Source organism: Aulonocara stuartgranti (assembly GCF_965226115.1).
Source record: "Aulonocara stuartgranti genome assembly, chromosome: 11".
In the NCBI taxonomy this organism is placed as follows: domain Eukaryota; kingdom Metazoa; phylum Chordata; class Actinopteri; order Cichliformes; family Cichlidae; genus Aulonocara; species Aulonocara stuartgranti.
In genome coordinates, this window is record NC_138947.1 from 34,102,841 (window position 1) to 34,247,019 (window position 144,179).

Consider the following 144,179-nt stretch of genomic DNA (forward strand, 5'->3'; position numbering starts at 1 on the left):
TCAGCTCAAGACGCTGTAGATTCCCGTCGGTAACACTTTCGGTCCGCTAGTAAAACGTAGTTCTATTAATCTGCACTTGAACCGGAACCGGATGTAAGTTCCAAAAAACTGAATTTTGGAACTGAAACTGAATGGTGAGAAGTGAAACTGAAATTATTTGAGAGCTGAATTTTTAAAGGATAAAATGTAGTTTCAAAGAAAATAAATTCATTTTCAAAATTTAAAATGCAATTTGAATTTAGTGATGATCATTTTCAAACCATAAATTCAATTTCAAATTAGACTAATTCAAATTCAGTTTTCAAAAGCATTTATTCAAGTTACAATTCAGATTTAATCTGAGCAATTCAAATTCAAATTTAACTTATTCAAATTCAGTTTCTGATGGCACAGATTTCTGCCCATACTCAAGTAATAAGAGAAATTATGAAGTCTAATATGTATATACAAGGTCTGAATGATGTCAGTTAGTGTGGTGTGGGCTAGGCTCATTTCCCAGTCCATTGTGATTGCATGTGGATGACGATCGATACCTCCTCTCACAGGCATAACTAACTGACTTCATCCATAGCTGAGCATGTGCATCAATCCATAGGTGGCACATAGTTGTGGTGACTGATGTATTTGGGTAAATGAATTGGAATGAGTGTTTTCAAATGGTTGAAGAAAAAAACCCTTCAGTCAAAATGCTGCCTTCATCTTTGCATTCGTCTCTGCTTAAGATGTAAAAGGAGGATGGAGCCGCGGACGCTGGGAGCTTTTTCCTTTTAACCACCATAAAAGTAAACAGCTTTGCTCTAAATAATGTTTGCCTATGTGTTCTCAGCACCATACTGTATCTTACATTCATGGATAATCCCTTTCACTTTCTCGTTCTTAAACAAAAATATATGGTTTTATTGTCTCCTTTTTACATAGTTTGACTATACTTCAGTGTTGTAGTGTTGTCACAGCTTTACGCCTCTGAAAACTATTCATATTTATTATCTTTAAATAATTTATATTAGTAATAATGAGGCATTTGCAATAAATAAGAATTAGATTAGAAAATTTCTTCCAATCCACCCTGGAAGGCTGCTCTTCATTTAGAGAGGAGGTGAACCCTTAGCTGGGCACAGATGTCAAGCCAGCTGTAGAAATACTCCTGCTCAAGACTTTTTATTCAGGCACATGCACACTCTGGTCACCTTCCTTCATGGTTTGGTGGGTATTCATTCAATCAGACCACCTTCCCTCTTCCAAACACACACACATAGTCATTCACACTGTACACATTAGCATGTCTCACCCCAGCAATTAAACCCAGCCTACTGTAACATATAGGCAAAGCTTGGTCATTAACAACTGATTAAAATATGCTTACATGAATTAATACAAGCAGTTACATATCAATGTGAGAATCAGTATTTTAAGGATAAAGCAACACTGAGGACATAATACTATGTTCAAGTGGTCTATGTTCAAAAGAGTGCCTACACAACTGAGATAATTGAGACAACAGGTTGGGTCATTAGAAATATGGTCAAATATATGAGATTAAATTTATATCTAATGGATAAAATTGTCAACTGTCATGTAGTCCAATTTTTATGCCTATTTATAATCACTGTATTCAGTTCTGTCTGAGTAGTCTCGCAAGCAGAATCTGATCAGTGAAGGATAAAGGTATGTGAGAGTTTGGTGAATCATTAAACAATATATGAAACCCTCTTCACAGCTCACATCTTGGACTTTGATGGACAGTGTCTGGTTTTTAAACCTGCTGGAATAAGACCACATATGACATTAAGTCAGGTGCAGCATGAAAAGGAGCAGCTAGGATGGAGGTTGGTTGCAAAGCAGCTTGCAGATGCACAGCAACTGTAGACAGCCCAAAGCAGTTTAATAGCATGTTTCTATACATTTATTCAAGGTGTGACAATTGGATGTGCAAAGGGGTATTAGCTTAGCTAATGTTGGCTTTGGTGAGATCAGCTGTTCTATAGGGATTGAGACTGAGTTACACTTTGTGGTTTGCCACAAGTTAACACTATGGCATTTATCCACCTATCAGTCTGACGTCATTAGTCGTTTCTGGGTCCAAACTCCTCGTCAGGTCCCAAAGTGAAACAAACACTGCAGTATCACTGAGAGTTACAAAGTGTCTAAATTCTTTAATCTTTAATAAAATGATCAGTGTGGCTGCTCTACCAGGTGAGTTTAACATCCAGGCATCCATGAGAAAGGGAATTTGTGAAATTTAACTGATTAATAAGTTCGCAGGGAGTTAGCTTGCTAGTTTCCATTTTAAGATAATATAACATATTCTGACTGAGGGATTTCTGTAAAAATTAAAATGTACAGCTCTGCTATTATATAAACACATTAGCTCAGTGAAGCTGGAGGATGAACGCTAACTTGATAAAAATTAACATGAGGGTTTTCGATGGTTAGGGACAAATGCGATCGCCAGGATCCTGTAAATGGACCAAACTTCAGACAGGAGAACAAGTGAGATAATGCATCCACAATACGAGGTTAGTCAGTAAAATACTGCTGCATGCTCTGGACTGTAGTTACAGCGTAAGGTTTTAAAAACTGAGCTTTAAAACATGCTGCTGATGAATATTGGTAATAAAAACCGAGAGATCACTGACCAATGATCACTGACTTTTTTTTAAGGGCTTGTTCCGATTAAATACAATAAGACAAAAACTGAACAGCCTTAATAAATGCAGAGTAGTTTGGACCCGGAAGCAGGGTTCATACACATCACTTAAAGATAATAGATAAGGAAATTTCTCCCCAATTCTGCTCCATAAGTAGCATTAAATGCAGGCATAATGTCCAGGCTCAAAATGGTAGCAGGATCTGGCAAATCTGTCATATCAATCACACTGTAACTGCTGAAGAGCAGCATCTTCCTGAACTGACTGTGGTGAAAGTGAGGATGAATGGACAGCAATTTGACCAACTGCAGGAGAGATGACAGCTCACAGCGAGGCAGACAGTCGCTTAGCCACTGAGTCCTAACCTCTGTCTTTTTCTTTGGCTGTCTTTCTACCGCTCTCTTTCTGCTCATCTGTTTGTTCCTTGCATCACCAAATCATGACTGCTCTCCTTGTTCCCGTTTTATCACACATTTGATTCCTATACTTAAAAAATATCTCCTGAAGAGGCATCATTGATTCAGTCTACAACCCTTCGAGGCATCCCTCTCCCATTCCTTTCCTCTATTCATCAGTATCTTTTCCTCTTCCTTTTCATCCCTCCTTTCATTCCCACACTTCCTTCCACTCCCATTCTCCCTCATCCTTCTTTCCTTCCTTCTTTCCTTCCTTCATCTCCTTCTTAAAACCTCAAACTCGCAGAGAGGATGTAGTGAGGCGAGACCTCGGCGTCGATGGGAAAAAAAAGGGAGAGACCATCAGCTCGCAGACGGAGGGATGCAGAAAAGGTATAGGTTGGAAGGTAGTAGTATAGGCCTTCTAAGTCCTCCCTCACCCCTCCCCTCCCTCTGTGCATCCCATCAGACCCCCCCCCCCCCCCCCCCTTTTCCTGTGCCAGGGTGGTATGACCTGCTGGATTACAAAACAGCCCTCCCATGTGTCTGCCTGTTCTCTGTGCCAGCCGAGAGACAAGCGATACCAAGCTCCTGGAGCACTGATGAGGGCGACAGAGAGGAGGAGAAGAAGAGCGGGAGGAAAAAAGAAGGAGATGAGTAAAGAAGAAAGTGAGTGAGAAAGTGAATAAAGAGTTTCCAAATGGAAAGTAAGAGAGTAAGAGAAAGATGAGAAGAAAGAAGAGGAACGTAGTAGAAAAAGAGGCAGGAAGTATGAAGATATAGCACGGGAAGATAAACACTATAGAAACAAAAAAGAGTGTTCAGGAAGCAGAGGAGGGAGTTTTGAGTGATAGCGAACATACTGTAGATGAAAGCTGTCGGAGGAGTGGGACGCTGAGAAGCGTCAGCATTGTCAGAGCATGTTCAGCCCTCAGGGACAGCCAGGGGTAAGTCACACACTACTCTGCTGCACATGCATGCATTCGATATCCACCGCTCTACACGCACGCACACACACACACACACACACACTTTCACTCAGGCGTTTACACACTACAGCATCTCAGTGTATGGATATGCTCCCCTTTCGGAAAGGCCTAAAGGCTACATTTCATACCTAGTGGACACTTGACAATCTTTCAACAAAGTCTTAAATGCTGTTCCAGTCAGGTTAAACGGTTTTCCAGTCGGTAGGAACATTCTCCTGATGTGGCCAACCCTGCAGGTTAGAAGCTTTATCGCGCGTTTAGCGATAAAGCTTCTAACCTGCTTCTAACCTACTTTTCTTTGTCTTTGTTAGGATACTGTAGCATGTTATCACATAATAGGATTGATCAAGAGCGGAGTCATCAGGGGACAATGGTGTAGAGAGAGTGAGGGGAGCTTTGGCTGCATGGAATCAATTTCATATGATGTCTGACAGGCTGTCATGGAATCATTATGCAACCCCCCGACACAAAGAGATGCTTTAAAAAGCTGTGTGTGTGTGTGTTTGGATTGTAGTTGTAGTGCACTTACACATTCCTGTAGCACACAATCAACCTGTCATTTGAGCTCAGTTTCAAAATAAGCAAGACCCAAACCAGGTTACAGAAGCCATTTAGAAATTTTTCTGGATGGGAGAGTAATCATGGGTAGAGTTTTTCATGTGAGAGAGGCTTGCCAGTTCTAAGGAGTTGTTAGGCTGATAGTTAGCAGCACTGGACATCAAATTGATTCCTATGCTAGCAGGCAATGGGTCACTAAACCCAGTGGAACTGAAGGGTAGAGTGGGTTTTATTGTCTGAATGACTCCTTGGATTGAGTTGCTTTAACCCCCTGGGGTGGAGGAATTACAGGAAAGGAGGAGGAGAGGGCTGGTGCTCTCAGTGTCGCTGGGCGCTCCGCAGCAGCAGCCATATTAGCTCAGTTACAGGCCTCGGGAGGACAGCTGGGTGGCAGAGGTCGTCATGGTGAAAGGGGATGGGGGGGGAGGCGTCATGGTAAGTGGTTGTCATGGAGACTGTGCATGTGCTTATGATGAAGTTGAGTGGGTGGGGACCCTGTGGACGAGGCTCACCTGGTCTAGTGAGATCATTATGATTGTTTTCTACCTGGAGCAGTTTTCTTTTTTCATTATTCACAATGTAAGCATTCACATTGCTACTTGGTTTAGTATCTCTGAAAGTCTTAATACTTAATGTTTATTATTTATTCACCAAGAGTAAAAGAAACAGGTGTTAACATGGCAGGACTGGAGAGACAAGGCGGGGTCAGTGGTTTTTTGTCTAAGCTCTGGAAACAAGCTTGCAGCTTGTGTTGATATTGACAGAGTATCAACGCAGCTCTGACACCGTGTGCTTCATTCATTAATCCACAGATAAATTCAGCCTTGCACATGCTCAGAGCTGCACATGCAGAGATGCATTCAGAAAGCTGTTTTAAACAAAAAAAGTTTTTTTTAAAAACCCCGCAAGGTCTTTTCATCAAAATGACTGCTCTCCGGGGGTCTAAGTGTTAAACTGAGCTGAGTGTCAATTCTGGTGAAGTAAAATATCTCAAAGATGTTTAAATGATCGTGTTCGTGGGCTTGGGATCTCCTTATTTGCATTGAATGGCACAGAGAGGAGTACACAGAGCTGGGTAGCTCATTACTATGCCAAGATAGGGCAGGTACTGTACATGTGGCACCAGCCCACCCTGCCTCATCCTCCCCCACAGGTTCCGTTTATCTAAGCTGATATCACACGCGCAAAAACATATTTTTTCTCTTATCCTGTTTTCTTTTTCATACTCTATCATAGTACGATCAGTTTACACCCCCATCCCCCCATGTATCTAAAAGCTTCTTTTATGTGTTAATAATTGCCCAAAGCATTGATACTGATAGCTTATGAGTTTGTATATTTGGCCAGCTTTTATGCCATGAAGCCTCTGTGCTCTCACATGCCAGCGAGCACAAGCGAGAGATAATTTGAATATCTGAAATACACGGAGCAGTTGCTGTATGCAGCGGTGTACTGCAAAACCCCTCCACTCTTCTGTGAATCACACAAACACTTATTGGAAAACGTTTGAATATTTCTCATTAATTCCTATTGTTTCCCTGCTTTGTCGTGACAGGTGTTTGGAACCAGAGCGGAGCTCCAAGCTGGTTTAAAAACGTTGCATTTCTATTATAAAATCCAATAAAAAATTAATCCATACTAAGCATTTATATTTAAAAAAATCTGATTAGTTTTGTATGTTTTATTTGATCCGATCTGCACTAATTCATGTATATATCTATCCACTTAGCACTTTTAATTCTTATTCTTATTTTTATATTTTTATGACAGTATGTTTGCACTGAAGCACCGCAGCAATTTCCTAATGTTGTAAACCTGCTCAACATTTGGCAATAAAACCCTTTCTGATTCTGATTCTGAAATTCAGTCTGCTTGTCTCGCTGACTGTTTGGTCATCCTTGTGCTCTCTTGTCAAGAGGCTGTGAGGCGGCAGCCTCGGTGGCCAGGCCATCTCAGAGAATACAGCGGTGTCATCATACACGGGGAAACTTGTATTTCACTGAGACTGGCCACTGACCCTGCTGCTGTGTGTGTGTGTGTGTGTTTGTGTGTGTCAGTGAGATGGCCTCTGAAGGAAAAGGAGTGGGTATCCATATACTGTGCTTGAGTGAGGGACCTTGGGTGTGGCATGCACTGACTGAACGCCTTTGTGCCACTCCGATGTGTTTAATCCTCTCGAAATTTGTCTGCATCCTTTTTCTTTTCCTTTAGCTTTGTTAGTTTTATTAAAAGCATTTTCAGAGAATGACATGGAGTGGTGGAAGGGCATGTGTAATAGAACACAGTGTACTATAAAGAGTCATATCTTCCACCGGGATCGCATTGAAGCTGAGAAAATACAGACCATCAAAGAAGCTCTCACATACTCATACATTATTTTAAAGCGCTGCTTGATTATGGTTGCAATTAAAGGCTGTAATATATTTATAATGTTTTTCAGTCTATCAAAGAAGTTCCTGACATTTAACAGTAAATACAGTAAAGTTTTCTGATGTTAATAAATACTATTCATTTAAAACATTTTTACACATTACATATAAACGCCTGCAGGTGAAATGTCTGTGTGACAAACTTTAACTCTTCATGGCTCCAAAGTCAGATCTCATTGTGTTCACATTAAATCCCAGACAGTAGACAAGTGCTTCTGCACTGCTCTCTACAGGTGAAAACACATTATGATATATATAATATATATATATATATATATATGATATACTGATGAAATCTCACTGCTCACTGGATTTCACCTGCATGTGATCTTTAACAAAAAGGTAATATATGTATGTTAAGTGAAAGAGTACCTACTAGTTAGTAGAAGGACAATTACAATTATATAGATTTTTCAAATCTATCTTGGTTATAAAAAACGGACAATGGTACACATGGGTCAAGTTTCCTTGAGAACAAACTAACATTTGTATCTGTAGTAGAGCGAGCAATAATTATCATATATAAGCTGCACTAAGTGAACTTTGTGAAAATGGCAACTCCTCTACTCCACTTCATTCCCATTCACATCCTTGTCCATAGTTTTGTTTTGTTTTTGTTTCTTTACCATAAACCCAATTCCTACTAATACGTATTTGTTATTTCAAATGTATATAACAAGCTTGACCTAAAAAGAAATAGTAAGTAACGCTAAAATATACAGAAAATATGGATATGAAATGTAAGCCTTTTTAAAATAGTAAAAATGTTCATTCATTCTTAATGTTTCCATTATTTGCAGAAAATACCTGCAAGAAAAAGTAGTGAAAATTACCAACAGGTAGGTGTAAGTTCTGTACAGTTAACAGAGTAGAAGGCACATCAGACAACGCTTACTTGAGAATGCACGTGTATTCGTGCACGTTGCTGAAATCCTTTGTTCTCCAACACAGAGTCGATAACAAAGACACTTACCCACAAATCCAATTAGAGTTTTTTTTAAATGGGTGTTTCAACACATCTGTACTTGCAGACATGTTGCAAAATTGTCTAAATTTCACTTTCACTGCAGAGTTAATAATTACAAATGTGACTTCATTTGCACCCTTTTATTTTATTTAATTACACTTCATTTGAAAACTTGTTTAACAAAGCTGCTGAGGAAAGTACAAAGGCTTATCAGATAGGAAGTAAATTAATTTCATCTTATAATTAAAAAAAAGAAATCAAGCCAAAGCAAAAATACAATTTACAAACTTCAGCAGGTGTGTTCTGATTTATTTTAAATAAAAGCCATGAAAAAAAAAAACATAATGCACTTTGGTGCTGGATCAACACAGTATGGTGTGTTCATGGGAGAGCAGAGTGTCTTTTCTTGCATGTGTGTGTGCGTTTTTCTAATTAGTAAGACAGATTGTAAATGTTGCTTGGATAAAATCCTGACCCTCACAACCTGTCTTGTTTCCACAGCAGTGCTGCCTGCTACAAATGCAGCCGGTATGCAGATCAGAACAGGAAGCCAGCTCGGCTTTTTGTCACACACAACCACTTTGCTAAAAGGTAGCCGTCTGCTGTTTTTAAGATTTACGTCTATAAGATTTACACCCCATGTCTGCACATTCAAAAAATACAGACGGCTAAGTTGACGACTTGGCTGGACTCAAACGCCTCGGTCAGCAGGATATAAACCACAGTGGCTCGGCTCAGACCAGTACTATCACACCAAACTGCCATATCTTAGAACATTAATTAGCTGTCTATCTTTTTTATAAAGGCCTAGAAAATAGCTGAGCTGTGTTAGCGCTTGGATCACCATTCTTTTAGTAACCCTCATTCTCTGTGAAAACACTCCACTCTGCTTCCTGCTCCTCTCCCTTTAAAATGCCAAAGTTGGCCCAGTGGACTTTAATTCCTTAACGCTTCCTCATTAGCCCTGTGTTAAAACATCAGCAGCTTCCTATCCTTGTAACTATCCTTGTAATGGCACCATTACATCCATCAATAATGCAGTGGGGGTAAGTACAGGTAGCTTTACTGCCCCTCAGGACTAATAGAACGGACATGAGAGCAGTTTCCTCGCCCAAGTGGCCTCGCCAAACAAGGGCTTGTAAGGGTGTGTGTTTGTTTATCCTCACCCATAATGCCTTTAGTGGATAACACACAAATACGCGCTTATGTAGTCACATGTTACACAGTGTGTACGTGCGAGGAAAACACACATCCTACATTGCTGTATCACAGCAGGCTGCAAAAAGGAAATGTGCGCAATGTAGACAAAGTAACTGTGGAAATATACCACATGCTCTCACAAGCATTGTGCATCACACGCATCACATGATCACATGGTGTGTGAGTGGGAGTCTTTGTGTGCTGTAAGCATATAGAGTGGAGAAAGTGTGTGTGTGTTGGAATTCCTAGAGTAAGGGTAGGGTACAAGAAGATAGATTGTTGATGCTGCGTGTTTCTTTTTTACTAGACACTGTGAGAAAGTGTGTGTGTGTGTGTGTGTGTGTGTGTGTGTGTGTGTGTGTGTGTGTGTGTGTGTGTGTGTGTGTGTGTGGGAGAGTGCTACTCCTACATGTATCCATCCAGACAGAGCTACGCAGCCGTGTGGGAGGGGTTATGAGAACAATGATGGGTTCTCGTCTCTCCCTCCCTGCACACAGTGTGCATGAGCGCGTGGGAGCACATGCATGATGACTGTGTGTGTGCATGTGTGTGTGTGAGGGTGATGGACTCTCACATGTGGCTGTGGAACTGAAAGGTAAGCCATTTTTCTTTATCTTGGTGGACTCCTTCAGTCTACGGACTTTAAGAATGTTTTGAAATTAATTTTCATATTCTCTCTATACACCTGGAAGATATTTGACTCCTATCTATCACCCTAACATGTCTTAACTGTATGCTCATCTTTCTTTGTTCACGTTGCCTGCCTCTCCACTTTGAGCACTTAGGTACTTAGTGTGTCTAAGCGGGATTGAACATATTAAAGAGATTATTGGCTCACAGTAACTCCATCATCCACACCTACCATTTGTCATGTGTCAGTTTCATGTGTGCGTATATTAGCTGTGGGCTGCGACAAACCCTCTGAGACAGTTTACCCTCAGTCCCAATTTCTCCAAACGGTTTACGACAGGGTTCCCCGAGGATACACCTTCCATTTTTCATTGTCTTCCCACGCTTGTCTCGCTCTGTCTGACACACATACATACACACACACACACACACACAGAAGCACACAAATGCAGTGCATATGTGTGCATCGTACATGGTGGCAGTGGTGGCATTTCCATATCAAAGACTGTCTCCCATCAAAGGAGCTGTAATGGGCGGTAAACTTTCCATAATCATTTGTTGCGGGCTAATATTAGCTCCTGGCTGTGTAGTGGAATGACATCTGAGGCACAGACAGGAAGAGGAAGCATGGCGGGAGGTGGGAGAATTAGAAGGGAGTAGAGGGTGAAAGGTAGAGGGGTCGTGGAGATGAGGCGAGCGTGAATGAGATGAAGGAAAAGGACAGTGGAAAGAAAAGAAACAGAGCACAAAGGCGTCAGGAGGAAGAGGAAAGAGACAGGCAGTGTGGAGTAATTTCACACGCCTGGTTGCTCCCCGCAGACAGCACACCCCCCTCCACTCCAAAATCTCACACACATGCACACACACCCACATACTACATCTCTGCCCCCCACCCCCACTGGCTGGCGGGGTGGGGGTGGGGGGCAGGCATAGCGGCCCTTTGTTTGACATATAGCTGCACACAAAGACATTCAGACCTGAAATAGCAATGGAGAGTACACCCCTCCACACACACAGAGTCAGACACTCTCATCAGGACCACTTCTGATTGGCTCAAACTAAACAACGTGCTGATGCTGGAGGTTGCCTCTATAATCAAACAATGCTTCTGGTTGCATTTCTCTTTCCACACGTCTGCACTCTTCTTCTCTGACATTATAAAATGCACTAATAATGAAGCTGCTTCCAAGAGAAGCTGCAAGAGACCTTTGTCTCCCCTCAGACAAAAGAGGAGCTATTGACTCTACAGAGCACATCAGCTCGCTCTGAGACCATTCCTGTCCTGAGGTGATGCGAGTCGACTGTCACTGGCATCCTCGCAGAGACCCTACATGAATCATTACACTGACTGTACAGTTCTCAGCGATCAATGTTTTTTTTTTTCGTCTTCCAGTTTTGTATTCAGAACTGAAGCCAGAGTGTCTGTTGTGGGAAGGATTTTTTTTAAAGGTTTGATGCATATTGATCGTGAGTAAGAGCAGCATTTTGCCTCCATATGGTGCCTGAACGATGGAGGGGCATTCAGTGATAACCCGGCATGAAAGTGATTGTTGCACCAGCGTGCATGTCTGATGAAATCAGCCATAGGTTGTTGCATTGTCGGGGCACGGGAGCAGAAGTGCTGTAGTAAATGAAATGTTAAAGCTTTACTTACACCTGTTAGTGCTACTGTGCCGCGCACAAGGGGGCGGCTGCATACTGCATACAGACTTTATGAAAGATTAACGCCACCATGACAGAGACGCGGCAGCCATCTTTGTTTACTACCAGCTTTTCTTTTTGTGTATTACACTGAAGAAGAAACAAAGGTTCGGTCTCGAGGGTTGTGGTGGGGCTGATTTTGTGGCAGTAAAAGAACATCCTACTTTTTTTCTGTTTTGTAGTTAAGGCTTCTTTCCATATTTCAGGGGGGATCTTTTCAATGAGATGACAAGCTTTCTGCAGGAATCTGTGCTAAATGGATTTCACACCACACTCCTCGCAACAGGGGATTTATGGCGCTGGCGGGCAAGAGAGCAGTATCTGCCACCAGAATGTCAGCACTTTCCAATCCGCCATTTGAACTGCAAAACACTGTGGGAAAACACTGTACAAGATAGTTCACGGCATCAGCCCCCCTTGGAATCCTTTAAAAAAAAAAACACCAAAAAACCAAACTTGAAACATAAAACGCAGCTGGAGTTTCTCCACAATAAAACCCAGAATAAAACCCACAGAGGACACGAAGTCTGTGGGTATATACAAAGTGTAAGGCATTTCTGTTTCTAAGAAGTCTTTGTGAACGTGAGGAAGCCCAACCCTGCATTTTTTTTTCAATATGGAAGTTATTACCACAGTGCTTAATCCTGCACACTGTGTGCAGCTACTTAGAGAGAGAGAGAGTTAAAGAGAGAGAGAGAGAGAAAGTGTGTGCATGAAGGGGAGGGGAGAGAGGGGGGAGAAAGAGGTGAGGCTTTAATTCCAGCTGAGGATGGCAGGTATGTTAAAACCAGATAAAACGAGACATTAATTGAGTGACAGAGTTTGCCAGTGGGTTTTATCACAGGATACGTGAGTGTGTGTGTGTGTGTGTGTGTGTGTGTGTGTGTGTGTGTGTGTGCAGGCTTGTGAGAAAAAGAGGATTTATGCTTGTGTGGTCTTACTGAGTCTCTCTTTTTTTGGTTTGCTGGTTTTGGGCCATTCCTAGGAGCCCGGTGTGTAGGCAGGAGGTGTGAGAGCGAGGATGGGTGAACCAGGTGCCGCTTCCTTCCTCAGCGTGTGCAGCTGTCTCAAAAGCCTCTTGATCCCAACAGAAACTTGAAATCAGAGAGCTTTGATAGGCCACTCGGAGGGGAGGCTTTAAAAGATGTGAACGTCCTTGCACGTCATTTCTCTTCAGATGCTGTGGTTTGTGTCGAAACCTTCAGATTCTCACACAGTTCGAATCACCTCCAGGAAAGAGCAAAAGTGACCCTTTTCTCATACACGGACATACGTGAGTCCCGAGTTTGTTAATCAGTGCTCAAAATGTTTTTGCCTTGTGTGAGTGCGTCTCCAGCAGCCTCCGTCTGACGCTTTTAGCGGGGCTTTGAGGACACATTTGCTTTCATTTGAGGAGCAGACCGAGGTAATTTTGACCAGACCCTGGAGCCTCTGTGCTCATCTTTTCTATTCCCATCTCTTTTTTAGGCTGCCCTGATTCCATATCCTGGTTTTTTTGTAGAGGAGGTGAGGGACTATTGTAGCACAAAGTACAGCATTCACTCCGATGGTAACAGAGATACATGTGAACATAACGCACCCTTGAGTGCGCCATATGACGCCTCATTATATTTCACTGACTGATACAGTTCAGGCTTTAAAGGAATTAAAGGCTCGGTTTGCCTAAAATACAAACAACACTGTTAGCAAAGTCAGATAAAAGCAACATTATCCACATGGATGCATTAACCTAACCATGGATTTAAGAGTTGTTGATAATTATAAATGGTTTAAACAGCTTCTTGGTTCTTCTTCTTCTTTTTTTTTTTTTTTTACAAATACTAATATCAGTTTGTGTGATCAGTCAGATGATCTGCATATGCCTTTGAGCTGACAATGAGCAAAATAGGCCTCATTCATGCATTTGTAAGCCGAATTAATTAAAGCGCAATGTATGGAAGCCTAATAGGTGATTATGTATATGAATGTTATTTGCATAATATATCCAATATATCCATTTTGTTAATGCTGGTAATCGATTTTTGTGATTGCAGCCTATTTCCAAACATACACAAGAATAATAGCAAACAGTCACTTTTTAATGTGCTTACAAACAACGATAAACTACATTAATGACTTTTGTTATTTATTGTTATTGTTATAGTTCATTATTATTATTCACCCTGAATGAATAACTCTGTTGCATAGGATTTTGAATGACATAAACAGAATATGCATAAAACACAATAAAGATAAAAAAGAAATAAATCCCTGCATCAGTGGCATCCAGTACAACATGACATGATGTAAGCATGAAAAAGTGAATCGTATTTATCATTTAACATAAGAATTTATATTTTAGTAGCTCCATAATGTAAAGATTATCCACCATACAGTCTTTTCACTTCATAATGTGAAGCTTAAAATTTAAAATTCTATTTAGACGCTTCTTCCTTCCAAGCAACATTTTCAGATTAGTTTGTTGTTAAAAATGAAATATTAATACTTGATAAAATTGTAAATAGTTATGTAATTATTCTATAGCTTTTGCACAGTTATTGTCTTTTTCCACCTCCGTACAGTTCTGAGTAAATTCATTTGCCAAAAAATTGACAAACACATATTAAAGATGAGTTTTACACAGTATAAGTATATATATAGTAATTACATTTTCTACTGCCATTTTAAGGAAATCATTATTGTGAGTCATTTTGAATGCAATAATCATGCTGTGGAAATTTGATATCATGACAGTCTGCAGCTGCACCCTGTCACAGAAGCAGGTAATCACCTTTCAGATACCTGTTATGAAGAAATCGTGGAAAAATTCAAATTTTTTACACAATATTTTTTATTGTAGGGTCTACCTTGAGGCGACTGCTGTTGTGATTTTGCGCTGTATAAATAAGGTTGAATTGAATTGAATTGATGATATTTTTTACCATCTTTAATTCCATGTTGTGGTAAATATATTTTAGCCCTTTGTAATCTGCTATGACAGCACAACTTTTGTTATATTAAAAATTATAATAATAATTAATTCAAACAAAAAAAACAACCAGATGAGGTGTATTATTTTGGAACTTTTCAGTGTAATCAAAGTGATGTTTTACCGCTTTTGCAAGACTGGTTTAGAATCTAATGCATACAATAAAATCAACAGAATTGAATAAGAGTACAAAAACATATTTGCAGGGAATTTTGTGATCAAGCTGTTTAATTATTATAGACTCTTAATTAATATGAAGTTATTATATCCTGAGTGCAAAACTGAATCCATCCTTTTGGGGACTGTGTCTTGCTGACACACCCAGCACCACCAATAACTGTCTCATCTCTGAGGAAAAATATTCAGATTCCATTTAGTCTCCTCTCACACTTAAATCAATAACCATCCACTCTGTTACACCCCAACAACCTCTGCCTCCATTGGTCCAAAGACGGCAGTTGCTTTTTCTCTGAGCCAATTGATGCTGATAATCATAGGTATGGAGCTGCAGGCTGTGCGTGTGCATGATTAACGAGACTGCTATCAACACAAAACGGACCTCAGCGCCGCAGCGCTGCTTGGGACAGACATGGTCAACAGGGAGGTGCATGTATATGTACACACAGATGCAAAGCACATGCATCATATGCCTGTGTGCAGTCGCTGACCATGCTTATGTGATTTATTACAGTTAATTAATACAAAGATTCTATATGTGTGAGGAGTCCCAGTCCAGCCTGTTTAACACACACCACTGGCCCTCTATTATTATTCTTAAAGGAAAACAAATTAATTACTCTGACATTTGCTTTCCTCCCACAGGCCGGCCGTCAGCCTTTATTTGGAGAGCAGAAGCTTTTCCACACTACCTGAAATCAGCTGAGAGGTAGGAATTACTGCAAATGAGTCTGTTTACTGCCTGTTTGCTTCAGCCGTGTGAACATGAAGGTCACTTTCATTTGGCTTTGATTGCACTCAGTTGATTGCAATAAATTTATACTTCAAGTTTCTCCTTTTCAGATGTAATAGTTGCAGTGACACCTTGTAACCAAACTCTGTGTGAGAAAAGAAAAAAAACAATGCTGTTCCACCCATGTCGGAATTTAATTGCACCTAATCATGGGTCCAAATTGAATAATAATATTTTTATTATATTTTATTTTTATTAATATATATATATATATATTGTATTTTAATTGAATAAAATAAATTACATTTAACAAGTATAGCTCCATAAATCAATGAAAAGCATTTGCTTTTTTGTGGTTTCCACTGGTTACTCTGGTTGGCAGTCAGGTCAAGGTCACACTCTGCAAACAGGCAGTTTTATACAGAGGAGGCCTCTGTATAAAACTGCCTGTTTGTTCAGTCGGGCTGGTTCCACTGCTGATTAGGAGGCCACTGTGGCTGATAGTGTGAGGTGGCAGCAGGACGACTCCTCGTCCTGGAAACTTCCATGATTCAGCTGAAATGCATCAAGGCAGCTATTTTAAAGGCGACTCTAACATTCGGAATTATCCATATTTTTCCAAAGACGATGATACAAAGGCAGTTATTTTAATTAGAGTCTCTTATTTTTATGCTAAGGTCTTATAAATTGTGTTTTATATATATACAAAAAAGACATAGTGACACAGTAACAAAGGACCATTATTTCCTAACATGTCTATAAAAATGAGTGGGTGCTCATTTATTTTCATATATGGATAAACTGTTTTTCAATTACTCTGTGATAAGAAATGTAATTACTAACTAAATGGGTTTTTGGAGAATTTTTTTCATGAATGAATGAAGCAACATATTCATAAAGTTCATCACAGTCAGTAGGAGGTGGTTGGGGTGTATGATGGCCATACTAAGTGCTGACTAATTTATGTCCAGCAAAGCATCTTTAAAGAATAAAGATAAATAATAACCTTGTATTTTTATTATTTTTATTTTTTAAATAATATTTTCTCACATTAAAATAACTTTTTATCGCATGTTCTATTTGTAATGATTCACAGGCACACATATTATAATCTACTTGCTCCAGTGTTTTTGGAGCAAGTCGGTTTTGCCTTGCTCCAAAAGCATTAAACCAGACATCAACTGCCTTACTGCACGCTGACGTCTTTTACTTTTTAGAATTTTGATATATTCTGCTACTTTCACTTGTGGTGGAGTAGTTTATTACTTGTACCTGCTGGCAGACATAAATCCAGTTAAATTCTCTTCTGTCAACACACACTGATGTCTACAGTGACAAAATATGATGAATAGGCTCTGGTTCTTTACACAGTGTGAGCTACATAATGCAGTGTTGGTCAGTTCTAACATGTATACTACGAAAATGGTTTCTGCCAGCCGGCTGAGCTTCACGTCAAGCGCTCCTCTGGCGTAGCTGTGTGTCCGCTGTGACAGACCACTTTCATAAAGTCTGCCTGTCAGTCCATTCAGCAAATCATGCCCCACTGGAACTACTCTCCTTCCTCTAGCTCTGTTTTCTTTCTCTCTCACACACACAGATCCCTGGGGAGTTTGGCAGACATCCTACTCAGTTAACTAGAGGGATAAAGCAAACTGTCTGCACAGCTCTTGAGGAACGCCATAGCAACCTTTTCTCTCCTCCGAATAATCCCACACTTTCACTCTTATCCCTGAAAGTTCTTCCTTTGCTTGAAAAATCGACACTAAACACACAACAAACTTGCTCATAAAGACCAGGAGATAATGCTCTTGTGTCTGAGAATGTTTTAATTAGTTTTGAGTTCTGGGTTGGATTCAATCAGATAATCCTGCCTCTGCTCGTCTGCACCTGCTTCGTGGCTGTGAGTCACTGTATTCAATTTGCATTTGCACTCTTCGAAGCATGGAACAAATTACATAATTGCTTAAATGCTTGAATGTATTTTTTTTTCTTTTCCTTTCTCTTTTTTGTTACACAACTGGCACATCCAGCTCCTTGCACGATTAATCATTTTCATCCCTGACTTCATTTTTCTTCCATCATTTTCACATTAGGATTAATATGACAAAAGCTGTCTCCTTCACCTGGCTCAATCAGCTAAGCTATATTTCAGCCTTATTACAGATCTTATCATTTAATGTGGCCTGGAAATGACTCCAGCCACGGTGCAGCCTAAAGGTAGTTACCTCCCATTTTAAATTGCTCTGCGGGAAGGATTATAAAAGTGACACACATTCTGGGATGCTGGGCCTTAGAGTTCACACTAGAGCTAATTAGGGAAAGCAACAATTTAATCTGTGATTCGCTACCACAGGCTCTTGCAGATGACAACTCAATTTGGTGCTCTGTACACAGAGAGGAGAGAACCAGATGTGAACATTTCTCACATGTGTGTGTGACAAGAGTGCTTGTCTTCCATTCCTTTCTATCCCTCCTAACCTTCCCTCACCCTCCCTTTCTTCACCTCTGTCTCATAGCTTCCTTCCTGTCTCTTTCTGTTCCCGTCTTTCTAATTGTGGATGCCAGCTGCTTCAGAGCCTCTGCTGCTGCTGCTGTGGTGCCACGCCTGCGAAGTGTCCAGCCCAGAGTCCCTCTCTCTTTTCTCCCCCTCTCTGCAGCTTCAACACAATAGCTCCCCCATCATGAAATTATCAGTGGCTCCATGGCCTCTCCTTGCGACACCGTGACACACCACTTTGTTGCATTGTGCCTCTTACTTGCAGGCACAGATGGCGGTATAGTTGGTGTTCTCTGTCAGAGTGCTGACACACGGTTCCTAAAAAGGAAAAGAAAAACAGCAGGGAGAGGGATGAGAGTGACAGTAAACACTGGTTAGCGCTGTCCTCTTAAGGCAAAAGGTGGGAGTCCCTCAGGTAGTCCAGCTTCCTCCCACATCCCAAAGACATCCACATTAGGCTAACTGGTGATTCTAAATCAGGATGTGCAGTAAAGTTCTGTACAGCCTACAGACTTTTAAGTGGACGCTAAGACTAGAGCAGTATATAAATACAAAGTCCGGTTCCATTTCCACACCCATAAGATGCTTTAAAATTAATTTCATTAAACAGGATGCAGCAGGGTTTAGATTAAAGGTTGCTGATCCTACCAAAAAGGCACTAATATAGGTGACATGTCAAAACATTAAAGCAGCAAAGCTCAAGAAAAGATAACAACATACCAGATTTTTCCAGTTAAATAAAGCTAATACTGCCGTTTACAGTCAGCTACACCGTAAAAAAAAAATCCTAAAAAAACAGTAACAGCTCAGGCGCCAAAATAATACCATAAAATAACAGAAAATAACTTGCATGAAAATACGGTTATTTTCAGTAATGACAATACAGTTTGTTGCCCTAACTTTACATGGAATTTTGCCTTTTTCAAGTGCTTTTAAACATTAAATTAGGAACAATTTAATGTGATTAAACAATGAAATTACCTATAAACAAGGTCAATGAATGTGGCAATATGAATAATAATACTTAAATGTACAGAAATATACAGTTAACAGTTGGTTTAAATAATAATGGATTGCATTCATATAGCGCTTTATGAGACCCTCAAAGCGCTTTACAATTCCACTTTATAATTCCTCTCTGGCCATCACCAGTAGATAGCAGGTGAAGTGTCTTGCCCAAGGACACAACGACCTAGAGTGTCCAATCCAGGGCTTGAACCGGCAACCTTCTGATTACAAGGCGAACTGCCAACTCTTGAGCCGCGATCGCCCTAAATAATAATAATAAATATATATGTAAACATTTTAGAACACTATATTTATTTAAGTCCACAGTATGCTTATAATTTGCAGAATTTGGAACTGTTTGCATTTCATCTTATATAATTAATTCTGTTGAAGCATATATATTTCACATCTTATTATCCAGTATAATTCCATTTTTATTTTGTTTCCAGTGTTAAAATAGTAAAATATTCCAGGTCTTTTGCATTATCTTAATCTCTTTGTGCTATGCTGCATAGAAACAGCCCTGTTGCTGAGCTATTTTCCTAACTTAAACCAAAATAGTGTCCTCCTCCAGTGTAGCTCTGTAAATTACACTTGAACTGACAGAACAATCAGTATGATATCCACATCAGTTAAATTAATTTTTTTAGAGATGGTAAATGTACTGCGCAACTACAAAATTTAAAACTCAGATAAGATTGCAGGGGTGGGAGTTAAAAAGCTTGTCTTCATCCCACTCCTTTTCGAGCTAAACTTGTTTTTTTGTGTGTGTGTGTGTGTGTAATTGTACATTACAATAACTTTATTATTTGGTTGCTCGAATAAAGACAGTCATTCATTCATTAAAAGGCATTAATATAAATATAATGTGGTGTACAAATTTAAAAACTAAAGATTTGACATGTTTTTGTGAGCTCTCTGGCACAAAATGGAAAAAGACATATTTGTTAGTTGGTTTTGGTTCTTTTCTTGGGATTTGTAGGCACAAAGAAAAAAATCTCAGAGTTTTCAGAGTGCTGTGCACATGTACCTACATTTGAGCATGTGTGTTCCTGTAGCATCCTCTAAACCACAGAGACTTTGATAGCAGCCCATGCAGAGCAACAGACACAGACCAATGGCTTTCTCTAATGAGCAGACTGTTGTTGGTCTGCCGTGGGGACCCTGCTTCAGGGCTGGCACACATTGCAAGATTTTATGAACTAATTAAGCACTAAAAGTTGCCTTCTTTGACAAGAAAGTCCAGATTTTTATGCAAAGTCAAAGAAAACTACTGGGGGATGGGAAAAACATCGGAAATTTCATTCCTATGTTTCATTTGCATTTGCAGTTCAAGTTTAGACCAGATCTACGAGCACAGAAAGAGACAGTTTGCTGTTGATAGGTGTTAATGAATCTTCCTGAAGCTCTGCCACTGTCCTGATATGACCTGGCAATACTGCCACATTTACTTTGGAGAGAAAATGAAGGGTTAGGTAAGTATTAAAACCAAACAGCTGCTTAAATTTTAGCATGTATAGCTAATTCTGCTCCATAAAACAGCTTTCTTATGTTTAACTGACTGTTTTAAACAAAGCTGACAGGTGGATGCAAACACAAGTTACCCCTCTATGGGGATTCACCTCTTCTAATTCCAGTCACCGCATTAGGTTGTCACGTTTGTCGTGTGAGTGGCAGTTTTGATGGAATTATCAAGAGTGTGTGTTTATGCTTTGTGTAGTCTTTGTGATGCCTTAAGTGCAACATTCAGAGTTTAATTCTTTATGGTTTTAAATGGTCACTTTTTTCTAATTAGTTAAACAGAAAGTAATGAAACCTTTCTGACCTTGAAAACTGATTCTGACTCGAGGAAAAACAAATATCAAAAAGTTCAGTTCGTGTTTTTCAGAGCATTTACATTAATGCTCTTTCCAGGTGTTTCCCACATCAATGTTAAGAGCTCCTTTGTGCTGATGATCTGCAGCACTGAAACATAGTTTAAATGAACAGAAAAGACTAGATAAGGATGCTGAAAATGAACCGCCAGGAAACAGACACATCCACTGGGAGAGGCTAAAAAACAATATAAAGTTTTGCTTAATGCCTGGGGTTTTTTTTCCCCAAGAGTCCCTGCAGATACATTTGTGAATAAAAGCTGAATTACCTTCCCCAAATTCTGGAGCATGAATGTTGTAAAATTAGCTGCGATGTCACAAAATCCTGCTTGCAGATCCACGTGTCAAGCTCGGAGTTGAGGTGAGCACAGAGGAATGTTCCCTTCTTCAGCAGATGAAGATGTGGAAACAGCCCTCTGGTGTCAAACTCTACAACATCATAGTGACAAAAACATATTTTTGGTGAGTATCAAAAGGAATTTCCTCTGAGATCAGGCTCTGTCACTACATTTTGAACATGCGGTACCAGTCACTCAGCCCGGGGATTGTTCCAAATTCCTCGATCCTATTAGATGACGCATGTCAGGAAGTCACATTTTGCATTTCCTAAGCTGTAAATGCAGCTCAATCTGTAGATCAGCTACATTTTTCTGTGACTCATGAGAAGACTGCAACTTTAACTGTGCAGCTCCTTTCAAGCAGCAGTGGAGTTCACCTCCACGTTTCCCTCCTCGCTCTGGGAATCTGGAAAGACGTTAGATTGGCAGGTCGGGCTGCTGTCAGTATCTGTCTCCGTCACCTGTCCTGCTCGGCAGCCAGCTGCTCCGCCTGTGATAAGACTGGAGTTTATTCTGAGGCTGAAAATACCGGACTCAGTCTGGCTGCGTGCCGATCGCCTAGCCTCTCTGTCTTCTCACAAACCAGATTACAGATTTCTCACTGTCATTCAGTCGGCCGTGATGAGGGTGAACGAGCTTGTTTGTAAATTCCTTTTGTGTTTTTTTTTCTGGTAATTTTTTTGAATTCATAGCTGAGAAACTGTTTTGTTTCTACACTCTCATCCTGTCACTAAAGTTGAATAATGGATTTGATTCACAGTTAAATCTTAAAATAGGAAAACATCTGCTTGAGCAATGAACAGGCCTTTAATGGCGGTACGCTGGAATCAAAAGATTCTGGTTATGCTTTAAACTGACATATTTATAAAAAAGAATGCGACTTAATGAATGACTGGGTTAATGCAGAATTCCTGCTGCTCTCCTCATTTCTCACAAGTGTCAGCTACCTTCAGCTCCTCGTTCTCCTCCTCCTTCTGAAATGAATGATGTTAAATCAATGATGCCAATGTCAGCCACTGCCTGCATGACTGATCTGAATAAAATGGGCAAGGATCCATTAGGAAACAAAAAGCTTGCTTTTATCCAGCAGGCACTCTCTGTTTCTCCTCTCCATCTTCTGTCTTCCCCACACTCTGCTCTGCGTAATGCAGCGTAAGCACAGCTGTCTAAAAGCAGCATGAAGGATAGACGTCTCTTACAGGAGCTGAGGGAAGAAGGAAGGAGGTGGGGAAGGCTTGGACTCTACCTCTTCAAAGACTATCAGAAGTATCACTTGAAGCTCTTTTCTCAACTGAGTGGTACTGGGGTTAGTGAGGGTGCTTTCTGCCTTTGCAGCTAACCTGCAAACTGTTCTGATGGTTGTCAAACCACATCTTAACTAATACATACGAAGGTGTCACAACTCGTTATTAAAGATACACAGTTGTTGTCTCTGTTGTCTTGTGTTTACAGGGGAAAGAGTTAAGCCCAAACCTTTAATAACAACTTTGATGATAACATGAACCTACGCGGTATTTTTAATAACCAAAGCTTAGGACCTGTACAGCACTCGCTGTCTCAAGAGGGCACGCAGCATCCTACGGGACTGCACACACCCAGGACACCGGGTGTTTAAGCTGCTGCCGTCTGGCAGGAGGTTCAGGCTGCTGAGGTCCCGAACAAATAGACTCAAGGACAGCTTTTACAACAGGGCAATAGCCCTGATCAATGTAAATAGCTGACCTGACTGGATACCTCCCTGGACTTTTTAGGGGGAGGTAACAATGTTTAAAACGATAACAATAATATTTATATTTATAACAAGGTGCAATAATAATTAATGTGCAATAATAACAGTGTGCAATACACATACACTTATTCTTCTTTTTTATACTAAGTTAATATACTGTGTTGTGTTGTTTGTTACGTTGTGATGTGTCATATCGTGTCGTGTTGTGTTATATGTAGTGCCGACGTAGGACAGTTTTTCCAATTTCATTGTACTACTGTACTATGTATGACTGTGCAATGACAATAAAGAGTTATCTTATCTTATCTTTAATTGTCCTATTAGACAATGGGAAATCTTTCCCTAAATTTAAGTTCAGTCAGGACCACCCATCTGTCAAAGGCAGGTTGTTATTTCTATTCTGGGACCCCTGCCCCCATCCTTCCATGGAAAGCATAAGGCAGAGAGTGCAGCAGATAGACCCCAGCACACAACAGGACTGTCCTTAATTATTCTGATTAAGTCAGGTGCAGCAGAAAGGGAGGAGCTGGGTTGCAAAGTGGTATGCAAACACCTGCTGTAGCAGTGGACAGACTGAGGGAGCTTAAATAACACAGCCACTAGGAGATTTATTAGTAGGATGTCAGTCAGTAGTATTGCATTGTGGGCTGGCACTGAACTGCCAGCCTTGCAGAAGAGAGGCACCAAGAGGGTTTTGTCCTGTACTCAGTGCAGTCAGTGACCACCTCAGGCAGACAGCTGAGGCTTGATACAGAGAGAGAGGTACACTGTAAAAAAAATTGTAATATAAAAGTATTTTACTGTGTATTTTACAGTTTTGTACTGTTCTTCTAGAATATCATTAAATTCACATAAATAGACTGTGATTTTACATTTCAAAATCACGTAAAATCACTGTAAATGTAATAAAACATAATATTCTTGTTTTTTAAATGTATCAGTCTGTACATATGCATATTTAGATTGTTAAAATAGATTCACAAATGTATCATAATTTCATAAATATTTGTCCGTTATTTGAAAGATTGAACTGTTAAATTCAATGCTATGGAAAAATATATAAAATGATTTGTATAAACGTTTTTTACATCAAATAATAATAATAATTATTGCTATTTAGGGCGAGCGTGGTTCAAGAGTTGGGAGTTCGCCGGTTCGAGCCCCGGCTCGGACACTCTCGGTCGTTGTGTCCTTGGGCAAGACACTTCACCTACCACCTACTGGTGATGGCCAGAGGGGAATTATAAAGTGGAATTGTAAAGCGCTTTGAGGGTCTCATAAAGCACTATATGAATGCAATCCATTATTATTTAAACCAACTGTTAACTGTATATTTCTGTACATTTAAGTATTATTATTCATATTGCCGCATTGTTTATTAGTAATTTCATTGTTTAATCACATTAAATTGTTCCTAATTTAATGTTTAAAAGCACTTGAAAAAGGCAAAATCCCATACAGTTTGTTGCCCTAAATCCCATGTAAAGTTAGGGCAACAAACTGTTTTGTCATTACTGAAAATAACCGTATTTTCATGGGAAAGTTATTTTCTGTTATTTTCTGGTATTATTTTGGCGCATCAGCTGCCGGAATATTACGTTTTTTTAGGATTTTTTTTTTTTTACGGTGTACGTTGCAATAGGCCTAGGCTGCTGGGGCTTCCCATGATGCACTGAGTGTTTCTTCTTCATTCACTACGTGTCTATACACGTGCAGTTAATCATTAGTTATCAGTAGTCTCTGGCTCTTTTACATAACGTGTCTTTGTCCTGTCCTTCCTCCCATCACCCCCAACAGATCGTGGCAGAAGGCAACCCGTCGTGAGCCTTGTTCTGGTGGCGGTTTCTTCCTGTTTAAGGGGAGTTTTTCCTTCCCACCATTTCCAGGGGTTCTAATTGTTTCATCACTAGAGTTATAGCTCAGATATTTAAGGTCTTAACCTGTCTTTACCAGTAAATTACCTTGGCATTGTTGTCATAAACAGACATTTTTTTAAGACTCCAGTGATTAGCAAATTTTACACCAGGTGGAGGCATAGTGTGCTGCCACAAAAGCCATGATAGAAAAGCTTAATAAATAATGTGAAGAAAAAATATTAGATATATAAAACTAAAGCTGTTTAGATATCTTTACTTTGCATATTAGATATGTAAAGTAAAGAAAACTGTTAAAGAAATGTTCCCATTCTAACCATCAAGCCCCCAGCAAAACGTAATAAGACATGAAAGTCAAAATGATTAAGAAGGTCTGAACATTTAATATTCAAGAATTAAATAAAGCAATGATAAACATATGAGAAGGGAAAAAAAAACCCAAAAAAGCAACCTTCGCCCAGACAAACGCAGAGCAGGAGATGAAGCATAGCTAAATATGTTTTCACCTGCACAAGTGCCAAGGTAGGTCTCCCCTGCATAATTGGTCTTTCCTTCGTCGGGAGCATGCACTGGGCTCTCCAAATCACGGACAAACAGTATCCCACATTCTTGATTTTTAGTTCACAAACACTTCTTATAATGACTAACTACTCCTGACATTTTGGAGATGTTAGCTCTTTATACAGCAAAGTTACAGTGGGATACAAATAATATCAGGCTGATCCTGCCATGATTTGTTGCCCCTGTCTAAATCACGGACAAACAGGATCCCACAGCTGTTTATGTTTTTAAACCCATTTTGCACAGAGAGGCATTTTTTGAAAAATGTATTGATAGCAATGTTGAATATTATTTACACAGGAAAAAAACAACTACACGTAAAATAATCACATCGTGACGCCTCTGCCTTTCTAAACGGAGGGACAGTAACTGCGTGTATATGTAAGCGTGTAAAACCTGAAGATAATCAGATTAACAGTAACAGTATTTTGTCTCTATCTGCCATTCTGCAATTCATCTCATGTAAAGAATAACGTGGCGCGCAGCGTGCAAACAGACACATACCTTTGACGTTGAGTGATGAACCCTGTATTCCTCGTCCACACATAAAAGGAGTTTTAAAAAATCTCAGTTTTCAGTGATTCGAAACGCCGTTTACGTGTGGACGAAACAGCTGCGTTTTCAGAAATACCCGTGTAGGTGTGGACGTAGCGTAAAAGAGTTAGTAGTTTATTTTCTTACTACCTGTAAGTTATTGCAGATTACTTGTATTTGCTTAATTGTTTACTAAATGTTTGAGGTGTGAAATAAACCGCAATGGAGCAAAACATGGTGTGTGTGGTTGGAGGATGTGTTTGTGCGTGAGTGCGTGTGTGTTCTTGTAAAACAAAGGGGGGCCTTGCAAAAAAAGTTTGGGAACCACTGCATTAGAGCAAGTGACCTTTGAGAGGAACCAGAAAAGAGGCTGAGTGGCAGCTCTGTTTGCTGCTCTCTTAATGCATCTGTTGTTTCAATTCTTAGCAGATGTCAAAATATTAGAAGTTCCTAATATTACAACGAAGTATTGGTTTAACACTGGATCATTCACTACAGGGAAACCTCCACCACCCTCACTTTCTGCCTCTGTACACACACTAACAGCATTGGCACTGAAGTCTCTGCAACTGTACACACACTGATGTGTACGGACAAATACATATGAGCCTTTTCTGACAAAGTGCACTGCGATCCACTTTTTCACAAGCTCTGTGCAGTCGTATGTGTGACTCGGTCCAAATGAACTGGTGATGTAAAGGCTGCTGAGAGAGTTGGGTGGTAAAGCTTAAAATCATTCTGGACAGTCAGAGAAGGAAAGAGTTCTGGAGTCATGCACTTGGATGTTTTAAAGGAAAAGGAAAGATCCTGTGAGCTGTGGTAAAATATGAAAGGTTTTCAGACTTGCTGGAACATAAAACAAAACAGAAATCAATGGAAGCTTTTAAAAAAGTCATTGCCCAAAATCTTCAAACTGAAATGCTAGATCTAAACTGCTTTTCCTCCAATAGCGTTTTGTGACTGAACTGTGACTGAGCTTCCCCCTCTATTTCCACACGCACACACACACACAGCGTTCTCCGGCTCCTAATCCCTCAGGCTAGTTTTGATTGTTACTTAAATCTTTGTGTTCCTTCCCTCTGAAAAGACAAAAAAATCCCCCCACATTTTCCACTTCTTTTCCTCCTTCCTCACTCAAGTGTTTCTATCCATTATGTGCAGTGACATTCTTTGTCTGAAGGACACTGGCGTTGAGCCAAGAGGCTTCCGCTGGGCTGGCCGAGGCGTTTAATTGAAACCTTAAAAGAACTTTCTTTTGGCACAAAAGCCCTTATGTGTGCTTTGTCACAATTAGATTGACCAGAAAGGCCAGCAGACCTGATAAAAAGGGATTAGAAAAAATGCTGGGATATTATGTTCAGTGTGACATGGCCGCTTGTGGAAGAATTAGTGCAGGCCTGACCCGTCCTGGATTAGTCAGGCAAAAGGACAAACCTGTGATTAATGGAGTGGTCAGAGGCTACACTTACAACCCAGTTTCACAACACCTCCTGCACACCTCCCATGGTATTGTAAACTGTCCCTCTCGACTGCTGTCCAGCACAGCACCTCAGAACAGCAGGGTGCAAATTCATCCTGTGAGGTCGTCCGCTGTGAGGGTGCAGAGTTTGGCCTAAAGGGGGCGACACAGTCAGGTTGCCAGGAAAATCTGTTACGTCAAACAGCCCAGTGTAGTCAGCCCCAGTCAGCAGGGCCCAAACTGGTGGAGTTAGGTGCCCCCACCCCCAGACCAAAATATGATTTATGCCAACATGGGTGGCCCAGGAAAAGATCAGATTTGACCATCCTCAATAAATCACATTGTTCTATTAGAATTACAATATGGATAAATATACAATATAGATGCAGTGCCCAGGTCTACAGTTACCACACACTGATGGTGACCTAGGCTAATATAATACATTATAATACAACAGCATGTTCTATACTTTGTTATTATTTTGCCACATTATTTTATTATGACTTTTTTTTTTTACATGCATTACAGTAACAAATTATTACCTTTTAAATATATAACAATTAGAATACAAAAACAGACATTTCTGAACAGCTATAATTATCATAACAAAGTAAACTTGATATTTATTCCTAAACAGAGAAACAAATTTTCTAAACAATGAAACACATAGTATTTGTAAAATTGATATTTGTTTATTTAATGCATGTCCAACACGTAATTAAAGTAATAACCAAAACATTTTTTACAATGACGCTTTGAGCGTGAATTTAAAACTTTGGTACAGTATTTTGTAAAAGTTTATAGTACCAAGAAATGTGGAGGTTTTGATCAGGTCTTAGGTGCCGTAAAGATTTCATTTAGCTCACATCTTGTTATAAATGTTAGTCCGCTCCAGGAATAAAGGCAACCTGTCTGTTAGGACAGCCAGAGGTTTAAATGACAGTATAGGGGGAAACAATGATTTTAAGAATTCACGTTTATGTTAGCACAATAAACTGATACACTTCAGTTAATGTAGCAACAAGACAATCAGAGCACTTTTTAAACAAGAAATTCTCTCAAGTTGACAGATAAAACAAGACACACAGTTTAATTGAGTGAACACCATCATGAGGACAGATACTTCCTTCCACAGTATGAAGCCTCTGGGTCCCTGTCTGTCCCAGAAGGGTTAGATTGGGGTGAAGTGCCTACTTGGGCGAAATATTTTGGGTAACTGCCAAAGTGCCCAAGTGCCGTTTAAGATGGCAAGCATTTGGATTTTTAACAGAGCTCTGTGGGAGAGCTGACTAAAGGCATCCCATTAATAACAGAAATATAAATACTGCACATGACACATCCCAGATCTGACTAGCTGCTGCCATAAATAAGAAGAATCAAGCACACTGTTATAAAAGAGGAACAAAAGAGCCTGGCACAGCATGACAGACTCACCAAACACCCACATTTTAGTGGTCAGGAGTTCAGGTTTTTCCCTTTGATGCCCGAATGGCTGAACTTTGATTAACAGTAATATTTTTATGTTTTGGATTTTGATACCAAAGTATCAGGACACAAATTGGATGGCATTCTTCATATTTCATAGACTGACAAATTCTTTCTAACTCTATTTTGCTCCTGGCTCTTAAACGTCATGACTCTTTAGGACCTGGCCATTGCACAATTGCACAAAGCCTGTACACAATTCTGTTAACAATTCCAACATACAGACATACCAGGAAACTGATTTTCCAAACATGCCCTGTTATACTGAAGCCCTGCATGCAGATCATTTTCCTGTAAACCTACTTTACAGTGACATTACTCTGAGCTTTGGTACACAGCGGGCCGCTTCAAGGTGGATTAAGGCTTGCCGCTGTGAAACCAAAGTTATTCTCAGCTCCATCATGGCCCTAACCTCAATTCCAAAGCACTTTAAAAATAGGCAATAAATAGAGCACTGTTACATCCAAGGACCCTGCTTAGCATTTCACTTTGCAGTCACACACTTTTGGCTAAAGATGTGTTTATGTAGCTGAGTCCTGTGTGATGTTTAAGGCTGTCCTTGGGTCACAACCTGCTTATTCAACTTTAATTCTCAAACACTACATTTGCATTGAAAGCTAATCCTCCAGCATGAAATTAATGTTCCTGTTTCTGCCTCATTATCTCCAGGTTAAGTCGTGGTGTGTGCAAGCTGCCAGCATCAGATCATCGTCCTCAAAGTGTGGGGGCAAGAAGGAAAGATGTTAGGTGCCCCCCGGTGGAGACTGTTTACTGTGTGCAAAGTGCTCTCCGCTCTCCTTTCAGTGTTTGTTAGTTAATCACCATCTGCTGCTGCTGCAGTTAGTTGTATAGCAAGAGTGGAGAGGAAAGGTGAGTATTCTCAGTCAACCAGCTTCTCATGCAAATAAATGGTTTTAATGGCTCCACAGTGTGATGAACAAAAAAGCTTCAAAAATACTGGTTGACAGTTTGACTTGGTCCTGTCACTGAAGATTAGCTTCCATTAGCTACTACAGCACTGATGGGTGGGGAGGGTCAGCTGGTGTTGTGAATCAGGCCGCTGAAGTGTCACGCACGGCTTTTTCACAACACCAGGGTTCCTCCCTACTACTTCCTGCTAGGACACATCCACCACATGTCTCTGCACAATGCTGTACATTAGAATACAGCAAAACACAAAGTGTAAATGTACGAGTTACTAACAAGTTTTTAAGGAATGTCATTTCATTGTTAAACAGTAAATAACTATTAACTTGTGACTTATTACCAATAGTATCGTGTTACCTACCAGCTTTGGAACAGTTTGCTATTATCACTATCATCTACACTGTTGTGTCTGTGTATATTTTCTTGCCATGTTACACACAAAACTATTTAGACTATGGATCGTAATCTACTTTACAACTTTTGGACTTTGCAAAAGTCTTGGGCCACCCTACATTTCATTGCAATTCTAACAAGCTTGAAAGTCAACCCTTGCTTTGAGCACATTTATTCTTCAACACAGCATGAACTCTCTTAGACAAGCTTTCTTGTCATTTGTTGAAGTATTCTTCAGGAATACTTTGATAACTTTAGGCTCATTGAATGACATTACAAGCTCTGGATGCTGGCTGTCTTTTGTTCTGCACTCATTCTTTCAACATGATCCCACACTTCAGTGAACAGCAGTGTTGGGTAAGTTACTTTAAATTAGTAACTTAGTTACATTACTAGTTACTTCTATTAAAAGTAACTCAGTTACTTCAAGTAACTCGTTACTTTCAGAGTAACTAGTTACTAGGGAAAGTAACTTTGATTTTACTCAGAATTCTCTTGTTAATGTGTTGCTTCCATAAATGGATACCCATCAAGATTGCCAGTCTTCTAGCTTCCTTACTTGCCACAAGTGCACTGTGCCACCTACCAATAGAAAGGAAAAAATAATGTGCACATTTCCACGAGAGAAATCCCACGCCTGATTCTATCCTAGCCTGCTTTTTACATCCAACACAAAAACTGCAGTCGTGGTGCTTTCGATTGTACTCAGAACTTGGAAATTCTGCCTTCTGAATAGGAAGATGTAGGCAACACCAGACTGAAGATGAGCTGCATACAGGGCTGGACTGGGACAAAAAAATCGTCCCGGGCATTTTGACTAGAGTCCGGCCCACTATTATAGGAAAAATCATAAAGCCTTTGAATGAAAATAAACACTGTTGTGACAGTGATGTACACTGTTCTGATGGTATATATGTATCAATCTATCAATTGTTTGTTGTAAGACTCAGATAATTATTTTTTTAAAAGTGAGACATTTTAAATGAGAATAAGAAAGTATTTCCTTGTGCCCCCCTTTCCCTTTTAATGCCCTACATGGACCCCTGGCAACACTTTGCTAGACCCGCCCCTGCACAGTTACCAGCTGTCAGCTACATAGAAAAGGATCCTGGTGTTATTTGTCTCTCAGAAACAGTCCATAACTTCCCTTCAACTCATTCATGTTAACTAAAAGGTAAACCTGTTTCTCCATCACAGCTCTGATGATTCAGTAAGGACATCTCCTGGTTTCATCTTCATGTTTCCCTCTCACCAGATAACCAAACCGATATCATGACCAGCAGCTTTACAGCTGTGGCTCCAGCAAACATCAGCTGATACTAGAAACTAGAGCAGGGCGATATGGCCAAAAATATTTATCACGATATATATTTGAAAATTTGCGATAACGATATAACCGACGATATAATTGATGCGAGACAAAATACAACTCCACATTACTAGCGCAAAAAGACAACCTTCCATTTATTTTCACTTAAACAAGAAGCTGGTTTTTATGTACATTAAAGCTTTATAAAAATGTAACAGTGCAAATGCAAATTCCTTGCTGAAAGTTTAACCAAAAGGCATTTCCAGTAGAAATGGGCTGACATATCCTGAGCATAACCATGTATAATATCCACTGAAGTTAAAAAGAGGTGCTTTGCAACATTAAACTGCAGTGTGCAGTACGCATTTTTCGGACCATAAGGTGCACAGGATTATAAGGCACATTAAGCGAAACAAAGCAGTCAGATAAATCAAACTTGATTAAACTCATTCTTCTTGCTTCCTCCACTTCTGTACCATTGATTCATTAATGTTGAATTATCTGGCAGCTGCTCTATTCCCATGTTGCAGTATATTAATGACTAACCTCGTATTGTGGATGGATTATCTCAGTTGTTCTCCTGACTGAAGTTTGGTCCGTTTACAGCATCCTGCCATGCGATTGCATTTGTCTCTAACCATGAAGAACCTTAACGTTAACTTTTATAAGTGGAAAAGTGTTAGTGTTCGTCCTCCAGCTTCACTGTTTATGTTATGCTAATATAGCTGTGTCGCTAGCGATCACGTAGCACATCATTATATACCAGCTAGCCCAACTTCAGTAACCCTACAAACGTCACTGCTGTTTAGTTTCCTGTCTTCATTTATGTTGGAAGTGATAGCAGAGCTGTACGTTTGATTTTTTTCAGAAATCTCTCAGTCAGAACATGCAATATCATGCTTAGGTAACTAGCAAAACTAGCGAGCTAACTTCCGCTAGCTTCCTGCTAACTTCTAACTCCGTTAAATGTAATAACTTTTGTTTTCATGGATGCCTGGAAGTTAAACTTTATAGTTACACCTGGTAAAGCAGCAATGCTGATCGTTTTATTAAAGATGAAAGAATTTAGACAGTTTTTAACGCTCAGTGATGCTGCAGTGTTGTTTGACCTGAAGCATACGGAGTTTAGGACCCAGATTACTCCCAGATTTAAGAGCATCTTAGTCCGACAAATACGACAAATACGACAATAACGACGGCCGCTTGCATGTTCTGCAAAAAAATGTGCTTTGTCGTGTATCTGACGGACAAACACCAAATAAGTTCCACATCACTGAAGTTGCACCATTTTTACAAACCAATTCTGGTTCATCTGTTTCACTCAACAATCGGCCATGTGCGTATGAAAACAAAGGCACTGCGCATGCGCGTTTTACTCCCATTCTATCGCGATATTTCATTTTCCTATCGTTGCCTAACATTATACCGGTATTACCGTGAACGGTATAATATGGCCCAGCCCTACTAGAAACTAATATTAAATAAATTCTAACAACAGCTGATCAAGCTTAAAAGTGCTGCTGTTGTTTAGCGCGACATCCGCTGGTTTCCTCTTTCTGGCGCAAAGTGGACGATAAATAAACAAGAGGGAAAAGCCGATCAGCTGATCATTGATCAGTTTCATGATTGAAGTAGAAACAGGAGAGGGAGGGTGAGAGGATGAGAGAAGAAGAGGCAGCTGTGCAGCGCAAAGACAGAATAACTCCAGCTTTGTGTCTTTTTCATTGTAGCTGAAGTCCGGGACAAACTGTTCCTTTTCACCTAAATACGTAACACGTAATAATTTCTCTGAATACGGGACGATTCCGTTTTTTACGGGCGGTTGGCAACTCTAATAATTAACCTTATGAACAAAATAAAGTTCAACATCAGTAACATAGCACCACCCAGCTGTATAGAAACTCCGTCATGCTAGCTAGCACGCAGTACGAAAAAGTCAGCACAACGAAAATAAACTCCACCTAAACTTGGTTCATATCTGACCCAGATAGACTTAAGTAAAAAAAGTAAGTAAAATTTATTTATATAGCACATTTCACAGATAAAAATCACAAAGTGCTTTACAGTAAGATCAGACATACAAGTTAAAATTAATTAAATTAGTTAAAAGCCCGTTTGTATAAAAATGTCTTCAGCTGCTTTTTAAAGGAGTCAGTATAGAGTCTAGACAGCGTAAAGACAACGGCAGAGAGTTCCACAGCCTAGGTGCCAGTGCCTGAAAAGCCCGATCCCCACGTGTTTTAAATCTAGTACGTGGGACCACCAGTAGCCTCTGACCTGAAGACCTAAGTGCTCGGGATGAAGCATGAGGTTTCAACGGGTCAGAGATATACTGGGGAGCTTCACCATGCAGCGCTCTAAAAGTTACAACTAAAATTTTAAAATGAACCCTAAAATTTACAGGCAACCAATGAAGAGAAGCCAAAACTGGAGTAATGTGTGACCTCTTGTTTGTACCAGTTAAAAGTCTTGCCGCTGCATTCTGTACAGACTGGAGGCGATCCAGAGCTGATTTGTTAAGACACGTAAAAAGACCGTTACAATAATCCAAACGAGAAGAGATAAAAGCATGAATAATCATCTCAAGTTCTGCCTTTGACACCAGTAGCCTGAGTTTAGAAATGTTTCTTAGATGATAAAAACAGTTCCGGACAAGTTGTTTAGAGTGTTTCTCAAGAGACATCGAACTGTCAAATATAACACCTAAGTTTCTGAGACTCGACTGAAATGAAGGGTCTAAAAAACTGATATGCTGCCTAATTTCTGAGAGCATGTGATCAGGTGCAATAATCAAAGTTTCTGTTTTATCTGCATTTAACTGAAGGAAATTGTCATTTAACCATTGTTTGATTTCTGACAGACAATTATTTAAACAAGACAATTTATACAACTCAGAAGCTTTGAAAGAACAGTACAACTGAATGTCATCAGCATAGATATGAAGAAAGTTATTGAGAAAGAAATGTTATTGTAACATCTGATAATGTGGCCTAGAGGGAGGATATACAGCAAAAAGAGAATAGGACCTAAAACAGATCCTTGAGGTACCCCAGAAGACAGAACTGATGTTTCCGACAGCACATGATTTATACAGACAGTAAAGGATCTCTCAGATAGATATGACATAAACCATTTTAAAACAACGCCAGTAATCCCAAACAAGTCCTTCAGCCTATTTATCATGATGCTGTGATCAACAGTATCAAAAGCAGAGCTGAGATCCAACATAACCAGAACAGTGTACTCTCCAGAGTCTGCTGCCATCAGAATGTCACTAGACACTTTAAGCAAAGCGGTTTCAGTGGAGTGCAATTTGCGGAAACCAGACTGGAAAATGTCCAGAACATTGTTCTTTTCCAAAAAGTTGTTAAGTTGTTCTGCAGCTGTTTTTTCCAAAATCTTTGACACCAATGGAAGTTTTGATATTGGCCTGTAACTGCTTGGAAGAGATGGATCCAAATTTGGTTTCTTTAATATTGGTTCAACAATAGCTTGTTTAAAATAGCTGGGAACTGAGCCAGTATAAAGAGAAGTATTAATTATTTCCAGAATACAGGGGCCAATAGAATCAAACACACTAATGAAAAATGATGGAGGAAGTACATCAAGGTGGCTTGAAGTCAGTTTCATTCGACCAAGCAGAGCACTGATGTCCTGTAAGGTAACAGGAGTAAAAGAGGACCAGGTATCAGAGGTAAGCAACGTGTCAATGTGATACTGAGAGGATGATGGAGAAATATTAGACCTGACAGCAGCGACCTTATTAACAAAATAGTTTAAAAAGTCATTACAGTCAGATTTAGTATAGACTGGTACATGAGGAATATCAGGAGAGACAATGTTTTTAATTGTATCAAACAATACTCTGGGATTTTTCTTTTTTGAAGCTATTAAATTAGCAAAATATTCCATTCTGGCATTTTTTATCATGTTGTTAAGTGAGAAAATTGATTCCTTGAGATGTACCCTATGGACCTCAAGCTTGGAAGCCTTCCATAAACGTTCTAATTTGCGACAATATCTCCTAAAATTTCGAATACTTTCATTTATCCAAGGACAGAAATTTGAAGAATGGACAACATTTAGTTTCAGAGGTGCCACCGTATCTAAAATAGATTTACATTGATTGTTAAAAGACAAAATAAGTGAATCCATATCATTTTGAGCCATGCGAGGGACAAACATGGCAGAAAACCTTCTAGCAGCATCCTGGTTTATAATCCGCCTTTGGATCATCAATTTAGGAGGTGAAGGATCCACGTAAAATGACAAATTAAAGAATATACAACTATGGTCACTCACATGGACATCTTCCACACATACATCATATATATTTAAACCCAGGGAGAAAACAAGATCAAGAGTGTGGCCCTTCGTATGTGTGGGGCCAGAAACATGCTGCTTAAAGTTAAAAGACTCAGTGATAGTGATGAGCTCAGCAGCAGTGTTACAGGAAGCGTCATCAATATGAAGGTTTAAGTCTCCCAATATTACAACCTTCTCCAGTTTAATGATCGATGTCAGAAGGTCGTTAAATTCAGTTAGAAAGACCCCAGCAGGTCCAGGAGGTCGATAGATTAAAATACAATAAAAGGTTTTCAGAGAACCGACCTTCATCATCTGTGACTCAAATGAAGAGAAGAAGTCCGAAGTCACCAGTTTGCATATGAGTCTGTCCTGGTAAACAACAGCAAGTCCTCCACCACGTCCTAAAAGACGCGGAGTTCCAATGACAGAACAGCCAGACGGGCAGATTTCATTCAAGTGGACATAATCCTTATTTTGCTGCCACGTCTCAGTCAGACACATAAAACCTAGAGACTCTTTGATAAAAAGATCATTTAAAATAAATGATTTGTTCGTTATAGAGCGAACGTTAAGCAGGGCGAACCGAATTGATGACGGTTTATCTGCGGAATCTACAGCTGACTGCAGCGGTACTTGAATTAAACACCTGTGCAAACCTGTGGACCTGCCGGGCAGGGCAGCGACTCCAGAGTTGGAAAAAACCTTGATCGATGAGCAGACGTAGCTGTCACCAACAAAACGGGAAATGGGTGACGGACACAGAGTGAGCAAACTGCTTTCGAGCCATGGGGCTCGGGTCCCAGGCGGCAGCGTAACATCCCCAGCAAACGACAGGAGAGGAACTGGTCGCAGACACCGAGAGTCACCCCACAGCAAAGCAGCTAGCCTCCGGTACCTTCTCCGTTTGCAAACGACAAGTGACGGCAGTGAAAAACTACACTGTCGCCTCCAACGAGCTGTAGCAGCAGCGGCAAAGCCAAACACAGGCGCCATTGCTGTGCGGGTCTCTCCTCTTGCCTCCCTTTTCCTTCATCCACCTGCTGGCCTCCACCACTTGCTAATGTTACTGAATCTGTGGAAGCTCCGCGATAGCCACCACACGAAGTAACGAATAACGAGCCTATCTAAATCCCAGTAACGAGTAACGCGTTCATGGTTTTGGCATAATAACTAGTTACCGTGCTCGTTACCACAATACTAACGTAGTTACTGTAACGCGTTACTTAATAACGCGTTAGTCCCAACACTGGTGAACAGTAGATGGATCACCAGGTGTCAGGTGCATCTCTCAGGTTCTGTATTAGGTCTTTGTTGGATTTGTTCCAGTTATTTAAGGGCATGACTTTCAGAATCAGTTTAACTGTTTCAGCCCTGCCACTTGTGTTTTTGTGCTCTGCTTGTCCAGTTTCCTCAGATTTTTACAGGACACACCGCATCTCATGTCAAGCTTTCACCACCTCTGGAAATATTATTTTCTGTCTGTCAAATTGTATTTTATTTGGCATTTTTCATAGTTTTAAATAAAGAAACAGGGTGGGAGGTTCTAATAACAATATGTCTGCGTAAAATAGGTTCATTGCTAAGTTGTCTGTTGTGTGTAGACACAACAATGGTTTTTCACTTGTACCTTTTTAGACAAGTGTCTTAAAAACATTCAAAAAATTCAGAAATCCAAAAATTCAGAAAATGATCCAGTGCAATGTCTGAAGAAAAGCTTTGAGAGACTTTCAGAAAGCCTGGAAAACAAAGAAAGAAAGAAAAAAATTAAAAAATAAAAACCAAAAATGGAAGTCTAGCAAATTGAAAGAAAAATATCAGGAAATGAGGGGTGGCTAGAGACTTTTTGTATATATTTTTGTATCTCTTTTTTCTTCTCTAAAATGCTTGTAGGGTTGCTTCATGCAAGACTGTCAGTTTATTCTGAATGTCCTGGTGTAAGTAGTATTGCATAAGAGTGTAAAGAATAAAAGAATGATTTTGAACAAATTCATTTGTTAATTGATCTAAAGTCATTGGGAGTTTCTTTCATTTTCTTCTTTTTTCATTTACTATAATTTCAATTATACTTCAATTTCACATTTAACATTTCTTAGAATAGAGACATGCATGCTCCTCAGCATTTACTTTCATAGCAGTCTTGTATTGTCTTTTCATTTAATTTGTATTGCTACAGTACAGTCATGGCATAAAGAAAGTCAGTTTTAAGAGTTTTCATATCAAGGCACAATAAAAACTCATTTGGTCGTCTATAGACCTCAGTTAACACATTAAATGTTAAAGCTCATGACAGTGCAATTAGAAAAAACTAAACTGACTTGTTAGGAATGGTTTCCAGGATGCTTGTTCTCGCTAAAAATGAAGATCGCAATACAGCTTAGATTTGCAAAGTTACATCTGTTACATCTGCAATTAACAAGATTTCTGGAACACTAATGTTTGGACAGACAAGTGGACGTGGTTGACCATAATGCACAGTGTGGCTACAACCAACCACAACAGTTTTTTGTTTTTTTTTTGTGTGTGTGTGTGTGTGTGTTACTGTTCACTGGGATTGGGAACCACTGGACAGTATAAGGCAAGGGTGGGCAATTCCAGGCCCTGCAGGTTTTAGATCTCACCTTGGGTCAACACACCTGAATCACATGATTAGTTTGTTACCAGGCCTCTGGAGAACTTCAGGACATGTTGAGGACCTAATTTAGCCATTTAAATCAGCTGTGTTGGGTCAAGGACACATCTAAAGCCTGCAGGGACACCGGCCCTCGAGGCCTGGAGTTGCCCACCCCTGGTATAAGGGAAAGAAAGAAAGCGAGTGGCCTTCTTTAAGTTTCTTGAAAACATTTCACCTCTCTGTCTGCTTCTTCAGTTCTAAAACCTTTGATTTTAAAGCCCTCCATGGCCTAGCCCCATCTTATCTCTCTGAACTGCTACAGCCTTATATGCCCACCTGCTCTCTGATCAGCTGATCAGCTGTTCCTGAATGTACCCAGGACTGAGTGTAAACTTAGAGGAGATCATGCTTTTGCTGTAGCAGCTCCAAAACTGTGGAATGATCTGCCTGTAGAGATTAGAAAGGCTCTTCTCTGCCTGTTTTTAAATCGCTTCTGAAAACGCATCTCTTCACCTTGGCCTTGGCGCCTTGTGAGATGTTGGTTTTAGTTTATTATTATTTCAACTGTTTAAGTTGATTCCATGCTGTTTTATCTTGTTTTTTAATAAAGGGCTGTTTTAATTTTATATATTATGTGTTTTATTTTTTGCTGTTTTGTTTTATTCTATTGTTCTTAACTTATTTACTGTACAGCCCTTTGGTCCTGTGCTGGGTATTTTATAGCACTTTATAAAAGTTGGATTTGATTGGATTGGATCAGAAACCCAGTGTTGGTGAGTCCCAGGTATTTAATCCCTAGTAGGAGTTGTCCCTTAAGAGGGTCATTGACCCACTATTCACCATGTGCCTCACCACATGCACCAAGGTGTGAAAAAGGGTGTGGGTCATTATCAGCAGAGGCTTTGTGTGAAGAAATTGTGAGACCTTACCTCACCCTATCATATGACCCATTCAGATCACCTGACACAAGATGTGAATGGGGATTGAGGTGCCTGGAAAGGCACCTCAATCCTGATAGCTGGTGTTATTTGTGTCACCTGTGGTTTAATGCTCTGGTGGGCCAGATATGCTGTATATGCACTAGAGATTTAAGACACAAATCCATGTGTCTAATTAATAAAGCCAATCTATTTGACTGGATATTATTGAGTCTATTTTACAGTGAACTACTGACATTAATTTTTTTTAAATTCTAAAACTATAAAGAAAAAAATAGCATAACTGTTTCTTGTGCTAGGAGAAGAACAAACACATTTTAAATGTTACATTTAAGATATAGTCTTAGTCATTAAGCAAATCTGCCGCGATCTTAGTGAACAACGCCAACTGTCAGATGCATGAAGAATTTGCATTTATCTCAACGGGACTCATGGGGAACTTCAGACAATGCCTGGACTGTCAGTCTGCACATCGACTGCTTGGAGCAGAGCATGTGTCTTTGCAGCCACTCTCAATCTAGACCAGCTGCGGGGGAACTCCAGGCCTCAAGGGCCGGTGTCCTGCAGGTTTTAGATGTGTCCTTGATCCAACACAGTTTATTTACAGTTTTTCTCAGTTCCTTTGGTGCTTTTCTCAGATCAGAAAATTCTCAAAACCATTAGTGCAACCTCCACAACATTTATTCATTTGTACACATCATAGTTGCAATTTCTCCTTCCTCTGAACAAGAAAATTCTCAAAACCATTAGTGCAACCTCCACAACATTTATTCATTTGTACACATCATAGTTGCAATTTCTCCTTCCTCTGAACAAATTGCAAATGCTCTTGTACATGTATTAGTTGCTTTCATACAATTCTCTGCCGTTTTATAACATTATCATTTTCTTATGTCATGTCAGTCAAAATGAACTCTACTTTCGGATGCTGAATAGTCGTTCCCAATAAAACTAATAGACTTCATTTCATTGCTGGAGTCATTACATACAAAATTGTTGACTTAGTTATCAAATTCTGCCCAGAAAATTTTATACCTTTTGTTATTATTTTTCCTGGAAATGTCTCCTAAATAGAACAATTTCTCTCAGGTGAACTTCAGCTTTCACTGATGAGGAGGTGTGGAAAGTATTAGTTGTAACCAATGACAAGCCACTCATGGATCAATCATGGATCAATCCCATGAACCCTCAACTGGCAAGCATATATGAACCGAGCAAGACATAGGCTGTATCCCAATTCAGGGTCTACAGCCTTAAAGTACGCAGCCTTAACGATCCTCAAGGGCCGCATACTCAAAGACCGCTAAGGCCGGAAGTGCGAGGCTTGTGAAATGGGACGGTCTAGCCTCCGTTGCGCTGCCCAGGTTGCCCAGCAACCATGATACTAACAGCTGGAAACGTGTCATACAGCTTTGTTTGACAGAAATGAAGGAGAAAATCTTTTGTTCATTTGTTTGTTTGTTTCTACATGAGCTTTGATCATTCTCTGTAAGATTAAGCTCAGCTATTGAACGGCGTATATTTTAAAGTAAAGGCTTTAAAACCAAGTTAGTAAAAACGTCACTAATGTCACATAACTTTGCCGACATGTGGCCAAAAGTAACGTTTTAATGTTCTTCGTCATTAAACATTTGCACATAAATAAGTGACATGATATTTAGTACTTACTTAAAGTTTACTCTTCGGGCGCCCCTCATCCGCCGTTTTTTTTCGGCAAAATTATCCACACCCGCCGCCGCGCTATGCATTCTGGGATATGTTGGGCCACGAAGTCTACACCGCCACAGCCTTAAAATTCAGGGAAATGAAGGACACATTTCAGGGCCGCATTTCGAGCAGCCTTTGAATTGGGACAGCCTTCGGCGCGCTGCTGTGACGTAATCGGCCTTGAAATGCGTACTTTAAGGCTGCAGACCCTGAATTGGGATACAGCCATAGTGTGTACCATTTCTACAATTCTGTGACACAGAAATGGAAGGTCAGCATCGTGGAAGAGGGTTGAGGATGCGGGGGGGACAAAACAGGGGAAGAGGGAAAAGATGCCAAATACAGGCAGATTCCTAATTAAATTAGGGCAACACTTGTTGATCATGTTGTCAATCACGGCCTGGATGAGGCTGGTCGGAGGGTGTTGGAAGAACCACTGTGAATTTAATCATTTAAACATTTCGTAGGGAGAACAGGTATGTATAGTATTGGACAGTAATCCAACATCTCGTAATATCTCATGTTTAGTGTACATTATTGTAATTTTACTGTAATCTGCACCACAACGGATTGAAAGACAACCTCGCAGAGGTAGAAGAGGGCCCTTTTTTACCCCGCAGCAAGATGAAGCCATTTGTGCAATGGTGATTGCAAACAATGCAATAAAGTTGAAAGAAATTCAAAGCGCTGTAATTAATATACTTTGATGATGCGGGTTTCAATCTGGCCAAAGGCAGAAGGCGTGGAAGAAATCGCATTGGACAGAGAGCAACCACTGATGTCCCAAGCCGGTGCGGAGGGAATGTTACAATGTGTGCAGCCATCTCAGACAATGGCATTCTCCCATATTCCCCTTTTTGGCCCATACAATACACAACATCTCCTGACTTTTTTAGACACTCTTTACAGGGACATAGTCCCTGAGAATGAGAGGGGTGGAGGCCAACTCAACAAGTATGTTGTTGTGTGGGATAATGTCAGTTTTCACTACTCACATCTGGTCAGACAGTGGTTTGCAGCACATGACAGAATGCTGGTTCAATATCTCCCTCCCTACTCCCCATTTCTTAATCCGATAGAGGAGTTTTTCTCTGCCTGGAGGTGGAAGTTTTATGACTGGCATTCACATGTGCAAATGGCCCTGCTAGCAGCCATGGATGCAGCATGTGACAACATCACAGCAGAGTCATGGAGAGGGTGGAGCATTTTCTTGAGCATTTTCAGGTAGTGTCACCAAGTTCTGACCTTCTTTTGCATTGGAATACACTGAGAGAATACTGTACACTGTCATAATGAAAACATGACAAGCCATTTGACTATCTTGTTCATAAAGATGGTGTCACGACTTCTCATTTTGATGACACTGGCAGTTTCATTGACATGAATACTTGCTTTTGAGGAATGGATTATCGATTTTGAGCAAGTGACCTGCTTTTGCAGGTTATCCACTAGGTTTTGCAGTTTGCACCAATTGTTTTGAGAAATACACTAAGTGCTGTGCAAATGTTACTAGTGATGTGAGAAACGCACCAAAGCGACTGTAAATGGCGTAATTACCTCCTCAACATGTTTTGGAGATCTCCAGAGGCCTGGTAATGAACTAATCATTTGATTAAGGAATGACATACTATAAGAGTGAATTTTTCAGGAGTGAATAAATGACTAATGGCTAAAGAAACAGTATTTGTATATGTCTCTCGTATTATTAACATTCATAAAATAACATTTTGTATTTCTCATAAAATAAATGACGTATTCGTAATATTGCATTGTCCAGCTTTTACTACATGACACACATACAAACACACTCACAGTGCTGCCCAAGTTTATGTGAACATAAACACTGGCAAAAGAGATGGAAACAGCCAAAAAACCATGAGATAATGCAAAAATAGATAGACTTGAGGTGCAGATCAGTAAATGCGCCACAAGTTTCAAAACCTTATGAAATAAAGATAAAGGCACAGTAAAAATATCAAAACACACTTTTCTATAGCTGGAATGTTTTTGAAGAGGTCATGTGATCATACCATAAAACATCACACACTAGTCCTCTTAATCTGGGACACTTCATTGAGGTATGCGATGAATAACTTGGTTCCTTCAATATAATTGTACCTAGGAGAGAGAGAAAAACTATGGTTGGCAGAGTTAAAGGTCCTGTTTGTTTGGGTTGCAAATTTCCAAGTTTCCTTAACATAAATACAATAAATTCACATACACTATTATTTGCAGCAGTAGATGGCTACATTACACCTTCTTAGAAGTCCCCAAAGCATTGTTCCACTTTTCTGCTGCCAGCAGCTTGTAAGACTTACAAAGCCCTCTGGAAACAGACCAGTATGTCTTTATATCTGCTGCTTAAGTCTCACAGCATCCACCTTATAATCGGAGAAGTCTGCTTTTAACCATCTTTTCTGATTTCTCCAGAATTTGCCCATTTACCCTTGTTGTCTTATGCTGGATTCCAACAAATCTGCCCCTAAAATTTGTCTACTTGGGTCTGCTTAATGTTTCAGTGTTAAAATAATTTCCTGTGTCCAGGTCCTGTATGGTGTCTCTATGGTAGTTAAATTATTTTTCAGTTGTGGATGGTTCTAACAGACTGCAAAGCTTTCTCCCTCAAGCTTTTCTCTTAAATATTGTGTTGAACACTCAGAAAGACTCAGTACAAGCTAATTTCTTTAAACATTCCTGTGAAATGAATAAAACTGCAGGAGTGTACAGACAGTCTAACCTGCTCATTTTCTCATTCTGAGAGTGCAGACCATCATCAAAGCCTCCGATGGGCATCATGATGATACTTTTTCCCGTCACATCTTGGAAGGTCCTGGCAATTGGGATGGTTCCACCCTCACGGATTAGATCAGGGTCCATGTTGAAAACTAAAGGTAGAGCAAAGACAGAATATTTTCTGCTAGTAAAGTGGACATGAACATTAAGTGGGAACTATTCTGGCATGTTTGAATGACTAATTGTGAAAATTGAAAGACTAACTTGTTTTCTTTACATTGTCTCACATTTTTTTTATATTCCTATAATACTAAACAATTAAGGACAGGTGAAAACATACACTGTTTCTTTGGTAACCTTTCAAAACTCCTGCAGGATATAAATGCAACAAAGCACACTACAAAGGAATGAAGCTATAATAATAATAAAAGGATACAAAAGTTAAAAGTTAGCCAATATCTTAAGGCTGTGTCAAAACCACTGAAAATGCATTTCTTGTGTTTCTACTAAACTAAGAGCTCCAGGTTTTGTATTTTACTGGTGTAAAATACTGGTGGCCTTATAGTGCTATCCCTCAGCCCATGGTATCAATTTCTAAATCCTAAGTCACCTAGGTCCTACGTTGTTGCATTCGCAAGATTTTCGAAAACATGACCTCTGACCTTGGCCTTGAGATCAAGGTCACTGGGATTTGATCTCATCGAAGATTTTTAGTACATACACCTATATCATGTCAGTTTCTAACTCCTGTCGCCTAGTTCTCTGTCATACAACAGACGCTACAATACTTTGTGTATATACTAATGCTGTCAGTGTTAGTCTCGTTAAAATGACGTTAAGGTCATAACTGCATTAATGCGGCATATGTCCGTCGGCGACTTAACGCGGCTCGCCCCGTGCGAGGGGCTGCACAGCGCTAACGGATTAACAGGCTAACTGCGCTAACACGTTGACGCCGTGCAGCCCTTGCACGGGGCGATCCGCGTTAACTCACTAACGGAGATTTGCCGTGTTAACGCAGTTATGGCGTTAACATCATTTTAACGAGATTTACGCTGACAGCACTAGTTTATACAATAACTATAACCACCAAGAATCATTTTCAAATATGATGAAAAAGCAGATGACTGCTCCTCCCTGAGACTGGTTCTGGAAGTTTCATCCTATTAAAAAGAGTTCTTCATTCCCACTGTTCCAACCCACTTCTTTGATGTCATCAGTTTTCGTTAATACTCTAGAGTCTTTGCCTTGAGGAGACTGTTATGTAAGGGAAACTGAAGACTGCCATCCAAAACACCAATGTGATCATAATCATAACTAAGAAATCGTTGTTATTATTACTACTAATTCCACTAGGTTTAGGATGTACTCCTGTCAAAACAGAGTGGCCTTATGCCAACAAAAGTCATTTATAACTGCTGTGGGACAGGGAAAATCAGTATCAACACAATGTCCCAATTCTTTATCGTTTCATTAAAGTCTATTCAAATGACCGAAAAATGAAAAAAATTGCCTAGTAATGTTAACATATGAAAATGAAGATTATTTGGGTAAAAACTGTCAGTAATTGTCTGGCTTGTAAGAGCCAGTTTTGGTGAAATTTTATTTGCAGTTTATCAAACCCGAGACCCGACATTCTGATAGCAACATCACCGGTGATTAAAGTAAGGTGAACGGTCAATACCTCTCTTAATAGCAACCTTTCCAGCCTCGTAGAGTGGATGGTGAGTGTCAGCCAGCCAAGGTTTGGCTCCTATCACCATTGTGACTTTGAGCTTGTTGGGACTCTTTCTTTTGGCAAACACAGAGTGAAGGTAGTCTGTTACCTGAAGAAGAGCACATCAAGAAAACAGCAGAAGCAGTTTACAAAAAGTAAATGCAACAGAACAGAGCACGTACATACTTTTCATGTATTTTACCTGTTTCTTGACCATAGCAGGGTCCATGTCAGGAACTTGCCTAATTGAAAACTTAGCAGTAACCTTAGCAGGGATGACAGTCTTAGTCCCAGGGTCTGAAAAGGCCCCCTCAATACCGTGGATGGAGACTGTGGGGTAGCGCCACATGTGAGCCAACAAGTCCACCTTTGGGAGAGGGATATAATTCTTTATTTTCACTAATAATTTTACTTATATATTGTCAATGAAAACAACACTCATTTTAAGGAGCTTTATCCTGTAAAGATCTCACGAGATTGTAAGCGTTGATCTCCTATGACCAAGCACTTTCATGGAGAGAAGCAAATAGATGAACTATTTTTTCAGGATCATCCTAGTTCTGGTAATGTTTTACGTAAGAAATAAAGCCATATGAGAGACTTGTTTAAACAGTAGTTAAAAAGGTTCTTCACAGTAGCATTGGAAGCAAGGGTAATGACAATCTAAATTCTGGATTGTACTCACCTGCTCTTAATGATCTTCTGACACCAAGGATGCCTTACATTACCTTATTGCTGTACATGAGTTGGTTGACACCAATCTTATTCTTGTAGTTGTCCATGTCAAACTGGATATCCTGGTACATTTTCCATTCTTCATCAGAGAGGGGAGCTACAGCCTCTCTGATCCCAGGAATCAGGATCTTGCCACTGGGGCTGATCAGTGTGTCTAATGAAGTAATAATAGGATGATGCTATTGTTAATGGAACTAAACTTAGATTTTCCAAAGATAAGACTGGACTGGTTTATTGCAAATACTTATTTGATGCTTTGCTCAAGGACTTCAGTAGGGAAGATTCTTTCAACGCTGTAAGGACTAAAAAAAATCTCTATTATGATTACTGATTACTGTATATGACATTTGAAAATGTAACAAAATTCTCCCACTCCCAAATCAGCGAACACTTTTAACATTTTTCAACCAAATCTTAGATTTTATTTATATTTATATTACATTTATCTTTGACACTGACTTAGGCCTCACAGGGTTAAACACGCACTGATGAGACCCGATCCTCCTGATGCTTGAGTCCCACTGATTATTACGCATGCCTCTTATGCCTGATCCAAGAGAATGTAGCTTACTGAATGTTTTTATTAAATTTAATGTCAGCTAGAGTTGTCAACAAGGAAGTCTTGCATTGTTGAAAACACACAGGACAAAGATGATAAATATATTGTTAGATGTGACTGGACACCAGCACTGCTTATTGTCACCTGACTTTTGTCAGTTTGACAAAACATGAATTTGCTTGTGAATGTGCTAAATACGATCTAATGAACAAAATTAATGAGTGCATGATAACTGAAATGAAATAAGAGCATTTTCTTACTATTAAAATCCCCATCTTCTTCAATTTAAAATAGCCAACTTAGAGCCAGAGGTTAAAAAATGCATGTTTGTAATTACTAAAGTAAACTTAAACTTCAAACTTCATTGAGATTTAAAGTTGCAGCAGCCCTATGACAGGCCTTGGCTGCAGTAGGCAACCAAGGCCTGTCATAGGGCTACAAAGATTTATCAAACTGTAAATAAAAAACTCTCGTTGCAATTCTTTTGCTCTGATGCTCAAGGACTGAAGTGGGCGCCTGCTCAACGCACTGAGCTAAAACGGCACCCTAAGAAGACAATCTTTCTGGAAATGTGGTCTCATTTCACATTTCTGGCTGGAATAGTGGGATTCCTTATCATAGTGAGTTCAAAATGTTTGAAAGCACCAAGGGTTAACCTTATCACCACTGGGTTCATATAAACCCTGCTGAACAAAATCAATGAAACAGCGACTGGTCAGCAACAGACAGAACGCTTGATTGGCAATCTCTGTTTATCTGAAGGTAGGAAAAAGATTTCTTGTTGCAGAGAGCTCCTCCAGTTTCCATTTGTAGTTATTGCTTCCAGGGAACTGGAAATGCAATGTTGAGAGTACTGGGTATATTTTCTGATAACAATTTAGCTTCTACAATTTCTTTAAGTCTATGTATTGATGCATGCTCAATCATTTAGGTAGGTAAATCCTAAAAAAATGGCTGATTCTGTTAATTTTCAGTGAGGGAAACTTTTTGTCACTCATCCAACTGACTTCTGCAGCTGACTGCAGGTTTCCCCAACCATATAACAGTACATTTGCATGATAACTGAAACTAGTCCACTCAATGAACAATGGGCTGTTAGATCAGTTCCTCGATTATTTAATTTAAGTCTAATTTAATAGAACAGGGCGCTTGGGCGGGGGTGGGGGTGGGGGGGGGGGGGATAACTGGTATTCTGCTGATGAGCCAAGAGTACTTTTAAAACAACAGTTTCCTTTACAGTAAGTATATACCCTTACTGGCCACTTCATTAGGTAAATCTTGCTAGTTGGACCCACTTTTGCCTCCAGTTTTGCTTTAATTCTTCATGAATTTCCTGAGATTTTGGGCTGTATTGACATGATGGCATTTCACAGTGTTGTGAATCTTCCACATCCCAAAAAGGTGCTCTATTGGATTGTGATTTAGTGAATTTGGAGGCCATTTGAGTAAAATTCAGTTATTATAATGTCCATGACACCAGTATGAGATGATGTGAGCTTATGACATGGTGCATTATGCAGAAGAGTACAGAAAATCGGCATTTAAACTATGCTCCACTGGTACTAAAGGCAGTATCTACTGAAATACTGTAATGCTGATAACAGGCAGGATTAAGAATCATTTAATGTTGTTAATGCCAAATTCAGACACTTCCATCAATGTCACAGAAGAAATTAAGATTCATCAGAACTGGCAACATTTTTCCAATTTTCTTTGGTTGAAGAGTGGCACCCAGTTCTGCTGCTGTAACCCATCTGCTTCAAGGTCTGATGTGTTGGACATTCAGAGAAGTTCTTCATACATTTGACTGAATTATGCGGTTTATGAACAAAGGCTGCTTGCTTACGCGCATTCAAATATGAGACTCACCGAGAATTCCAATGAGGTCGGTCATTGGTTCAATCACAGTCCCTCCATAAACACCAGAATGCAAGTCCTGCTTCGGTCCTTCTACCTGCAAACATGGCAGCACAAATCAAAGACTGGAGGGTGACTCTTTGAATAAAGGATGGATGGATGCTTCTTAATACACCACCTCAGCAAAGAAGTAGCAGTTGCCTCTGGTGCCATAGGTGAGGGCGGGGCGTCTGCTGAGCCAGCCACAGTCTGATATGATGATGTAATCCACTTCTGAGAAGAAGGTGTCTCGCTGGGCCATGATCATGGCATCCAGGCCGTTAGAGCCCGTCTCCTCCATGCCCTCTATGACAAACTTCACATTCACTGGCAGATCCTGGTGAATGGGGGGAACAGCTCCATGATGTTTGGTAGGAAGCAAACAAACAGGCTTTCTGGGCAGAAAATTATTGTTTCCATAAAAACCTAAATTGTCTTTTTGACATTGTGAGTGATTAGCTTTGTTTGAATCAGTCTTCTCAGCGTCCACACCAACGCATTTCTCCTTCCACAGTGCACTCAGCATGTGGCTGAGGCCTTCTGATGTGTGCATATTGCACCATATTTTTTAACATGACAACAAAGCAGCATGGATGGAACAGACTGCTCTAGTGACTCCACACAACTAGCACTGACATGGAAAGTTAGTCTGCCTTAGACTTGGCTCTGCTGTCTCACTAGCCTGAGGGTACGCACTTTGTTCCCCATATATCTGCTGAGTACTTCACTCAACTTAAAAAAGTCTGCTACAGCAATAGAAGTTATCTCTTGAATCTAGCCTGCCGAAGGCATCTCTCTCTGTTCCCACTCTTTGCATTTTAAATGTTTCCATTCAGCTGGGACATGAAAGCCTATCTAACAATATGGTGAACTCAGTCTCTTACCATACTGAGAGCCTGGTAAGCCTCTACAGCATGGATCCAGGCTAAAACTGGGGCCTTGTTGTCTGATGCTCCTCGTCCATACAGATTGCCTAAAAGTATAAAAATTACAATATCACTGTATTTATTAATGATGTACATAAAACTTTTGCATTCTATTTTTCATCCTATTTTGTAAATGTATCTACATGCATCCATGAAGCCTCATATGAAAAAAGTATCACCTTCCAATTCGTTTTGACTCTTTACATAAAACGCCAAAAGTTGATTCTGTTCATCTGGACATTGCATTTTCAGTGGGAGAAGAGTTTCGTAAGCCATCCAAGTGACTTCTTCAGTCTCAGCTCAAGGTTTCACCAAGAAACTCAACTGCTCATTGTTCACCAGGGGTGCTAGTTTCGGCCATTGTGCAAAAGTACTGTATATAAGGTTGGAGAAAGCTGCAGTCAGTTAAGACTGAAGAAGTCACTTAGATGAGTGACAAAACGTTTTTCCCACTGAAAACGCTACATCTAGATGAACAGTCCCAAAGGTGCCCTACGGGTTGATATACTCTACATAGCTTGGTTGTGATGAGTAGTTATTACCCTCCCGACTCACCTCACCAATCTGAGTCATGGTCTGAGTAACCCTCATCACTCAAGCCACTCATATGTGGACTATACTCAGACCAAGTTCTTTGCACTACTTCAACTTTGCACTCCAATGTGTGTCTTTTCTCTTGTTTTGTGTATATTCCTCTAGTTTGTATATATTTCTCTTAACTGCATATATTTATCCTGTTTGTTATTTATTCCTGCTGTCTTACTATTTGTATGTTATCCCTACACAGTTGGCATGGAGCACCCATAATTTCCTTGTACATGCTTCTCTTATGCTTTTTTGGCTGTACCATTTCATCACATGAGAATATTCTAGCTGTTTAGTTGGAAAGTTGGAAATAGCTTTCTATTAAAATCTGGTATCAGAAATAGACTGGGAAAAAGTTTTTTGGTATGATCAGTGATGGGAATATCGGCATTACTTTTTTTTTTTTTTTGCCTGTCCCGTTTGGCTCTTTTGCCATCAGAATTGTTGTCTAAAGGCAAAGAAAGATGCCCAACGGATTTACTTTACCAAATTGACCATCCCAGCCTTGCCGTAATGGTCCATTTGATTCACCTTTTATTGTTTATTTTATTTTCACTTACTGAATACGGGACAGACTTGACTGGGGGAAAGAAGGGGAGAAAGAAAGAGGGAAAGAGAAACAGCTGAGAAGAGGGACGGGGGAGAAGGGCAAAAAACAAAAACCAACAGAACGGGCAGGAAAAAAAGAAAAAAAAATACATATATCGATCACCTGGGTCACCTGCTGAGAAAGAAAAAAGAAAACAAGCAGAAGAGAACAAGAGTAATAGAATAAACAACATCACAATGATATATGGGAATATGACAGTAAATACTAAATATTAAACATTATTGTGCAGCACATAAGATCGACAGAACACAGTGTGCTTTGAGGTAGGAGCCAAAAAGGGTGTAGTTTGTGGGTGTGATCACCCGTGTGTACACCTGTGAGCATGGACATGCTTGTTTTTTTTTAAAAGGTTCCTTCATGTAATGATCTGCTAGAGGGTGTGTGTGTGTGGGGGGGGGGGGGCCACAGCCCCGTCCTCCAGGGCATGAAGCAGGTATGGAGGAGATCAAAACTCCAGACATCCAGAGGCCCTCAGAACACAAGAGACCAAGGAAGACCAACAGAGGGGCAGCCGCGCCACTGTCCCAGAAAGAGCTGAGGAGAGTCCCAGATGAGGGTTCACTCAGCAGCCGCGGAGCAGAAGCCAGGGGGAGTTGCAGTGACGCGCCCGTGAGCTCCGCCGGCAGCCAGCCGTGCCTGAGTGACCGAGCCCCAGGCCGAGAGGCCGGGGGCACCCCACCTCCGAAGTGGCCCGAGCGAGCCCCAGGCTCCAGGCCCCGATAAGCGGCTGCCAAGGAGTGAGCCGGTGTGTACCTGGACGCCCATCCCCGGACACAAAGAACCACCAACGCACCGACACCTGAGGGAGTCCGCCACTGGCAGGGGAAGTTCCCACCCTCATGCTCTCATATGCACTTACTCCACACTCAACCAACGTGGAGACAGACATAAAGAGACGCTGTACACACGATCACACTCCCCAAGCGTACTCTACGAACCGGGTCTAGGTACCCTTGCCCCTGGAGGGGGAACTGCACCCAGACCCAGGTGGTGTTACCCTTTTCCCTGCGGTGGGGGGAGGCAGACCGCCCCGACTCCACAGCAGCAGGGAGGCCCCACACTCCAGACCGCAGTCGGATGGCCAACTCTTCCTCCTAGCCCCCCCGCTCCAGCAGGCCGCAGAGAATGGGGGTGAGAGAAGACTCCAAACCTCCCTCCACCCGCTCATTGTAGTGTTGATGCATGTGTGTTCTAAGGTGCATTTAAAACCCAGGAGGGCATGGAGCTACCTGCCAGAGAGCAGCAGGTAAGCGCATGGTCCCTCCTGCTAGCCCTCAATGTCTACGTGTATTTAAAATTGAGAGGTGGGCAACGACGCCAGGGGTGAGGTGTACACCCTGATGGTAATTTGGATTCCGTGTATCGTGCCCACCCCCAAGATCCTATATGTATGTGTAATGAGAGTGTGAGTAATGTGAATGTCTAAGTTGTGGGATAAAATTGAGGCAGAGGCAGCCAGAAGGGGACGGGGGGGTAGCCTCCTCTGCACCCTGGTGACATACCCCTACTCCAAGGTCCTGCATGTGTGGGTGGTTGTGGTGGAGCGGGAAGGGGGAGGCAGCTGGAGATGGGGAGGGAAGGGAGGGGCAAGTGACCCCTCCCTGGGGCCAGCTCCCCCGCTGACCCCAGTAGTAACGCCGTTAGTAATATCGGCATTACTAACGGCGTTACTTTTTTCAGTGATGAGCAGTGTGAGAGCAGCTGATAAAGGATTCAGAAAGTTTATTCACGCAGGCCCATATGACAGAGAATATACATGTTCTTTTTGTTTTCATATTATAATTTATATTTAATTGTGTTGTGGTTTGCAGTGTTTTGTGTTGTTTCACTTTAAATTTGTAAAAGGAAAAAGCTGAAAATTTAAATAGTTAAAAGTTGAAATGTGAATAGTTGATTTTTGTATTATATGATTTATTTATTACATTTTATGTGGAGTGAATAAATAAAAGTATATTTACGGTGGCCCCTACAGACAAAGCACATACAAACTTAAAATCACGTACGAACTCTGAAGCACGTACAAACCCTGAAGCACGTACAAACTCCAAAACACGTAAAAACTCCAAAACACATAAAAACACGTACAGACTCCGAAGCACGTACAAACTCCAAAACACGTAAAAACTCAGAAGCACATAAAAACTCAAAACACGTACAAAAGACAACAGAAGTGCTCCAGGATGCTAGGGGCAGTGTTGAGCTTTTGTTACGTAGTGGCTACACAAGCCAGCAAGTACCAATGACCGGATTTGGTGTGTGGTAATAACAGGTAAATGAACTTTTTTTTTTTTTTTATTATTTGACTATATATGAATGCTTGTGTATAAATACACAAACAATACACATATGCTTTCATGCTTTCAATTGTGTACTTTAAGTGATCTAGGTAGCTCTGTTTTGGAAGTTCAGTTCATGCTAGAAATGTGTTTTGGAGTTTGTACGTGTTTTGTCTCTAGGGGCCACCGCATATATTTATATATAAACATATATAAATAAAACCACTTTTTTTTTACATTAGTAATTCCTTTTGTGCATAATTTTATATTATTGTTAATAATAAATTAAAGCAACAAAACAACCTGAAGAGCCGGTTCAGAGCCGAAAGAACCGGCTCTTTTTAGTGAGCCGAACCGCAAGAGCCGGTTCTCTAAAAAGAGCTGGAAATCCCATCACTAATGACCTGCAGTCTATCTGGGTCAGATATAAACCAAGTTTAGGTGGAGTTTATTTTTGTTATACTGACTTTTTCGTACTGGGTACTAGCTAGCATGATGGAGTTTCTATACAGGTGGGTGGGTGCTATGATGTTACTGATGTTGAACTTTATTTTGTTCATACGGTTAATTATTACCAACAATCCCGTAAAAAACGGAATCGTCTCGTGTTCAGAGAAAATATTATGCGCTTCGTATTGAGGTGAAAAGGAACACAGTTTGTCCCATACTTCAGCCACAATGAAAAAGACACAAAGCTGGAGATATTCTGTTTCTTTACCCTGCAGCTGCCTCTTCTTCTCTCATTCTCTCCCCCTCCCTCTCCTGTTTCTACTTCAATCGTGAAACTGATCAATGATTAGCTGATCGGCTTTTCTGTCGCAAGTCCCGTCTCTCTTGTTTGTGTATCGCCCACTTTGCGCCATAAAGAAGAAACCAGTGGAGGTCGCGTTAAACAACAGCGGCACGTTTAAGCTTGATCAGCTGTTGTTAGAATTTATTTAATATTAATTTCTAGTATCAGCTGATGTTTGCTGGAGCCACAGCTGTAAAGCTGCTGGTCATGATGTCGGTTTGGTTATCTGGTGAGAGGGAAACATGAAGATGAAACCAGGAGATGTCCTTACTGAATCATCAGAGCTGAACAGGTGATGGATGACATGAATGAGTTGAAGGGAAGTTATGAACTGTTTCTGTGAGATAAATAACACCAGGATCCTTTTTTACGCTCACAGCTGGTAACTGTGCTGGGGTGGGTCTAGCAAAGTTTTGCCAGCGGGGCCACGTTGGACATTAACAGGAAGAGGGGGGCACAAAGAAATACTTTTCTTTCTTATTCTCATTTAAAATATCTAGCTTTTAATAAATAATTATCTGAATCTTACAACAAACGATTGATAAATTGATACATACAGTGAGGCAAAAAAGTATTTAGTCAGCCACCGATTGTGCAAGTTCCCCCACCTAAAATGATGACAGAGTAATTTGCACCAGAGGTACACTTCAACTGTGAGAGACAGAATGTGAAAAAAAAAATCCATGAATCCACATGGTAGGATTTGTAAAGAATTTATTCGTAAATTAGGGTGGAAAATAAGTATTTGGTCAATAACAAAGATACAACTCAATACTTTGTAACATAACATTTGTTGGCAATAACAGAGGTCAAACGGTTACTATAGGTCTTTACCAGGTTTGCACACACAGTAGCTGGTATTTTGGCCCATTCCTCCATGCAGATCTTCTCGAGAGCAGTGATGTTTTGGGGCTGTCGCCGAGCAACACGGACTTTCAACTCCCGCCACAGATTTTCTATGGGGTTGAGGTCTGGAGACTGGCTAGGCCACTCCAGGACTTTCAAATGCTTCTTACGGAGCCACTCCTTTGTTGCCCGGGCGGTGTGTTTTGGATCATTGCCATGTTGGAAGACCCAGCCTCGTTTCATCTTCAAAGTTCTCACTGATGGAAGGAGGTTTTGGCTCAAAATCTCACGATACATGGCCCCATTCATTCTGTCCTTAACACGGATCAGTCGTCCTGTCCCCTTGGCAGAAAAACAGCCCCATAGCATGATGTTTCCACCCCCATGCTTCACAGTAGGTATGGTGTTCTTGGGATGCAACTCAGTATTCTTCTTCCTCCAAACACGACGAGTTGAGTTTATACCAAAAAGTTCTACTTTGGTTTCATCTGACCACATGACATTCTCCCAATCCTCTGCTGTATCATCCATGTGCTCTCTGGCAAACTTCAGACGGGCCTGGACATGCACTGGCTTCAGCAGCGGAACACGTCTGGCACTGCGGGATTTGATTCCCTGCCGTTGTAGTGTGTTACTGATGGTGACCTTTGTTACTTTGGTCCCAGCTCTCTGCAGGTCATTCACCAGGTCCCCCCATGTGGTTCTGGGATCTTTGCTCACCGTTCTCTTGATCATTTTGACCCCACGGGATGAGATCTTGCGTGGAGCCCCAGATCGAGGGAGATTATCAGTGGTCTTGTATGTCTTCCATTTTCTGATGATTGCTCCCACAGTTGATTTTTTCACACCAAGCTGCTTGCCTATTGTAGATTCACTCTTCCCAGTCTGGTGCAGGTCTACAATACTTTTCCTGGTGTCCTTCGAAAGCTCTTTGGTCTTGGCCATGGCGGAGTTTGGAGTCTGACTGTTTGAGGCTGTGGACAGGTGTCTTTTATACAGATGATGAGTTCAAACAGGTGGCATTCATACAGGTAACGAGTGGGGGACAGAAAAGCTTCTTACAGAAGACGTTACAGGTCTGTGAGAGCCAGAGGTTTTCCTTGTTTGAGGTGACCAAATACTTATTTTCCACCCTAATTTACGAATAAATTCTTTACAAATCCTACCATGTGAATTCATGGATTTTTTTTTCACATTCTGTCTCTCACAGTTGAAGTGTACCTCTGGTGCAAATTACTGACCTCTGTCATCATTTTAAGTGGGGGAACTTGCACAATCAGTGGCTGACTAAATACTTTTTTGCCCCACTGTATATACCATCAAGACAGTGTACATCACTGTCACAACAGCATTTGTTTTCATTCAAAGGCTTCATGATTTTTTCTATAATGGTGGGCCGGTCTCTAGTCAAAATGCCCGGGCCGCTGTAAGCAGCTGCGCGCGCTCCCGCGGACGGCAATCATGATCACTTTCTGGCACAACACCTGGAGTTAATGGGGATGTCACTACCTGATCCGTACTGGAAACCTGATCGGTACCACGCATGTGCGAAAGGTGTCTACTTCCGGTCATGATAAACAATATATACGCCGTGTGTTTTTTTCTGAATAGTTTCGTCACGTTTATCATCAGTACAGTGGAAATACATTTCACATAAATAATTTAGTGCTGAAACGAGAATTAAAATGTTTAAAAATGACATTTTGTTTATCTTTGTAAAACAAATGTGTTTATTGTGGATGTGATATTGTCAATGGATTTAAGCAGCATTTTGTTCATGCTTTGTCAAAGTTGTGTTGAGAGATTAATACAGACTCTAGCTCAGGAAACTGTGGCCATGTACTGTAAATTGGACTGAAGCATATGGACATTTCTTTGCAGTTAGTGTGGTGATACCTGAAGCTCTTGTGAAGAATAAACCTTCCTGTTATGAAACCGACATCAGCTCCCTTTTTCTATTCTTTATCACAGCACCACACATTGTTGAACAGGAAACCAGTTGCCCCTCTGGTCATCATCTTAGGAAGGCAACAAGTCCAGCATTTGTACTTCACCAAAGGTTTACTGTCACGGTTCTGGGCCAGTTTGACCCAGTATTTTGAGTTGTTATGTTTTGGTGTGTTTTTGCATAATGGATTGTTTTCTTATTCTCTTGTAGTGATGATGATGATGATTATTAGAGTTCCATGTTTCTGTTTATTCGTGTTTAAGGATTTGTTGTCTCATGTATTGTTTGAGTTCCATGTGTTATATTCTGTCTGCCTCTCAGTCTGTGTCCTTGTTTAGTGGTTTCTTGTTTCCTGTTTTATTGTGAAGGTCTGTGACTCAGGTGAATGTGTTCAGTTTTACTGTGTATGCCCTTAGTGTCGCGTCGTACCCTCAGATTATGCCTGTGTGTTTTTGGTCTCTGCATTCCGTGTTCACTTCATGTTTTGTTTTCATGCCAGCAATAAAGCTGAGGTTTTGAGTTGCATTCTGTTTTCGAGTGCTGCATTTGGATCCTCATATCCACCTGCCCGCACACAGAGCCCTGACATTTACCCAGACATGTTCCTCTTTTTTAGAATCAAATGAAATTTGTGAGTTTGGATAGCATTCCTTTGTATTTTTAATTAGCTTAAAGGCTCTTACCATTGATCTCAGTCAGGTTGTATGGATCTGTTGCCCAGCCGTCTTCCAGTTTTGCTGGCTGGACATCCACGTGGCCGTAGATGCACACTGTGTGTTTGCTGGAGTCATTACCAAACTGAGCCGTCACCACTTTAGGCAACTCTAATGTCTGGCCATCAGGAAGCTGCACATACAGTCGAGATCAGCACACAATTTCTTTTCCATCAATCTATCAATCCTTCTGATTTTAAAGTGTGTTCAAAACGCTTGCAATAGTATTCAGCTGGTCTATGTCTCTCTCACATATCAATGCAATTTCTTTTATAGTCTTGCACTGTGTGTAAGACTATAAAAGGGATACTCCTCCAGGAGGCCAGAAGATCTGCTTTTCTGGAGGCATTATAGTACAGTAACAGTTCACACTGGGTGGCACCTAATTAATGGTTAATGGTGAAAAGCTAGGCCCTCTAGTATGGCCTCTTTCTTGCTCTCTCTCTCTCTCACACACACACACACACACACACACACACACACACACACACACACACACAGTGTGTTTAATGAGTGTGGAAAGCGGCTTTGTTGTGGCCCAGTCAGTAATAAGAAGGCAAAGCTAGTCCTGAGCCCTCTCCTGCTTTTTTTGAAGTTTGCCAATGAGCTGACCTCTGTGAGAAATCCACCACATTTACCAGCCAATTACACTGACAATTAGATACAAAGCTCCAATATCAACAAGCACTTCTAAAGAGCAGGGAGGGGTAATATTGCAAAGATAGGTGGTTCTTTCACTGACTTCTTGTTCTCCGATATCCACCAGCTGTACAGTCCCCCCCATCAACTGGAGTTTCTGAGCCACAGTCTCCATCATACGGTGCAGCTCTGGTCTCTTTTGGACATTGCTGGAGTCGCTTTCGATTGCAACCCAGTCCCTCAGCATCTGAAACACACAACCAAGATCCAAAACATTGTCACTGGACTTGATCTAATCCACCTGCCACTGAGTTTTATGTTATTTAATACTCCTGCCCTCAACTAGTGTCCAGTTCGCAAAATGTGCACTTGATTCTAAAGACATATTTTATTTGCAACACTGACATTCAGAAATAGTCAGTTGCTATATTGCCACTTTTTGACTTTGGCCACCAACACTCATTCATAAGACATTACATATTACATTTCCCCCTGTGGAAAATCACTGCGTTCAATATGTAAAAAAACACACAAAAAGTGTGAAATACTGTTGATGATTTATTCAAGTCTCCTGCAATGTCTTGGAATAAGCTGAATGTGAGAGTTGGCTAATTTCTTCTTCAAACTTGCTTTGTGCCTCAGCGGATGTATTCGTGGATACTAATGGATAGTAAAATTTTTAAAAGTTGTGACTATTCATGATATTTGGAGATTACCTAGGGCTGCTCGATTATGGCAAAAATGATAATCACGATTTTCACTGAAATTGAGATCTCGATTATTTGACGATATTTATTTAACAATAACAATGTATTGAATAATGACTTTAAAGATTGTCAAAAAATAATATAAAATAGTGTGCAAATACTGATAACAGTGCAAATGTTTGCAATATAAAAAATAAATGAAAGTTTACACACTATGTCTACTTGATCCACGTCTGACTCCGCGAACCCATAATGTTTCCACACCACTGAAGTTTTTTTTACCTCTCTTTTCAACCAACGGCAGTCACTCTCCTCTCCAAATAACTTCTGCTTAGCTTTCCGAGCTTCCCTCGGGTCCTCTTAATCAGCGGTCCCCAACCCCCGGGCCTCGGACCGGTACGTGAGTCGTTTGGTACCGGGCCGCGAGAGTTGAGGCTCAGGTGTGAAATGTATAGTTTTCAGGGTTTTTATCGGTTTTCAGCGTTATTTTGTTATCGTTTTTATCGTTTACTCGGTTTTCCTTGGTCTTTTCACGTGTGTTATGAATAAATTTTCTTTTTTTCGGTACCAGTACAAGTTTTATTTTGTTGTATTTATCCGCGACACCTTAAAGGCCGGTCCATGAAAATATTGTTGGGCATAAACTGGTCCGTGGCGCAAAAAAGGTTGGGGACCACTGCTCTTAATTGTTGTGACGTGTTCGAAATGCAGAGAGGTGCGCTCGATTTGCCACACGGAGCAGCGCGAGAGTAAAGCACAAGGGAGGGGCTAATAATCAGCTCAGTCATTTTTAATGATCGTTGAAAGCCCAGATCGTAATCGAGATTAAAATTCGATTAATTGAGCAGCCCTAACTCTACCCCATTTTTTTTCTAACTCCTGAGCCTTTATTTGATGTTTTTGTTTTAAATTTTGTCAAAATTTTGACAAAAATACATTTTAATGTCTCTTTAGTTGGAATAACTGCTTTCATATTCAAGTAGTCAGAGTATTATTATTTTTCTCAACAACAGCTGATATTGTACAGGTAAAAGTTGTGGTTGTTACTTCAGAGTCAACACCTCACCTTACTGTCTTTCCGTGTTGATGCCGAGTAAAGAAAGTGATCCAGAATCATTACAGTGTACTTTTGACCTCAGCCCCGACAATCTTCAAGGAGTCACACTTATATCACATGCAGATTCTTTTGTAGTTTGTGATTATATACAGCACGCTTAGCCTTACTTTTATTTCTTATTTGGTGTCTTATTCTAATGGCCTATCTATTGGTATTAAATTATATTCTTTCTTCTTGTCTAATAATGGTCTAGAGTGAAATATGGAACTATAAGTATGCTCTATTGAGATCAATGGGAGAATTTTGTAACAACATAGATTGCTTTCCACGATTGTTATTATTAGTTACGCTAATTATTACATTTGATTGGAGACTGTGTACATGCAGTTTGTAAGTCCTAGTCTCCACAGAAATTAAGTTAGTTGAAATAATCCATGTAGCTGCCAAATATGCAGCTACATGCATTATATGTATATATATATATATATATATATATATATATATATATATATATATATATATATATATATATATATATACATATACACTAGAGGGTCAGTTCAGCCGATTGGTGGTGTTTTTGTTGTTGTTGTTGTTTTAAATAAAAATAATTACATTTTGGTTTGAAGATAATATTGATACATTTATGCATTTGCATGAACTGGGGATGGAGGCCATTTTTGGCCAAGGTCTTTAAGGTTGTCAAACTGTATGACACACTGACAGACAGAAGCCACACTGCAAGACCAACAAATGGACTGTGACAGGCACACACATACACCATTCTCCTCATAAAAACACTTAGCTGATCTAACTGAATCCCTCTCTGAGCTTACCGCTGCTAGCGGAATGAGTGTGATTGTTTTACACTTGAGTTTGCTGAGTATCTCGGCAAGCTGATTGTTATACAGTACTTTTATTTTTTACTGATTATTGCAGTATATAGGCTGCAATAATCATTTAATTTCAGTCTGTGTATTTTTGTAGATACCATACGAAATGACAATAAACCTTGACGACTTGACAGAATAATTTAATAAAACCAAAACTCATATATTTTGAATCTGTGTAGGGTTTAGGATTAGGGCTGGCACTAGGGTCATTATTGATGATGATTGAGATTTTGTTTGACTCACAAGCTCAGATATTAAAGTAAATTGTCTAAACCCAATACACCTAACGGCATAGATTACAACAGTTCTAGCATTCAGAGTTCAGTGCTGCTAGAGTAAGGAGCAGATATTTGTACCTCCACATATTCGTCCTGGTGGCTGTCAACATACTGCGCTAGCTCCGTGTACTGGAAAGCATGGGCAGCAGAAATGAGCAGCAGGATGGAAGGCAGGACTTGAGGGTTCATCTGTTACAAGAGTCAGAAACAAAATCAGCAAAACCACACACACAAAAAGATTATTACTTTATTACACTAGATGTGTGTACTCCGAAAGCTCCCACAGCCAAAACACAACAGATTAAAACTTTCCTATTTTAAATTTTTGTCACATTTTTGTTAATCTCCCCATCAGTTTAGAATATAAGCTGAATGGGAGGACTGTATCCTGAAATCATGCATGTTTTAATTTAGTTTGATATAAAATTCACCTACAAGCATTCTGAAAGTTACTGTCCGCTAACTTGTGTCTTACCTTTTCTCTGCTGGAAATGTGTAAGATAGTTTCCTCAGGCTCGCAGACTGTGGTCCTGTGCTGTTGACTTGATTTTTATACCGAGCCCCAGGGTCAAGCAGTGAAACATTTCTTGACATAAAGCCAGGACAGCTGACAAAGTGATTTTTTTTTTCTGCTGAAAAGTGCAGGAATTAAACTCTGATCTATTGATTTGACTCCAAGTATGTGTACCTGTGGGCGAAGAGTGGACCTTAGGAATGCAGGGTCAGCGGGAACAAAGGAGCATGTGAAAGTCCAGTTGTTTGTGTTTTGGAATCTCCAAGCAAACCCAGCTGTGAGGACAAAAGCAGAGCTCAGCAAAGCTTTTGTTGTTCCATATTAGCCTGGTGTCCCACTGTGGTTAACTTAATGTCAGCCATTTCTACCTGACATTATTAACCTAAGCTGGGATTGTCTGAACATATTTAATCCCGTCACCACCTCCTGTTCATTGGATAAATTGTCCTCGCTCACAACATCCTGTTTCTCTTTGTGTGCCTCAGTGTGAGACAGGAAAAGAGACTCAGGAGTTGTTACACTGAAATAAAAATGTACGGGGGGGGGGGGGTGTTTAAGAAAGCCAAAGACAGCTGCCAACTTCTTAGTTCTTACTTTGTTTACTTATATTCATTAATGCTCTTATGGTCTTTCTTATTTTCCACAATGAGCTGATACAGTCATGTCAAAAAGAAGTTTTTTTTAATGTAGCCCTAAACTAAGCAGACTCCTACTGCTTGCATAGGAATTAAGAGGGTATGTAGAAGCTGCTGCTATGCACTTGGTTTAACTGCTCATCGAAGAAAGTTTTGGCAGTTTGCTGATGTGGAGCACTCAGTAAACACTATACCAACAAGGAAAGACATTACCAGTGACCTTAGATTAGTAATTTTTCCCATCATTGTGGAAAAGGTCATATCGAAAAAATGTGAACTATCTAATTCTACACTGAGAAATTCAATTCACTTTTAAATTCAAGATAGATTACTCACAAGTGAAAAGGATTCAAGACAGAGAAAAACGATCAGAGAAAAAGCAAAAAACCCAGGACCTACATCTCTTAATTATATTTTATGGTTTATTCAATGGGTTACCAGGAGAAAGCCTGTTCTCTTTAAAAAGAATATGACACATTAACACAGCTTGTTGGGCTTGTTTTGCCCCCACAGGATCTGTACAGCCATTCTGTCAACCAACTCCTTTGTATACCACAGTAATGTAGAGTCAAATGTAACACCATCTGTTTCACAGACTAAAACTGTGTCATACATCAGGAAAACAACCCAAGCACATCAATAAATCTACAACAGAATGACTGAAAACGAAAAGAATCAATGTGTTACAGTAGCCCAGTCAAACCTCAACCTGACTGAAATGCTGTGTCAGGAGAGAGCCGAATTAAATGCCAGCAAACCTCAACTGATCTGAACTGAAGCAACATCATAAAGATGAGTGGGCCAAACTTCACCCACAATAATGTGAGAAACAATAAGTAAGTTAAATCAAATTTATGTTTGATCTACGATCACTAAATTGTCAATACTCTTGTCAATACTCTCTCTCCTAAGAGACATGAAAGAAGTCTCCTTGTCTGACAAATTTGGAAGGAAAAGGAAGGTTAGAGATTGGCCTATAATTACCTAAGACAGTCAAGTGATGTGTTTTTAAGTATGTTTAACTCCTGCCAGCTTGAAGATTGACTGTCTGCTTTCCGTTTGAGATCAGACAAAATTGGGTGTGCTCAGGGCGGTATGCTCTAAGCTCACTATAAAATGCATAAAGAGAACTAATAATTTTTTAAATAACCCCTCAGATATCCAAACTCAGTTATTTACATTTTGTATTAATCACAACATAGCGTAAAGCATGCATAGCTTTTTTAGTAAGTACCTGTTCTGCTATCGTGGCTTTTCATAAAACACTGAGCATGTCTAAATGTCTGTGAAGATTCTCCAGGTCATCGTAGTCTAAGGAGCTTGGAAAGAAAAGCGTCTGGACTTCTTTAAGTTGCTTGAAGATGTTTCACCTCTCATCTGAGAAGCTTCTTCAGTTCTAAGAGTCAAATGGTGGAGAGTCCCAGATTTAGGACACGCTGGTGATCCTCTACCTAATCACATGAGCCAAGGTGCGAAAGTGGGTGTGGGTCACAATCAGCCAGGGTTTCGGGTGAGCTCATTGTGAAACCTGGCCCCACCCTATCATGTGATTTCCTGAGGTCAGATGACCCAGGATGTGAGTGGGCCTTAAGGCGTCTGGGAAGGGATCTCAAAACTGGATTATAGATGGCAGACAGTTGGTGTCATAAACCACCGCCTCTGTTCAAAGATGGTCGCTCACAGTGGACATAGATGGCTTCTTTCACTCCTCTTTCAAACCATCTGTCCTCTCTGTCCAAATTGTGAACATTGGCATCCTCGAAAGAGTGACCTTTGTCCTTTAGATCCAGATGGACAGCTGAGTCTTGTCCCGTGGAGGTGGCTCTTCTATGTTGTGCCATGCGCTTGTGAAGTGGCTGTTTGGTCTCTCCGATGTAGAGGTCTGGGCATTCCTCGCTGCACTGTACAGCATACGCCACATTGTTAAGTCTGTGTTTTGGCGTTTTGTCTTTCGGGTGAACCAGTTTCTGTCTGAGCGTGTTGCTGGGTCTGAAATACACTGGGATGTCATGCTTGGAGAGAACCCTCCTGAGTTTCTCTGATACACCGGCTACATAGGGGATGGCAATGTTGTTGCGTCTGTCTTTCTTATCCTCCCTCGCTGGTGTCTGATCTTCTTTTCTGTGCCTCTTTGCTGACTTTATAAACGCCCAATTAGGATAGCCGCATGTTTTAAGTGCTTCCTTTATATGTGTGTGTTCCTTCTTTTTCCCTTCAGGCTCAGAGGGAACATGTTCTGCCCGGTGGTGTAGGGTCCTAATTAAAATGGCCTGTATTTATATAGCGCTTTACTAGTCCCTAAGGACCCCAAAGCGCTTTACATATCCAGTCATCCACCCATTCACACACACATTCACACACTGGTGATGGCAAGCTACATTGTAGCCACAGCCACCCTGGGGCGCACTGACAGAGGCGAGGCTGCCGGACACTGGCGCCACCGGGCCCTCTGACCACCACCAGTAGGCAACGGGTGAAGTGTCTTGCCCAAGGACACAACGACCGAGACTGTCCGAGCCGGGGCTCGAACCGGCAACCTTCCGATTACAAGGCGAACTCCCAACTCTTGAGCCACAATCGCCCCTAATTACTCCAAGTTTGAGTTCCAGAGGGTGATGGGAGTCAAAGAGGAGGTACTGGTCCATGTGTGTGGGCTTCCGGTAAACTTCAATGTTGAGGTTGCCATTCTCTTCGATGTGCACAGCGCAGTCCAGGAAAGGCAAACAGTCGTCCTTTGTGTCTTCCCTGGTGAACTTGATGTTTTTATCCACAGCGTTAATGTGCGCAGTGAAGGATTCCACTTCTTGTGTTTTGATTTTGACCCAGGTGTCGTCTACATATCTGTACCAGTGGCTGGTTACTCTTCCTTTGAAAGAGCCAAGAGCCTTCCTTTCCACTTCCTCCATGTAAAGGTTGGCTACAATAGGTGACACGGGGAGCCCATGGCGCAGCCTTGTTTTTGTCTGTAGAAACCCTTGTTGTATTTGAAATATGTAGTGGTGAGGCAGAGGGTAACAGTGTGCAAATCTGATCGGGTGTGAAGTTGGTCCTGTCCTCCAAGGAGCTGTCTTCTTGTTGTCGTTTTCTGACAGTCTCCACGGCCTCCGTGGTGGGTATGCAAGTGAAGAGGGAGACTACATCAAAGGACACCATGGTTTCATCTGGGTCCAGGGTAAGTTTCTAGACCTTGTCGATGAAGTCGGTGGAGTTCTTGATGTGATGTGGGGTGTTCCCCATAAGAGGTGCTAGGATGGTAGCAAGGTGTTTCGAGATGTTGTAAGTGGCTGAGTTTATGCCACCTACAATGGGTCTGAGTGGGACACCTTCTTTGTGGATCTTAGGAAGTCCGTAAATGCAGGGTATGGCATCCCCTGGGTAAAGGCGGTGATATGTAAGGCGGTCAATGATTTTGTCCCTTTCAAGGTCTTGAAGGCAAGCTATAACTTTCTTTTTGTAGCTGCTTGTGGGGTCTCGCTTTAAGGCTTCGTAGGTATTGTTGTCACTGAGGAGAGTAGTAATCTTTGTGTGGTAATCTGTTGTGTTTAGGACCACGGTGCACCTTCCCTTTGTCCCTCTTGTCTCCCACTGGGTGTCCTAAATCTGGGACTCTCCACCATTTGACCATTAGAACTGAAGAAGCTTCTCGGATGAGAGGTGAAACGTGTTCAAGCAACTTAAAGAAGTCCAGACGCTTTTCCTCTTTCCAAACTCCTTAGACTACGATGACCCGGATGACTGAGAACCTTCACAGACATATTTATTTATTTATAAAGTGCCTTTTAAGACACCCAAGGACACTTAACAATAGAACAAAAATACATAATAGAACAATGGCAAAAGAAGTAATATAGGTGCTCTTTTTTTGCCTGCTAAACAAGAGCACCTATATTACTACTGACAAAATGAAGAACAATGTAAAGGGTTCACGGTAAGTATGCAGATAATAAAATCGCACAGCTCTATCTCTCAGTGCGTTTCTCTATTTTCTGCCTTATTTACTTGCTTATTAGACACCAGTCTAGCGTTGTATACAGCGCTGTCGGCCGCTGTATACCGCTTTTTTTTCCTCCCCCCAAAAAATTACATCTGGCAAAGCCTAATTTCTGCTATTCAATACCAAAAGAAAATCACAATTTATGCAAAATTTTGCAAAACCTTTTAGCTATGTCTCTAATAAAACCTCTCTTACTTTGTGAAAAAAAGAAAAGTTTTTTTTCCCACTTTCTGCTATATAATTCTATTTTTTATGACTACAGTTAAAAAAAACCCAAACTAAAACAACAAAATGGACAGTCTGGGCAACGAGCTACCAGAACTTCTTGTGTAATTTTACACATTTATTTCTTACAATTTAAATTCCAAAGAGTTGTGCTTGACAGATTCTTTTCTTTGTCACAGCAGCTTTTTCTTTAACATGTAGTGTCATGTAATTAATATATCCTTAGTGCTTATTTTGTTTATTATATTGTTTTATGTACTTTAATAATGAAGGTTTGTAAAGCAAGGCCGCTTTTGACTCATAAACTAAGTGCTCAGCCAGACTGAAAAACAGGAAGTTCCTTGTACCTTGTACCTTACATGGTACAAGGAACTTGGGTGAAAGTGGTATGTTGTATTGATTGCTTTGAGTACTCCGGGAGAGCAGAAAAGCGCTATATAAGAATCATTTACCATGGTAACCCTCAATGTAAAGCACCACCAGCAGACTATTGTTGTTATTTGGTGCTATGTAAATGAAAATGAATTGGATGGCCTCTGGATAATCTTTAGTTTTCCCCATTATAATATAAAATGTGGTGGAGCTTAGGGTTGCATATTTCAACAATCTTAATTTAATTTTAATTTTAAGCACTAATAACTGGATATTTCATTGAGCTGAGCAGCAGGCCTTTTTTTCACATTTGTTTCCATTTTTCCATTCCATTGAAGTGCAGTACTCAGCTCAATAAGATTGTTTGAATTTGATTTTATTTCATTAATATCCATGTTTTATATTCTCTCTATCCCAACCTACCTCAAATTGCTGAATGGTAAATGGTAAATGGCCTGTATTTGTATAGCACTTTACTAGTCCCTAAGGACCCCAAAGCGCTTTACACATTCAGCCATTCACCCATTCACACACTGCTGAACTGACGCAAAGAATTATATCTTTAAAATTGCTATGATAATAATAATAATAATAATAATAATACTAATGATAATAATTTAAAAAATATTACTATTATTATTATTAGTAGTATTGTTGTTATTCATAAAGTCAGAAATATTTCTGTTGTCAACAGTTTTACTGTATGTATTATTGTCACTAATACCGTACAGTATTACTGTCACAATTATACATAGGATGTGACCTCACATTGTAAACTAATTTCAGCAAGTAACCTGTTAATGATGAAAACACATTTTATTCATTGCCATTACACATTTACAGAATTTTCTGTTTCAGAAATCTGAACATCATAAATAAACATGTATTTTCGTTTTTAAACAACACAGACAGCAGACTCGGGGTTGTAATGATTCAGAATCTAAGCTTTTTACTTAAACGTGTTATGGCATCTGTTACACTGGGCTATTTAAAAGGGCCAGTTGCCAGTTCATCCAAACAAACAAAACTAATAATTTTCATAAGAAATTCTGGAAGGAGACTATTGCTCCATTACTGCTTAAAACTGTTAACAAAGTATGCCAATTTAGCAATTAAAAGTTATTACATACAACACTGTTTTTCTTACCCCTTAAAAAAGTGTTTTATAATATAAATGGGAAGCTATAAAATTAATACTATTGCCATAATAAATCAAAATAGCCTTTACAATTCTAATGCAACATCTTATTCTCTCTTATGGCGGCTTAATAAAAGTTGTGCGTGTGTATTATATAAACTACAAAATGGAGTAGATAATATATGTCAACACTGCAAGGTTGCAGGACATCTTACTGCAATGTTTTACTGTACAGAATCAGAAAATGCAAAAATAAAGAATAATTCTTAAGGAATAAAATAAATAATGATGTATAAGAATGTGATATTGTGCCTTTGATATCTGCTGAAGGTTGAAAGCAAAGTGTTAGGTAGGTCTGAGTAGATCTGTTTTTTCAAGGACTTATTTCACATATATACACATATCACTTACATTTCCAGTGTTTGCTGTATTCTCACATAACTTGGTACTGAATACTATATCGGCCTGGATTTTTTGAATGTGTGCCACTTTAGCGCCACAACATTTCAAAAAGATATTGGAGATGACAGTACTTTTCAGTTTTTTTAAATTCAGAACTCTGCAAGTGTATGATTTAAAAAACAAACAAACAAGCAAATCTCTAGCCTCATGTAGTGAACCAAAAACAAACAAAACTGGTGGAAAGTTTGTTATGATCTAAAACGCCACTGGATTTTAACAAGACTCCTAAAAAGTCAATGACGAAGACTCAATAATAAAATTAACTGTAAATACTAGACTTGATAATTTTGTTATTGAGGAAAATATTTCAGTATTGCATATTGGTGAGGGAAAAAAAAAACTATGTGAATTATTCATTATTTATTTTTCTGATGGATTAAAGTGGACAAAGGCTAATTTACACCATGGAGCCCTGCTCTCAAAAACTGATATGGATTTAACACTCCTTGTAGCTGGATTTAAGATACTTGTGCTTGTTTTAAACATGTTTAGCACCATCTTGTGATACAGAATGCTACATCACCGAGTTGGTTGGTTTGTTTGACTTCCGTTTATTTCAGCAAACTAGTAACTCAGTGGAATATGAGGAGGCTAAAACTAAAATTTCATTTAAAGGGTTCACTTTTGTGCTGCCTACTCTGTAGGGTGGCTATAGCTCAGGAGGTAGAGCATCTACTGATCGGAAGGTCGGTGGTTTGATCCCAGTCTGCATGCCAAATATGCAATGTGGCGTGTTGTATAGAGCGCTTTGAGTATTCCGGGAGAGTAGAAAAGGGTTAGGGTTAGTTTTAGTGTCCTTATTTTCACCTGAGTTGGTTGGTTCAGTGCAAGTCTGTTAACAGCAACCAACAAACCAACGAGGTGACATGTTCTGTACTGACACAAGATGGCACTAAACATTTTCTAAAAAACTTTTAAGTGTTTGTGTAGCTGGATTTATCTATATCAGTTTTTGAGAGCAGGCCTTCATGGTGTAAATTACCCTTACTAAGAAATATTATTAAGAACTATTATTCTTCTTTGACCATTTATTAGGAGAACAGCACACAAGCTCATTTTACTTGCAAACCTGTGTCAATACAGAAATACAATTCTTCCTATATGAACAAAAGTAATGGGTTACCTATACATGAAGCTTCTGACAGCTCTGGTATGCAGTTCTGGTATAAATAATAAATTAACTCTGTAGTTATTGAATCAACAGAGCGTTAGCGACTTTTATGTACAACATGCTTCAGAACTCCGTTGTAACTTTACACGGTCTTTCACTTCCTGGATGAGTTGCTGTTTCGCTTTGCGATAAAACTGCTTACAGTTGATCACTTCATATCTATGACAAATAAAATTTAACAAAATGACTCGTTGCAATCTTTAAATCTTATTATAGTACCATACTCAGTCAATGAGCTCTTTAGAATGACCAATTCTTTTACAGATCTTTTAAAGGCAGACTTCATGGCTAGGTGAATGTTTATTAACACCTGCAGGAACAAGACTGAACACACATGAATTTACATGAAGGCCCAACATTTTTGTCCATACAGTGCATCGAACTAAAGTTTTTGGTATTATAACTGCTCTGGTCCTGTATGTTGAATATGCATTGAACTCACATTGACTTGTTCCTTTTATTCTCTAATACACCATTCCTGGCCATGCCTGTGTGAAACGACTGCTGTAGGATTGCTAGTAAATGAGTGCAGCGGCACTTTGACGGTACGTTAACTCACTCCACTCTGGATGAAAGAAGAGTATGTATTTTCTAAGGACCTCTAGCTGCACTTGCAGGACTTGACCTTCATATTTGAGAGCTGTTCTATTTTGGGGGTCTTGCCGATGTAGTACAGGATAGTGAGAGGCTCCAGGTCTTGGGAGACACAGCAGGGGGATGCCGATGCTGCAGGGTTGATGGTGTTATACAGACCTAACACCTGGAATATACATATTAGAACCATATCATAAAATAAAATATGATTTACAGTGCAGTGCGACTGCATTCATGTTTACGTTTACTGTGTAGCCTTTCAAACTTCCTCATTCAGTACCTTGGAATGCTGGGTGTCTGCACTCCACAGATATGGACAGGCCCCTGCACAAAAGTTGGCCTCATAGCCTTTGGGCTCATGGATCCACCTCCAGCCCAGGTCCCTCTTAAAATCAATGTAGAGCGATCGTAAGCAGCAGTTATCCTGAACATTTCTGTAAAGACATAAAGTGGAAAAGTGAATAACAGAGCTGTGGGAATCCTCTCGTCACTAGTGTGTGCAGTCTATAAAAAGTCACAGATGGAGAGATGAAGATAGGTGAAGATGCGCTCAGATTAGATTCTTTACTTATTGTGGGCAACCACTGAACCAGAAAAGATAAATATACATAGTTAAACAGATCAGCCAACAAGTTGTCCAGGGTGTTGCCTTTCACTTCTGCTTTCAGCCTGTTTTGAAAGCAGTTTGCAATACCAGTTAGTGGTCAACTTGTTGACACTCTCTGCATGCTGCCAAGCATCAGTGCCTTAGTATGTATGCCCCATTGGCTGTCCAGAGAGAGGGACTGTGGGAACTGAACCAATGCACAGTTTTTCATTTTAATTCACCAGGAAAGGGTACATCAAGCGTAGTTCACGAAGAAAAGGAAAGCTATATCCAGAATCTTGTTTTATTTGTTTGTTTGTTTGTTTGTTTGTTTTCAAATTGTCAGCATTCTGTTGGAAAAAACTTTGGAAAGCTGTGCTCTTCCTGGCTTCTTCGTTTAACAAAATTGTTCCAGTTTCTTCAGTTGGACTTGAACTGGTACAGACTTTTTTTCTTACAACACTGTTGCTACTTTTTCCCCTTCACCTGGAGGTAAAGATGTTTCCTTATTGAAAATAGGGACTGCATGGCATTATGAAGTATTGCACAGTGGTAAGAAAAATATAGCTTGCGTAGGGGTCATCACTCAAAAGTAACAATGAAACTCATTTGTTACACTATAGTTACATTAATGCATTGTCACATAATTACCAGTTAACAATATAAACCTGAGCACAATCCAACACATCAACACAAAACCCTATCCTAATGAGGATACACATAATATTTTTCCTTTTACACTTATGAACTCAAAGCAAAGATGAAAACAAGCACAAAGAGACTGAAACCAATCACCACGGTGATTCTACTTTAGAAACATGAACATGATCAGTGCCTTTTGTTACTTGTTGAAGTTTAGGCTGTGGTTGATGGGCTGTGGGTTAAAACACGCACTCACCTTTAACATCACTATGGGCTCTAGCCAAGAAGTCAGAGTGTTAACAGTTATTCTATATCTTTGTACCTAATGACAACCAATTCTGTGCAGTGCCTAGTGCTATTAGTGTTGCTTGGCCCCTTTTTACTTGATGACTCATTTCTGAAAATCTCCACAACAGATAGGGACATTGTTATTGCTTTGCATTTGGCAATTTGGTTTTCAGACAAGTACTTGGAGCAGTAGGCAGCATCAAGAGCTCTCTTGGATCGATGGTTCTTATGTTGGGACTGGGACTCCAGGCGGTATGAAGGTAGCAACATGAGGAGAAGATGTGGACCCCGAACACTGTGCTGCCACTTCCTAAAAACCTTTAGGTCACGACCACGGATTAGGTTGTCGTCGATACCAGAAAACATAAGAGATTAATAAGCAGCACTGCAAGGGCTGGTAATGACAGAAAAGTTCATTACAAAAAAAACATTATCAAAGTATTCAGAGTAAAATTATCAGCATAGCTCCAGTGCTTATAGAAAGGTGAAATTTCTGTTAAAGGGAGAGGGGGTCAGACAGAAATAATGACTGCATGTACTCTACTTAACACAGAACACAAAACCTGCATAGATTTGCAATGCCTTGACACAGTGAAAATGGCTAAATAGCACAAAAGAAAATGACAACACCTATTAATTAATGTGTGTGAATAAAAAGATTTTGAATCTGTTATTGAATGTACGCACAGATGTAATTGATCTCACGTCAGCAGGCAGCTTGTTCCAAAGAACAGGACAACAGTAACTGAAATAACCCTCAGCAGACTGAGATCGGATTCTGGGATCATTTAAAAAATCTAAACCTGATGATGTGAGAGGTCTGACTGGGTTGTAGATGGTGATTAATTCTAAGCTGTACTGGGGGGCCAAACCACAACAGCTTTCTAGTGTGAACTATTATTATAGGGTCTACCTTACAATAGGGCTGCCACGATTTGTCGACTAGTCACGATTACGTCGACTATCAAAATCGTCGACGACTGATTTAATAGTCGACGCGTCGTTTGAAGCTTTGTAAGATCACAAAAGACGCAGGAATAAGTGGCAGGATTTAAGAGTGTAATAACGGACTGAAACAGAAGATGGCAGCATTGCATGTACAAGGATGTCAGCTACCGTTAAACCCCGAAGAAGAAGAAGAAGAAGAAGAAGCAGCTGTGTCCCAGAATTCATAGCGCGGCCCAGCGCAGTTTCCAACAATGGCGGCAGCTAGTTAGTTTTAACTTTACTCTTATTATTCTTTCTGGGTCACAAAATAAACCTTTAACATATTTTCAGGCGAGAATGTAGCTGTGTAAACCTCAAATATCTGCTCAGTTTATCAAGACACCACATATTTTCAAAAGCGCTCTGACGTTTTCGGAGACATCTGTTACCCACTAGCTCGTTAGCGAGCCGGGGGCTAGGCTCACTAGCGCCGTGAGAACACCGGACTCCCCGCAAATCGTTTTCAAACCCACCGCCGTCTTTCACTCCTCAGGTTAAATATATATGAGTCACTTAGATAACTTAAAATGTTATTGTTTGGCTTTTTTTTTTTTTTTTGTATTTTATTTGTTCCTGAGTAAATCAGTTTGTCTGAGATTAAAGTTATAGTTTTTACACAGCTGAATAAACGTCAAGCAGACAACTGATTATCAGAAGTGTGAGATGCTCCAGAATATACTCCAGTGTCCTGTTATATTTTAGATAGCAAGGAGTTTATTAAACTTCACCGAAACAATCTGCAAATTTCATTAAAATTTAATAAACTATCATCTTGTCTTTATTTTTAGTTAGCACAGACCTTAAACACTTAAAGCTGTAAGCTAATGATAGTTATATAAGAGCAGATGCTGCTGGTGCAATAAGCTGTAGTTTTACGTCCAATGGATGATGATCTGATTAGTTGACTAATCGCAAAAATAATCGGTGACTAGTCGACTATCAAAATAATCGTTTGTGGCAGCCCTACCTTACAACATAAAAGTGCCTTGAGGCAACATTTTTCAAATAACCTGCAAATCGTGCCTCCAGCTCCTCACTCTTATTAGGAATGATGTAGTTATTTGATGGTACAAAAGTGCAGCATGGGCAGTGCAGGCTGATCTTGAATCCACTGTTTCGGTCTATGGAAAAACAAAAGTAATGAGAAGTTATTTAACACAAAGCATAAACAATTGGGAAAAGGCAATACTGATGGGACAGAATGTACTCACCTCTGTGGTTTAGCCATTCACTAACTGCCTCTGTAACATCAAAGGATAACCACTCCCCCTCTGTTTGTGTTCGTATTACCTTGCTGTCAATATACCGCTGTGTTGGGGATGTCACATCTTTATATCCTAAAATCTGTTGACAAATTAAAGGAATGTGAAGTCAAAGTTCTGATTAATTAAATGTTGAATGTTCAATAGTACTAATTTACACAGCAATACAAAAGATGGATAAAATACCTGTATTAATACTAAAACTGTGCCAAAATTTAAATAAAATTATTTTGTAGCCTTGTAGTCATGGCCAACAATTTACAAAAAATATTAGTAAATGGTTTCTAAAATTACCTATAAAGGTCTTTTTAGACCTATGTATATCTATAAAGGTTTGCAGATGGCATCTGTGGGGCTAAGGGTTGTTAGAATTAGACACCCTCAAGACATAAATAGTTAAAATTAAAGCTGCAAGCAGCGTTAAGTTGGCCCTCGCACCCTGGCACATCGAGCCATGTCCAACACCTACACCCATCATGTCCGATCTGATGTAGCATTGATGGAATTCATGCGTAGAACCACCAGCTAAAATTTCATCTCGTTCAATGATGAGTATAGTCGTCCCACTAGGTGGTGCTCTAACCATTACTGACGAATGGCATATCAAATATTTCCGAGCTTGACTCTCGACTCATGCCTATGAAGTTTGGGAGAGGTTGGACATTGTGTTTCTTAGTGACAGCAGATTACTGCTTTTTGGCAAGTGATTGAAACTCCCCATGCCGTTGTGACCACCCGTTTCCTTGAACGTAAAAAGCTTTGCAATTTAACATCACAAAGCTCTTTAGATTCCCTGCACTGGAGATCAAGTCAATCTGATGAAATCCCTGGGAGGAGTTCGTCAAAGTACGAGACCTGAAAAGAAGGGAAAATGTCGCCAAAATTACACATTAATGTTAAAATGGCTGACTTCCTGTTGGATTTGGGATATTGCTCCAAGATACTTTTTTGTAAATCTTGATATCCTTCCATAAGCTTCCCAGGTTTCAGACTCGTAGATGAAACAGAGCAGAGGTTGATGTTTTAAAATTTTATAGAGGGCACTGTGGAGCCATTTTGCAATATTCCATGGAAATGATCACATAACAAGAAAGCCTTCACGACATTAGAGGTGTGGGCAAAATTTCAAGACTTTTTAAACTTTCTAAGCCCCTCAAAAGCTACTTCATCTTTCACGGTGAACCGCCATGCCACCAGGGTGCGCCGTTCAGTTTAAACTCACAATTTTCTCACTGAAGCATCATGAGGGACGGATGTTAATATTCACCGCTTTTGAGGTGGCCATCATGAACCTGTGAAAATCAGTATATCAAAGTGAAAGACATGACATTTCCTGTTCCCACTAGGTATTGCTCTGCGTATTCCTGACAATGGGCATATCAAACCTTCGCACTTTTAGTGCTCGGGCCCTAATTAAAAGTTATGGTTTAAAAACATTATGTCAACCTGAATTATCACTTCATTTTATGTCAGATAAAACTATCCATTTTGATGTCATGTTAATATAATTTCTACACAGGTTTTCAGCCATTATTTTGAGTCCTGAATGCATGTAATTATTAAACAAATTTGATTTACTGTTTAGCAATTTTGATTCATTTGTAATTATTAATACAGGATAAATAAGCAGCCAAGGCCTATAGCAACATAATTAAGAGAGGATTCAAGGTAACCTGATCCAGTGCTAACTATATCCTTGAAAAAAGGAAGGTTTTAAATCTAATCTTGAAAAAAACAGAGGGTGTCTGTCTCCAAAATCCAAGGTGGGAGCTGGTTCCACCTTACAGAGGACTGAAAGTTGAAGGCTCTGCCTCCTATTCAATTTTTAATTATCCCAGAAACCACAAGTAAGCCAGCAGTCTGACAGTAAAGTGCTCTGTTGAGTATAATTCACTCTCTGAAATGACTAGATAAGGTATTATGAATTCCTAAAGATGAAATGGGCCCTGATTATTCAAAAACTTGAACGTGAAGAGAAGGATTTTAAACTCAATTCTGGATTTAACGGGCAGCCACTGAAGAGAACACACTACAGTGGTCCCTCGCTATAACGCATTTCAACTTTTGCAGCTTTGTTATTTCACAGATTTTTTTGTGCAATTTTGCATGCTTTTTTTTCTTTTCTTTTTTTTTTCACAGCACATTGTGTTCTGTGTCCTGATCAGTGTTGGTCAAGTTACTTGAAAAAAGTAATCAGTAACTAATTACTGATTACTTCCCCAAAAAGTAATCCCGTTACTTTACTGATTACTTATTTTCAAAAGTAATTAATTACCTAGTTACTCAGTTATTTTTTAAAAACACGATTTACAACCTGAATAGGTAATAAAGCAATACATCTTTCAGCCCAATTCTACTTTTTCTGCATAATCCATCATATGAAATGTAATCAAATGGAAAAGTCTCTTTTTAAAGCTTGGTTTTATTAGTTTTAATTTTTTAACTTTATGCATCAAGCAAAAATTTAATTATATGCAACATTCTCTGACAGGAAGAAATTTGTTTAACATTTAGACCTATTTTCTGCACATTCCAGCACATAAAATAAAAAAATTTTGGGGTTTACACTCAGTCTTTCAAATAAATTCAAGTGAAACACAGCAGAAAATAAATAAAATCAAAGACTCAGCGGTCCTGTTGCTCTATTTTCACCTGTATAGCAGGCAGATGTTTGCCCCACACAGTAAACAGCGGACGCTAATGTTTTTCTTTTTACGGAATCAGACTCAAAGTAAGGTCAGTACTTCCATGCTTTAAACGCTCATACTCTCTTCCGCACTCATATATATTATCCATTGTTCATCTGCACACAGCTGTTGCCACGAACGTTGCACTCGCTTACGTTGTCATGAGACACTCTCGCAAAAAAAAAATCACGGTTTTAGTTATGGGAAAGTAACAGTAATCTAATTACCATTTTTGTAATCCCTTACTTTACTCGTTACTTGAAAGAAGTAATCAGATTACAGTAACATGTTACTTGTATTGCGTTACTGCCCAACTCTGGTCCTGATTGGCTGTAGACCATTGTCAGTTAATCTCGTGCTGTGTCTCCTGTACAGTACAGAATGGGTTCAGTTTGTCAAATTTACATAAATCTTCGATCGCTAACAGTGTGACTCTGAAGTGCTGTACTGTATGTTTGTAAGTTTTCTCCCCAACGAACACAACAATGTCAACAAAACGCTTTGCACCGTCAACGGCACCTGCGGGTGCCTTTGGTTTCATTCTTTAATACTGGACTTATTTTTCTATGAAGGTTTGAACTTTGAGAGTGTTTAAGCAAGAGAGAAAAGTGTGAAAATGTTCGTGCCTGTCTGAGAAAAGTGTAGAAAGTGTGTAGTGAGGGGTTTACAGCCTTAAAACATCTATAATAATTGTAAAAAATAAAGCTGGCTGCTTCGGTCCGCAGTAAGGTCCCCTTTACTAAAGGGGATAAGAGAGGGGCTCTTTTATCAGCCAGCCTTAATTAACAGTTTTACAGTCCTCACCATAGGTCCATGATTATATACGCTGTTTAAAGTGTTCCTGCAGAAAAATTGAAAGTCTATAGAGAAATTAATTTACATATATTCCTATTATACTTGGCTGCATTCACAGCATTGTAAGATGGTGAATGTTGATGTACCCTTAGGGCCACTCCTCGATACATGTAATAATAAGTTGTTATTCAGCATTATTAGTGGCATCATTACTCCTGCTACACTTACTGCTCCTATATTGTCAAATAAGGAGTGTCAGTGTTTTCTTTCCTTTTTTGTTGACAAGGTCAAAAATGTAAGAAATAATCTCTTCCTCAGCATCTGTGTTGATGGTTCCCACACCAGTCAGCCTGTTATCTTGGTCTAGTGAAGCTTATTGGTACAATGAAAGACTCTTCTTGCTCCCTGGATGTTTCACCTACAGTACATCTTTGTTCAAAAATGTCTTGCAGTGGATTTGTTCCAGTTTGCTCAATATTCTAAATGTGTCCTGGCCTGTGGTAAGTTATCTACTTATTTCAATGCTGTCATCCACCCACTTTTGAAAAAAGACAACTTGGATCCTTCTCTCATTGGCAGTTATAGACCCAGCTCCAAGCTTCCATTTACTGCTAAGGTATTAGAGAAGGTTGCGGTCAACCATTGAACTGCTGCTCTGACTACTTTTAGTCAGGTTTTCTTAGGTCACATTCAACTGAAACAGCACTTCTAAAAGTATGAAATTACATTTTGATGCAGAGTGACAAGAGTAACTGTTCTATGTTGCTCATGTTGGACCTTACGTCAGCTTTTGATACAGTTGACCATCATATTCTGCTTAACAGGCTGAGGTGCTTGATTGGGGTATCAGGAACTGCCTTGGAGTGGTTCTCTTCATACCTATATGACAGATCCCTTTCTGTAGCTACTTTTAAAGTACAGATCTCCCCTTTATCCAGTCCATTTTGGTATAACCCAAGGTTCTGTTTGGGGGCCTCTGTTGTTCTTATTATATTTGCTCCCCCTTGGGCATGTTTTATCAACCTTTAAGGACATCCCTTGCAGATGATATTCAATTATAGATAGATTATAGATCAGTGGACAATAAGTAGACAATACAACACTAACCCTAAGTTTTATTTGAATTTAGAAGCAGAAAATTAGAGGATATGAGGGTCTCTAAGTCTTTAAGCCAGAGGTGTCAAACTCATTTTGGTTTGGGCATCTTTCTTTGCCTTTAGACAATAATTCTGATGGCAAAAGAACCAAACAGGACAGGCGGAAAACAAACAAACAAAAAAAAACAACTAATTTTGGTTCAGGGGCCACATAGAGCCGGAGCAGTACAATTATAACATAATTACCTATAAATAATAATAAGTCCATGTTTTTTTTCCTGCAAAGAAGTAGTACATTAAAGAACCTCCATGTTTAATCAAATATCCTTTTACAAAACATATGAAAACAAATAACAACCTCTGATTTCTTAAAGTAAGTGTTTGCACAAGTACAAACATAACTATAAGACAAAAACATTGGGAAATGGAAAATGTAGTATTGTACTTTAAAATTCATGGCATTGCATGAACAATAGGAGTCCACCAAACCAAACTCTTTCGCAGTGAAGCTGTTGACTTACATTAAATTTAATATTTTTTAACTACAGCAAAAATTCATTTTCACAGAACTGTTTTCTTTAAGTGTAATATGTGTCTGAAGCAACATTTTAAAGGAGTTAGTCATTTCTGGGCTATTTTATTTTTGCTTCTGAAACTTGGCATCTTTTAGTTTGCACATGTGCATCAATATCAGGTGTCATGTCTTGACTAGCAGTCAATCTTAGGCTTGAGTGCAATTTTGTTTTATTGATGTTCATTACTGAGAAAACTTCTTCACAAAGGTGGTTGTCCCAAACATGCACAACATTTTTGCAGCCAGGGCTGTTAATTTTGGGTACCCTGGCAAAAGATATTGATAAAATGTGTCCAAACCTATTGAGGCAAACTTGTCCTTTAAATTACATTGCAAATCAACCGTTGGATTTCGACAGGCACATCAGAAGTTTTGAGTGTGAAGGGTAAGCGAAAAACTGCAAATTCTGTCTCGAGTTCATCAAAAATTTGAAACAGTTTCTTAAACTCACACAGCAATCCTGCAATCTTGTCTTTATCCTGTTTAATGTCACCATTAATGCCTGTTGCACATACCTTTCTTAGGCAAGGGAATTGTGCAGGGTCACCACTTGACAGCTGTGTCTCCCACAAGTCAGCTTCAATTTGAATGCACGTATGCTGTCATAAAACTGTGTGACAACTTTTTTGCAGCCTTGGAACATTTTGTTCAGAATATTCAAGTGCTCTGTAATATCCACCAGAAATGCAAGATCCTACAGCTGTTGGCTAATGTTGGCAAATGCTTGTCTCTTCTCAGGACACGAGTTCTGCAGCTTTGGTCATGCATCTTTTAACAAACTCACCGTCGGAATACGGCTTTGATGTTAATGCTATTTCATTAACAATTACATAGGTGGCTTTTACTGCTGCTTCACTGACCTCTCGGCTCCGGGTAATAATTGACCCCCCAGCAATTCATTTTTCCTCTCTCCTCAGTTGTCCTCGCAAGATGTTGTATTTTCTACCATGATGAGTCTTATAGTGAATATATTATATAAATATTATATTCCTTAGGCACAGACACACTTGTTGATTACACTCAAAGCACACAGGTCTGTATGAATAAATAGGAAGCATGTATTTCTCTTGGAAAACCCTACACCCCATTATCCACTTTTCTCCTTTTTGACAAAAACATTTTGGCTAATGAGGGTGTCAAGGTGAGTAGGGAATAAGGTAGCCTACACCAAATTTGCAGAAGTCGTGTTGCTACCATCTGCTGTTCACAGTGGCAGACTTGCTGCTTCTTTTACTCTAATTGTGTGGATGCCTCAAAGACATCCACACTATTGAGTTCCTGTTTCTCTTTATACTTTGTTAAGTGTGCCTATGCCAAGAGGCACACTTACACTGGTGGGCCAGGTTCGAATCCTGCTCAGGGCAACATTTTCTTTTCACCACTTTTCAGCAAAAATTTCTCTGTCTTTACCCTTTCAGTAAAATTTTTTGCTTTTCACCACTTTTCAGCAAAAATTTTCTGCTTCTTCACCTGTTTTCAGCAGAATTCTCAGTTTCTTCACTGCCATACAACTTTTTGCAACTTTTTCAGCTTTTTTCAGCAGACATCTTCAGCGTTAAGGCATCCACACAGCATTTTCGCAGGAAATGCAAATTTTTCTAGTTCTTACTATTATTCTCCATCTTCCGCCTAAATTTCGCCGCGTAACTCGCCCCACAGTTTTGAGACAAGGTTCACATATGTTATATCATTTTGTGCGGCTGGATCTGGAATGGTATGCTATGACTTTTGGTGTTTATGACTTTTATAGTTTTTTAAATATTAATATTTCAGTTCAAATTTTCCCGCGCTTATCTGACCCAGTTTTGAGACAAGGGTTACATATGTTATATCATTTTGTGCGGCTGGATCTGGACTAGTATCCTATGACTTTTGGTGTTTATGACTTTTATAGTTTTTTAAATATTTCGATTTTAGTGCAAATTTGACCCATTTCTAGGCCCAATGGGAAAGATTCAACTTTTGGCCCCATAGAAACAGATTTCAAACTTCATTTGTGGTGTGCTGGCTCTCTCTAGTGGTATGTCAGGAGTAGTACGGCCTGTCTACCCTTATTTGGATTACCGTAGTGATGACAATATCAACGGCGCGCACGGCATCGCTGCTTTCAGGAGCCATTGGCATTTTTAAGGTTGCGCGAACCATTGAATAGTTACGGTAAGCGAAAGGGAGTATGCTTGGTGGAAAACTCCATATCCCACAATTCATAGCACGCCTCTACCGAGTGAAAAAATGGCGGCTGCCACCTCGTTTTTATATTCCTCTTATTCGTGTTTCTAGGTCACAAAATAAACATTTAAGATATTTTCAGGCGAGAATGTAATTTTGTAAACTTCAAATATCTGCTCGTTTTATCAAGACTTCCCATATTAGCAACAGTTCTCTCACAATGTTGCTACTAGCCGGCTAGCGCCGCTTCGCTCGAAAGCACCCAGGCTTGGCTTTCAGTGAGGCGGCTTACACTCATTTCACCCCCCGATCGCTCACAAATAGTCTGTGTCTACGTATATATGGGCCGATGATTCCTTTATTCATTTTAGTAATGGTATAAACAGTGAAAGGTGGTTGTCCAGATGCTGGTCGATGTGGAAAAATTAACTGAGTTGCTTGGTGGTGGCTAACGCGGAGCTACAAGAGAGGGCAGCTAGCCACTGGTGTATGACAGAAAGGGCATGCGGGGAAAGACACATGCGAGGCGGCAAGGCGGCCGCCGATTGACCGGTGGTGGCTAACACGGAGCTCAATCGTGGATAAGGGAAACCGAAGGCAGGAGAAGCAGGCGGCTGCTGGTCGGCGCGTCAGGTTAACTGAATTTCAGGTAAGAACTTATGAACTGCACTCTATTTGGGTCAGATATAAACCGAGTTTAGGTGTAGTTTATTTTCGTTGTGCTGACTTTTTACAATCACTTACTGCTAGCTAGCATGACGGAGTTTCTATACAGCTGTGTGCGCGCTAAGTTACTGATGTTGAACTTTATGACAGCCTCCCCTGTCATTCTCTCGCCTGTTGAAACTTCAATCATGAAACTGATCAATGATCGGCTTTTCTCTCGTTTGTTTATTGCGCTAAACAACAGCAGCACGTTTAAGCTTGATCAGCTGTTGTTAGAATTCATTTGATTTTAATTTCTAGTATCAGCTGATGTTTGCTGGAGCCACAGCTGTAAAAAAGGGCTGGTCGAAACCAGGAGATGTCCTTACTGAATCATCAGAGCTGAACAGGTGATGGAGAAACAGGTTTACCTTTTAGGTGACATGAATGAGTTGAAGGGAAGTTATAAACTGTTTCTGAGAGACAAATAACACCAGGATCCTTTTCTAAGTAGCTGACAGCTGGTAACTGTGAAGGGGCGGATCTAGCAAAGCCTTTGCCAGGGGACCAGGTAGGGCATTAACAGGGAAAGGGGGACACAAAGATATACTTTTCTTTCTTGCTCTCATATAAAATATTTACCTTTTATTAAATAGTTATCTGAATCTTACAACCAATAATACACAAGATTGGCTGTAGACCATTGTTAATCATTCAGAACACTGTGTAAAAATAACAAAAAATAAAAAGTAAATGCAAAAGTGCATAAATATTTATTTTACGTGTTTGATGTGTGTGGCAGGGCGTGGTCTGCAGTGCCGCTGCAGGGGAGGTGGACCCACAGGCGTAAAGTCTGTGCTCTCTCGGTTGTTTTTGGCAGGAGGCCCGGGTTCAAATCCCGCTTTTGGCAACAATACTTTCAGTTCACAGTTGAACTTTTTTAACTCTTTTCAACACAGATTTTAGCTTCTTCACCCATTTTCAGCACAAATTCCAGTTTTTTCAGCTGTTTTCAGCAAAAACCTCTTTTCAGTAGAAATTATGCTGATTCACCTCTTTTTCAGCAGACATCTTCAGCGTTGAGGCATCCACACAGCATTTTCGCAGGGTATACAAATTTTTCTAGTTAAAACATTGCGCTCCTCCCCTTTGACTAACACAGTGCTCCCCTCTCTTCTGACTAACATCCGTGTGGACGATTTAGGAATGGCATTTTGTTACAAATTCTGAGTTCCTGTCTTTTATGATTTTTTGTTTTTATATTTCAAAATTCATCCAGCAGGCTGGTTTTGGCCCACATGCTGTACGTTTGACACCCCTGCATCAGGCTGTACATGTGTGTAATTTGGCAGCATGAATATATATGGTGGGCATCATCTGCATAGCAGTGAAAATGCTATGTTTTTGATACTGCCTAACTGAAGCACCTATAATGTAAACAGAATTAGTGCAAACACAGAACCTTGTGGAACTCCATAATTAACCTTAGTGTATGAAGAAACCACTGCAGAACATTACTGTTAAATCCTACAGCATGCTCTAATTGTTATAATAAAATTGTCATGGATCGCTGTGTGGCAAGCAGGAGGAGGACCCAAATGCAAAACTCACAGACACGGGGATGAACTCGAGAAACACAGCTTTAATGCTGAACACAGGAAATACAAAACTAAACTGGGGAAAAGTAAACTAACACTCGCAGGTAGACACAGGAAGATCCACACAACATGAGGGAGAACGCGACGCCGAACAGAGGGAGACGCAGACAGAAATACACAGAGGGTTAACGAGGAAAGTGGGAACACACGGGGAACACAGCTGACACAGATAACCATAACGAGACAGGGCGGGGTGAACATAACACTGACGGGAGACAGGCAGAGTCAAACAGGAAGTACAGAGGTTCAGACAGGAGGAGAGAGCACGGGGAAAACACAGACATAACGGGCTGGGGAAAACATGGAATAAAACACGAAAGGGGACAAGGGCTCATGAATACATAGAGGGGCACACAGGGGGTGAGAGTCACAAAGGGAAAGCACACAGGGAACAACATAACAGGGTAACTCAGGAAACAGAACCTAAACAGGGAACTGAATACAAAAATACAAGAGAACTAAGAATACTGGGCCAACACGGCCCAGGACCATGACAAAAATATTATGGTCAGCGGTATCAAATGCTGCACTAAGGTCTTGTAGGACAAGCACAAAGATGAGTCCACTGTTAGAAGTCATATGAACATCTCTTTGTAAATTTCATTAAAGGTGTTTCTGTACTTTCATGAGCTCTGAAACTCTTTAAATAAACCCTCCTTCTGCAGATCATCAGGCATCTGTTTTACAACTACTCATTTAAGAATTGTTTAGATAAAAGGAAGGTTGGAGATTGGCCTGGTACTGTATATTGGTGGTTTAATTACTACCAGCTTAAATGCCTTTGGTACATAGCCCATTAATTGAGTTATGTTGACCATATTTAAGATTGAAGCATAAATTAAGTCGCCCTCAGGATTACAGGCCTGCATTCAATACCGTCAGGCCGACCCTCTTGGGTGATAAGCTGACAGTGATGCAGCTGGATGCCCCTTGTGTCCTGGATTGTTTGAATACCTGACAGTAAGGCCAAAATATGTGCATGTTCAACACAAGGGACCATCCACTCCCCTTTTCTCTTCATCCTCTACACCATAAGACTTCAGCAGCTGCACAGTGACCTGCCATCTTCAGGAGTTTTCTGCAGACTCTGCAGTTGGATGTTGGATGCATCAGTGAAGGTGATAAGACAGAGTAATTGGCTCTGGTTTACTCTGTAAATGGTGAATGGAATGGTTCTTATGTAGCGCTTTTCTACTCTGAGCACTCAAAGCACTTTATACAACTCGTTCGTTCACTCAATTACACCCATTCACACAAGCACTTTTCTAAGGTTTTAGTGCTAAGGGAGACCCCTTCCCTCCATTGATATTTGCCTTAGTAATAGAGCCCCCTTGCTGAAAGCATATGTAAAGATCCAATTACAACGTTTTTGGTTATAATATTGACACAACTACTAATAAAATCTCACTCTACATGGATAATGTGTTATTATACATCACCCAGCCAGAAAAGACTATTCCTGCTGTATTTGTCAAAATTAAGTTATTTGGGTCCTTCTCTGGATATAGGATGAATCTGAATAAAAGTAAACTAATCCCTATACATGTGAGTAACCCATCTTGGCTACAAAACCTCCCATCCAGCATGGTATAGACAGAGTTTATGAGAAGCTCACTTATCTGGGTACTCAGCTGTTCCTCTCTATTAAAACCTAACTTCTCTCCTTTAATATCTGAGCTTCAGTCAAGTATACAGTTCTGGAACATGTTCCCTATATTACTCATTGGTAGAGTTTATGCTATAAAGATGATAATTTTGCCCAAGTGGTTGTACTTATTATAAAATCTCCCCATGTTCCTTCCTAAATCATTTTTTAAAAACCTGAATTCACTCATCTTACCTTTTTCGTGGAGCAATAAAACACATAGAATTTGCTAGGAAACATCTTTTCAAGTCTAAAATAGAGTGAGGGTTAGTGCTTCCAAATTTCCTGTTCTATTACTGGGCTTCGCATATAAAATTCATGACATTCTGCTTAGCTGACAACAGCAGTCCCCTCACGTGGTTGCAGCTGGAGCTTCTCAGCCTTATTGTATAGGAGCTTTACTGCTGTCTTCCCTGCCCATTGATAAGTCGATGTATGACGGCTACTAAACTATACTTTAATTTGAAGTCTTTATCTTCTATCACACCCACTGTAGGCAATCCATCTTTTCTAGAAAATACATTTAGACTTTGGAAACAGGTGCACAATCAGTTTTGCACAATCAGTAATCTGTACTGGGAGGGTATCTTTGCCTCTTTCAATCAGTTACAAGGGATACACAAGTTACCAGGGAGAGACATTTTCAGATACCTGCAGATACTGTAAGAGACAATGTCAGGAAATGCGTACAGGGTTTTGAGTGTCTATAAGCCACAGTTTAGTTTTTTGCTCTGGTCTCCTGTTAAGACTTGAGTGAGAAACTTTACAGACTAACAATACAAAAAGTAAACAGAGAAAAAATACTTGGCAAAGTTTTCATGATGTGATTTTTTTTACAAACTTTTAAAGATTATATAATTTGCTCTTGACTGTTAATATACACCTTATACGAGACAACAGTAAATGTGAAAGAAGCTAAAAAGAAATTGGTCTTCCACTAATTTAGAAAAATGTTACCTAGCATGGATGTCTTTATGATAAAAAACCTATATATTATTATTATTATCATTATTATTATTATTATTCATGATTAATAAACATTTCCATTCTTTCATCTAGTACAACAACAAGAGGCAACCGTAAGATCTATGACAGTAGATAAATGCTATATATGACCGAATCTATTTACCACCTTTGTCCTATTGACTCCCTCACTAAACTAGCTTTAACTGTCACTTGATCGAAATCATCAACATTTATTTAGCATGTCTAAAACAATTCAATATTTACAGTATTTTCCGCACTAAGGCGGACTTAAAATCCTTTAATTTTCTTAAAAATCCACAGTGCGCCTTATATTGCGGTGCGCCTTATGTATGAATTCTGGTTGTGCTTACGGACGTCGAACCAATTTTATGTGGTACACGGCGCAAAAATCTGTCAAAAATGACTTTGGTAAGCCATGAAGCCGCACCGCTTGATGGATTGTTGAGGCATTACAGCTACTGTAGTCAGGAGCCTTGAGTAATCTGGGTTCAAAACTCTGTCCGCTCTAGGTCCCAAAGTCACTGCGGCATCACTGAGAGTTAAAAACTGTCTAAATTCTTTCATCTTTAAATGGTAAATGGCCTGCATTTGTATAGCGCTTTTCTAGTCCCTAAGGACCCCAAAGCGCTACACACTACATTCAGTCATTCACACACTGGTGATGGCAAGCTACATTGTAGCCACAGCTACCCTGGGGCGCACTGACAGAGGCGAGGCTGCCGGACACTGGCGCCACCGGGCCCTCTGACCACCACCAGTAGGCAAACATGGGGTTAGTATCTTGCCCAAGGATATTTGGCATGCAGTCAGGAGGCAGCCTGGGATCGAACCACCGACCTTCTGATTAGTGGCTGACCTGCTCTGCAACCTGAGCTACAGCCACCCCATCTTTAATAGAATGATCAGTGTTGCTGCTTTACCAGGTGTAAGAATTAAGTTAAACATCCAGGCATCCATGACAACAGAATTGATTAAATTTAATAGAGTTAGAAGTTAGCAGGAAGTTAGCTCGCTAGTTTCGACCTAAACATGATATACCATGTTCTGACAGAAAGATTTCTGAAAAAATTAAAACCTACAGCTCTGCTATTGCTTCCGACAGAAAACTTAACAGCAGTGACTTTTGTAGGGTTGGACTAGCTGGTATATAATGCTACGTGATCACTAGCGACACATCATAACGAACACAGTGAAGCTTCAAGATGAATGCTAACTTTTTTCCACTTGATAAAAGTTAATGGGGGGGTTCCAGAAGGTTAGGGACAAATGCAATCACATGGCAGGATGCTTTAAACGGACCAAACTTCAGTCAGGAGAAAACTGAGATAATCCATTCACAACACAACGTTAGTCATTAATATACTGTAACAACATGGGAATAGAGCAGCTGTGAGAGAATTCAACATTAATGAATCAATGGTACAGAAGTGGAGGAAGCAAGAAGAATAAGTTGAGTAAAGTTTGGCTTACCTGACTGTTTTGTTTCGTTTAATGCGCCTTATAATCTGGTGCACCTTATGTATGAAAACAGACCCGTTTATCGACAGTGCGCCTTATAATTCGGTGCGCCTTATGGTCCGAAAAATACGGTAGTAGGGTCATATAGCAGGCTGCACACCACAGGCTTTTAGACCTTCTGTAATCAAGTATTTTCACTGAACAAAAATGTGAACGCAACACTTTTGTTTTTGCTCCAATTTTTCATGAGCAGAACTTAAAGATCTGAAACATTTTCTACATACACAAAGGACCCATTACTATCAAATATTGTGCACAAATCTGTCTAAATCTGTGTTAGTGAGAACTTCTCGTTTGCCGAGATAATCCATCCCACCTTACAGGTGTGGCATGTCAAGGTGCTGATTAGGTAGCATGAATATTGCACAGGTGCGCCTTAGGTCACTCTGATATATGCAGTTTGATAACACAGCACAATGCTACAGATGTCGCAAAACCAGTCAGTATCTGGTGTGGCCACCATTTCTCTCACAATGGTGCCTCACACAGTAAGGAAAATGGTGTGCAGTGGGCATAGAGTTGATCAGGTTGTTGATTGTGGGCTGTGGAATGTTGGTGAACTCCTCTTCAATACTTGTACAAAGTTGCTGAATATTGGCAGGAACTGGAACATGCTGTCATATATGCTGAGCTGAGCGTCCCAAACAGTCTGGGGAGTATGCTGGCCATGAAAGAACTGGGATGTTTTCAGCTTCCAAGGAATTGTGTACAGATCCTTGCAATATGGGGCTGTGCATTATCATGCTGTAACATGAGGTTATGATCATGGATAAATGGCACAACAATGGTCCTCAGGATCTCAATAAGGTATCTCTGTGCATTCAAAATGCCAACAATAAAATGCACTTGTGTTCATTGTCCATAACCCCACCGCCATCATGGGCCACTCAATCCACAACGTTGACGTGATCATGCTGGATGTGGAGGTCCTGGGCTGGTGTGGTTACATGTGGTCTGCGATTGTGAGGCCGGTTGGATATACTGCCAAATTCTCTGAAACGCCTTTGAAGATGGCTTATGGCAGAGAAATGAACATTCATTTCACAAACAACAGTTCTGGTAGACATTCCTGCAGTCAGCATGCCAATTGCACACTCCCTCAAAAGCTGCGACATCTGTAGCATTGTGCTGTGTGATCAAACTGCATATTTCAGAGTGGCCTTTGATTTGCGGCAGTCTAAGGCACACCTGTGCCATATTCATGCTTTCTAATCAGCACCTTGACATGCCACATCTGTGAGGTGGGATGGATTATTTCGGCAAACGAGAAGTTCTCACTTACACGGATTTAGACAGATTTCTGAACAATATTTGATAGTAATGGGTCCTTTGTGTATGTCGAAAATGTTTCAGATCTTTAAGTTCAGCTCATGAAAAATTGCAGCAAAAACAGAAGTTGCGTTTATATTTTTGTTGAGTGTAATTGAGTGCTTTAGACCTACAACCAACATTCCTTTTACTGATAAAGTCCTTTAAAATCCCTGTGTCTGTGAAAGGAATCAATTGTTTGAAAAGTTTCAGTTAGCACAAAAACGGATGTCCAGTCAGTTACTAACAATCTCCTAATGGCGCCAGACAATGGACTGTCTCTATGCATGTCCTGCTGGATCATTGTTGCTTTTGACACCAGTAATCGCAAAATTGAATTGCACTGGAACAACTGAGAATAAAAACTATACTACAGTGATTTGAGTCATATTTATTGGATTAATTAATTTTTAAAATTTAAATGATGAGCCTTCCACACACAAAAGTTAGTTATACAATTCCACAGGGCTCCCATTCTGATAATCTCATTATACTAATCATTAAGAATCTTCAAAGTTTATGAAAAAGAACCTACAAAAATCAGAATATATTTTTTTGCAATGTAAAAAATCTTTGCATTTTAAAATTATATTAAGCAATCCTTCCTAGTCTTTATAAAACACAAAGCAACTCATATTTAGGAAATATGGCATAATGAATGTTACTCCAGACAAAAGTGTTTGTACCTGATAGAGCTCAATTCGTTGCTCAGACACTCGGGCCCCAGGGTTTTGAAGACGGAAGATCCTGAGCTCTGCCTTCACCAAGTTGGAGGCATTCTTCTCCATAGAGGACACATCAAAAGTCAGCCGCCGGAAGTAAGGGCTGAAGAGTGTAGGAGAAATAACATCTGCAAAAAAATGTAAAGGAATTGTGTGAATAAGGATTGGATACTTAATGACTGCTAATGGAACGCTTGCTTTGGACTGAGGCAGTCAATTCCAACTACTAAAATGAAACTACAATTAAGGAAAGACATCACAGCCTGAGAGGGTTGTGGGACTGAAGTTCAATGGTCCAATCCCCTACTAGTCAAGCCTGCTTGAGGAGTTCTTCAGCAAGACATTACAAAATTGTCACCACCAATTAGTGTTAGTTTGCATCTGATAAAGTGTTGTAAGGGGTGCTTTCAGTGGTTACCAGACAAGAAAAGTGCTGTATGAATGTTAGTGCATGTACCATTTACAACTGCGCCCACAAATTACACATACTTTGTCATTATCTTCTAAACACAAGCAGAAAGGGAGGGGCAGCAGTCTTCCATTGTATTAATCAAAGACACAGCCAAGGCATACCAGTGGCCAAGGGAATAGTGGGTGCTATGGCAGGTTCCTTTGCTCTTACTAACAAGAGCTATCACCTTGTCCACCCCTAATCTTTCAAGATTAATGGATTAGGCAGGATAACTTGGTGGGACAATGCTTAGTGGTGGGCTCACAACAGATAGGGACATGTAGTGTCTGTGCTGCACTCAGTGGTGATGCTAGGTTGATGCTGACTTCGGGGTGGGTCTTCCCTCTAGACTGGTTAGAGAAAATCGGCCACAGATTTTTTTTCTCCCACTTGTGGCACTAGGGGTAGCAGTAGGCTAGGCCAGATGGCTCCCTGGCCTAAATGCTTGATTTAGACTTCTCAGGAAATCTACATCCAAACTTAGATGGTAACCAGAATCGCCTTTTAATCCCTATACTGCAACGTTACATTCCAATTGTTGTGGTATGCATCAAACTGACATGTAGTTACATTTCTCAAGAGTTGCACACCAGGCTACGTAGAAGCTTGTGGCGAAGGGTTAAAATGGGACTCCCAGTTATGGCTTAAGTTATGACGTAGATCTGATGCAGAAATATAATTCACACGTAAATGAAGTGAGGCTGGTTATTGCAGCTGTGGCCAGTTGCTTAATTATGCCTCCCCCTGTCTTTGAGAACAATAGTATAGTAAGCAAATAACCAGCTGAAAATGCAAAGGGAAATACAAAAAGAACTAAAAAGACATGGTCTTGCACCAAGCTGAACACCCCTGTGTTGTGTCAAGTTTCCTCAAATCAGGTGAACCAACACAAAGCCTACTACAGTCATTACAGTGTGTGGCTATTGATAAAGATGTTGACAAGGGCAGCTTCATTAAAACATTTAATTTATTAATAAAGTCAACTGACTTCTCTCAAATATAAATAAACCCATTCATTATTTTAATTACACCTTTCTGGCATACAGAAAATAAACATTTAATAGTACTTCTTCAAATCTTCTTTGCTCCTACCATTTTTTTAAATGTTAGTATTTATATGTGGACTATGTTACTTTTTGAGAAATGTTATTACAATTGATATCAAAAGTGCTGTAACCACATCTAAGAAAGTCATGAACCTATTGTTTACTTGCATTTCATGTACCATTACAGTAGAGGACACCTACCTACAATTCCCACACAAGTCAGCTATCTTGTTGACAGTGCTGCAGCCTCACTGTGTATGACACTCAATACTGTTGGTCCCTTTGAAAAAACAAGCATTGAATCAGAGAAGACCAGATTCTTGGTACAACTCAGAAGAGAATAGAATAGAATAGAGAATAGAAAAACAGTAAAGAGTAGCTGAAAAGCATGGACAGATATATTTTGTGGCTGGGCTTTTTCCATAAGGAGTGTCCCTTTCATGGCACAAAATTTGGGGGGAAGAGTATTTAAATCACATAAATATGATTTATGAAGATTAGTGTTAAATGTACTATTTTTCTGTTTAGTGTTAAACCTACAAAAGTTTTGGTTCCAAGAGTATATGGGGCTTGTGACATTTGAGGTGTTTTATTTATTGGGAATGAGAGTGGGAAATGTTTTCAGAACTAGTGCATAATAGTCCCAGGCAGATGGTGCAATGCTTTGAACATAGTCCAAAAATTCGACCCTGCCCTGTAACTCTTCACTGAGTCCTCACCTTGCATGTTTAAGTCCCTTTCTGTTCCTCTATAGTAATACTCATATTTTACTGAAACCAACCTTAACTGAGATGTTGCAGTTTTTTGTCACATTTCTACACAGAGATCAGTACAAAATTAAAACATATTTCCTCAGCAGAACAATTTTCATGTGGTTTCTTTCTTTTGGTTACTACCTTATTCACAAGCTACTCAGTGTGGAACTACCACACTGGGTAGCTCCACATTTGATATTGCAGAGAGCACGCCCAAACACGCAGATCGTCCCAAGCAGCCAGGAAATCAGATTTTTTCAGACATATCTTAAATTGAACATCATATTGACAACCAGGTTGGGTCATGGTTGGATGTCCAAATTGTGGGCTTAGTTTAGAAAACTTATGTCCAGAATTGGTCATGGAGCAACGGGCCCAATATAGAAATGATCCACGTATCTATCTGACACATCCCATGTTTAGTGGGAACGACCTTGATGACCTCTAATTTTCTGTTTCTGAATTCAGATAAAACTGAGATTATTGTATTAAACTTAGGCATAAAAGATCTCTTAGGAGTATGGCATCTAACCAGATGCTTACTTTGGTTGGCATTATAACCTCCAGTAACAATGAGGAATCTTGAAATTGTTTTTTTTCCTACAATGCGCATATTAAACAAATGCCTAGGAACACTTTCTTCCATTTTTGCAATATCTCTAAAATTAGAAACATCCTGTCTCAGGGATGCTGAAAAACTAGTTTATACATTTATTATTTCTAGGCTGGACTACTGTAATTCATTATTATGAGGCTGCCACAAAAATATCCTGAAAAGGCTTTGGTTCATCCAAAATGTAGCAGCAAGAATACTGACAGACTAGACAGACTGACAGACTAGAGAAAGCATATTTCTCCTATCCTGGCTTTTCTTCATTAGCTCCCTGTTAAATCCAGAATTAGTTTAAAATCCTTCTCCTTGCATACAAGGTCTTGAATAATCAGGACCCATCATATCTTATATTAATCTATTGAAAGTTGGTGCTACTAATTCCTAGAGGTGTTCCAACTCTTGGCTTTATAAAGTGAATTTCCTGATTTAAATCGATTTTAGTTTGAATAATGCTATATTGATTCATTAATTCTAAAAACTAGTGCTGTCAATAGATTTGAAAAAATAAAAAAATAAAAACTAATTAATCTCACAATTTTCTGTAATTAATCACAATTACTTGATCAAGAGCATGGTTGCAGTTACATTTTTTTTAACTTTATATTTAAGCTTGTAACTGACATTTATGCAATATAAGGAAGTAAATGCAGAATAAACACAAAGAATGTATGCTTAAATTCAAAGAGAATTTGAATAGTTTTCTTTAATCTTTTAGCACAGGTTCTCTCCTGTGAAATACAACTTTAAAAAAAAAAAGTACACACAAATATATAATATATATTAGTGCTGTCAAACAGTTAAAATGTTTAATCAGATTCATCACAGGGTTACTGTGGATTAATTTTGATTAATCACGATTAAATATCATTCATTTTTATTCTATATTAATCACATTTCATTTTGCATGAGCAAACAGACTGGAGAAAAAAGGGAAAATATATGCACTTAACATGTTTATTGAACATCTTGAACATTCATGTTAACAAAAAACTCTGACAGAGAGAGTGGATAAATGTTTACACTCTTGGGGAGGCACTTCAATGTCCTTGAAACGAGGAACCAAAGATATACTCTGGCTGCAACATTTTGGATTAAATGTTTTTAAGACATCCTTATAATAGTGACATACAATAGTCCAGGCCAGAAGTAATAAACGCATGAACTAGGTTTTCCACTGGTTCTTATATAGCTCTTTTCTATTCTACTTGAGCGCTCAAAGTACTTTATACTTATCTCATTCACACAAGGACTCTTTTCCATGCTTAAGTGCTTTAACATTCAAACTCCAATAGACGTATCAGAGAGAAACTTCATGTTAGTATCTCGCCCATGATTTGACATACAGATTGTAAAGTCAAAAGACACGTCGTAGTCTCACTCCAAGCGCTTTATTCTTTATGCCATCATACACCACGTACACAAAACAACAACTCCTCGCGGGCAACAGTACTCTCGCGATATAACAGAAAATAACAAGTTAACAATCTCCCTCTTTCTTTTTTAAAATAAAAATATAAACACCTCTTTAAAACATTTGCATAAATATATATGTAAACAAAAAAATTGTCAACATTGTTGAACATTCAGAAAACATTTCAATGTACTTTACTTAAAGCATACTATCACTGCACAAAATAAACAATAGTGCATTTTAATGCAAAGAAAACTTAGTAAACAAAGGATCACAGTATCCAGAGTCCTTCGTCTAGTGCTTTTAGGAGGGTTAAAGGTGAAACTCCCTTTTTTGTCAGACAATCAGCAAGTTGGGATTTGGAATCTGACCAACAGTCTGATTTCCTTGGCTTGTATGAGCTCTTTTTGCTGCTCATTTCTAGCCTCTGTCTCTTCTCTGTAACCTGCTTAGTGGACTTGAGTGCATCAAACAAGGAATGATTGTCAGTCACACAGATCAACAGAAGAGCATTCAGACTAGTGTTATCAGTTGTAAGCTCAGAAAAAAGTGTTGCCTGGAAGACTGCACTGTCTATTCCATCTGACATGGCAAGAGTTTCTCCTGCCAGTGTACTTCTGACCACACGCCTGATTTTTTTAGACTGTCAAAAGAGAGGACAAAACTTTCCTCCTTTACCCATAAGGGCAATTAATGCCCCTGCTTGAGTACCGCCATCAGGAAGGTTGCCAAATGATGCGACACTGAAAACAACCAATGCCAAATCCTCACTGTTACCCAAGTGCTGAAACTTAAGAGTCACTTTCTCTGCCTTAAGTTTACGGATAACTTTGTTCACATCATGAATGGACTGCACAGTTGCATCTTTAATATTAGATGCCAGGCTGTATATGTCAAACATAACATCTGGCCTCGTTTGTTTGGCAACCCACAAAATCTGTCCTATTTTTGACCTGAATTGCTCCCGTTCTGTTTCACTTAAGGAAGCATCCCCCTGTACAGCCCATGCTGCTTGTAACTGAACCGGTTGTAGGTTGTCAATGTAAAGTTGTTGATGCACCTCTATTACATCATTAACTGTACAAATGTCCATACCAACATAAGAAAAGCTGTCATATAGCCCGTCGGGCTATATGATAACCCAACGGGCGGGGCTGAGACAGATTTTGGTCGCCCGACCGGAGATATCGCTAGCTCCGGGACGTCGGGCTAGCGATTTTGCGAGCCCTGTAGCAAGAAATTAAAGTGTGCAGCAAAAACACTAAAAGGAAAAAGGGTTTGGTATTGTATAGCAACAAGTTCCTAGAGGGCAGTATACACACACATCACAGCATGGCAGACAAATATTGGCTCAATAAATTAGGCCATACTTGAGACACAGCCAAAAACAAAGCTCCAACTCCCATGTAGCATGAGAAATGCTCCGCAGCCCAGGCTCAGCCTGAGCATCAAACATCTTCCCCCCCATTTCCCCAGCACTTCTGCAAAAACCATCATCTTACACCAGACTGGTGCCATTGCTGTAAACAATGCATTGTTGGAGGAAAATGTAGTATTCTTAACTCTCTCACTCAATCTCCCCTTTTCTCTCCCTTCTGTTTTGCAATGCTGGCCACCGTGGCTGAGCAGTTCAAATAGCAATAGCATTCACGTCCTGCATGCTAGACCATGACTTAACAAAAATGTAGTACAAAAAAGTATGTGGAGCACACTGCTAGTAATTCCTTACATTTCTATTATGCCTACTAGCCAATTTGTATTACTTGTAGAAAGTTGCTTGTTTTACCAAATATTACAATTCACTTTGTGGTCTGTCAGTATTGGATACTGTAGGGAAAGCAAAACTACAAAGTTGATAGAATTTAGAAAATACATGTGGGTTAGTATTTAAGAAAAATAGCCAAAAGGTGTTGGGTCACAACATCATGGCATAATGGCAAACCTTGGCATTGATTCTCCTAGTATCTGTAACTCTACTCTAGGGATCAAAAAGTATTATTTTAGAAAATAAGATAAGATAACCTTTATTAGTCCCACACGTGGGAAATTTGTTTTATGAGTTTACTCTTGCTTTACTAGATTGTGGGGCTTGCCACCGCTCTTGTGGGACAACCAATTAAAAAATATAAGATGAAACACAGTTTTTGTTTTTAAGGATATGAGGACATGAACCTTTTTCAGCTTCTGAAATGGAACAAGCCAGAAAAAGTTTCCTCTTCATCTTTGTATAACGGTGCATGTGTGTGCATGACCCATAACTATCGTAAAACGCTACGACCGGAAGTAGACACCTTTCGCACATGCGGGGTACCGATCGGGTTTCTGGTACGAATCGGGTAGTGACAGCGCTCAACACCAATGACTGTATAAAAGATGGACGACGCGACAGCTCCCAAAAATGAAGCCAAAACATCTCTATCGCCCCCTGGTGTCTGGCTGCAGTATAGGTCATAAACCCCGTCTCCTCCATGTTAGCGATGGGATTGGGGTCAGACTAAAATTAATTAATTCTCCTCAGAAATTTTTTTTCCAAAGATTCTTTCTTTTGTTTTCAATAGTTCTCATCACGCTGATTTATGTCCAAGGGGTCTCCTCTCACATAAGTTTGATTCTAATTCCTACCGCGGTGATGTTAAATTGGGGTGAAACGTCATCATAACAGCTTTGACTGGCAGCTGCAGTCACGGAGAAACTTGCGTATCTCTGTTCGGGAATAGCAGATAGAGCGTAGGCTCTGAGAGGAGGACCAGCATTTACATTACGAAAACATGACCGACTGTTTTAAACTGACAGCCTGAGGTGTTCTTCAGTAAACTGGACTACCCGACAGAAGGACCCGAGGCCCCGCTGCACTTTTTCGGTAAGTTAAACGTGTTTGTAAGCTAATCCGTAACTACCGTCCTTAGCAAGACCTCACTAGCTAAAATGAGCACTGAGGTTCGTTTAGCTAATCTGTGCAGGTGAATGAATTTACCCTGACTAAAGAAATCAAGAGAAACTTTTATTACAAGTATTATACTGTAAAAGCAACAGGCTGCACTCTGCTTCAGCTCCTGTGCAGAGCTGAATATTAAATATGTGCAAACAACAGTAGATTTTCAGTCTCTTGCCACATCTGTAAAGACAGTAACATTTTTTTAAAAGCTTGTACTTCAGTAACTCCTCATTAATCAGGAACTATGGATTAAAGTACTGTAGTGTACTGTAATACTGAAAAGAATGTAAGAGAAGAACTTCAGATCCTGAGTGTGTGAGGACAGAAGGATCAGCTTTATTTCAATTTTGAGGGATAAAATTTAGATTTGAGTTTGATGATTCTGTTCTCTTTGTGATTACAGGAGCTGCCCTCACATTCAGACCTCAGCACCACCCAGTGACAGCAGACAGATCATCCAACATGTTCACATGTTAACTGCAAAATTAACTGATGAAAACAGTACAAAGGTTAAAGTACCATACAGGGAGTGCAGAATTATTAGGCAAGTTGTATTTTTGAGGAATAATTTTATTATTGAACAACAACCATGTTCTCAATGAACCCAAAAAACTCATTAATATCAAAGCTGAATGTTTTTGGAAGTAGTTTTTAGTTTTAGCTATTTTAGGGGGATATCTGTGTGTGCAGGTGACTATTACTGTGCATAATTATTAGGCAACTTAAAAAAAACCAAATATATACCCATTTCAATTATTTATTTTTACCAGTGAAACCAATATAACATCTCCACATTCACAAATATACATTTCTGACATTCAAAAACAAAACAAAAATCAGCGACCAATATAGCCACCTTTCTTTGCAAGGACACTCAAAAGCCTGCCATCCATGGATTCTGTCAGTGTTTTGATCGGTTCACCATCAACATTGCGTGCAGCAGCAACCACAGCCTCCCAGACACTGTTCAGAGAGGTGTACTGTTTTCCCTCCTTGTAAATCTCACATTTGATGATGGACCACAGGTTCTCAATGGGGTCCAGATCAGGTGAACAAGGTGGCCATGTCATTAGTTTTTCTTCTTTTATACCCTTTCTTGCCAGCCACGCTGTGGAGTACTTGGACACGTGTGATGGAGCATTGTCCTGCATGAAAATCATGTTTTTTCTTGAAGGATGCAGACTTGTTCCTATACCACTGCTTGAAGAAGGTGTCTTCCAGAAACTGGCAGTAGGACTGGGAGTTGAGCTTGACTCCATCCCCAACCCGAAAAGGCCCCACAAGCTCATCTTTGATGATACCAGCCCAAACCAGTACTCCACCTCCACCTTGCTGGCGTCTGAGTCGGACTGGAGCTCTCTGCCCTTTACCAATCCAGCCACGGGCCCATCCATCTGGCCCATCAAGACTCACTCTCATTTCATCAGTCCATAAAACCTTAGAAAAACCAGTCTTGAGATATTTCTTGGCCCAGTCTTGACGTTTCAGCTTGTGTGTCTTGTTCAGTGGTGGTCGTCTTTCAGCCTTTCTTACCTTGCCCATGTCTCTGAGTATTGCACACCTTGTGCTTTTGGGCACTCCAGTGATGTTGCAGCTCTGAAATATGGCCAAACTGGTGGCAAGTGGCATCTTAGCAGCTGCACGCTTGACTTTTCTCAGTTCATGGGCAGTTATTTTGCGCCTTGGTTTTTCCACACGCTTCTTGCGACCCTGTTGACTATTTTGAATGAAACGCTTGATTGTTCGATGATCACGCTTCAGAAGCTTTGCAATTTTGAGACTGCTGCATCCCTCTGCAAGATATCTCACTATTTTTGACTTTTCTGAGCCTGTCAAGTCCTTCTTTTGACCCATTTTGCCAAAGGAAAGGACGTTGCCTAATAATTATGCACACCTGATATAGGGTGTTGATGTCATTAGACCACACCCCTTCTCATTACAGAGATGCACATCACCTAATATGCTTAATTGGTAGTAGGCTTTCGAGCCTATACAGCTTGGAGTAAGACAACATGCATGAAGAGGATGATGTGGACAAAATACTCATTTGCCTAATAATTCTGCACTCCCTTGTATGTGCTGTAGTGAAAACTGCAGCTGCAGTTGCAGAGTTATTCATACCAGAGTAACCAGAGAGGATCATATATTTTTAAATATATAACTTTCTACAGGACTGAATATAATATCTTTATGTAAAAGTCCGGAGCCTCTGGGGAGTATTTACAACATTACACAAACCAAAGGTCTCCATCACAGTGTTCATGAAATGCTGGGTTTATCCATCTCCCAGGGCAGGCCTACGGAGGAGTGCTGAAGATTTCCCTGTGAGGGAGCTGCTGGTGAAGATCATGAGTCCTGCTTGATCAATGCGATGAGCTTCAGTGTTCCTGGTGTTTCTTAAATGAAGCCTCTCTCAGTGGGTTAACAGAACTTCTGGCACAGGACAGCTGTCATGAAAAAAAGGGAAGAAGTTTCTCCAAACCTCTGGACCCAGGAAACCCAGCTTGGTCCTGATGGTCTCCCTCACTAGTTTCTCTCCAGGGTGAATGTAGCTGTTGATATGGACTCTATTATTAAATGAAATGAACAAATTAGACTACACTACTGAAACGTTCTGCTGATGTTTTTAAAGTTTCCATGTTACCAGGATGTAGACGGCTCTGAAGATTTAAACCGTTTTAGATCCATTACACTAACAGTCTTATGTTAATATCTCAAAGGACAGCATTACATTTTTGATATTAACAGTAACTCTGGGCCTCGGGAGAGTGTGCAGCTGAGCTTATCGCTGTCTAAAAATGGATTAATAAAAAAAACATAAGAAGTGCTGAATCCTTCAATAATACAGACTATTAGAGTAACAGGTGTGTAGCATCCTAACTAGCTAGCAACAAGCCTCCAACACAGTGCGTATGCTAGCGGCTAATCTAGCAAAAATTAATAACAGGGTGATTTTAGAACTATAAGATGAAAAGCTGTGTGTCTTTTTTTTTTTATATAACAGTGACATGGTTGTATTTACCTTAATTAAACGAGTCGTCAGTCGCGGTAAACCAGCAAAAAAACTCGAGCCGCCGGGCTACGTAAAAAGTGTAGGGGGGCGTGTTTGCGGTCACGTCCAGCGGGTGTGTGGGCGGGAGCGTTACACAGTCACTCCACCTCAAGTCACTACTGCGCAGACTCTGGCTCCAAATTTGCAAGATGGCAGCCTCCACAAGCGGGATATTTTGGCTTCATTTTTGCACTATGGGAGGAGGCGGTGTCGCGTCGTCCGTCTTTTATACAGTCATTGCTCAACACAGACAGCATCGTCAGAAGAAAAGTTGCTAAAATAAATAAAAAATTTTGTATTGTTCAATACATATGCGTACCGAACCGAAAGCACTGTATCGAAAGGTTCAATATCGATACGAGTATTGTTGCACCCCTAGTAAATGGTGGAGTGATCTAGAGCAGAGTCATGGACATTACTTTTAATTTCTATTTTTATTTGGTTCTGGGCAATCAACATTATCCAGAACCAACAGTTTCTCTATTACTATCAATAACTCGCCGGTCTCCGTTTCTTCTTCTGTGAAGTTTGGGTGTCATCCTCAACAGTACTCTATCTTTTAATTCACACATTAATAATGTCACTCGGTTTGCATATTTTGAATTGCGCAACATTAATTGTCTCCGTCCTTTTCTTACTCCACGTGCCACTGCCATTCTTGTTCACAGCCGTGTTACTTCTTGGATTGATTACTGCAATTCACTTCTTGTTGGTCTTACTCAAAAATCCATGCACAAGCTCGAACGTGTCCAGAACTCTGCTGCCCGTATTATCACCAGGACCCCTTCTAATTACCACATCACCGCTGTCCCACAGCTCGTTGTCTCCCGGTCAAATATCGCATCAATTTTAAAATACTTTTGTATACATTTATGGCTATTCATCGTTTCTCTCCTCCATATCTCTCTGATTTGGTTCAGATCACCATTCCATCTCGGGGTCTTAGATCTTCTTCTTCTCTCGCACTCTCTCTTTCCCTTTTCCCTGTCTTGCCACCATGGAGAGCAGGGCTTTCAGCTGCTCTGCTCCTCGACTCTGGAATTCCCTACCTCCTGACATAAGAAATATCACTTCCTTCTCTCTTTTTAAGTCTAGACTCAAAACTCACTTGTTCAAAATAGCTTATCCCACATAACCTCACCACTCTGCTATTTTAAATTTGTTTTATATTTTATGCTCTTATGATTGTGTAAACTGCTTGCTTTTATGCTTGTTTTTATTATTCTGCTGTATACAGTGTCTTTGTGTGTTCTGAAAGGCGCTTTCAAATAAAATGTATTATTATTATTATTATTATTATTATTATTATTATTATTATTATTATTATTACTACTACATAAGGCCATAAGCATGATGGTAAAGTGAAAACAGCATCCAGGGCAGAAACAACTGCATTATGCTGCTAATACAACCTCGGCTTATGCAAACAAAATGAACAGACAGCATGCTAATGCTAAGCTAGCCAAGAACTCAGAGAACCCAAAGATTTGTGACATTTGGCATGTTTGGTGTGTATGGTTAGTGTGCTGTGTAGTTGCTCTTTCTGTTTGTCAAACAATGAGGCCTACACCTACACCATCCTCCCTATTCTGGTATTTTAAAGAGTACTTAGCATAAATATTAAGCAACCTAACTAATAGGGTTCCAACTCCCAGCAACAACAAAAATAAATAAATAAAAAATAGGGAACCACCCCTCACGCTCCACCTCATGATGCTTAATCGACGTAATCAACCTTAATTTGATGCAGTGTGAAAAAAAATGCACAGAAATCAATTATTTTTCAAGAAATATTAAATAGATTCAACATCTTTCTTCAACAAAATTGCAGACTGCACAGATGGTACCTTCCCAAAGGAAAAAGTACTATAGCTTACTAGGGTATATATATTAGACTTAATAGTTACTATATACAGTAATTGACTTCTATTCATTTTACATCAAATTAAAACTTTGGGTGTCAGATAATTATTTATTAAAAGCTAGACATTTTAAATGAGAATAAGAAAGAAAAGTATGTCTTTGTGCCCCCTTTTCCCTGTTAATGCCCTATCGGCCCCCCTGGCTAAACTTTGCTAGATCCGCCCCTGCACAGTTACCAGCGTCAGCTACGTAGAAAAAGATCCTGGAGTAGAAAGTAATATTAAATACATTCTAACAATAGCTGATCAAGCTTAAACGTGCTGCTGTTGTTCAGCCGCTGGTTTCCTCTTTCTGGTGCAAAGTGGGCCAAAAGCAAACTAGAGACACTGACTCGCGACAGAAAAGCCGATCAGCTGATCGTTAACCAGTTTCATGATTGAAGTAGCAGCAGGAGAGTCAGTCGCTTGTTAAGCTTAACGCAGGAATGCTTTACAAACATTCAGAGATGGACTTACACACTTGCTTTACTTCTCTCGGGATAACTTTGTCGGAGATGAAATGCCGGGTTGCTAGCGAAGCTCCAAATGCTATCCAGACCACCGACAGGTCCCGCATGCCACAGCCGCTCTATCACGTGATGCATACTGCTCCGACGTGCTAACGTTCTGAGGTGAGTTACGGCGTGTTGCAAGTTTTGTGAGGTGCTTTCGTGATATTTAATGGATCGGATTACATTTTTTTTATTTTTCTCCGATATCCGATCCAGTAATTTAGGTCAGTATCGGACCGATACCGATACGTAATATCGGATCGGTCCATCTCTAGTACACATAAAATGGGTTTAAAGAAATTATGTACAGGTAGAACGCAGCAGCAAGCACAACAAAATTTTTGGGCCATTCGTGTCCAGCAAGTGGGGACAGTAGCAGATGCTGTTTCTTACATAAAAGGGTTTTAACAATCCCACCACTGAAGGTGACAGTGCTATCCACAGCACTACTGTGTTACTCCATTTGTACAATTAAACTTGAACGCATAAATGTTATTTTTTTTCAACTAGTCATTAGCACTGACAATTTATATTTATGGGAAAATCTCCTGGGAAGTTGTTACCTTGATAATCCTGTCAATAATAAGTTTAACATACAAAGTATGTTTTTGTTACCCTACTTGACTAAATCATTCGTGTGTGTGACTGAATATAAACTGTAGTGGTCAGAGTAATGCGGGTAACATTCCACCTGGATGGTAAATGCCAAATTAATAAGTTAACAGACTAATCAATTATCACTAATCTATCATGAAATCCTGAGAGAATCTGGTCATATATTTAGTTAATTATTTGTCTCAAATTACAGTTTTAGCCCTAAGATAAAGGAAGGAGGAAGGAAAATAAACTTGCATGTGCAATATGTACATCAGGAAGCAAAACATATCAAGTTCAATTAGCGACATGATGAAGCGAACAAGAAGTCCAGTAATTTGCTTGTTTTTGTGCCACAAGTTCAAGCTCACAAATGTATTGTGGCCAGCTGACTTGGTATCATGTTACTCGGGCAAACAATAAAGTTCACACTTGACGCTGTCGTTCGAGTGAGAGACTAAACTTGTGTCAAGCCAGCCTCCAATTCGAGACTTGCCGTCAAGCCAGCCTCCAGTTTGTTTTACGTTCCCTGTGTATTCAAAGTATTACGGGAATGGATGTGGAAACCGGATTTCAAAATAAAAGCCAACTTCGAGTGAATTAACAGATATGTTAAGAACATAATAACATATAATTTAGGCTTTTTTTTTCTTTTTCTTTTTTTTAACAAACTCTAATGTTAGATCTATATGACACAGCCTTGTACCCCAATTGTGCCCTGTCACTATCAAGGCCATCTTATTTTGGATTTCAAAGTAAAAGCCCTGTGAATCTTCATTTTTGAACTACTCTTTCAATGACTTAATAATGCTCTTAAAAGCAAAAGTCGTATTTCCAAATACTATTTGAACTTTATATCAACACTTTCCAACCACAGTCTTTTTCACAGTGATACCATATCAATATCAAGTCAGTCTGATTTTGCCTTTCATAGTAATGTCCCTTTGAAATTGCTGATATTTGACTTAATCTTTTAACGATTCAAAATGATCTAAAATGCAAAATTCGTGTTTCCACAGGGTAATTCCACCTTAGATCAACAGTATACAGCCCCACAGTGATACCATATCAATATCAAGTCATTCTGATTATGCCTTCCAAAATAAAAGACTTTTTAAATTGTCCATAATTGACCTACCTTTCAGTGATTTCAAAATGCTCTAAAATGGAAATTTCCTGTTTCCACAAGTTAATTCCACTCCAGATCAACAGTATACAACCTCACGATGTTACCATATCAATATCAAGACATTCTGATTTTGCTTTAAAAAATAAAAGCATTTTCAAACTGCCCATATCTGACTTGATCCTGGAACAATTTCAAAATGCTCTAAAATGGAAAATTCCTGTTTCCACAGGGTAATTCCACTCCAGATCAACAGTATACAGCCCCACAGTGATAACATATCAATATCAAGTCATTCGCATTATGCCTTCCAAAGTAAAAGCCTTTTCAAATTGTCCACAATTGACCTACCTTTCAGTGATTTCAAAATGCTCTAAAATGGAAAATTCCTGTTTCCACAGGGTAATTCAACTCCAGATCAACAGTATACAACCCCACAGTGATACCATATCAATATCAAGTCATTCTGATTATGCCTTCCAAAATAAAAGACTTTTCAAATTGCCAAGATACGACCTGCTCTTTTAAAGATTTCAAAATGTTCTTAAACAGAATTTTGCTGTTTCCACAGGATAATTTCACTTTAGGTCAACAGTATACAGCCCCACAGTGATACCATATCAATTTCGAGTAATTCTGATTATGCCTTCCAAAATAATGGCCTGTTGAAAATGCCCATAATTTACCTAACTTTCAGTGATTTCAGAATGCTCTAAAAAGGAAGATTTCAGTTTCCACAGGGTAATTCCACTTTAGATCAACAGTATACAACCTCACGATGTTACCATGTCAATTTCAAGTCAGTCTGATTTTGCTTTTCAAAATAAAAGCTTTTTCAATTTGCCCATATATGACTTACTCTTGGAGCGAATTCAAAATGCTCTAAGATGGAAAATTGCTGTTTCCACAGCATAATTCCACTTTAGATCAATAGTATCCAACCCCACAGTGATACCATATCAATATCAAATCAGTCTGATGTTGCCTTCCAAAATAAAAGACTTTTCAAATTGCCGATATACGACCTACTCTTTTAACGATTTCAAAATGCTCTTAAATGAAAAATTCATGTTTCAACAGGACAATTCCACTTTAGTTCAACAGTATACAACCCCACAGAGATACGATGTTAAGATCAAGTCACTCTGATTTTGCCTTCCAAAATAAAAGTATTTTTTATTGCCTGTAGACGACCTACTCTTTTAACGATTAGATCAACAGTATCCAACCCGACAGTAAAACCATGTAAATTTCATGGTGGTCTGATTTCGCCTTTCAAATTAATGGCCCGTCGAATTTGTCCATATGTGATATACTCTTTCAATTATTTCAAAATGTTTTAAAAATGAAAATTGCTGTTTCAACACATATTGGGTTTTCATTTTGAAAAGCAAAATCAGACTCAATTGATTATAACAGAATTGAATCATAAAGATGATGTAAAAGGAAGCTGAAAAAGCTTTTATTTTGAAAAACAAAATCAGACTGACTTGAAATTGACATGGTAACATCGTGAGGTTGTATACTGTTGATCTAAAGTGGAATTACCCTGTGGAAACTGAAATCTTCCTTTTTAGAGCATTCTGAAATCACTGAAAGTTAGGTAAATTATGGGCATTTTCAACAGGCCATTATTTTGGAAGGCATAATCAGAATTACTTGAAATTGATATGGTAACATCGTGAGGTTGTATACTGTTGACCTAAAGTGAAATTATCCTGTGGAAACAGCAATTTTCACTTTTAGAGCATTTTGAAATCTTTAAAAGAGTAGGTCGTATCTTGGCAATTTGAAAAGTCTTTTATTTTGGAAGGCATAATCAGAATGACTTGATATTGATATGGTATCACTGTGGGGTTGTATACTGTTGATCTGGAGTGGAATTACCCTGTGGAAACAGGAATTTTCCATTTTAGAGCATTTTGAAATCACTGAAAGGTAGGTCAATTGTGGACAATTTGAAAAGGCTTTTACTTTGGAAGGCATAATGAGAATGACTTGATATTGATATGTTATCACTGTGGGGCTGTATACTGTTGATCTGGAGTGGAATTACCCTGTGGAAACAGGAATTTTCCATTTTAGAGCATTTTGAAATCACTGAAAGGTAGGTCAATTGTGGACAATTTGAAAAGGCTTTTACTTTGGAAGGCATAATCAGAATGACTTGATATTGATATGTTATCACTGTGGGGCTGTATACTGTTGATCTAAAGTGGAATTACCCTGTGGAAACAGGAATTTTCCATTTTAGAGCATTTTGAAATTGTTCCAGGATCAAGTCAGAAATGGGCAGTTTGAAAATGCTTTTATTTTTGAAAGCAAAATCAGAATGACTTGATATTGATATGGTAACATCGTGAGGTTGTATACTGTTGACCTAAAGTGAAATTATCCTGTGGAAACAGCAAAATTCTGTTTAAGAACATTTTGAAATCGTTAAAAAAGTAGGTCGTATATGCTCAATTTGAAAGGGCATTTATTTTGGAAGGCATAATCAGAATGACTTGATATTGATATGGTATCACTGTGGGGCTGTATACTGTTGATCTGGAGTGGAATTACCCTATGGAAACAGGAAATTTCCATTTTAGAGCATTTTGAAATCACTGAAAGGTAGGTCAATTGTGGACAATTTAAAAAGTCTTTTATTTTGGAAGGCATAATCAGAATGACTTGATATTGATATGGTATCACTGTGGGGCTGTATACTGTTGATCTGGAGTGGAATTACCCTATGGAAACAGGAAATTTCCATTTTAGAGCATTTTGAAATCACTGAAAGGTAGGTCAATTGTGGACAATTTAAAAAGTCTTTTATTTTGGAAGGCATAATCAGAATGACTTGATATTAATATGGTATCACTGTGGGGCTGTATACTGTTGATCTGGAGTGGACTTACCCTGTGGAAACAGGAATTTTCCATTTTAGAGCATTTTGAATCGTTAAAAGATTAAGTCAAATATCAGCAATTTCAAAGGGCCTTTACTATGAAAGGCAAAATCAGACTGACTTGATATTGATATGGTATCACTGTGAAAAAGACTGTGGTTGGAAAGTGTTGATATAAAGTTCAAATAGTATTTGGAAATACGACTTTTGCTTTTAAGAGCATTATTAAGTCATTGAAAGAGTAGTTCAAAAATGAAGATTCACAGGGCTTTTACTTTGAAATCCAAAATAAGATGGCCTTGATAGTGACAGGGCACAATTAGGGTACAAGGCTGTGTCATATAGATCTAACATTAGAGTTTGTAAAAAAAAAAAGCCTAAATTATATGTTATTATGTTCTTAACATATCTGTTAATTCACTCGAAGTTGGCTTTTATTTCGAAATCCGGTTTCCACATCCATTCCCGTAATACTTTGAATACACAGGGAACGTAAAACAAACTGGAGGCTGGCTTGACTGCAAGTCTCGAATTGGAGGCTGGCTTGACACCAGTGAGACTAAGTGTGTAATGGTAAAGTTACAAGGCAACACACAGCCTCGTGAAGAGTAGAAGCGACCGATATATAAAAAGTGTAGCTTATTTTTAATATTAGCACTACCTGGTTTTCCTTACACTCTCCCAGCACAGCGTGATGGAGAGGATTTTCCAAAAGAATCACAAACACGCGTAGCAGCGTTATTCGAAGTTGTGCCTTTTGGCCTGAAATGGCATCAGTGCGGGCACACAGACTTACTCTCTGACGGGTAGAAGCGCTGCATGTCGATCTTATGCACCTCTTTGGCGTAGTACTCCTCCTCGCTCCGCTGCCGTTCGCAAGTCGCCGCCCGTTCGTTCGCTTTTTCTTGCAGTAAGTCCCGGGTGCTGTTATAGATAGAGACGATGTCCCGGGACACCTCCTCGGGTTCGGGGAAGTCCTCTGGGGGGGCTGCGAGTTTCAGCTTACTCAGGATCTGCCCTCGGATGGCTTCGATGCGTTTTTTCTTGAATTGATCCATGTCCAGCGTACTGCACGTAGACAGACTGAAAGCCACGGTGGCTATATCCAAAGTAAGGAAAAGGCACACGAGATACACGTTCATTTTCTCCACCAGCGTATTCAAATATCACAATAAATAATCAGGAAACAAAATCAAGAGCACTTTGCCTTTGAATATCGCCAAACAGATATATTCCTTTATCAACGATCAAAGTGGAGCATTTACGAGTAAGCTGGTACCGAAAAATTATTTGAATCTCGAACAGTTCGTTTTAACCAATTTTAGCAGTGTACCGGAAAATCCATTCAACTGCCTCAGTCCAAAAAGGAATCCGTTACTGTGGGACAGCGAGGGTCTGCTCCCGGCTTGTTTAATCGTTTAAGGGGGTGAGGAGTAAATCTGGTACTGAATGTGTCCAGATCGCCAACCAAACGGATCTGCAATAGCCCACACGGATTTAAAAAAAAAAAAAAAAAAAAGAGACGAAGGGGAGCCTAAAACTGAAGCGCTATCTTCAGCGAGCCTGAGTATCCGAACGCTCTTCTCATCGCTCTCCTGGAATCCAAACAGTCACTCTGTCACACTTCAGCGCTTTGATGGTCCAGACAGATAAATGGATTTACACTAGCATCAAAACTCGAACGTGCTCTTAGCAGCGCCACAAACTTAAGCTGCCGCCTCGAAGTCGAATCAAAAATAGCTCCAGTCTTGTTCTCACAACGCTAAAGTCTTCCTGCAAAAGCAGAGCACTTCAAAAAAGAGAGAAAGAAAACAATAAACCAACAGCAAAAAAAACTCGGAGGTTGTTCTTGGTACGACTGCAGAGCGTCTCCCTTCAGCTCATCCAGCTGGAGGAAGGGTCGTTTCTTATTTACAAATGCTAAATTGTTAGTAGTGGCTGTTTACTGGACCATTTTAAGGGACTGGTCGTACAGCGTGCTACCCCTTCTACCAGCTTTGAACCACAGTTATCGTCCTCACTTTTCAGAGCAGGATATGCTTTCAATTCCAGGTCAACAGACGATTTGTAGTAAACAGGAGTGTTCGTTTTGCACAGTGGGACAGCGCGGCAACAGTACTCTAATACGCTGGCTCATCACAGGTCATGAATGCGGGGTCTTATACCCGGGGTTCTGTCCTTTCTAATATGGCCTGGGCATGTGTACATGGGTCCACGATCTGTTACAATAGACAAATTGATTTTTTTTTAATTATTATTTTTAACCAGAATTTGACTCTTAAACTTTAGATATTGAAACCATACATTTTCAAAAACACATATTATCTTAATAAAATTGCATAATGAGATTAGTGGTTTTTATTTCCAAAATCAAAAGCAGAAATGGGGTTGCCAAATGACAGGAAAAAAATAAGAGCTGCATAACTTAAGAAAAACATCATGGAAAATTGATTGGTTCTTATATAGTAATTTTCTATTCTACCTGAGCACTCAAACCCTTTGTACAGCATTCACCCATCTGTGCAAGATTTTTTTTTCTTCTATGCTTATTGTTATTAATATTTCTATTTGACTTTCTATTTAAATGTTATAAGGTATAATACTCCCACACTCCAATGGATGCATTGGTAAGCAACGTGGGGTTAGTATATTTAACATGCAAACTAGAGCAGCCAGGGATTGAAACAAAATGACCTGTGTAAGGACAAGAAAGACACTGTGGACAAAACAGGAGCCATAAGCCCAGGCCTAAGTCTCCGTGATATGTTGGAGATTAAAACAGACCTCACCCCCATGCAACTTTGTACCACGCTGAGGGGACACTACAAGGAGGATAGCTCTACTGACCTCTATCATCGGCTGCTAAATATCACTCAAGGAAGTAATGAGTCCCCACAGAACTTTCTATTTAGGGCAACAGAGCTGAAAGAAAGACTCCTAACATCATCAAGGGAGCCAGGGACAGATGAACAATACAGTGTCGAACTGATTCAGAAAAAGTTTCTGCGAGCCGTTGGCACAGGTCTGATCAGTGACAATGTGAAATACCAGATCAATCCCCACCTGGATGATCCAGCAGTCACTGACGATGTGCTGATTGCAAAGACAAATGAAGCGGGCCAGCCTTGAGTGGGAGAGGCAACAAAAATTCAGAAAGACTACCCGAGAAATGAAAGTAAGAGAGATAAAAGCAGAGGCACAGTCAGTGCAAGAGGCAGCAGTTGGTGCAGTGGGTGGGCAAGACCAGCCATTCTCCACCTCGACAAAAGGTAAAGCTGCTAAAGCACCAGCAACAGTGACTCGGAAGGAAACTGAGCTGTTTGAAATCATCAATCAACTAAAAGGGGAAATAGATGAAATAAAAGGAGTTATTTGTGAGTCGCACCGACCTTCTCCCTCACACCGCCCAAGTCTCAAACGTGGCTGCAGGGATTGTCAGGACAGCAATAGAGGAGAAAACTGCGGCCACTGCTTCAAATGTGGACAAAGTGGGCATTTGTCAAGGGGATGCTGCACCCGGAGAAAACTTCCAGACAGGGAAGATCAAATTGGTATGTCAGCTAGCACGGTGAACCCACGCTACTTTTCAGCTACTAAACCAAGGTGAGCAACAACAAGATGTTCACAAACTCTTGACAGACAGTATAAAACATTTGGAGACAAAAGTAGCAGCTGTCACACAAGATAAGAGGAATGAAGCGGTCTCTATCAGCCTCCTCTCCCCAAGACAAAGAGCCCAGCTCCTCAATCTTATTGGGAGGAAGCACATGATCACCTGCCTGCTTGAGGGAGTAAAAAGCACAGCATTGTGGGACACAGGATCACAGGTCTGTCTCATAAATGAAAAATGGAGACAACAGAACATCCCACACCTCAAAGTTAGGAGTTTAACTGAAATCATTGGGCCTGGTATATTAGATGGGAGGGCAGTAAATCAGACACAAATCCCATTTTCTGGGTGGGTTGAAATCAAATTCAGGTTGCCCACAGAAGAGGCTGCGCAGTTAGAGCTTCTCATGCCAGCTCAGGAAGATGGGGTGGCGGAGGAGGCAATAATTGGCTTCAATGTGATTGAACACATGCTAGAGAGGGGAATAGAGTCACCTCGTGCTGTAACAGAAGCTGTTAGCACAGCATTCTCCATTGACTGTAAGAAAGCTGAGGTCTTTATAAAGGTGATGAAGAGTGGAGACGATGAGGTGAGGGCAGAGTGAAAACTGGGAGTGAATTAATGAGCATCCCACCTGGTCAGACAAGAGTTGTCAAGTGTAGTGTGAGAGCAGGCCCACTCCCAGCAGGTCAGGATGTCCTGTTCGAGCCCAGTCCCTACTCCCAGATGCCAGAGGGATTGGAGGTGCAAGAGAGAGTTGCCAGGGCTGGACTGGGACAAAAAATCGGCCCGGGTATTTTGACTAGAGATCGCCCCCCCCCAGGTATTATAGGAAAAGCCATAAAGCCTTTGAATGAAAACAGAGGCTGTTGTGACAGTGATGTACACTTGTTTTGTTGGTATATATATGATTCCTATACATTTTACGTCAGATTAAAACTTTGGTTGTAAGCTTCAGATAATTATTTAATAAAAGCGAGACATTTTAAAGGAGAATAAGAACGTATATCTTTGTGCCCCCTTTTCCCAGTTAATGCCCTACCTGGCCCCCTGGCAAAACTTTGCTAGACCCACCCCTGCACAGTTACCAGCTGTCAGTGTGGATTTTTTCCCCATATTTCTAACATATCAATTAATTTTGTTGTGATTTATTATCAGCCAGACCCATATTTGCTTTAAATGACAAATTTATTTAAGACAGAGTGATTTATGTAAGTCTGGGATGGTACGTGTTAACAGCCGCTCATAGATCCTACCTGCAGGATCTTCTTTTCGTTGATATTGCTGTTATGACTGATGAAGCCGAGCTGGTGAGTTTCTGTGTTAACTAAATAACGTGTTAAAGATACAAATATGACTATTACCAAACTGTACTGTCATTAATAGTGTTGCAGAGGTGTGGACTCGAGTCACATGACTTGGACTCGAGTCAGACTCGAGTCATTAATTTTATGACTTTAGACTTGACTTGAAAAAATGTTCTAAGACTTGTGACTTGACTTGGACTTTTACACCAATGACTTGGGACGTGAATTGGACTTGAACCGGTTTACTTGAAAAGACTTGATATTTTACCCCAAATATAAAATTTAACATGCATATTATATAGAGATTGAAAATGTGACGTCATTCACGGGTAGAACCGCAAAGGATTCTGGGAACTCGTGGCAAGCGGTACTAGCGCACGCAGGCTTTCAATTAAAATCAGTTATACAGCGATAAAAAGAAACACAAAAATGTCAAGAAGCCGTTGTATTATTAACTGCAATAGCCGGTCGCATGACAGCCACGGGAAGCCGACGGGTAAAGAGATCGGTTGTTATCGGATTACGTCGTTGAAGAGAAATTGTTCAAGCCATGTTTCCGAAGTAACAAAGACGCGACGGATGGCCTGGATTGCAGCCATTCAAAGATCAAATATAACGTCCCAGAACACTCCAGCTCACAGGTTAGTCTGCTCCAAGCATTTACACGAAGGTCAGTGTTTTTTAGTAGTTAATACGTCATTTTCATAACATAATTAGTGATATAGGTTACAAGCAAGTCTGGCGCTGAACAGAAATTGTCGCGCTATGCTCCTTTATTTATTGTGCATAAATAGTGAATTGTCCTGACACAATATTGCGTTTCGCTTCTGTTATTATGGTACATTGACAAAAACATATACTTTTATTCACAGGATAAAACAGGTTTTTTGTATCACTAATTGCCCAGTACGATTACAGCATACAATATTGTTGTCACTGCTACATTTCTGTGATGGGTACCAGAAATTATTTCCACTACTAATTAATTACCGTTGAGCTCAAAGGTCCTATTAATAAACGGTTAAGGAATGTGTATTTATGACGACAATTTGTGAGACTGGTAAACTTATGATACGTACGATGGTCTTTCGTTCTACATGGTGCATTTCAAGGTCCTGTACCCATCCGTCGGTAAACTGTACCTGGGCTTGTTGCAGTGACCTGAAGTTACTAAACTTCATGAGTGTATGCGCTCACTCCAAGAACCGTATGATTATAAATATGCATATAAATATGCTAAGATGAGATAGCTGACTTCATCTAACTAGCAAATGTTGTCCAGGCTACGTTGGTGATACAGTTTTTTTTAATGTGTATGATATTTTTGTCATGCGATTTTAAAGCTGGTCCTACAACCGCATCCAAGAATAACATGCAGCTTATCTCAGAACTGTCGGTGAAAATTATTCTTGGAGCTAGGTTTAATTGAGCTGCATTTTAAAGAGGTGCAATTTCACAATTTGTGTATATTTTCTAAGTTCACTATTTTGTCATGTGTTGAGAAAAACACAGATTTTAAAATTACATGGTCTAATATTTACATTTAGCATATAACTGCAACATTATTTTTTCGTTTTTTTTTTTTTTAAAGACTCGAAAGGACTTGAAATTCAAAGTTTCAGACTTGTGACTTGACTCGGACTTTTACACCAGTGACTTGAGACTCGACTCTGACTTGCCTGACATTACTTGAGACTTGACTTGAGACTTGAGGATAAAGACTTGAGACTTACTTGAGACTTGCAAAACAATGACTTGGTCCCACCTCTGTAGTGTTGCTTTGTTAATGTTTTATTTTGTGTCTTTCAGTTGATTACCTGGCTTCTGTACTGGTGTTAGCTTATGCTTGTGCAGTAAAGCTTATAAAAGGCAGCAATCAGCCTGAGTACGACACAGTTTCATCAGTTAAAACACACCCTTACGGTGGGAGTTTACTATCTTAAAGGTAGTTAGCTTAGTAAAAACTGTACAGTCAGCATAAAAAAGGAACCTGGTGTTGTTTGTCTCTCAGAAACAGTTCATAACGTCCCTTCAACTCATTCATGTCACCTAAAAGGTAAACCAGTTTGTCCATCACCTGTTCAACTCTTATGATTCAGTAAGGACATCTCCTGGTTTCATGTTTCCCTCTCACCACCTATCCAAACCGATATCATGACCAGCAGCTTAACAGCTGTGGCTCCAGCAAACATCAGGTGATACTTGAAATTAATATTAAATAAATTCTAACAACAGCTGATCAAGCTTAAACGTGCAGCTGTTGTTTGTGGTTTCCTCTTTCTGGTGCAAAGTGGGCGATAAACAAACAAGAGAGAAAAGCTGATCAGCTGATCATTGATCAGTTTCATGATCATGTTCATTGAAGTAGAAACAGCAGAGGGAGGGGAAAGAATGAGCAAAGAAGAGGCAGCTGACAGCGTAAAGACAGAATAACTCCAGCTTTGTGTCTTTTTCCATCCTACCTGAAGTACGGGACAAACTGCTCCTTTTCAGCTCAATATGAAACACGTAATATTTTCTCTGAATGCGGGACGATTCCATCTTTTTACGGGACGGTTGGCAACTCTACTAACTAACCTTATGAATAACATAAAGTTCACTATCAGTAACATCATAGCACCCACCCAGCTAGGGTTGCCAACTCCCTGAAAAATAAATAAGGGACACCTCGTGGCCAGGGCCGGGCGACCCAGTTGTCTTCACCCTTCCCAGTGTGGTGAATTTTCTAGCTCTTTTTTTGTGTGTGAAATTATTTTTTTAACCATTTGACTTGAATTTGATTTAAGTAGATGTGTATTCTTTGTGATATGAACACATGTGAAACAAATGATCATTTAGCCATTTATTTTTAGCTCAAAATGACAACATTAACACAATAAAACAGGTCTCCTTCTTAAACAGAATGTCATGCTTAACTTTTGAGAATATAAGTAAATCTTTCTTTAAAAGAACTCTGTCCTGCTTAACTTAAAATAATAGAAAACAATAGAAAGAAAAACATTCTTGTAACAGTGCACATTTAGTGCATTTAGTACAATTGGCTTCAGTTGAGGTATTATTTCAGCTTTTCTAATGCTAATCAGCTGCTCCTGTTTGTAAACCCGCTTGTTCCCATGATTACGCATCTTAACTCATCATCATTATTCATATATGTATTACTTTTATGTATTAGTCATCTATTTGTTGTAATCATCTATCCTTGCAGTTATTTATTACACAAAATAAATTATATTATCACACTTCTGGCCACATAGCGCTGATATTCACTGCACATGCCCATATTAACTTTTTCCAGCCAGGTGTTTTCCTTTTCCCATTCTTCCCTTTCTCTGAGGGGAACAAACATTGCTGCTCTAATGCTGGGCTTACACTGTGCAGTTTTAGGCCCATTTTGAGCCGATTTTTGAGTGATCGGACCGATTTTGGCCTTCATCGTGCATCGTGTAGTATACGTGGGGTAACGAGAAGTGATTAACACCTCACGACCAGCTCCCGATCATCAATCGCTCGTGAGGGTCTCACCACAGCCGCTCACACTGCTCGCGCGCAAACACGTAAACGTTGGTGTAAAAGATGGAGCAGCACGGCTGTGCAGCGTGTGATCTGGACACAAGCGATGGAGGCACACAACCGTGAAAATAGTTGGATTTACATTGCTGCTCAGTCACAGCTGCCCGATCAATGTTTTTCATTAGCAATTTAGCAAAGTTGATGGTGGTGGTGTGTGTGTCTGTGTGAGTGTAAGACGGAGAGAGAGAGCGCGACAGATTTTCTGTTATAACCATCATTTTATGGAGGCACAGTGTGAGCACTCAGGTTGCATCAGAGCATCGGGCGGTATAGTGTGAGACCCTGCATCGTGACCTACCAACTTCTAACCCCTGCGAGTCAATTGTGCAGTTTGAGCAGGAGCTGAATAACGTGACTGAAAAAATCGCACAGTGTTTGCCCAGCTTTAGGTTTACTGTCGTCCGAGACTTGCACCGCAGTGTCGGCGTTTGTTTCCCTGTTGGCCATGCTTCTTGTTGTGGTCATCTGTTGTCTTCCGGTATTTTCTCCGTAAGCGACCTTTCCTCGACCAATGAGATGAGCGGTAATCTGAATTGTCATACTCGTAAGTGTGCTGTCAGCTCATTGGTCACAAAGCAGGAGAGGGGCTGGGAATTATGTTTTCAAACAAAGCGTTAATTCCATTAAAAGTTATAGACTACGTTTGATTCTCACTGTATTACGGGACAAAGTGCGTCCCTTATTAGCTCAATACGGGACGTGTACTTTTGTTTCGAAATACGGGACGATTCCGTATTTTAAGGGACGGTTGGCAACCCTACACCCAGCTGTATAGAAACTCCGTCATGCTAGCTAGTACCAGTACGAGTTATTGTAACTGACGGTAAAAAGTCAGCACAACGAAAATAAACTCCACCTAAACTTGGTTTATATCTGACCCAGATAGACTGCAGGTCATACAGTGGGGCAAAAAAGTATTTAGTCCGCCACTGATTGTGCAAGTTCCCCCACCTAAAATGATGACAGAGGTCAGTAATTTGCACCAGAGGTACACTTCAACTATGAGAGACAGAATGTGAAAAAAAAATCCATGAATCCACATGGTAGGATTTGTAAAGAATTTATTCGTAAATTAGGGTGGAAAATAAGTATTTGGTCAATAACAAAAATACAACTCAATACTTTGTAACATAACCTTTGTTGGCAATAACAGAGGTCAAACGTTTACTATAGGTCTTTACCAGGTTTGCACATACAGTAGCTGGTATTTTGGCCCATTCCTCCATGCAGATCTTCTCGAGAGCAGTGATGTTTTGGGGCCGTCGCCGAGCAACACGGACTTTCAACTCCCGCCACAGATTTTCTATGGGGTTGAGGTCTGGAGACTGGCTAGGCCACTCCAGGACTTTCAAATGCTTCTTACGGAGCCACTCCTTTGTTGCCCGGGCGGTGTGTTTTGGATCATTGCCATGTTGGAAGACCCAGCCTCGTTTCATCTTCAAAGTTCTCACTGATGGAAGGAGGTTTTGGCTCAAAATCTCACGATACATGGCCCCATTCATTCTGTCCTTAACACGGATCAGTCGTCCTGTCCCCTTGGCAGAAAAACAGCCCCATAGCATGATGTTTCCACCCCCATGCTTCACAGTAGGTATGGTGTTCTTGGGATGCAACTCAGTATTCTTCTTCCTCCAAACACGACGAGTTGAGTTTATACCAAAAAGTTCTACTTTGGTTTCATCTGACCACATGACATTCTCCCAATCCTCTGCTGTATCATCCATGTGCTCTCTGGCAAACTTCAGACGGGCCTGGACATGCACTGGCTTCAGCAGCGGAACACGTCTGGCACTGCGGGATTTGATTCCCTGCCGTTGTAGTGTGTTACTGATGGTGACCTTTGTTACTTTGGTCCCAGCTCTCTGCAGGTCATTCACCAGGTCCCCCCATGTGGTTCTGGGATCTTTGCTCACCGTTCTCTTGATCATTTTGACCCCACGGGATGAGATCTTGCGTGGAGCCCCAGATCGAGGGAGATTATCAGTGGTCTTGTATGTCTTCCATTTTCTGATGATTGCTCCCACAGTTGATTTTTTCACACCAAGCTGCTTGCCTATTGTAGATTCACTCTTCCCAGTCTGGTGCAGGTCTACAATACTTTTCCTGGTGTCCTTCGAAAGCTCTTTGGTCTTGGCCATGGCGGAGTTTGGAGTCTGACTGTTTGAGGCTGTGGACAGGTGTCTTTTATACAGATGATGAGTTCAAACAGGTGGCATTCATACAGGTAACGAGTGGGGGACAGAAAAGCTTCTTACAGAAGACGTTACAGGTCTGTGAGAGCCAGAGATTTTCCTTGTTTGAGGTGACCAAATACTTATTTTCCACCCTAATTTACGAATAAATTCTTTACAAATCCTACCATGTGGATTCATGGATTTTTTTTTCACATTCTGTCTCTCACAGTTGGAGTGTACCTCTGGTGCAAATTACTGACCTCTGTCATCATTTTAGGTGGGGGAACTTGCACAATCGGTGGCTGACTAAATACTTTTTTGCCCCACTGTAACTTCTTACCTGAGGGTTAGGGACCTGACACTCGGACCGGCGGCCGTCTCGGGTCTCTCCTTCTCCTGTCTCCCCTTTCTCTCATCCACCTGCTGTCCTCCACCACTTGCTAATGTTACTGAATCTGTGGAAGCTCCGCGATAGCCACCACCAAACAATTGAGTTATTTTTACACACCGGCCAGCATCTGGCCAATCCACCACCTTTCATTGTTTATACCTTTACCAAAAAAATTTTTAAAATCATTGGCCCATGGACAGTCCAGCTATGAGTGTTGTCCATTAACAGCAAGGCAGCTGGACCTGTATTAGTCTCCCAGTCACTAGTACCATAGCTTATGATATAATACTGTCTCCAAGAACTGTTTTGGGACAAACTCAGAGGGTCCGAACTATTTACCCAGCTAACACAGTGGCAGTGGAAATAGAACAGTTGGAAACAACAAGACCTACTGTAGAAGCAACAGCTGCACCTCCAGCTAGCCAAAGTGGGGAACAGGAAAACAGAACAAGAAGCAACAGTGAAGGTGTATGGGACCCCCCAGTTCCCCTTGACCATCTCTCTCCGGCACAGCAGCGGAAAATGAGACAGCTATTAAGAGGGGAGAGTAATGCCTTTCCTCGTGATGAACAGGATGTTGGCAATATACCCTCACTGCAGCTTAAGATCCGCCTCAGTGACCCCACACGTGTTCGCCGAACATATACATAAGTGCCTAAGCCACTTCATATTGAAGTAAAGGATTATCTGGAAGACTTGCTTAATAGAGGGTAGATAAAGAAATCAAAATCCTCCTACTCCAGCCCAGTATGTGTGCGGAAAAAGGATGGCAGCCTCCGCTTGTGCTGTGACTGGTCTGGTCTGACCAGTCACAGGGTCAGACCAGTCAATCCCTGACCGCCATCCCATACCACGCATACAAGATATGCTCAACACATTGAAAGTAAGCTCCTGGTTCTCGGTCTTAGACCAAGGGAAGGCTTTATCACCAGGGCTTCCTGGAGGAGTCAAGTCGCCCTCTCACTGCATTCATCACACCCTGGGGATTGTATGAATGGGTAAGAATCCCTTTTGGGCTGTCGTCTGCGCCGGCTGAGTTTCAGAGGGTGATGGAAGAATGCCTTGCAGGGCTGCGGGACGACATATGTCTGCCCCTACTTGGATAATAATAATAATAATAATACATTTTATTTGAGGGCGCCTTTCAGAAACCCAAGGTCACCTTACAAAAAACACAATTAATAAAAGGAACAATAGTCATAAAATACATAAAATAAGTTAAAATTACAAAACAGAGCGTGACAACAGATAAAATCAGCATTAAAGCGAATAAGCCAGTTTAAGCAGATGTGTTTTGAGCTGTGTCTTAAATACGGAGAGGGAGTCAATATTTCTTAGTGCAGGAGGAGCAGAGCGACTGAAAGCTCTGTTCCCCATAGTGATAAGGTGTGAGGACGGAACAGTAAGATGAATAGCAGATGATGATCTGAGAGTGCGGGAAACAGTGGTGATATGGAGCAGGTCACACAAATATGAAGGAGCAGATTTACAGATACACTTGTATGCAAGAAGTAAGATTTTAAAATTTATCCTGGCTTCTATGGGCAACCAGTGAAGCTGCTGAAGAACTGGGGTAATATGAGCACTTAACGGAGTGCAAGTTATGACCCGAGCTGCAGAATTTTGAAGAAGTTGGAGTTTATGAAGGGACCTTTTAGGGAGACCAAATAGGAGGGAATTACAGTAATCAATACGGGATGTAATAAGACTATGGACAAGGATGGCAGCAGCATGGGGAGTAAGGAAGGGACGGAGTCGGTGAATATTACGTAAATGGAAGTAAGCAGACCGTGTTATGTAATTAATGTGAGACTGGAATGAAAGAGTATTATCAAGTATGACACCCAAACTCTTAACCTGAGGGGAGGGAAGGGTGGGAGAATTTTCAACGTTAATGGAAAAGCTGTGGGATTTGGTTAAGATAGATGGTGTACCAACAAGTAAAACTTCAGTTTTATTACTGTTAAGTTTGAGGAAATTGGAGGAGAACCAGGATCTAATCTCAATAAGACAGTCTGAGAGGGAGGTAGGTGGGAGGGATGAATTCGGTTTAGAAGAAAGGTAGAGCTGGGTGTCATCGGCATAACAGTGAAAATTTATATTATATTTTCGGAATATATAACCAAGAGGAAGCATATAAATAATGAATAAAAGAGGCCCCAATACTGAACCCTGGGGCACACCAGCAGAAACAGGATAGAGAGCTGAAGAATGGGATTTAAGTTGGATAAACTGAGTGCGGTCTGAGAGATAGGAGGTAAACCAGGTAAGTGGGGTATGACTAATACCAATGGAAGCTAACCGGTTCAGGAGAATATTGTGAGAAATGGTATCAAACGCCGCACTAAGATCAAGAAGGATGAGAATGGATAGGACACCAGAATCAGCTGCCATCAGAAGGTCATTGGTAATCCTTAACAGAGCAGTTTCTGTGCTATGATTGGGGCGGAAACCAGATTGAAATTGTTCATAGAGATTATGGTCATTGAGATGTGAATGAAGCTGGGCGGCAACAACTTTTTCAAGAATTTTTGAAATAAAGGGGAGATTTGATATAGGGCGATGATTATCAAAGTTATTGGGGTCTGCACCAGGCTTTTTGAGAGTTGGAATAACAGAAGCCTTTTTCAGTGCTTCAGGAACAATCCCAGTGTTCAGGGAGGAATGAATAATATTGGTTATGAGAGGTGCTAAAGAGGGAAGACAGGCTTTAACTAACACAGTAGGGAGAGGGTCAAGTTGACAGGTGGATGGCTTAGATTTTTTAATGAGATTAGATACGTCAGTTATGGAGGGAAGAGTAAAGCTTGAAAATAACTGACAGGAAGACAGTGGGGGAACCAGGAAGTCTACTTCAGAGTCAGGAGCTCCTAAAGAGTTAAGTTGACGGTGAATGTCTGAGATTTTACAAGTGAAAAAAGAGATAAGAGAATTGCAAAAATCAACAGAATACATCTGGGAGGGGAATGTGTCTGGAGGTTTTGTAATTTTACTGAACAATGAATAGAGGGACCTGGAGTTACCTTCATTAGAACTAATTAAACCAGAGTAGTAAGCAGATTTGGCTGAGGCAATGCAGTCCTTATAGAACAAAACATGATCATTGTGCATTTCTTTATGTACAGTAAGTCCGGTTTTCTTGAATAGACGTTCGAGTTGGCGTCCTTTAGCTTTAAGGTGACGCAGGTCGGAGGTAAACCATGGAGCTGAACGGGAAAATGAGACAGTTCGATGTTTAAGGGGAGCAAATATGTTAAGAAGGTTATGAAGGTTGACATTATAATGACAAACGAGTTCATGAGGGGTTGAGGAGCAGTGGATAGATGGAAGGTCATGGACGGCAGATGAAAAAACAGCTGGGTTGATATTACTAATTTTCCTAAAAGTGATATTACGAGAGATACAGGTTTTGGAAGCGGTTATGTTTGCATCAAAAGAAATAAACATATGATCAGACTGGGGAAACAATGTGGCTTTACAATGGGTGGGGGTAATGCCAGAACAACAGACCAAATCCAGGATATGACCTTTGGAATGGGTAGGAAATTTTATGTACTGTAGAAGCCCAAAACTTTCCAGGCAGGAGGTAAAATCTCTGGAAAGAGGGATTTTATTATTGTCCATATGAATATTGAAGTCACCAGCAATGATCAGATTTGGAGAAAGTACAGAAAAATGAGTGAGAAGAGCAGAAAATTCATTTAAAAACTCCTTGTTTGGCTTAGGTGGCCGATAAACAGTACATATGATGGTGGGGGTAGATCCAGGGAGCTGTAGTGCAGTGTATTCAAATGAATGGGAGGGAGGGGCAGAGACAGGGAGCACTTTCCAGTGCCTCCGGTGAATTATCGCGAGACCTCTGCCCCTCCCCGAGATGCGAGGTTGACAGGTGTAAACAAACTCAGATGGAGTGGAGTCGTTGAAAGAAACAAAGTCATTAGGCAGTTGCCATGTTTCAGTTAAACAAAGAAAGTCCAACTTACGATCACAGAGGAGATCATGGACGAGATGTCCCTTACCAGTGAGAGAGCGGATGTTTAATAGACCAAACTTGATGCTGGAGTTACCATGCCTGACAGTAGGCTTAGTCGATCTAGCCAGGTGGGCCAGCACACTGTGGTCAACAGCCCGGTCAGTCTTGCAGGGAGGACGACGAGTTTTTGACCAGATGGAAAATATTGAGTTAGTGTCACTGATGTTGAACTTCCGCCGAAGCCCTCGGTGGATATACCTGTGGCGGGGCTGGAAGGCGATGTCCGGGTAGAAGCATAGAGCCACCGGTGGAGAGATAGCCAGGCAAAAACGGAGCCGTAAAAGATCCGTAGCAGAATACTGGAGAAGAGCTGTCGCCGGGTGATGAATGATGGAAAAAAAAACCCAGGTGAGCACAAGCCACACCAACACCCTGTGGATCCGCATCTTAATCAGGGCCGAGCACTGAACACAAACGGAGGGACCGCTGACAGCTGCAGCGCAAGCAATAGAAGCCCGAAAATATTGCGAAAACAAGTCAAAACAGGGTCACGTCTTAGATACTTGATTTAAATTGTCGTCAGCAACTTAAAAAATAAGATAATAATAACCGGTGAGCAGCGGCAGCCAAGCGCGCCAGCGTTCACTCGACCGGAAGTCATATGAAGCCAATTTTTGTCATTTGATGACAACCTTGTTCATTCAAAAACATTTGAGGACCACTTAAATGATCAAAAGCAGGTCCTGCAGCGTTATCAAAGCCATGGAGTGAAATTAACACCCAGGAAATGTGAACTGTTCAAAAATCAGGTGAGATTCCTGGGGAGGTTGGTAACTCAAGATGGTCACACCATGGACCCCGCTGACATTGCGCCTGTCCAAGCTTTAAAACAAAGGAACCCCACCACAATTGGGGAAGTGAAGAAGGTGTTGGGATTCATCTCATACTATCGCAACTATATTCTTTTCACGCATTGCAAAGCCACTCTATGACCTTTCCCTCCTCAGAAAAAACAGGGGAAGGGAGAGACAGGAAGTCAAAACACAACAAAAAGACAAAGAATCAAGGGGGTCAGCTACCATCCTCTCACCTAGTGGCATGGTCAGCTGAGCATCATCAGGTGGTCTTTCAGCTAGTCAATTTCCTCATTCAGCCCCCAGTTTTAGGTTATCCCGACTTCGAGCAACCATTCATTGTGATGCATCGTAGGAGGGACTTGGAGCTGTGCTTTACCAAAGACAAAATGGGAAGCTAGTGGTTATTGCATGTGGGTCTAGGACCCTTACTGCCCCAGAGAAGAACTACCACCTCCATTCAGGGAAGTTGGAATTTCTTGCCCTGAAGTGGGCCATATGTGAGAGGTTTAGAGATTATCTCTACTATTCACCACCCTTCATTGTCTATACTGACAACAACCCCCTCACATATGTGCTGACAATGGCAAAACTGAATGCAACCACACACAGATGGGTAGCTGAACTCGCTGACTTCCAGTTCTCCATCAAGTATCGACCTGGCAGAGCTAACAGAGATGCAGATGGTCTCTCACGAATGCCCTTGGATATGGATCATTACATACAAACTTGTACAGAAGCAGTGACACCTGAGGTCCTAAACAGCGTGACTCAGGCTCTGGCTGTTCAGCTGCAGGGAAGTGAACCCTGGCTCTGCCCGTTAAACATCTCAACTGTGGTAGCAGAGCAAAGTGAGGAGGTAGGGATGTCAGGTCTGGATATCCCTAAGGCAAACTTAAGAGATGCACAAAAAGAGGATCCTGTAATTGGGGAAGTCCTGAAGTATGTCATCTCTAATCGGTGGCCAAAAGGCAGAAAACAGGCATGCAACAAGGAGATTGCTGCCCTGCAAGGGAAAAACAGAAACTGCACCTTGATGAGGATGGTTTACTGTACAGGAAAACACCCAGCCGAACACAGCTACTCCTGCCTAAGAAGTTCCATTTGCTCGTTTATAAAGAACTACATGAAGACATGGGCCACTTGGGGGTGGAGAGAGCTTTGGCCCTCATTCGGGATCGCTTTTACTGGCCTCACATGCAGGAGGACTTGGAGCATTACATAAGACAGGTGTGTAGCTAAAAAAAACAAGCATCCCAACAAGCCAACCAGAGCTCCACTGATCAATATCACTACAACGTACCCGTTTGAACTGGTCTCCATTGATTTTTTTGCATTTGGAGAAATGTAAGGGAGGGTATGAGTATATCCTCGTGGCCATGGACCACTTTACACGATTTGCTCAGGCTTATCCCTGCAGAGATAAAAGTGGCAGAGAAAATATTTGGAGACTTTGTCTTGAAGTTTGGTTTTCCCACACGGCTCCATCATGACCAGGGAAGAGAATTCGAAAACAAACTCTTTGCCAAGCTGGAAGAATACACCCTAAAAAATTATTCAGGGGCTTAGTAAATATCATTATAATTCTAAGTTAGATGACCTTGATTAAATCTTTGAAAATCACAAACGTGTTATCTTGAGTTGAAAATACTGAAAAGAATGCTTAAATTTTCAACACCAGTTTTTGAGTTGAACTGAGTTCTTTTGTTCAAGTTTATTTAAAAGAAAAAATTCTGTATTTGAAACACAGGGTGCATTATTTAAATCTACTCAATATATCTCATAGAAAGTACTCAAAATAACTGAGAGACTGGTATTCATATTTATCATTGTCTTTAACTTTAATTATTAATGGTTCAAAATCAATATAATTTTGTCCCCCAATACTAACTTAAAACTTTGAGTAAGACTAATGACCTTTGGCATGTACCGCGCGCGAGGAGCATGGCCTCATGGGAGATTTTCTGCACGTTGAACGAGACAGACACACATCCACTGCAGACTTGGTAACGTTTTCAGGTAAGTGACCATTCTTACATTAGCTGTCTTTATCCACACCGTTCTTTTATAACATGTTCTGAAGAAAGCGTTTGTCATGGTGGCTCACTTTTCGCAGCGTGTTTGTGCACGTTAATTTAAGTTTTCAACCCGTCTTCCAGTAAAGGCGGCGGGAAACCGCGCCCTTTTATCCTTTTACGTTCTGAGTCGCTATCTGCGTTCCGGGTAATTTGACCGGAATGTCCCGGTACCAGCGACCTGACCGTTTAATCGGGGGCATTTTAGGAACCACGTGAAAGCAGGTGTGCTCAGACATTTCTAGAAAATGGCCCTGTTGAGTCACGGTGCGGGAGCTGCGGTAGTCACGCGGCCTGACTCACTCTGTCAGGTTGTTCAGGAGGAGATGAACAGACGTCATCAATGGCTTTGGTAACTAAGAAGACCTGCCCGCGGAACAGTTCATAGCAGCAACCATGCTGCTTAGCTTTCTTGTTCTATGTGGGGTCTTTCAGAGCATATAAGACGCTGCTTTCAGCTTTGTCCTGAACAGGGCCAGTTTTTGAGAGAACGCTGAGAGGACCGCCCGGGTCAGATTACCTCATCCAGGGCCGGTCCAAAGTACTATGGGGCCTTAAGTAAATTTAGACTCGGGGCCCTACTTCCTTTCAGATCCCAGAAAATAATGGAAAAAAAAAAAGCTTTGGTCTTTTGGGTCAAGCCAAAAGTACCATCATTTCCAGTATAGTTACTCCCAATTTACATAAATAAATGTTTATTTCAATCCAAGCTAAAATTTCTTATAAGAGATTGATGTTATGGCAGATTACTCAGTGACATGTTTTGTAATGATAAAGTTTTGATTTGTATTTTTTCAGCACCATCTTCACCACCAGGAGAAAAAAATCTGCATCAACTACAAAGTAAAGCAGGTAATTTTACTCAGAGGACTTGATGTGTTAAATTTTGGAATGATATGATATTGTTTTATACAAGCTGAGTAGTGGATGGTGATACCACCTAAATATTTATACTGGTTTTGTGGTGGGTTATTTTAGTCATACAAATGCCAAATCTAAATTTTGAGAATTTTTCAGTTCGGTAAATATATTGATGAGTTCATGGTCTGTCATCTAGTGTCACCATACTATCTTTTTATTTATACAGCATGGTGATGTGATTCAGATTATTTCAATGTGGTTAAGTATTGTACTTTGTTCCATGTTGACTTATTTGTAAGTTGTATCCTCCACCTGAATTGGTAGTGAGTATTGGTTATTCAATCAGTTAATCATACAAAAACTGCGTAAATATGGTTATACACCATTCTGTCATCTTCATACTGTGAGACATATTTTCTCACAATTTTTTAGGTCACAGGTGATGAGATGGCAGTGTAAACTCTGCAAACATGAGGAGTCATCAAAAGTGTCACTACTCAAACATTATCGAGTGAAACATGGTACATTTGGTCATGGCTATTCCATACCCTGTCTTCATTTGAATTGTCCTTGCTCTTTTAAGACATGGGGTGCCTTACGCTCACACTTGTCTAGGTCTCACAGTTCGCATGAAACGGAAGAGTGTGAGGTCCTTCCAACTATTAGATGTAAAATCTGTGACTCTTTTTACCCAAACACAAAAGACTATTTTCAACATATAAATTCCCATTTGAAAAGCCATGAAACCATAGAGTGTGTTTTTGATGGTTGTGAGTTTAAGACAAACATTTGTGGGACTTATGCGACTCACAGAAGTCGAAAGCACAGATTTTGTTCATGGAAGCACTTTAAAACTAACTTGATTTCAAAGCAAACTGTCAGTACATCTAATGAAATCGTCTTACCAGCACTGGAATTAGAAGATCACGAGGACTTGGATGTCACCACTGAACTTGGTTGTGAAAGGGAAACAACAAATGAAATTTTGAAAAATATTGGTGTGCTCTTGTTAAAACTGGAAAGCATCTATAATGTTTCTGGTAAATGTGTGGATGACTTGGTAGAACAGCTCAGTTATATCTGCACATTATCACTTCAGTATATTCCAAAGTCAATAAGTGATATTCTTATTAAGAATAACTGTAATATTGATCAGTCTTTTGTCAGTGAATTGGCTGAAAAAATATGTCACTGTAGTCCTTTATGTGCAGCCCTTAGTCCTGATGGTCCCTTTGCTTCAAGATATAAGAGACAGAAATATTTCAAGGAAAACTTCTGTGTTATTGAACCAGTAGAATACTGTTTGGATCCAGAAAAGAATTCCACTTTTCAGTATGTGCCTATTCTTCAGTCCTTGCAGCTGTTACTGAGTAAAGAAGATGTTAACAGTATATTAACTAGACATTTGAACACTTCACAGTTATCCTCTTTCCACGATGGACAATATTTCAAGCAAAACCAACTTTGTGCTATTGAGGACTTAAGTATTTCCCTTGTTCTCTATGTGGATGACTTTGAAATTTGTAATCCACTTGGGACTTCAAGAAAAAAACACAAAGTCACAGCTGTGTACTGGGTACTTGCTGATATACCAACTGAACTGAGATCACAGCTAACATCAATTCAATTGGCTCTCCTGTGTAAGGCAAGTGATGTTAAAACTTTTGGCTATGAAACTGTTCTCGAGCCACTTTTAAAGGATCTCATAACATTAGAGAGAGACGGGATTTTTTGTTCACAGCTTGGTAGATATATCAGGGGCACTGTTTTTTGTGTTTGTGCTGACAATCTTGGCGCTCATTCTCTTAGTGGACTCGTGGAAAGCTTTTCTGGACATTACATCTGTAGATTTTGCCTTGGAGACCATTCAGACTTTCAGCAAAAAGAAGTTCGTTCAGGAGCTTTTCCACCAAGAACAAAAGAGAACTATGATCTACATGTCCAAACCATAAAGGAAAATTCCTCCTCGGTTCATTTTTGTGGTGTGAAGAAAGGTTGTCCATTAACGGGGAAATTAAAATATTTCCATTTTGTCACAGGGTATCCTCCAGATCTTTTGCACGACCTTTTTGAAGGCATAATTCCACTAGAATTAGCATTATGCCTTCATGTGTTTATCCGTAAACGTTACTTTTCCTTAACTGAACTCAATAACTTCATAACAGAATTTCCTTACAAATGGACCGATAAAACAGATCGCCCCCAAATCATCCCCCTAAATTTTTCCACTCGCAAAAGCATTGGTGGCAACGCACATGAAAATTGGACGTTATTGAGACTATTACCTTTTATTATTGGGGAAAAGATTCCCAAAAATGATGAAGCATGGCAAGTTCTTATGACTCTAAAAGATATAACTGAACTTGTTGTGTCCCCTAGTCACAGAGAGGAAAGTATTTGCTACTTGGACACACTTATATCTGAACATCGCAACAGGCTATTGGAGGTTTTCCCAGAGCAAAAACTAACTCCAAAACACCATTTTTTGGAGCATTATCCTGACTTGATCAGAGGATTTGGTCCATTAGTATGCCTCTGGACTATGCGCTTTGAGGGTAAACATAGTTTCTTTAAGAAGGTTGTTAAACACACAAACAGCTTCAGAAATGTACTATTGTCACTTGCCTCAAAGCACCAGATGATGATGGCATACTATTCAGATGGTAATGCATTGAAGCCATCAGTGTGTGTCACTAAAGTATCATCTCTTCCATTGGAACTGCTTGATGTAGAAATACAGCAGTGTCTCAAGGAACTTTATCCAACACAAGCCTATGTGAATTTGACCAACTCTCTGACTCATCATGGAACTAAATATGCCTCAGGAATGGTTTTGCCTCATGGATCTACTTGTGGCTTACCTGACTTTGTGGAGATTTTACAGATTGTTGTCTTAAGCAATGAATTTCTTTTCATTGTGAAGTTGCTCAACAGCTGGTATGATGAACATTTTAGGGCATTTATTCTGGATCCTTCTGGGAAAATGACCTTAATACATCCCAGAGTACTTGGTGACACTTACCCCTTAACACCATATCGTGTTGAAGGCAAGCAAATGGTGTCAATAAAACGTCACATTGTTTGTTAGTGTAAGGGGAAAGACTGAGATACCCCCTTTCTTTTTCTTTTTTCTTGTGGTTTTTATTCTGCAGATGGACTCCGTTGCCTTGAAAGTAATTTTTGGACAACAGAGTGAGAAGCTTGTGCTCTCTTCAGGAATACCCAGGACTGTTGAGGAGTTGCATGAGACAGTGAGAGAGACATTTGGGCTAGTTGAGGATTTCATATTGCACTATTATGATGACTCATTTGGAGATTTCTTTACACTTCATTCTCCCAACCAAATCAAAGATAGGGGTACAGTCAAAGCTGTGGTCATTCCATCAGTAGTGCTTACATTGATTCCTCAGTGTGAAAATCCCTCAGATGTAAGTTCACTGAATGAAAGTTCAAGCTCTTCAACCTATAAAACCACAGAGGACCAAACAGATGGATCATCTCTGTCTTCAGACAACACTGTCATACTCTCCCCTCTTCAAAGTCCTCTAAAGACTACATGGCCAGATGAAATTGTCATTCCACTTTTCTCTGTGGCAACAGAGACTGTACTGAAAAATGCCAATGAAGTCTTTGTTCAAAATGGCACTGTGCTGAACAATACTTCAGTCAAGTCAGATATAATGGAAAAATTAGCTGATTATATGTACAGCTACACAGCCTACCCTACTGGCCTTCAGATTGGAGAAGTGGCAGAGGCTCTGGTCAAAAAACACCCGTGTCTGACAGAGCCAGGCAGTCGTAATGGCTGGATGGGATGGATGTATAGTCTTAAATACAAGATGGGAAATTACAGGTCAAAGTTACGAAGTCTTGGAGTTCCAGAGGTTACTTGCAACTCACTGAAGAACAAGCACCCTGATGACAAGGCTCCAGCGAAGAACATAAAGAAGGCGCGGAAAGGAGAAGTGCTGTTTCTGCCACACTATCCAGGACAAGATGGTAAAGAACAGCAAGAGCTGGAGCGACAACAACTGATTGATGAGTGTAAGAAGAAAAACAGCACAGCCATCAAGGATTTAATGTGCAAAACCTTTGCACATAGAAGACATGATATTATCAGCCAACAGCTGAGTGTCAGCGACATCAAGGACAGATGGCCGGCGTTGTTTGACGTCTCCCAAGTAAGTGTACATTTAAAGGGATATCCACTTGTAAATAAAATTTGGTCTGTTAGATCCCCCATCATAAGAGAAGTGAGAAAAAACATGTTGCTACCATCCTAGTGATTTTGATGATCTTGCAGCAGCCAGGTTGCTTTAATTTGTCATAAGACTCTAGAATCGCTAGGAATTTGAATCAGAATGAGGAATCTGAATCAAAACCAGAATGGTTCTTATTGAAACCATTCCCAAGCCTATGGAACGATAAATAATTTCCGTTCACTTAACTTGTTTTAGGCTAAGCTAATGTAACCTGACTGAAGAATGACTGGGCTGATTGCAAAGTGCCTTTGTCTCACTTATCTAACTCTGGAGCACATAACGACAGACTAGATTTTACTGAAGAGTAAAGAGTAATTTAATATTTTTATGAAACGTTGGTTACGTATTGTAACCCCAGATTCTATGAGTATAGGCGCAGCCCTTTAAGTGGGTATTCCCCTTGTGCGCGCAGCACTGAAGTATTTTATTCCACGCCCACCTGCTGTGTGGGCCTCACCCTGGTCTAGTATAAGTTATGGTGAGACCAGGAAATCGACTCTGCCGTTTTTCTTCAGCCAGCCAGAAGATGTCCAGCGAGACCATCCGTCTGTGTCCATCCTGCCAGACCGGCTACATCATGTCGTATGACCGACATGCCGTCTGCGTGGGCTGCCTCGGTCCTCACCATGCAGACCTCGCCCTCACACCTTAATCCTATTGCCGCTCCTGTTAGCTCCTCCCGCCAGAGGAAAAGCAGTGGAGGTCAGCCTTTTTCAAGGGATGCTCATCCACCCCTGGCCTTCACATGTCGGCGAGGACGCCGCTCCCAGTTGTTGGTGCGCTGCTCCTGGATCTGCCTGGCATCATCCAGGAGGCAGCTGGTGAGAAGGGACTTTCCGTCCCTCAGCCTGCTCCACCCCCCCATTGGATGATCTGGCGGGAAGGTATGGCTCTGCTCACTCTCGTTGCCCAGATCCCATCTGGCCCCAGTTCCCGGCGGTGATGACCTACCTCTCTGAGGCAGCAGCAGAGCCAGCGAAGATTAGAGCGCGGTCTCTACCTAGGGCTTCACAGAGGGCTTCACAGACCGGAGTTTTCCGCCTGTTCCCCCTCTAGAGCCGAGCCTCGCTTCAGTTTTCGGCACCAAAATGACCAAGGTCGTTGGACAGCAACCGGCCCATCCCGCCAAACTTGACCAGCTGATAGCAAGGTTCACTGATCGCGCACATCAATGCACTGTTCAGTCAGCTGCAGTGACTAACAACACTGCCTTGCTAGCGTTTGTCATCTCCAGGAAGGTGGAGGAAGCAGAGCTGCCAGAGGAGCTGAAAGGCTTTCTCTGTAAAGCCGCTGACGCGATTCTGAATATTTGCGCCACTTCAGTGGAGGTGTGTTCCTCTCGCATCGCTGCCTGGCAGACGATGGTTCAGAGGGCAACCTGGCTCCGCCTCTTCCCTCAAAGAGTATACAATCTCACAGGGAAATAGTGCAAGCAATTCATAACATAAAATTTAGAAGCTTAGTGGAAGATAATACTTTATGTTAAGGCTTTAGTCTGCATACTGAACAACTCCACTTATATGGATTTATGTCTGGATGAGTAAATTAATCTTTTGCATGTTAGAAAATAAGGTCCAGGTTGCAAAAAATGGTAGTTCCACTTAAAGATTTTTTTTTTTTTTTTTTGATTGAATCAGAATTTTGGCCTTCAGATTTTTTGTCCTTGGTTTTTTGTCCTCTCCCATCCAGGTCAGTGCAGAGTTTCATAGGATCACGACCCTGAACCTTGAACCAAAGTTCATGTCATCGTTGGACTTGTATTCATCCAAACTCCTGTCCTTGTTTCAAGCCAAGAAAGGTGCTGCTGGACAACGCCACAGAGCACAGTTAAACCTTCTGCTTCAGGTAAGGAAGATTGCATTTTCTAACCACAAAAACGTTCCAACACAGCATTGAAGAGGCCCTTCCACTAAAAACGGCTTTTCTTAGGTTTCTGTTCAATATTTTAGCTCCACAGGTGTTCTTACCTTGATGGTGGGTGTGAAAACAGGTCAACAACAGAAAAAAAATAGTTATGTTTAAGATAGAAATGGTAAGTCATGTTTTAAATGTGCAAATTTTGCCTCAGTTGAGACTTCCTGTTTTACAGAGTGGAAATTCCATCGAGAAAAAACGAGAAGTCATCATCAAATGTCTCATTGACCATCTGGGAGAGGATCCAAGTGCCTCAATCAAAACCTTTGAGGTTGGCGCAATAAATCTGTTTTAGGAATATTAGTAGTTTATTTTAGCTTGTGAGATCATAGAAAAGTTTTAAGATACTGTTCTAAAGAAAAAAAGCAAACACTTCAAAGCATACAAAAGAATAGCATTTGCTCAAAGATTTTGGAGCAGTGTCCACATATTATGAGTACCGGTGATGTCATACAAATGAAACTTTTTGTTTCAATGTTTGGAAATATGTGAGCTGAAAACAGTTCTTTCTCTTTTTAAAGGACGGTGCTGATGCTGTCTTTGTTGAAGAGGCTTTGGCTGAGGAGGTGATGAAGATTTACCTGCTGCAGAATCAAGACAGGTCAGGCGAACCTACTGATGTGGGTATTGTTATTGAAGGCGTTACTGTTCTGGGCAAACTTGGGAATCTGAGCAAAGCCTGTTGCTATCTTTTGGGACTGTGCTATGCTCTGGATCTGAAATACCCCAAGAATTTCAAATGCACATTTGAAGCATTTCAAAAAGTGTTCATGGAGCTGGATCCAGGAAACCTTTCTGTCAAGGTTCAAAGACTGAAAAATGACCTCTGTTCATTGTAGACAAAATTTCACAGGGCTGTTCTTAAAGTGTTAGACTTGTTAAGTGACATGTAATGCTCATCAAAAGGTTCAGTTGCGGCATTACATTGTGTTGACATTCCTGTTCATAAATAATGTTTGTACCATAAACTGTGTTTTTGTATTAACTTTCCAGATTCACATTAAGGTGTAAATGGGAGAGTATCTTCTGTTTGTTTGTTTTTTGTTTTTTTTAGCGCAATCCTTTTTGAAACCTTTTTATTTAAATTATGGATGTTTTTTGGTCACTCTTTAGTTATAATCTTCCCAATTTTTTGGAATCAAAATAAGATGTTCAAAAACTATGTCACAGTGCAAAATTTCTTTTTTTTTTTTTTCAGGATTTATATTTTTTTGGGATCTTAATTTTATTTTTGTCATTTGACCTTTTCTGAAAAGGTAAAGCACTGCGTTCACTTGAGCCACTTTTATTCTTTGTATGGCAGGTACATTTTTCTTGTTGTTAGCATCAATATGCCAGTTTTACAGAGTTTTGTTAAGCATGCCAATTTGGATGCAATTTTATTATATAAGGCTGTTGTGACTGAAATTTTATCCAAGTTCTATCCACTGAATGTAGAACAGATTTCAGCTCACTGTGTTCAGAGAAGGAATCTGCTAAAATCTGATTCACAAAAAAGCTGTTTAAAATAAATCATTGTGAACAATGTTGAACTGACGTGGCTCTTTTTTCCTGTGGGGGGGGGGTGTGTATATGTATATGTGTGTGTGTATATATATATATATATATATATATATATATATATATATATATATATATATATATATATATATGTGTATATATATGTGTATATATATATATATGTATATATATGTGTATGTATATAAAAAAATAACACTTAATTGTAATTAATGTTTTTGCTTAAGTTAACTTAAAAATATTAAGTAAATTGAACCATTATTTAAAAACAAATAATTGTAATGGTGTTGGTTAAATGTGCCAAGCATTTCAGCATTTCCTAATTAATATTTTATGTATTTTGAACTTTTGGTTACTGTTGTTTTGACTTACATTTTCAATTGTATTTACTCAATTTTGTATGTTACTGTAACATCTTTAATTGTTCATAACAACTTATTCCATTTTAGTTGGATTTACTCAATTAATAAGGTGTATTTAAGAGATGTGATTGTTTTTGCATCTACTCATTATTTTTGAGTGTAAAAGTGTTGCACCAAAATATTTAAGTAATTATCAGTTTTATTTCTTAGAGTGTACAGTGGAGTCAAGGGATCCAGAACCACACCATACCACCCCCAGGGAAATGGCCAGGTAGAAAGGTTCAATAGGAGACTGCTGGCCATGCTTCGGAACCTCCCAGAGGGAGCAAAAGCAGACTGGAAGGCATCCCTGGCAAAGGTGGTCCATGCGTACAACTGTACGCGCAGTGAGGCCACTGGATATGCCCCTTATTTCCTCTTGTTTGGGAGGAACCCCAGACTCCCTATTGATATGATTTTTGGTCTCACAGCTAATGCCAAAGCCCTTCTCATCAAGACTATGCTGAGAAGTGGAAGATTTGCATGAAGGACGCTTACAAATTGGCCTCAGCGACAGCCTGTAAGGAGAGTCGACAAGGGAAAGTGCTCTATGACAGAAAAACACACAGTGCAGAGCTGTATCCAGGGTGCAGAGTACTGGTCCGGAATTTTGGTGAAAAGGGAGGACCAGGGAAACCGAGATCCTTCTGGGAGGACCAGGTGTTTCAGGTGACACAAAGGAAACATAAGGATAGCCCAGTATATGAGATTAACCCAGAAAATAGCAAGGGACGTGTCAGAGTCGTCCACAGGAACCTCCTGCTGCCATGTGACTTCTTGCCAGTCGAAAAAGTCAACTCACATGCAGAACTGAGAAAGCAAAAACAGAAAAACAACAAGGACAGACATGAGCGACATGAGCAAGAGCACAGTTCAGAGGATAAGGATGAATGGAGAGCAATCAGAGGACTGCCGGCAGAACAAGGGGGACATGGTAGACAGCCCTGGTGGACAGAAGCATCAGAGTTCAATGCAGAGAGTGGAGCTGTCAGGAGGGAGGATCTCTGTGATGACAATGACATGGAACACCAGGAGGACTGCGAAGAACAGAATCCGGGCGTGGACAATATAGAACATCAACGCGACCAGCATGACGAGGATACAGAGGCATAAGCGAACAATAAAGACACAGAGCAGACGCACCAGCTTGAGATGGAGTGCAGTAACCAAGAGGACACTGACCAGTCACCAGTCAGTGTGAAAAAGTATCCTTTCAGAATGAGAAAACAAAAGCTAATGTTTACTTACCACAAAGTTAGGACAGCCGACATTAGCACTTGAATAAGTACCTCAGACACAGTCATATGTTACATACTGCAGTAAAGTAGTTATAACAGTTACATTTTCAGGTTTTCATTACTGCTTTATTAGAAAAATGGAAATGTTAATTCTGTTTTGTTAGCCATAAAGAAGAGTCAAAAGAATTAGTGTAGTGACCCGGTATGAGAATGGCACCCTATTTTATGTAGTGAGGTTATGTCCAGGTGAGGGCACCTTACTCAGTAAAGATGCAGATACCCGTGATATGGATGGAAAAAGCAGTGGACTGTTATCGTGCACAATAACACCTGCTGCGACATAAAGGGGAGATACATGTCATGTGTTTCACTGTGGCTAGCAGTGATGCTGAACTCTGACTCCTAAAGAGATGTAGCCTCCTACAACCAACGTATAGTTGCCACATAAGGACTGATATTGGTAGAATGTCGGGATGCCATTAACTTTTTGAGGGGAGAGTGTAAGGACAAGAAAGACACTGTGGACAAAACAGGACACCCCCCCCCCCCCCCCCCCCCCCATCATCTTTAGTTACAATATTATAGTTAGTTGAATGTTCTGATTGTTCAAATATGTATTTTCTTTGATTGTTGTAAAATAATGTGTTCCACAGTCTCCAAAAGTGGCATAGTGCAGGAAGGGTATTCCTCCGTTACACCACAAGAGGGAGTATCCCCTAAAATGAGCAGCTCTAGCAGGAGTAAAGAAGCCCAGCCACTAACCATAAGGCAGTGCGCCTATAAGGGTTGTGTGAGACTGCAAAAGTGTGTAACGTTGTGCTATGTCTATTTGCAGGCAAGCAGATACAGTAAAGGCGAACTCACAAAGCCACACTGGTTTCAATTAATTTTAATCCAAGTGTGCAACCCCTGTTCTACCTCAGGAGCAGAAGCCACCCCAGTGTTTGCACACAGCTACTGAAAAGGGACTGATTATTTCGTTGATCTTTTAATAAAGAAAAAATATGTGTATTTCTTTTAGTGACTACATCTCCAAAGTGTGCTTTCCCAGAGAAAAGCTCACCAATCTTTACCAACATGTTATTTATTGTTTTAAGACTTTTGTATTTTTGTTTTTTGTGGCTGCTCATGGGGTGCGTTGCAATAGCCAATTTTGCTTACAAAACTTCCCAAGTGACCCAGAAGAATCTACATACAGTGGCTTGCAAAAGTATTCGGCCCCCTTGAACTTTTCCACATTTTGTCACATTACAGCCACAAACATGAATCAATTTTATTGGAATTCCACGTGAAAGACCAACACAAAGTGGTGTACACGTGAGAAATGGAACGAAAATCATACATGATTCTAAACATTTTTACAAATAAATAACTGAAAAGTGGGGTGTGCGTAATTATTCAGCCCCCTGAGTCAATACTTTGTAGAACCACCTTTTGCTGCAATTACAGCTGCCAGTCTTTTAGGGTATGTCTCTACCAGCTTTGTACATCTAGCGACTGAAATTCTTGCCCATTCTTCTTTGCAAAACAGCTCCAGCTCAGTCAGATTAGATGGACAGCGTTTGTGAACAGCAGTTTTCAGATCTTGCCACAGATTCTCAATTGGATTTAGACACCAGACAGGTCAGGCATAAAGTTATTGAGAAATTTAAAGCAGGCTTAGGCTACAAAAAGATTTGCCAAGCCTTGAACATCCCAAAGAGCACTGTTCAAGCGATCATTCAGAAATGGAAGGAGTATGGCACAACTGTAAACAATAATAATATTAATAATAATACATTTTATTTGAAAGCGCCTTTCAGAACACTCAAGGACACTGTACATGGTAGAATAACAAAAGCAACATAAAAGCAAGCAGTTAAACCTACCAAGACAAGACCGTCCACCTAAACTCACAGGCCGAACAAGAAGAGCTCTGATCAGAAATGCAGCCAAGAGGCCCATGGTGACTCTGGACAAGCTGCAGAGATCTACAGCTCAGGTGGGGGAATCTGTCCATAGAACAGCTATTAGTCGTGCACTGCACAAAGTTGGCCTTTATGGAAGAGTGGCAAGAAGAAAGCCATTGTTAAAAGAAAACCACAAGAAGTCCCGTTTGCAGTTTGCCACAAGCCATTTGGGGGACACAGCAAACATGTGGAAGAAGGTGCTCTGGTCAGATGAGACCAAAATGGAACTTTTTGGCCAAAATGCAAAACTAACACTGCACATCACTCTGAACACACCATCCCCACAGTCAAATATGGTGGTGGCAGCATCATGCTCTTGGGGTGCTTCTCTTCAGCAGGGACAGGGAAGCTGGTCAGAGTTGATGGGAAGATGGATGGAGCCAAATACAGGGCAATCTTGGAAGAAAACCTCTTGGAGTCTGCAAAAGACTTGAGACTGGGGTGGAGATTCACCTTCCAGCAGGACAACAACCCTAAACATAAAGCCAGGGCAACAATAGAATGGTTTAAAACAAAACATATCCATGTGTAAGAATGGCCCAGTCAAAGTCCAGATCTAAATCCAATCGAGAATCTGTGGCAAGATCTGAAAACTGCTGTTCACAAACGCTGCCCATCTAATCTGACTGAGCTGGAGCTGTTTTGCAAAGAAGAATGGGCAAGAATTTCAGTCGCTAGATGTGAAAAGCTGGTAGAGACATACCCTAAAAGACTGGCAGCTGAAATTGCAGCAAAAGGTGGTTCTACAAAGTATTGACTCAGGGGGCTGAATAATTACGCACACCCCACTTTCAGTTAAATGTTTAGAATCATATATGATTTTCGTTCCATTTCTCACGTGTACACCACTTTGTGTTGGTCTTTCACGTGGAATTCCAATAAAATTGATTCATGTTTGTGGCTGTAATGTGACAAAATGTGGAAAAGTTCAAGGGGGCCGAATACTTTTGCAAGCCACTGTATTTCGACTGTTTATACATTCCATCACTCCATCAATAACAGTCATTTTTTATCAACGTAAAGTGCCACCCCACCTCCTTTTTTATTGATCCTATTTAGATGAAGGAATTCTTATTGATTTATTTCAAAGTCTTCTTCTTTTCCAGGAGTTTGAATGGCTGATTAAACTGTGTTAAACATTCTTTGATGGATTTAAAGTTTACATATAGGCTTCTACTAAGTGAACCATTGTTATATCCTTTTCTAACTTTCTTTTCCTTTTAAATTGCTCCTCCTCATTGAGGCTGCTCCTCTTAGGCAGCGTCTTAAGCCCCATTAGTTGCAGGGTGGGGGCAACCGTGGCTCAGGGGGTTGGGAAGCTCATCTTGTAACCGGTAGGTTACCGGTTTGAACCCGAGTCCTGTCTGTCTTAGTTGTTGTGTGGACAGGACACTTCACTTACTGGTGTTGGCCAGAGGGGCCGATGGCAGCCTCGCTTCTTTCAGTCTACCCCAGGGCAGCTGTGGCTACAACTGTAACTGGTGGGGAAACCAGTGTGTGAGAGTAAATGAATAGTGGAATTGTAAAGTGCTTTGAGGGTCTCCCAAGCGCTATATAAATGCAATCCATTATTATTATTATTATTATTATTATTATTATTATGTTAGTTGCGAAGCCCGGATCAACTCTGTGGCTTGCCGAAGCCCAGCCTGTCCTGGCAGTTAGCCTCGCTGCCTGTAGGTGGAGCGCGGCTCGGCCTGCCTGTGAGCTTCGTTGGTTGGTGGTTGAGCTTGGTGGAGCCAAGCAATTATCCTCGCTGGCTGTTGTTGGTGTCTGGCATTTCCTGTCAGCTAGCCTTGCTGTCTAGTGCTCCCATTTGCTGTGAGGGCTTCAGTTTTGGCATAACTGAATCGTTTACTCAAAGCTGGCATCATTGAACAAATTGATGCATCACCACACTGTAAACCCGAACAAGTTGACTGAACTTCAAACTTTTGTGGAAACTGATTACCTCAAAAGATTTAAGTACAAAAACTCATATCTTCTAAGTATGGGGTGCTCAAAATTTGTATTTATTGTTAACCTAAAAATTTTTAATTATATTTTATATTTTATTAATTGAGCTTTACTCAAAGACTGTATACTTTAATTTCAATATTTTTGTGTTTCTTGTAGTTTATTATTTTGATGCAACACAATGCAATTATATTACAACCTAAACTCAAATTATCTGATTAAGATATTTATGTTTCAATGTTTGAGTGTAGACTACTAAAAAAAAAAAAAAAAAGCACGGAAATTCAGTTACTTTACATTTTGTTTATTTAACATTTTTTCATGAAAATTTAAAAACATCACAAATGTTTTTATAAAACAACTAACATGGACATCGGCACCATAAAGTGAGCATTATAAATTCTGTGTAGAACATTTATCTTTTTATAAAATCACAAAGGACGACATCAGTCCTAATTGCATCTTTCTCAAAATACACAAAAATGCAAAACAAAAAGTCAAATACTAATCACTTTTTTTAAAATAGAAATGAAAAACAATTTTTTAAAATGGGTACAAAGACGATCAGCTTCCAAATAACCAGATAAGGCAGTCAAGTATAGGAAAATTAGGTAAACTGATGGAGTTAAATCCACCCAAAGCCTGTAGTAAACTTAAAGTGCTTAAAATGCTTCAAACAAAGTGCTCAGTAACAGAGTGCGTGTCCTAACAAACATTGCCTTATATTCCTTAAGAGCATGTAGGCAGGGGTTTCAGGGGTTTGCCGTCATCAAGCCCCATGAAGATATTTTGGACTAAGGCAAATGTGTGAACCAGCTTCCTGGGGTAGTCTAAATGCAGAGCATAGATCAAGCCAAACAATAAAGCAAATGCATTTGCAAATCTGGGAATATCACGCATCACCTAGTCGCCTTTCACCAAAACAGCCATGCTTGAGGAAGTAAAATGGACTGGACTGGGAAGCGCCATCGGTAACCACTGTGAGAAGGGCAACTGAAGTGTCAATGAGGGTCGACTCATCCAATGCGTCCGCCTGGAATAGACACAGTATCAATGGTAAATGGCCTGTATTTGTATAGCGCTTTACACATTCAGTCATCCAGACATTCACACCCATTCACACACTGGTGATGGCAGCTACATTGTAGCCACAGCCACCCTGGGGCGCTCTGACAGAGGCGAGGCTGCCGGACACTGGCACCAGCGGGCCCTCTGACCACCACCAGTAGGCAACGGGTGAAGTGTCTTGCCCAAGGACACAACGACCGAGACTGTCGGAGCCAGGGCTCGAACCGGCAACCTTCTGATTACAAAGCGAACTCCCAACTCTTGAGCCACGATCGCCCCAATTAAATAAGTAAGGTTGGTTTGAGAGAATGTGACAAGCATGACCTGTAATCTAGCAAAACATTCAGCAGTGTAGTGGGTTACTTTGTAACGAGTTAGGGTACTCTACTTTTTTTGAAAAATGTACATTAACGTGTTAGCTTCTTGCATTACATAATATGTATTTTTGTTATTTTTCTAAAAAAAAGTAATTTTTTATTTCATGACTTTATCTCAAAAAGAAACTAAATCTTGACTTCAGCCTGGTTTTTGGGCCACCTGCAGCATAGCCATAGTGCTGTGATACGCCTGTGCCCTGCTCCTGACCTGTGTGTGTGTGTGTGTGTGTGTGTGTGTGTGTGTGTGGGTTTTCTACAGAGAGGGTATTTTGTTTGTACAATTTGGTAGCTGCTAGGGTATTAAATTGTATTTAAAAAAATCCATAGCATTTTATCTTACTGGCAGAATTTAAGTAATGCAAAAATACACTTACATTACATGTCTAAAAGAATTCTGGGTCCTCCTCCCGCAGGTATACAGGAAGGGCATGAAGTACTGCAGTGCGTTTCACGTTGATATCAGGCGCCTCCTAAAAAGGGAAAAGAAAAGTTCATTTAACGCAAAGTTTTCAGGTGTCATTCTTTGGGGAGAATACATGTTTATGAAACTGCATGACATCAGACTCTACTAAATTTTGGAGACTTTTCTTTTAAGATACAACCTTTCTGTCTCTTGTGACAGAGAGTCTGTTTCTTAATCATTTGACAAAAACCCTACACAGTATTTTAAAATAGTGTTCTCCAGATCAGAGCTGTGATCTATATAGAACATGGGGTTCAAAGCAAGGAAAAATTGTGTGTTTATCAGTGAAACTTTTAATTTGTGTTAATTTTATCATTATCAATATATGAAATCTTCACCTTAAGGGACTTAATGAATGGTTTCTTCAGTAGATCTTTCAACTCACCTGTGTTTAGGATAAGATAAGATAAGATAAGATAACCTTTATTAGTCCCACACGTGGGAAATTTGTTTTGTCACAGCAGGAAGTGGACAGTGCAAAAGTTATGACGCAAAAATTAGAATACGATAAGAATAAATACAGTACACAACTGTACAGAATAGAATAGAATAAAATAATATACTATATACAGTAGAATAAAATAGAATAAAAATATACAATAAGATAAAAATAGAATACAAATGCTATATACACTGAGTGAAAATACAACGATGCCAGAAAAGATTATTGCACTTAGTATTATTGCATATGTATGGATGTGTGTGTGTGTTCAGTTAAAGTCTTTGTTGTGGAGTCTGACAGCAGTGGGGAGTTTGTTCAGTTAAAGTCTTTGTTGTGGAGTCTGACAGCAGTGGGGAGGAAAGACCTGCGAAATCTCTCTGTCCCACACCGTGGGTGCCGCAGTCTCCCACTGAAGGAGCTGCTCAGTGCTGTCACAGTCTGCTGCATGGGGTGGGAGATGTTGTCCAACAGGGATGACAGCTTAGCCGCCATTCTCCTGTCACTCACCACCTCCACTGGGTCCAGAGGGCATCCTAGGACAGAGCTGGCCCTTTGGATCACCCTGTTCAGTCTCTTCCTGTCCCCAGCAGAGATACTGCCGCCCCAGCAGACCACACCATAAAAGATAGCAGAAGCCACCACAGAGTCATAGAAGGTCTTCAGGAGTGGGCCCTCCACTCCAAATGACCTGAGTCTCCGCAGCAGGTACAGCCTGCTCTGCCCTTTCCTGTAGAGGGCGTCTGAGTCCAGTCCAGTCTATTGTTCAGATGAACACCAAGGTACCTGTAGCTGTCCACTGCCTCGATGTCCATACCTTGGATGTTCAGTGGTTGCAGTGGAGAATGCTTGTGCCTGCGGAAGTCTACCACCAGCTCCTTGGTTTTACTGGCGTTGATCTGGAGGTAGTTCAGCTGGCACCAGTCCACAAAGTCTTGAGTCAGTCCTCTGTACTCCTTGTCGTCCCCATCAGTGATGAGGCCGACTATTGCAGAGTCATCAGAGAACTTCTGCAGGAAGCACTGGGTGGAGTTGTGGGAGAAGTCTGCAGTGTAGATGGTGAAGAGGAACGGAGCCAGAACCGTTCCCTGTGGGGCCCCCGTACTGCAGACGACCCTGTCCGACACACAGCCCTGAGTCCTCACATACTGTGGTCGGTCGGTGAGGTAGTCCAGAATCCAGGTAGTGAGGTGATGGTCCACTCCAGAGTTCTCCAGCTTGTCCTTCAGAGCCGAGGGAAGAATGGTGTTGAAGGCACTGGAGAAATCAAAGAACATGATTCTCACAGTGCTTCCAGCGGTCTCCAGGTGAGCGAGGGAACGATGTAGGAGGTGAATGACGGCATCATCTGCTCCAATGCCAGGCTGGTAGGCAAACTGAAGTGGGTCTAGTGATGAGCTTGTTAGGCGCCGAAGCTGAGCCAGGACCAACCGCTCCAGGGTCTTCATCAGGTGGGATGTCAGAGCCACCGGCCTGTAGCTGTTGAGGTCCTTGGGGCGTGAAGTCTTTGGCACTGGAACAACACAGGAGGTTTTCCAGAGCTGTGGGACTCTTCCCAGCCTCAGGCTCAGGTTGAAGAGGTGCTCCATCACCCCACACAGTTGGTCCGCACAGGACCTAACGACCCTCGAGCTGATGCCATCTGGGCCCGCTGCCTTCTTGCCATTAATCCTCCTCAGTTCCCTCCTAACCTGGGTGGTTGAGAGAGACAGGCTGGAGCCTTGTGTTGAGTGTGTATTGGATGCTGTTGTTGGGGGTGGGGGGGAGTGAGCAGGGTGAATAGAAGAGGTGTGAAGTGTCTGAGGTGTCAGAGGTGAAACAGCAGCAGTGGGGGTGGGTGAGTCTGCAGCCGATGTTGCCGATGTTTACTGTCTCCACCTGAAATTAATTGCAGTCTGAATTTTTTTTTCTTCTGTCTTTTTGTCTTTGGCCTTCAGCCAGGAAGAAAAAATAAAAATATTGAAAACCTTATCAGCACACTAAATATACAACACCTTGCTATATTTCAATTGTTTTAGATAGAAGTTGCCACTGCTAGCTAAGTCACTTTTGAATGATGCTAATGAGAAGAAAAAAAAACAAAAACCTGCCGAACAATGAGACTGCTGTTGTAAAAACGCCAACTTTTTTGCGTTGGCAAGGGGTCGTTAAAATATCACTAAGACCCTTTCTTTATGTGTGATTCTTTGTAAAACTGTGTTTTAATCGGTTAAAACTGTAAAACTGACGACATAATCTATGTTTGAAAAAGAGCGCGAACAACCGCGAACAACTATTCACCACCTGGGTCTGTGCTTTTTAACACAACAGCGCATTCGAAAACAAGTTATTGGCTGCAACATATTAATATACTTGCTTTTTTACGGAAAAAATAAACATAACGAAGGTTCCGTTTTACTTACAAGTTTCTCCAAATGTGTTCTCCAGTCGCTCGAGAAGGGCAGCCATATTGAACAGAATTTTCTGTCAACGTCGTTCAGGTTAGAGAGAAGACGTCATGACGTCCACATGCGGAGCTCGGAAAAAAACATTTACTCAAAAATCATAATTAAGAAAGCAGTATTTACTCTTAACTTCTAAGCCATGTACAATTATAACTGTTTGAATCGTTAACCGAACAGAAAAGTTTTAAGTTGTTTCAACTTTGTGAGGAATTTTAATTGTTATATCCACAAACTTTATAAGTCAGGTAGACTGTTGGGGTTTACAGTGCATGGGTATTCCCAATTGTTGTGACAGTTGGGAAAACTGGCGGAAAAAGGCTGTGTGCGGACCTCCGTGAACCAAACAAACCTGTGATTACTGATTGCTACCCTTTACCACATGTAGATGAATTGTTTGCCATCTTACAAGGTGCAAAGATGTTTTCTACAATTGATCTTGCAAATGCACGCTACCTGCTGCCTCTGCATGAAGAGTGGGTGTTGGACTTCCTCACTGGCAGAACTCAGGTGGTG

At 40.3% G+C, this 144,179-nt stretch overlaps 2 protein-coding genes across 6 annotated transcripts; both read right to left on the reverse strand.

Annotated features, from left to right (window-relative positions):
• Positions 1–16,428: 16,428 nt before the first annotated feature.
• cndp1 (carnosine dipeptidase 1) lies at positions 16,429–62,343 on the reverse strand. 5 transcript variants are annotated; one of them, XR_014279536.1, is made up of 14 exons: positions 61,334–62,343; positions 60,937–61,047; positions 58,027–58,170; positions 57,255–57,417; positions 49,472–49,560; positions 48,727–48,924; positions 48,561–48,645; positions 46,126–46,286; positions 45,600–45,764; positions 45,365–45,506; positions 43,685–43,832; positions 42,978–43,065; positions 21,044–21,203; positions 16,429–18,210 (listed from the first exon to the last, which is right to left on the reverse strand). XR_014279536.1 is itself a non-coding variant. In XM_082551035.1 (13 exons), the coding sequence occupies exons 2-12, from the start codon at positions 61,045–61,047 to the stop codon at positions 42,987–42,989; spliced, it is 1,485 nt and encodes a 494-aa protein (XP_082407161.1). In that variant the 5' UTR covers positions 61,334–62,343; the 3' UTR covers positions 27,601–37,427; positions 42,978–42,986. The 5 variants fall into 5 exon arrangements, 3 of the variants coding, with proteins under 3 accessions (XP_082407161.1, XP_082407160.1, XP_082407162.1); XR_014279537.1 differs by lacking the exon at positions 21,044–21,203 and adding an exon at positions 35,995–37,427; XM_082551035.1 differs by lacking the exons at positions 16,429–18,210; positions 21,044–21,203 and adding an exon at positions 27,601–37,427.
• A 64-nt stretch (positions 62,344–62,407) lies between these two features.
• tgfb2 (transforming growth factor, beta 2) lies at positions 62,408–108,909 on the reverse strand. The gene is made up of 7 exons (XM_082551048.1): positions 107,619–108,909; positions 89,498–89,661; positions 73,678–73,810; positions 73,475–73,587; positions 71,661–71,833; positions 70,244–70,397; positions 62,408–70,129 (listed from the first exon to the last, which is right to left on the reverse strand). The coding sequence occupies exons 1-7, from the start codon at positions 107,962–107,964 to the stop codon at positions 69,971–69,973; spliced, it is 1,242 nt and encodes a 413-aa protein (XP_082407174.1). The 5' UTR covers positions 107,965–108,909; the 3' UTR covers positions 62,408–69,970.
• Positions 108,910–144,179: the final 35,270 nt, after the last annotated feature.

Coding starts and splice junctions, on each gene's coding strand:
- cndp1 (XM_082551035.1), bottom strand. CDS start 61,047: ATGAACCCTCAAGTCCTGCCTTCCATCCTGCTGCTCATTTCTGCTGCC. Junction 58,171..60,936: donor ACCAGGACGAATATGTGGAG/GTACAAATATCT, acceptor TGTGTGTTTCAG/ATGCTGAGGGACTGGGTTGC. Junction 46,287..48,560: donor CGACCTCATTGGAATTCTCG/GTGAGTCTCATA, acceptor TTACTTCATTAG/ACACACTGATCAGCCCCAGT.
- tgfb2 (XM_082551048.1), bottom strand. CDS start 107,964: ATGAACGTGTATCTCGTGTGCCTTTTCCTTACTTTGGATATAGCCACC. Junction 71,834..73,474: donor TGGAGGCACGATTTGCAGGT/TATTTGAAAAAT, acceptor ATGTTTTCTGGT/ATCGACGACAACCTAATCCG. Junction 70,398..71,660: donor GATGCTGCCTACTGCTCCAA/GTACTTGTCTGA, acceptor ATGTCTTTACAG/AAATGTTCAGGATAACTGCT.